A 144,179-nucleotide genomic window follows, 5' to 3' on the forward strand; every position below is an offset into this window, starting at 1 on the left:
CCAGGGTTTCTGGAAAGCAGTTACTGCACACCAGCTTGTTGAAGGAATGTCTTTTGCTTAAGAACTTGACTGAGTCTTCTATTGAAAAAGTTTTACACACTTATGTTTGTGTATTTAGTGGTAAACTGATCTTTTGAACGGTTACATTACAGTCATTTCTTTTCTAAGTCCTGAGGTTAACCAACCTACAAGAAAATTGCAAGCGTTGAATTAGAATCACAGAAACAATCCCATTACAAAGTGAATAATTTTGGATCGGCTAAAAGAACACTTAGAGTCCTAAATTCAAATATTTTCTTTATCACTAGATCTGCTTGTTACTTTAGAGCTGAAATTAGATAAAAGAAACCATTTTACAATCTCTTTCTTATGGACCCTCGCCATATTTGGACAACTAGTAGAAGTGACATAAGGCAGTCTATGGTCTAGCAGTTAAGAGTGAGAATTCTGGAGTCACACCAACATGGATTTGAGTCGTGTCTCTGCCACTCAGTGATTGTGTGCCCTTGAGAGAGTTACTTAATCTATCCAAGACTCAATTTTCTTAGCTATAATGACAATAACTAAACTATATTATAATAGCGTTGTTAAGATTAAATAAAAACATATATTTAGCATGGTGCCTGGCATATAGGAAGTGTTCAGTAAATGTTATTATTTATCATATTATCATAATTTATTACAGTGTAATGTTATTATTTCCATATCATCCATTGTTCATGAGCTCAGCTACCTTTCATTATCCATCTATCCACCTCCTCACATCTTGCGAGAGATTCACACCAACAGAAGCTCCATGTGGATGAAGGTCAGTGAGGTGGCTTTGATAGGAAGCAATGTGAGACCCCGTCTCTACTAAAAATACAAAAAATTCGCCGGGTGTGGTGGCGCGCACCTGTAATCCCAGCTACCTGAGGCAGGAGAATTGCTTGAATCTGGGAAGCAGAGGTTGCAGCGAGCAGACATTGCGCCATTGCACTCCATCCTGGGCAACAAGAGCAAAACTCCATCTAAAAAAAAAAAAAGAGTAAGTCAAGAGATGACCTCAATGGAATCTTCTGAGAAAATGAAAATGTACATCATATTTTCAACCCTTTTATGAACCCACAGAACTTCAGTGATATACACATGTCCTCAAATGACTTTTGAACAATTTAAATTAGAGAATCAGTCATTCAAGAAATACGTATTAAGTGCCTACTATGTACTTGTTACAAATAAGAATAATACAGTCTCTCCCTCATGGAATTGATATTCTAGTAGGAGAAACAAACTTGGGACAACTATTTCCTTATAATTGTGATTAAATGTTTCAAAAAATGAGAAAGATTAAGCTAAAAAGGTTAAGCTAAGAAGAATGTCTCCTTTCTGATCCCAGAATGTAGAGGTCAGAGAAGGCTTCTGTGAGGAAGTAGTGCATAGACGGAGATCTTAGGGAGGAGCCATCAATAACTTGGCTGTGGAGAAGGCAGTCCTGGTGGGGCAAACATGTGATCAGTCCCTGAAGCTGGAAGGAGTGTGACACATTTGAAAACTGGAAGAAGACCTGTGCAATGGAGCATGACGGGTGAAGGCAGGAGTGATAGGAAATGAAGCCAGTGAGGTAGACAGGGACCACATCATGCAAGGCCTGTAGGTTGTCTGTCATTTGGACAATTAATGGAGAGTAAATACTGGCTTAATGCAGCTTCAAACTAAGGCAACCAGATATGAAGAATGCTTGCCAGTGGGATAATGGTGTTGGATATAAATTAGAAATTTGTTCATATAAAATAATAGAAAATGGAATATCCTAATTTCAAATATTTTAAGGGAGGTTCGGGTATTTTAAGAAAGAGAAAGGAAATATTTTTTATAAATGAATTTCAGGTAGAAAGGAGACAAAAATAGCAAGGATTGGTATTGAGACACAATCCTTCAAGAATTTCTCAGAGTTCTTCACTTTTGCAAGTGAAGCTCTGATGCTCCATTTTTTTGATCATTGTTTCAAGGATGTTTGTATTTAAATAGCCAAAGAAGATAGAAGTAGAGTCTCCCTCCAGAGCAAGGGGTTACCATGCTTATTGCCTACTAGAAAAGATTAAAGCTCCCTAATCTCAGGGTTCCTCTCCTTTAATGCAACATACTGCATTCACAGGTGTCAGCTGGGTAGGAACTGGCATTCAGGGTATGCATATTGAGAGAGAGAGAGAAAGCAATTAAGAGGGAAGTCAACATCACATTGTAATTAAAATATAGACTTTGGAATCAGACTATGTGGTTTGAATATTAGCTATGCCACTTATTAAAAGTTTACTATCTCCTTTCAGGGAATAGAATAAAAGGACACACTTCCCAACTTGTTTTATGAGAACAGAATAATCTTGACACAAAACCTGTCAAGGAGGCCTGGAGCAGTGTCTCCTGCCTGTAATCCTGGCACTTTGGGAGGCTGAGGCAGATGAATCACTTGAACTCAGGAGTTCAAGACCAGCCTCAGCAACATGTGGAAACCCCAGCTTTACAAAAAATTTTCAAAAATAGTCAGGCATGCTGGTGCCTGCCTGTAGTCTCAGATACTGGGGTGGCTGAGGTGGGAGGATCACCTGGTGGGTCGAGGCTACAGGGCGCTGTGATCGTGCCACTGCACTTCCAGCCTGGGTGACAGAGTGAGACTCTATCTTTAAAAAAAAAACAAAACCACCTGCCAAGGATATTACAAGAAAGAAAAACTACAGATTAATAGATTAATATATTCTGTAAACAAACACGCAAAAATCCTGATGAAAATACTACTAAATTGAATTTAGATATATAAAAAGTAATTCATAATTATCAAGTTGGATTTATTCTAGGAGTACAAAGTCGGGGGTTTTTTTGTTTGTTTAGATGGGGTCTCACTCTGTTGCCCAGGCTGGAATTCGATGGCACAATCTCAGTTCACTGCAACCCAAACCTCCCAGGTTCAAGTAATTCTCCTTCCTCAGCCTCCCAAGTAGCTGGGATTACAGGCACCTGCCATCATGCCCAGCTAATTTTTGCATTTTTGTAGAGACAGGGTTTGACCATGTTGGCCAGGCTGGTCTGTAACTCCTGACCTCAGGTGATATGCCCCACCTCGTCCTCCCGAAGTGCTGGGATTACAGGCGTGAGCCACCATGCTTAGCCTGGGTTAACATTTTGTAAAAAACAATTATTATAATTCAACCTATTAACAAAATAAAGGGAAAGAATAATATACTCACCTAAATAGGTACACAAAGAACATTGATAAAATGCAATTTCTATTCATGATAAAAGCTTTCAGCAAACTAGGAATAAGAAGAGAACTTGAGAACCTCCTTAAGGCCATACAGGGTACCTTCAAAAATTGACAACAAACATCATGGTTTATGGTACAATATTGTAAGCTTTCTCTTTGAGACTGGAAATGAAACAAGGATGTCTGCTATCACCACTAATCAAGATAGTGGTAGAGTTTCTAGCCAGTGCAACAAGGGCAAGAAAAACAATTCAAAGATATGATATTATATTATAAAGGAATATGCAAATGATATAAGCTATATGGGAAAATTCCAAAAGACTCTATGATAAACAATTACTAACTTTTTGGCTAAATATACATATTTAACAGGTTATAGGAGGGGCTATTAATATTCATAAAGTTGGTACTGACACATGTATATTAAACAAATATGTATGTAACACATGACCCATTTTTATTTTGGGATGGAGAGTTAACATATAAATGTATTATAATTAGACACTATATTTACACACAGACACTTGAGTGTGTAATTTCTGTAAACCAGCCAGCACTTGCCCATGGTTAGTGGCCTTTTTATGAGGAGAAATGTACTGAAATCAGTCTCTTGTCTAATTAAAACTGTAGTTACAGCTGGTGGAAGAGAGAGTAGGGGTCAATTAGTCACCTTATCTTGACTCTAGCACCCATTTGGCCACTCATGAAAAAGAAAAGCCTTGTGGCAGCTAGAACATAAATTAACTTTTTAAGTGTAGGAGTGTGCGACTTAACTGTTGCCTGGCATGGTCTCAGATCCTGTTTATAATTTGATATCTTATTGTTACCAAGAGTCTGTTTTGTCAGTTTTATGATATGTTTTTTATTATACTTTAAGTTCTGAGATACATGTGCAGAACGTGCAGGTTTGTTACATAAGTATACACGTGCCATGGTGGTTTGCTGCAGCCATCAACCTGTCATCTACATTAGGTATTTTTCCTAATGCTACCCTTCCCCTATCCCCCAACTCCCTAACAGGCCCCAGTGTGTGATGTTCCCCTCCTTGTGTTCATGTGTTCTCACTGTTCAACTCCCCCTTATGAGTGAGAACATGTAGTGTCTGGTTTTCTGTTCCTGTGTTAGTTTGCTGAGAATGATGGTCTCCAGCTTCATCCATGTCCCTGCAAAGGATATGAACTCACACTTTTTAATGGCTGCATAGTGTTCCATGGTGTATATGTGCCACATTTTCTTTTTTTTTTTTTTTTTTTTGAGACGGAGTCTCACTCTGTCACCCAGGCTGGAGTGCAGTGGCCAGATCTCAGCTCACTGCAAGCTCCGCCTCCCGGGTTTACGCCATTCTCCTGCCTCGGCCTCCCGAGTAGCTGGGACTACAGGCGCCCGCCACCTCGCCCGGCTAGTTTTTTTTTGTATTTTTTAGTAGAGACGGGGTTTCACCGTGTTAGCCAGGATGGTCTTGATCTCCTGACCTCGTGATCCGCCTGTCTCAGCCTCCCAAAGTGCTGGGATTACAGGCTTGAGCCACCGCGCCCAGCCATGTGCCACATTTTCTTAATCTAGTCTGTCATTCATGGGCATTTGGGTTGATTCCAAGTCTTTGCTATTGTGAATAGTGCAGCAATAAACATGCATGCGCATGTGTCTTTATAGAATGACTTATAATCCTTTGGGTACATACCAATAATGGGATTGCTGGATCAAATGGTATTTCTGCTTCTAGATCCTTGAGGAATTGCCACACTGTCTTCCACAATGGTTGAACTAATTTATACTCCCACCAACAGTGTAAAAGCATTCCTATTTCTCCACATCCTCTCCGGCATCTGTTGTTTCCTGACATTTTAATGATTGCGGTTTTGATTTGCATTTCTCTAATGACCAGTGATGATGAGCTTTTTGTCATATGTTTGTTGGCTGCATAAATGTCTTTTTTTCTTTCTTTCTTTCTTTCTTTCTTTTTTTTTCTTTTAGACGTCTCACTCTGTCTCCCAGGCTGGAGTGCAGTGGCATGATTTCAGCTCACTACAACTTCTGCCTCCCAGGTTCAAGTGATTCTCCTGCCTCATCCTCCTGAGTAGCTGGGACTACAGGTGTGCATCACCACACCTGGCTAGTTTTTTGTATTTTTAGTAGAGACAGGGTTTCACTGTGTTAGCCAGGATAGTCTCAATCTCCTGACCTTGTGATCCACCTGCCTCGGCCTCCCAAAGTGCTGGGGTCCACACCCAGCCATGAATGTCTTCTTTTGAGAAGTGTCTGTTCATATCCTTTGCCCACTTTTTGATGTGGTTGTTTCTTTCCTGTAAATTTGTTTAAGTTCCTTGTAGATTCTGGATATTAACCCTTTGTCAGATGGATTGCAAAAAATTTCTCCCATTCTGTAGGTTGCCTGTTCACTTTGATGACAGTTTCTTTTGCTGTGCAGAAGCTCTTCAGGTTAATTAGACCTCATTTGTCAATTTTGGCTTTTGTCGACGTTGCCTTTGGTGTTTTAGTCATGAAGTCTGCCCATGCCTAGGTCCTGAATGGTATAGCCTAGGTTTTCTTCTAGGGCTTTTATGGTTTTAGGCCTTAGGGTTAAGTCTTTAATCCATCTTGAGTTAATTTTTGTATAAGTGTAAGAAAGTGGTCCTTTCAGTTTTCTACATATGGCTAGTCAGTTTTCCCAACACCATTTATGAAATAGGGAATCCTTTGCCCATTGCTTATTTTTGTCAGGTTTGTCAAAGATCAGATGGTTGTAGATGTGTGGCATTATTCCTAAGGCCTCTGTTCTGTTCCATTGGTCTATATCTCTATTTTGGTACCAGTACCATGCTGTTTTGGTTCCTGTAGCTTTGTAGTATAGTTTGAAGTCAGGTAATGTGATACCTCCAGCTTTGTTCTTTTTGCTTAGGATTAAATAGGAGAGAACACAAACAAACGGAAAACTATCCCATGCTCATGGATAGGAAGAGTCAATATCATGAAAATGGCCATACTGATCAAAGTAATTTATAAATTTAATGCTCTCCCCATCAAGCTACCATTACCTCTCTTCACAGAAGCAGAAAAAATTATTTTAAATTTCACATGGAACCAAACACTTATTTACTAATTTTAATAATTTATCAAAGATTTTTTTGTTATTTTTTGTTGCTGGATACAAGGTCAGTTAACAAATACATTTTATTTCCACATAGAAGAAACATAATCAGAACATTTTTAATGTTTTAAAGGTCTCATACATAATATCAAAAATATCAAACACCTAAGACAAAATCTAAGTAAAAATGTTTAAACTACACAGATACTTTAGAACACCATGAGAAAAATTGAAGATCTAAATAAGTAGAATGATATGCAAAGTTCATGCTTCAAAAGACTCAATAATGTAAAGAAGTTAACTCACCCAAATTGATCTACAGATTTTAATGTAATTGATATTCCAATAAAAAGCCATTTATAGTTTTTGATGAATTTAGCCTAAAACTCAAATGAAAGGATTTTAGTTTTAGAAATATGGAGAAGCCGGCCGGGCGCGGTGGCTCAAGCCTGTAATCCCAGCACTTTGGGAGGCCGAGACGGGCGGATCACGAGGTCAGGAGATCGAGACCATCCTGGCTAACACTATGAAACCCCGTCTCTACTAAAAAATACAAAAAACTAGCCGGGCGAGGTGGCGGGCGCCTGTAGTCCCAGCTACTCCGGAGGCTGAGGCGGGAGAATGGTGTAAACCCGGGAGGCGGAGCTTGCAGTGAGCTGAGATCCGGCCACTGCACTCCAGCCCCGGAGACAGAGCGAGACTCTGTCTCAAAAAAAAAAAAAAAAAGAAAGAAAGAAATATGGAGAAGCCATTATTTTTCCTATTTCATCAATTAAGTACAAGTAAAAACCCTAGACACTATGTACAAAGCAAACAAGATGACCGAAAGGTGGAGAGGAGAAGGCAGAGTGACTGGAGACCTCAGGACCCAATTAACTACAAACTGGTAAGATTCTGGGGTTTTCTTTTTCCTCATATATCCCAACTGAGAGCTAGAGAAGCCAGCAAGTCACGAAAGGTAATGAGCAGAGACAAAAATGAAACAAACGAGCAATAAATAAATAAATAAATAAATAAAGACTGACCTCTAGCCTAAGGACAAGAAAAGAGACAGCCAAGCAAGACAGAAAACTGTTAGACAATAACTACTCTCCTACAGTCAACTATCACAGAAGAAACCTATGGCCTCAACCATTTCTCCTCCAGCAAAAGTCAGATGAAGAGCCTAGACTTTCAAAATATCCAGGTTGTAGCAAGACTCTCCAACCTCCCATCTGCAATGGTGCCAAAGGAAAGTCAAGTGGGAAACGAGAACTTTCATCTCTGCTGGGTAGTAACAAGAACCTCCTCCCACCGACAGTTCAGTGGAGACCACATGCAAGTCCAAGCTTTTCACCCCCACTTGGCAGTAATGAGGCAACCCCACCCCAACCCAAGAAGACATAGCATTCCTAAATACATATTACCACACCACAGAGGCGCAAAATGTGTGAAGCAAACTGATAGAACTGAAAGGAGGACTAGACAAATCCACTATGAAGAGTATTCAACACCCCTCTCTCAGCAATAGATAGAAGAGAGAAAATAATCAAGGTTATAGAACTCAATGCCATCAGCCAACAAAATCTAATTGACATTTATAGAATGCTCAACCCAACAACAATAGAATACATATTCATTTCAAGTTCTCACAGAATATATATTAGATAAATAATACGCTGCTTCACAAAACAAACCTCAACAAATTTAAAAGAATTTAAATCATACAGAGTATGTTCTTCCACCACAATGGACTCAAACTAAAGGTCAGTTAACAGAACATGACAGGAAAATTTTCACATATTTGAAAACTAAACAATGAACTTGTACATAATCTGTGGGTCAAAAAAATCTCCACAGAAATTTTTTTAATCCATTGAGTTGAAAGAAAATGAAAATACACAAATTTCTGGGATGCAGTTAAAGCAGTGATGATAGAGAAACTTACATTGCTAAATGCATACATTAGAAGATTGAGTCAATAATCTAAATTCCCACCTCAAGAACTTAGAAAAAGAAGGGCAAAATAAACTCCAAGTAAGCAGGAGGAAGGAAATAAAAATAAGAGCAGTTATCAATGAAATTGAAAAGCAAATTTCTTAAAGAGGAAAAACTACAACTCACTTAATATAAAACTATTTCAACAGCCTAATAACAATTTTAAAAGTTGAATTCTTGATTTAAAAATTCACAAATAAATGATCTCCAGGCCCAGATAGTTTCACTGGAGAATTCTACCAAATAGTTAAATAATTAACACCAGGGTCAGCCGTAATGGCTCACATCTATAATCTCGACATTTTGGGAGGCCAAGGGTGAAAGGGTTTCTTGAGCCCAAGAGTTCAAGACCAGCCCGGGCAACACAGAGACCAGCCCGGGCAACAGTGGTTGCCCAAGACCAGCCCGGGCAACCCTTGTGTCTACAAAAAAAGTTAAAAATAATCTGGGCATGGTGGCTTGTGCCTGTAGCCCCAGCTACTTGTGGGGCTGAGATGAGAGGACCACTTGAGTCTGGTTGGTGAGGCTGCAGTAAGCCATGTTCACACCACTGCACTCCAGCCCAAGCAACAGAACAAGACCCCATCTCAAAAATTAATTAATTAATTAACACTAATTCCACAAAATCTATTCCAAAAAATAAAAGAGGGGTGAACACTTTTGTATCAGTTGAGGTTCTCCAAAAAACAGAACCAACAGGGACTGTGTGCGGAGCTGGTTGACATGATTGGGAAGCTGGCAAGTCTGAAATCTAGAAGGCATTAAGGCTAGGGGAGAGTTGATGTTGCATTCTTGAGTCCTAGGCATTCTGGAGGCAGAATCCCTTCTTCTTCTAGGGACCTCAGTCTTTCCTCTTAAGGCCTTCGACTGATTGGGGGAGGCCCAGTCATGTTATGGAGGATAATATACTTTACTCAAAGTCTGCTGATTTAAATGTTAATCACATCTTTAAAAATACCTTCACAGTAACATCTAAACTGATACTGGGTTCCACAGCCTAGCCAAGTGGACATATAAAATTAACCATTACAATTTCTCAATTCATTGTATGAAACTAGCATTACCTTGATATCTAAACCAGATGAAGCCAGTATAAACACATGTCTGGAGACAAATATGCTTCATGTACAGGCAAAAATCCTTAACAAATGTTAGCAAATAGAATTCAGCAATATAGAAAATATCATATGAGTTTATTCCAAAGACACAAAGTTGATTCAATATTTGAAAAGCAGTCAATGAAATCTACCATATAATAGGCCAAAGAAAAAATTATCATGATCATATCAAATAATGAAGTAAAAGCATTTGACAACTTTCAACTTCCATTTATAATTGAAACCTTTCGAAAAAAATAGAAATAGAGAACTTCTTCAAGCCGATAAAAAACATCTATCAAACAACTATAATCAACAATATACTTAGTGGTGAATGACAGCATTTCTCCCAGAATTGGAAATAAGGCAGAGGTGTCTTCTTTCACCTCTCTTATTCAACATTGTGCTAGGATTTTTGCCAATGAAATGAAGCAAGAAAAAAGAGAAAAGCCCTACGGATTAAAAAGGAAGAAAAAAGTCATCCATGTTTGCACATGATGTGATTGTCTACATAGGAAAATCACAAGAAATCAACAAAAAGCACGTAGAACTAATAAGTTCAGCAAATTTATAAGATACATGATCAACATAAAAAATTATATCTCTGCTTACTAGCAATAAACATAAAAACATTAAAAATACACTACCATTTACAAAAAATTTTGAATGCTGAGGCATAAATCTAACAAAATATGCACACAACTTGTATGCTGAAAAGTACAAAACACTGATGGGAGAAATCAAAAAAGATCTAAATAAACGGAGAGACATACTGTGTTCACGGATTGGAGGACTCAACATAGTAAGGATGTCAATTCTCCCCAAATTGTTATACAGGTTTAATATAATTCCTATAAAAATTTAACCAGGATATTTTATAGCAATATACAAAATTATTCTAAAATACATACGTAAAAACAAAGGATCTAAAACAGCTAAGACAATTTTAATAAAGAAGAAAAAACTGGAAAGAACCACTTTCCCTGTCTCAAGACGTATGACATAGTTACAGTAATCAAGACTATGTGGCACTGACAGGATATACACAGATCAAAGGAACAGAACAGAGAACCTACAAATAACCCCACATGAGTGCTGTCAACTGATTTTTGACAAAGATGCAAAAGCAACTCAATGGGGAAAGAATAATGTTTTCAACAAATCATCCTGGTGCAATCAGACATCCAGATGGGAAAAAAAAAAGAATCTTGACCTAAACTTCACATATTATAGAAAAGTTAACTCATAACAAATCACAGATTTAAATGTAAAGTATAATACTGTAAATTTTTTTGAAGAAAACATAGGATGCTTGCAACATGGTGACTGCCGTTAATGACAACCTATTGTATTCTTGAAAAATGCCAACAAACAAGTAGATTTTAAGTGTTCTGAACACAAAAAAATGATAAGTATACGAGGTAATGCATATGTTCATCAGCTCAATTTAATCATTCCACAATGTGTCAAAATTTCAAAGCATGTTGTATACAATAAATATACACAATTTGTATTTGTCAATTAAAACTTAATTTTAAACCCTGGTAATGACTGAGGGTTCTAGGGAGTAGGAAAATTGCCTTCCTAAGAAGTGAAGTAAGCACTCGACCAGTAGGGAGAGGGTCACAATTGTTACAGTGAGTACTACTAGGGTTTGGAATCCTGTGCAGTGTCATTGGCTCCATAGAGAACAGATCTGCAGTTTCCAGAACTATTGGTATATATGTTTTTGAATACTTGTATAACGTTATGCATTGCTGTAACATCAATTTTTATTGCTCAAGGAGCTGTTGCACTTGCCCAGTATTGATCCACATACAAGAAGTTGCCTGCAATGAACATACTCCTCCTTGGGCAGCTAATACGTAGTCTAAGGCTAGGTGATTGTCTAATACCATTTGAGCTAGAAAGTCTTGTCTCTGAGTTAAGAGGCATGGGGCTTGGAATGCTTTGTGCATGTACGAGGATGGGGCCAGGGCCATTTGCTGGCTGGTGGTAATGGTGCCCAGGGCTATGTGTGAGGTGCCTGGTATGGTGGTGGTCCCCATGAACTAGCAGATCAGGAAGAGAGCTTTGTTCAGTGGAAGGTTGGATTTGAGGGTGGTTTGTGGAAACTTAAAAGTAGGCCTGAAACACCTGGTGTGCACTTACAGGGGGTGAAGTAATACAGGGGAGGAAGCAGGGTATATAGTATAGATGCTACCCTTCTTTGGACCATAAGAGACCATTGTCATCGTATTAGAAGGCTAAAAACAGACAGTTCCCTAGCCACAGATAATTTATGTGCTGATGTGAAGTGAGCATGACCTAAATTACTCACTTGTAAGGGCAGAAAAGGAAGATGTAAACATCACTTCCCTGTCTTGTCTAAATACACGATGCATGTAGATCTTGGATGCATAAAATTGGACTGTGCTGCGGCATCATGGAATAGGATGAGAGGCTTAGTATGGAACATGTATCCCCGTCTAACAAAGGACCAGGTGGCTTGCAGGCTATGCAATACCTTTGTGGTACAGGCTTGTGTGGCAGGGGTCTCTAGGAGAGGGCTTTTATGGCAGGTCTAGCAGTTCAGGGATTGCAGCATCTGGGCTGAAATTTCCATGAGATGATATGCACCCAATAGGTGGTAAAAACCTGGTGTATGTGTGGAAAAGGGGGGACTGTCTGTATGATGTTCTGGGAGGTTTCAGACATCCCCTTATACTTTTAGGGTGCCAGGCAGATGTCACTGTGCTGAGGGAGACCTAAGGTTAGTGTTAGAATGGCATTGCTGGACCCAACAAATAGCAGTTCCCCCATATGTTTAGTAGGGCGCAAAGGATTGGGATATCCTGAATGTGGCCCTTTAGGCAGAGAACAGGGCCTGAGGGGAAGGAGCAAGAGTTAGTTAGCAATCAGTGTTTTTTGACCCAGTATGCCTCTAGATGGCTCAGGGTGGTGTTATACTCATGTGGTTTTTAACCCACTCTTTAGCAGAAGACCTGTATGTGAGGCTCAGCTGGATTTGAGGTCAGACATACTACATATTCCAGGAGAAAGAAAAAATCCAAGATATCAAACTCCTAGAATCATCCACTGATAGAGTCCAGGGCAGTGGTTGCTATGGCACGCAGACTGGCTGGGGCAGCGGGAGCAGGAGGCAGGCTGAAGAAGCCAGCCGTGACCCACAGGGTGAGGATGATGCGATTTGTCCAGCACTATCAGTGAAGTACACCACTCCCTTTCTGTCTCAGACAGTTGGAACCAAGGGTCTTCCCACCTAGCAAGTGGTGACAGCAGTGGAGTTGCCACTGGCGTTGTCCCATCATTCATGAACAAGAGGTTGAATACAGGGAGGCCACTTCCTCCTGCAGCTTAGAAGGATCTCCGTCATCAATTTAGCTCTGACCTGAAAATACCATTTTCATTTCAGCAGACTCCTCTGATGGCAGGGAAGGGTTTTTTTTTCAGTGGCCATGCCATGCCATGCCATGGGTAAAGGGGGCTTCCTTAACCCAGGGCATGATGGGCACTTGGGTTCTGAGCCCCAGTGGCTTAGAACTTGCAATGGTCCCAGACTCTAATAATGCCCAATAGGCCACCAGAAGTTGATGATCCAAAGGCATACAGCAGGAGGCCATGAGAGACAGGCATCTGGATGAGAACCCCATGGGCAGCCAGTGAGCATCATGCTTCATCCATAAGCTCCAGGAGCCGTATTCCTCAGTGGACAGGGCATACCCTCAGAAGTCAGTACTGGATGGCACTTGAGGAAGGGTTGTTGTATGGCCAGTTGCACTAGCTCTGAGGCATGTTGCTGTGGGAACCTCATGTGAAGGTGATGGATTTACAGGTGATCTCATAAATTGGCCAGAAGAACAGCAAGAAATGTGATAAATGCTAGTACCAGGGCCCAAAGAAACCCAATAGGTATGGGGTCATGTTGAGTATTGAGGAAGTTTTTAAGAGATGCTACTGTTTGACTACATGAGGAATCTGACTACTCTCAGAGGACCAGACAATGCCCAGTAACTTAATTTGAGTGGCAGGGCTCTGAAACTTATTGGGACACAATGGCTCAACTTCTACTTCAAAAACCAGCAACTAATGTGATCAAGTCTTGCAGGAGTGAATCTTGGAGCCAGATCCAGGATATCCACACTATCATCACAGAGATGAAACACAGTCACCTTCTTTGGAGGACTTGGCAGATTTATACAGTGACAGCTGCAAGCATGAAATCTGGCTTTGAGCAATCCCAGTTATTTATTTGGATATTGGAAAGACCAAGGTCAGTACTTTATAAGGAACTTCTCTACTAAGACACTCAAATGTAGGCGCCATGATGGCAGGGAGGGGTTTTACTTCCACTTTTAGTTTTTTTTTTTTTCACTTTTATTTTAGGTTCAGGGGCACATGTGCAGGAATGTTATGTAGGAAAACTTGTGTTACAGGGATTTGTTGTACAGATTATTTCATCACCCAGGTACTAAGCCCAGTACCCAATAGTTATTTTTTCTGATCCTCTCCCTCTGCCCATTCTCTGCCCTCAAGTAAGTTGGCCCCAGTATCTGTTGTTCCCCTCTTTGTGTCCATGTGTTCTCATGATTTAGCTCCCACTTTAAGTGAGAACATGCACTTTGGTTTTCTGTTTCTGCATTAAATTGCTAAGGATAATGGCCTCCAGCTTCATCCAAGTTCCTGCAAAACACATGATCTTTTTCTTTTTCATGGCTGCATAGTATTCTGTGGTGTATATGTACCACATTTTCTTCATCCAATCTGTCATTGATGGGCATTTAAGTTGATTCTGTCTTTGCTATTGTGAATAGTGCTGCAATGAACATTCATGTACATGTGTCTTTATGGTAAAATGATGTATATTCCTTTGGCTATATACCAATAATGGGATTGCTGGGTTGAATGGTACTTCTATTTTTAGTTCTTGGAGGAATTGCCACACTGCTTTCCACAATGGTTGAACTAATTCATACTCCTACCAACAGTGTATAAGTATTCCCTTTTCTTCACAACCTTGCTAGAATCTGTTATTTTTAGACTTTTTAATAGTAGCCATTCTAACTGGGGTGAGATGGAATCTCATTGTGGTTTCAATTTGCATTTCTCTAATGATCAGTGATGTTGAGCTTTTTTCATATGCTTGTTGGCCACATGTGTATCTTCTTTTGAGAACTGTCTGTTCAGTTTTTAATGGGACCATTTGTTTTTTCTTGTAAATTTGCTGAAGTTCCTGTAGATGCTGGATATTAGACTTTTGTCAGATTCATAGTTTGTGAATACGCTCTTCTATTCTGTAGGTTATCTATTTACTCTGTTTATAGTTTCTTCTGCTGTGCAGAAGCTCTTACGTGTAATTAAATATCATTTGTCAAGTTTTGCTTTTGTTGCAGTTGCTTTCAGTATCTTCATCATGAAATCTTTAAACATTCCTATTACAGAATGGTATTGCTTAGGTTGTCTTCCAGGGTTTTTATAATTTGGGGTTTTACATTTAAGTCTTTAATTTATCTTGAATTGATTTTTGTATGTGGTGTAAGGAAAGCTCCAGTTTCAATCTGCATATGGCTAGCTAGTTATCCAACACCACTTATTGAATAGGGAGTTTGTTCTTCATTGTGTGTGTTTGTCAGCTTTGTCGAAGATCACATGAGTGTAGGTCTGTGGCCTTATTTCTGGACTCTCTATTCTGTTCCATTGGTCTATACATCTGCTTTTGTATCAGTACCATGACATTTATACTGTGGCCCTATCATATAGTTTGAAGTCAGATCACATGATGCCTCCAGTTTTGTTCTTTTTGCTTATGATTGCCTTGGCTCTTTTTTTGGTTCTGTATGAATTTTTAAATGAATTTTTAATATTTTTCTAGTTCTTTGAAGAATGTCATTGGTATTTTGATAAAAATAGCATTGAATTGGTAAATTGCTTTGGACAATACGACCACTTTAATGATGTTGATTATTCCTATCCATGAGCATGGAATATTTTCCTATTTGTTGGTGTCATCTCTGATTTCTTAGAGCAGTGTTTTGTAATTCTCATTGTAAAGATCTTTCACCTCTCTGGTTACCTGTGTTCCTAGGTATTTTATTTTATTTTATTTTGTTTTATTTTTTAGACAGAGTCTCACTCTGTCACCCAGGCTGGAGGGCAGTGTCATGATCTCAGCTCACTGCAACCTCTACCTCCTGGGTTTAAGCAATTCTCCTGCCTCAGCCTCCCAAGTAGCTGGGATTACAGGCATATGCTACCACATCTGGCTAATTTTCATATTTTTAGTAGAGACAGAGTTTCACTATGTTGGCCAGCTGGTCTCGAACTCCCAACCTCAGGTTATCTGCCAGCCTTGGCCACCCAAAGTGCTGGGATTATAGGCATGAGCTACCATGCCCAGTCTGGTATTTTATTCTTTTTATGGCAATTGTGAATGGGATTGTGTTCCTGATTTGACTCTTGATTTGGCTGTTGTTGGTGTGTAGAAATGCTAGTGATTTTTGTGTGTTAATTTTGTATCCTGAAACCTTGAGGAAGTTATCAGCTGCAGGATCTTTTGGGCTGAGACTATGGGATTTTCTACACATAGAATCATGTCATCTGCAAACAGTGATAATTGTACTTCCTCTCTTTCTATTTTGATGCCCTTTCTTTCTTTCTCTTGCCTGATTGCTCTGGCCAGGACTTCTAATACTATGTTTAATAGGAGTGGTGAGAGAGGGTATCCTTGTCTTTTGCCAGTTTCCAAGGGGAATGCTTCCAGCTTTTGCTCATGCAGCATGATGTTGGTTGTGGGTTTGTCATAGATGGCTCTCATTGTGTGGAGGTATGTTCCTTCCATACCTAGTTTATTGAGAGTCTTTAATATAAAGGGCTATTGAATCTTATTGGAAGCCTTTTCTGAATCTATTAAGATAATCCTGTGGTTTTTGTCTTTAGTTCTGTTTATGTGATGAATCACATTTTTTGATTTGTGCATGTTGAGCCAACCTTGCATACCAGGGATAAAACCCACTTAATTATGGTGGATTCGCTTTTTGATGTGCTGCTTGATTCAGTTTGCAAGTATTTTGTTGAGGATGGTTGCATCGATGTTATCAAGAATATTAATCTGTAGTCTTCTCTGTTGTGTCTCTGCCAGGTTTTGGTATCAGGATTATGCTGACCTCATAGAATGAGTTAAGGAAAAGTTCCTCCTCCTCAATTTTTTTGGAATAGTTTCAGTGGGGATACTACCAGCTCGTCTTTGTATATCTGGTAGAATTCGGCTGTGAATCCATCTGGTCCTGGGCTTTTTTTTGGTTGGTAGGCTATTTATTACTGATTCAATTTCAGAACTCATTATTGATCTGTTCAGGGAACCAATTTCTCCCTGGTTCAGTCTTGGGAGGGTGTGTGTGTCCAGGAATTTATCCATCTCTTCTAGGTTTTCTAGTTTGTGTACATGGAGGTGTTTGTAGTAGACTCTGATGGTTGTTTGTATTTCTGTGGGATCAATGGCAACATACACTTTTGTCATTCCTAATTGTGTTTATTTGTATGTTCTCTCTTTTATTCTTTACTTGTCTAGCTAGTGGCCTATCTTATTAATTTTTTCAAAAACCCAACATTTGGATTTGTTGATCTTTTGTATGGTTGTTCATGTCATGAATGGTTGTTCATGTCTCCTTTAGTTCAGCTCTGATTTTCCTTATTTCCTGTCTTCTGCTAGCTTTGGGGTTGGTTTGCTCTTGCCTCTCTAGTTCTTTTAGTTGTGATGTTAGGTTGCTAATTTGACATATTTCTAACTTTTTGATGTAAGTGTTTAGTGCTATGAATTTCCCTCTTAACATTGCCTTAGCTGTGTCCCAGAGATTCTGGTATGTTGTATCTTTATTCTTATTAGTTTCAAAGAACTTCTTGATTTCTGCCTTAATTTCATTATTTATCTAAAAGTCATTCAGGAAAAGATAGTTTAATTCCCATGTAATTGCACAATTTTGAGTGTTTTTTTCAGTCTTGAGTTCTATTTTTATTGCACTGTGGTCTGAGAGAGTGTTTGGTATGACTTCAATTCTTTTGTATTTGCAGAGGATTGTTTTTTGTCCAATTGTATGGTTCATTTTACAGTATGTGCATGTGGCAATGAGAAGAATGCATATTCTGTTGTTATGGGGAGGAGAGTTCTGTAGGGCTCTATTAGATCCACTTAGCCCAATGTTGAGTTCATGTCCTAAATATCTTTGTTAATTTTCTGCCTCAGTGATCTGTCTAATACCATCAGTGGGGTGTTAAAGTCTCCCGCGGTTATTGTGTGGGATCCTAAGTCTTTTTGTAGGACTCTAAGAACTTTCTTTAGGAAACTGGGTGCTCTTGTGTTGGGTGCATATATATTTAGAATAGTTAGGTCTTCTTGTAGAATTGAACCCTTTACCACTGTGTAATGCCCTTCTTTGTCTTTTTAAATCTTGGTTGGCTTAAAGTCTGTTTTATCTGAAATTAGGGTTGCAATGCCTGCTTTTTTCTCTGATTTCCATTTGCTTGGTAGATTCTCCTCCAACTCTTTATTTTGAGCCTATGGGTGTCACTGCATGTGAGATGGGTCTCTTGAAGACAGCATACCATTGGGTCTTGCCTTTTTATCCAGCTTGCCACTGTGTGCCTTTTAAATGGGGCACTTAGCCCATTTATATTCAAGGTTAGTATTAATATGTGTGGATTTGATCTTGTCATTGTGGTGTTAGCTCATTATTATGCCAGCATGTTTTTGTGGTTGCTTTATAGTGTCGGTGGTCTGTGTACTTAGGTGTGTTTTTGTATTGGCTGGTAATGGTCTTTCCTTTTCATATTTAGTGCTCCTTTCAAGAACTCTTGTAATGTGAGTCTGGTGGTAACAAACTCAGTATTTGCTTCTCTGAAAAGTATCTTCTTTCTCCTTCAATGAGGAAGCTTAGTTTGGCTGGAGATGAGATTCTTGGCTGAAGATTTTTTTTTTTTAAAGAATGTTAAATATAGGTCCCAAATTTCTTCTGGCTTATACGATTTCTGCTGAGAGGTCTGCTATTAGCCTGATGGGGTTTCTCTTGTGGCTGATCTGCCTTTTTTGCTATCTGCTTTTAACATTCTTTCATTTGACCTTAAAAAATCTGATGACTATGTGTCTCTGGGAAAATCATTTGTAAAATCTTGCAAGAGTTATCTGTATTTCCTGAATTTGACCATTGGCCTCTCTAGAAATGTTGAGGTTGTCATGAACAATAGCCTGAAATACGTTTTTCAAGTTGTTTGCTTTCTCCCTATCCCCTTCAGGGATGCCAATGATTCATAGATTTGGCCTCTTTACCTCATCACATATTTCTTGGAGGTTTTGTTTGTTCATCTTCATTCTTTTTTCTTCATTTTTGTCTGACTGTCTTATATCAGAGTACCAGTTTTCAAGTTCTGAGATTTTTTCTTGTTTGGGCTATTCAGCTCTTAATACTTGTGACTGCATTGTGAAATTCTTGTAGTGTGCTTTTCAGCTCTATCAGATTCGTTAGCTTCTTTTTTATACTGGCTCTTTTGTCTATCCAGCTCCTGTATTGTTTTATTGTGGTTCTTAGTTTCCTTGAATTGGGATTTGCTCTTCTCCTGAATCTTGATAATCATTCCTATCCATTTTCTGAATTCTATTTCTGTCATTTCAGCCAACTCAGCCTAGTTAAGAACCTTTGTTGAAGAACTAGTGTGATCATTTTGAGGACATAGACACTTTACTCTGGCCATTTGAGTTGCCAGAGTTCTTACATTGGTTCTTTCTCATCTCTGCATATGGGTGTTCCTTTAACTGCTGAGCTGCTTCTGATTGAAGTGATGAGGTGGGGGCAGGGTAATTGTGTTGGAGTCTCAGGTCAGGCAGCCTTGCCCAGTGAGAAGGGAGGACCAGAACCTGTGTGGAGAACAGTCTGGCTACCTTTCCATGAGGTGAGTGCTCTGTGTTCATGATCCAGACCAGCCTCTGGTCCCTGTAGACTCTCCAGAGCCTGGAGACAGCAAGGGCATGGGCTGCAAATGGTAACCCACTCCCTCCTGCTGGGAGCTCTGTCCCAGGGAGTTGCAGTGCTGCTACTAGTTAGATATCCCTAGCTTGGGTAGGGGGTGGGTAGCTGGAGACCCTGGCCAGGAGAACCCACCCAGTGAGGAGATGAGGGTTTGGGAATCTACATAACAAAAGTCTGGCCACTTTTCCACAGGGCTGCTGCAATGTGCTGGGAGCCCACTCCAGTCCCTAGTCATCTTGGATTTTCCAGTACCTGAAGGGATTGACAATCAAGGCTGCAAAACAGCAAAAACTGCAGCTTGCCCCACCCTCTGTGAGTTTCAACCCAGGGAAGTATGAACTTGCTGCTGGCCAAAACATACGTGCAGGGGTGGTTTCAGACCTCAATCTGGAGATTCCACCCAATGAAGAGAAAGGGGATCCAGGACTTGAGTGAAAAAGCAGTCTGGCTGTTTTTCCATAGAGCTTCTGTGCTGTGCTGGGGGACTGCTCCAGTCCTTAGTCACTTTGGACTCCCTAGAGCTTGAAGGCAACAATGGCTAAGGCTGTGAAACAGAAAAGATGGCAGCCCATCCCTCCTACTGGGAACTCCATCCCAGGGAGGCTTGGAACCATCGCCAGCCAGAAAACACCAGCAAGGTGGCTAGTGACCCCAATGAGGAGATTCCACTCAGTGAGGAGAAGGGGAGTCAGGGACCTGCATTTAAAAAACAGTTCAGCCACTTTTTTTGTAAGGCAACTGCACCAAAGGCAACAACAGCTAAAGCTGCAAAACAGCAAAGATGGTGGCCTCCCTCTCCCTCTGGAAGCTCCATCTCAGGGAGGTGTAATGCTCCTACTGGTGGCTGGCTGGAGTTCAAAGCCAGTGGGTTTTTTATCTAGTGAGGTATCATGGAAGTGGGGACTGCAAACTGTAGCTACTCAGCCTACTAGATTCCTAGGGGTATGTACAGGGATCTAACCTCCCACTTTGCAAGAGCTGCAGCTGCTTTTGCCAGGAAGCCTGATATCTAAAGTTCCCAGGGCTCTAGGTATACCTGGGCAGTTGCCCTGCTGAAACTCCATGTAGCTGTGCATGTCAGACTGCAAGCCCTGGTGTAGTGGGTTTACGAGGGGTCTCCTAACCCAAGGACTGCAAAGATCCATGGGAGAAGCATGGGTCCCCAAGGTTGTTCATTCATTCACCCACTGCTTCCCTGGGTTTGGGAGGCTCCGCCGTCTCCATGTCATTTCCAAGTGGACAGTCATCCTGCCTTGCTTTTCTCTGTTCTCCACGCGTTGAATTGTTTTCTTGATGAATCCCAATGCTTGTACCTGAATTCTTCAAGTTGCTTCAAGTTGAAGATGCTGTATTTACTCACCCCTTCTTTTCTCTCCATGAGAGTGGTGCACACTAGCTGCTTCTAGTCAGCTATCTCGGCCAGTCCCCTTTTCACCAGTCTCTTCTACTTTTTAAATTTTGTTCACTGTATTCTCTGTGCCTGGTACATAGCTGGTACTCAATAATTATTCATCAAATAAATGAACTCAAAGCTTCCAACTCATATGAATCACTGGCATTTAGTTATCTCAGATTAACTATCTCCCTAAAGGCTAGCATTACTAGACGTTTCCAATTTGCAGGTTCAGTTAACACCTGATGAACCATTGTTCCTTGACCTCCTGCTTTTGCATTTAGACAGGGCCATTCCAGTGTCACTGATGAAGGAACAAATTCTTCCAGGGACTCTGAAATCAAAAGACCTTGGTTGCACCCTCACTCTACCTAGAGGTGCAAGGGCAGACAGCACTGCTTTCTGTGAGCATAACCTTCTGAGCTGCAACTAAGCCTGCCTTTTCCCTCTTCCATGTCCACTTTTTGTCTTCATCTGGGAGATAGGGAATAAAACTGTCACTATTGATCCTACCCCTTCTCCTTCTTTCTATCAAGTCTCTGCAGATTTTCTCCCTTATTCACTGATTGTCTTTCTTAGTTTGGTCTGGCTTTGGTCTGGCTGTGCCCAGAAAGGCACTGCTTGCTCCCCTCTGTACTAGGAAGAGTACTTAGATCACCTGGGAGTCTAAGGTTGCTTGCAGTCTTCTGTGCCAGCTCAAAGCACAAGACCACCCTGCTGCGTTCTACTGTCATACCATACAATTATACATGCCTGACTCTAGAATACCGACATTTAGCCAGGAATTTAACTTCCCCTACTCTAATATAATAGATATGTCCTCACCTTAACACTCTACAGTTCACATTGATGTAACTTGTAAAATATTAGCTGGCATTCTTCAGCATTTTCTATCTTTCAAAATTACCTATTTCTCAGTCAAGATAATAAAATGGTTTGAAAAAGAAAAAAATATCTGTGTGTTGCATGAAAACACACATGCAGCAGACTCACTCTATCTGACAGACCTTGACTGGGCCCACTAACCAGCTGATATTGATGCAGAGCTAATTGGCATCATAATCTCCTAATGGGCTGCTGCTAATGGGCTGCTCCTAATGGGCAGCTCATGTCTGCAGCAGAAGCCACTGGATACTAGAATCCCAAGGCAGTTCCCACATATGCAGCACACCACCTTCAGTCAGCCTGGGTCTTACCTCACCCACCAGCCCAGATAGCACCTGCCAATCAAAACACTCAGATAATTTGCCCTCTACTATGGGATAAAGACTGTTCATAGCTGTTTTTTTTGTTTGTTTGTTTGTTTGTTTTTTATTATACTTTAAGTTCTAGGGTACATGTGCATAACGTGCAGGTTTGTTACATATGTATATATGTGCCATGTTGGTGTGCTGCACCCATCAACTCATCAGCACCCATCAATTCATCATTTATATCAGGTATAACTCCCCAATGCAATCCCTCCCCCCTCCCCCCTCCCCATGATAGGCCCCATTGTGTGATGTTCCCCTTCCCGAGTCCAAGTGAGCTCATTGTTCAGTTCCCACCTATGAGTGAGAACATGCGGTGTTTGGTTTTCTGTTCTTGTGATAGTTTGCTGAGAATGATGGTTTCCAGCTGCATCCATGTCCCCACAAAGGACGCAAACTCATCCTTTTTTATGGCTGCATAGTATTCCATGGTGTATATGTGCCACATTTTCTTAATCCAGTCTGTCACTGATGGACATTTGGGTTGATACCAAGTCTTTGCTATTGTGAATAGTGCCACAATAAACATACGTGTGCATGTGTCTTTGTAGTAGCATAATTTATAATCCTTTGGGTATATACCCAGTAGTGGGATGGCTGGGTCATATGGTACATCTAGTTCTAGATCTTTGAGGAATTGCCATACTGTTTTCCATCATGGTTGAACTAGTTTACAGTCCCACCAACAGTGTAAAAGTGTTCCTATTTCTCCACATCCTCTCCAACACCTGTTGTTTCCTGATTTTTTAATGATTGCCATTCTAACTGGTGTGAGATGGTATCTCATTGTGGTTTTGATTTGCATTTCTCTGATGGTCAGTGATGATGAGCATTTTTTCATGTGTCTGTTGGCTGTATGAATGTCTTCTTTTGAGAAATGTCTGTTCATATCCTTTCCCCACTTTTTGATGGGGTTGTTTGTTTTTTTCTTGTATGTTTGTTTGAGTTCTTTGTAGATTCTGGAAATTAGCCCTTTGTCAGATGAGTAGATTGCAAAAATTTTCTCCCATTCTGTAGGTTGCCTGTTCACTCTGATGATAGTTTCTTTTGCTGTGCAGAAGCTCTTTAGTTTAATGAGATCCCATTTGTCAATTTTGGCTTTTGCTGCTGTTGCTTTTGGTGTTTTAGACATGAAGTCCTTGCCCATGCCTATGTCCTGAATGGTACTACCTAGATTTTCTTCTAGGGTTTTTATGGTATTAGGTCTAACATTTAAGTCTCTAATCCATCTTGAATTAATCTTCGTATAAGGAGTAAGGAAAGGATCCAGTTTCAGCTTTCTACTTATGGCTAGCCAATTTTCCCAGCACCATTTATTAAATAGGGAATCCTTTCCCCATTTCTTGTTTTTGTCAGGTTTGTCAAAGATCAGATGGTTGTAGATGTGTGGCATTATTTCTGAGGACTCCGTTCTGTTCCATTGGTCTATATCTCTGTTTTGGTACCAGTACCATGCTGTTTTGGTTACTGTAGCCTTGTAGTATAGTTTGAAGTCAGGTAGCGTGACGCCTCCGGCTTTGTCCTTTTGACTTAGGATTGTCTTGGCAATGCGGGCTCTTTTTTGGTTCCATATGAACTTTAAAGCAGTTTTTTCCAATTCGGTGAAGAAACTCATTGGTAGCTTGATGGGGATGGCATTGAATCTATAAATAACCTTGGGCAGTATGGCCATTTTCACGATATTGATTCTTCCTATCCATGAGCATGGTATGTTCTTCCATTTGTTTGTGTCCTCTTTGATTTCACTGAGCAGTGGTTTGTAGTTCTCCTTGAAGAGGTCCTTTACATCCCTTGTAAGTTGGATTCCTAGGTATTTTATTCTCTCTGAAGCAATTGTGAATGGAAGTTCATTCCTGATTTGGCTCTCTGCTTGTCTGTTACTGGTGTATAAGAATGCTTGTGATTTTTGCACATTAATTTTGTATCCTGAGACTTTGCTGAAGTTGCTTATCAGCTTAAGAAGATTTTGGGCTGAGACGATGGGGTTTTCTAAATATACAATCATGTCATCTGCAAACAGGGACAATTTGACTTCTTCTTTACCTAACTGAATACCCTTGATTTCTTTCTCTTGCCTGATTGCCCTAGCCAGAACTTCCAACACTATGTTGAATAGGAGTGGTGAGAGAGGGCATCCCTGTCTTGTGCCAGTTTTCAAAGGGAATTTTTCCAGTTTTTGCCCATTCAGTATGATATTAGCTGTGGGTTTGTCATAAATAGCTCTTATTATTTTGAGGTACGTTCCATCAATACCGAATTTGTTGAGCGTTTTTAGCATGAAGGGCTGTTGAATTTTGTCAAAAGCCTTTTCTGCATCTATTGAGATAATCATGTGGTTCTTGTCTTTGGTTCTGTTTATATGCTGGATTACGTTTATTGATTTGCAAATGTTGAACCAGCCTTGCATCCCAGGGATGAAGCCCACTTGATCATGGTGGATAAGCTTTTTGATGTGCTGCTGAATCCGGTTTGCCAGTATTTTATTGAGGATTTTTGCATCGATGTTCATCAGGGAGATTGGTCTAAAATTCTCTTTTTTTGTTGTGTCTCTGCCAGGCTTTGGTATCAGGATGATGTTGGCCTCATAAAATGAGTTAGGGAGGATTCCCTCTTTTTCTATTGATTGGAATAGTTTCAGAAGGAATGGTACCAGCTCCTCCTTGTACCTCTGGTAGAATTCAGCTGTGAATCCATCTGGTCCTGGGCTTTTTTTGGTGGGTAGGCTATTAATTGTTGCCTCAATTTCAGAGCCTGCTATTGGTCTATTCAGGGATTCAACTTCTTCCTGGTTTAGTCTTGGGAGAGTGTACGTGTCCAGGAAATTATCCATTTCTTCTAGATTTTCTAGTTGATTTGCGTAGAGGTGTTTATAGTATTCTCTGATGGTAGTTTGTATTTCTGTGGGGTCGGTGGTGATATCCCCTTTATCATTTTTTATTGCGTCTATTTGATTCCTCTCTCTTTTCTTCTTTATTAGCCTTGCTAGCGGTCTGTCAATTTTGTTGATCTTTTCAAAAAACCAACTCCTGGATTCATTGATTTTTTGGAGGGTTTTTTGTGTCTCTATCTCCTTCAGTTCTGCTCTGATCTTAGTTATTTCTTGCCTTCTGCTAGCTTTTGAATGTGTTTGCTCTTGCCTCTCTAGTTCATTTAATTGTGATGTTAGAGTGTCAATTTTAGATCTTTCCTGCTTTCTCTTGTGGGCACTTAGTGCTATAAATTTCCCTCTACACACTGCTTTAAATGTGTCCCAGAGATTCTGGTATGTTGTATCTTTGTTCTCATTGGATTCAAAGAACATCTTTATTTCTGCTTTCATTTCGTTATGTACCCAGTAGTCATTCAGGAGCAGGTTGTTCAGTTTCCATGTAGTTGAGCGGTTTTGATTGAGTTTCTTAGTCCTGAGTTCTAGTTTGATTGCACTGTGGTCTGAGAGACAGTTTGTTATAATTTCTGTTCTTTTACATTTGCTGAGGAGTGCTTTACTTCCAATTATGTGGTCAATTTTGGAATAAGTGTGATGTGGTGCTGAGAAGAATGTATATTCTGTTGACTTGGGGTGGAGAGTTCTATAGATGTCTATTAGGTCCGCTTGGTGCAGAGATGAGTTCAATTCCTGGATATCCTTGTTAACTTTCTGTCTCGTTGATCTGTCTAATGTTGACAGTGGAGTGTTGAAGTCTCCCATTATTATTGTATGGGAGTCTAAGTCTCTTTGTAAGTCTCTAAGGACTTGCTTTATGAATCTGGGTGCTCCTGTATTGGGTGCATAGATATTTAGGATAGTTAGCTCTTCCTGTTGAATTGATCCCTTTACCTTTATGTAATGGCCTTCTTTGTCTCTTTTGATCTTTGATGGTTTAAAGTCTGTTTTATCAGAGACTAGGATTGCAACCCCTGCTTTTTTTTGTTCTCCATTTGCTTGGTAGATCTTCCTCCATCCCTTTATTTTGAGCCTATGTATGTCTCTGCATGTGAGATGGGTCTCCTGAAGACAGCAGACTGGTGGGTCTTGACTCTTTATCCAGTTTGCCAGTCTGTGTCTTTTAATTGGAGCATTTAGTCCATTGACATTTAAGGTTAATATTGTTATGTGTGAACTTGATCCTGCCATTATGATATTAACTGGTTATTTTGCTCATTAGTTGATGAAGTTTCTTCCTAGCCTCGATGGTCTTTACATTTTGGCATGTTTTTGCAATGGCTGGTACCGGTTGTTCCTTTCCATGTTTAGGGCTTCCTTCAGGGTCTCTTGTAAGGCAGGCCTGGTGGTGGCAAAATCTCTAAGCATTTGCTTATCTGTAAAGAATTTTATTTCTCCTTCACTGATGAAACTTAGTTTGGCTGGATATGAAATTCTGGGTTTAAAATTCTTTTCTTTAAGAACGTTGAATATTGGCCCCCACTCTCTTCTGGCTTGTAGAGTTTCTGCCGAGAGATCTGCTGTCAGTCTGATGGGCTTCCCTTTGTGGGTAACCCGACCTTTCTCTCTGGCTGCCCTTAAGATTTTTTCCTTCATTTCAACTTTGGTGAATCTGGCAATTATGTGTCTTGGAGTTGCTCTTCTGGAGGAGTATCTTTGTGGCATTCTCTGTATTTCCTGAATTTGAATGTTGGCCTGCCCTGCTAGGTTGGGGAAGTTCTCCTGGATGATATCCTGTAGAGTGTTTTCCAATTTGGTTCCATTTTCCCCCTCACTTTCAGGCACCCCAATCAGACGTAGATTTGGTCTTTTTACAGAATCCCATACTTCTTGCAGGCTTTGTTCGTTTCTTTTTCTTCTTTTTTCTTTTGGTTTCTCTTCTCGCTTCATTTCATTCATTTGATCCTCCATCACTGATACTCTTTCTTCCAGTTGATCGAGTCGGTTACTGAAGCTTGTGCATTTGTCACGTATTTCTCGTGTCATGGTTTTCATCTCTGTCATTTCGTTTATGACCTTCTCTGCATTAATTAGTCTAGCTGTCAATTCTTCCACTCTTTTTTCAAGATTTTTAGTTTCTTTGCGCTGGGTACGTAATTCCTCCTTTAGCTCTGAGAGGTTTGATGGACTGAAGCCTTCTTCTCTCATCTCATCAAAATCATTCTCTGACCAGCTTTGATCCGTTGCTGGCGATGGGCTGTGCTCCTTTGCAGGAGGAGATGCGCTCTTATTTTTTGAATTTCCAGCTTTTCTGCCCTGCTTTTTCCCCATCTTTGTGATTTTATCTGTCTCTGGTCTTTGATGATGGTGACGTACTGATGGGGTTTTGGTATAGGTGACCTTCCTGTTTGATAGTTTTCCTTCTGACAGTCAGGACCCTCAGCTATAGGTCTGTTGGAGATTGCTTGAGGTCCACTCCAGACCCTGTTTGCCTGGGTATCAGCAGCAGAGGTTGCAGAAGACAGAATATTGCTGAACAGCGAGTGCACCTGTCTGATTCTTGCTTTGGAAGCTTCCTCTCAGGGGTGTACTCCACCCTGTGAGGTGTGGGGTGTCAGACTGCCCCTAGTGGGGGATGTCTCCCAGTTAGGCTACTCAGGGGTTAGGGACCCACTTGAGCAGGCAGACTGCCCCTTCTCAGATCTCAACCTCCATGTTGGGAGATCCACTGCTCTCTTCAAAGCTGTCAGACAGAGTCGTTCGCGTTTGCACAGGCTTCTGCTCCTTTAGCTGAGCCCTGTCCCCAGAGGCGGAGTCTACAGAGACAGGCAGGTTTCCTTGAGCTGCTGTGAGCTCCACCCAGTTCGAGCTTCCCAGCGGCTTTATTTACCTACTTAAGCCTCAGCGATGGCGGGCGCCCCTCCCCCAGCCTCGCTGCTGCCTTGCGGTTAGATTGCCGCAGACTGCTGTGTTAGCAAGGAGGGAGGCTCCGTGGGCGTGGGACCCTCCCGGCCAGGTGTGGGATATATTCTCCCCGGTGTGCCGGTGTTATAGCGCAGTATTGGGGTGGGAGTTACCCGATTTTCCAGGTGTTGTGTGTCTCAGTTCCCCTGGCTAGGAAAAGGGACTCCCTTCCCCCTTGCGCTTCCCAGGTGAGGCGATGCCTCGCCCTGCTTCAGCTCTCGCTGGTCAGGCTGCAGCAGCTGACCTGCACGGATTGTCCGGCACTCCCGAGTGAGACGACCCCAGTACCTCAGTTGAAAATGCAGAAATCACTGGTCTTCTGTGTCACTCACGCTGGGAGATGGAGACTGGAGCTGTTCCTATTCGGCCATCTTCCATAGCTGTTTTAAAGGACTTACCGCACTTCTCTTCCCTTGAACTTCATCACTCGCAGCCTAGACTTTGTACTGGAAGAGGTTTTCGACTTTGCAGTAAAGCTTTTCCATGCTATGCTCAATCTCTGGTGCCTTTGTGTTTTTTTTCACTTTACAATATCTCCTTTAGCTCCAGTACTGAAAGGTCATCTTCTTTCCTAAACAAAATAATGTTTAGAACAAAGAAGTTAATCACTTAGTACTATGTTTGATGCTATAGTTGAATTACTTTAATACAATTTCAATTAAATGTACTTGGAAAACATGGATTCTCTTAGTCCAAATTTCCAAATGCTTCCTGATCAAGTCACATATGCACACTTGTTTCAAGCAGAAGTTTGAAAAAAATGCTTACTCTTTTACCAGTGAACAGTTCTTGTCACATTTAAGTAAATTCTGAAACCACTAAAACTAATTTTATTCCAATGGTTCTGAGCTTATTTTTCCAAATCATATAGGCTAAGATTAGAGTTCATGGAGATAAATTTAGCAAATATCTTAAAACACAGTTACTAATGTATAGAAACTTTACATTGGAACCAGTCTTCTCCTCTTTGGCCTTTTTTTCAATGAAGGTAAGAAGAACCTATATTAACTTGGCATGAATTTATTTCTCTTTGTTTTACAGCTCCTCTTGTTTCTTAGCCAATTGTAGAGGTAGGGTTGGGAATGAGAAGTAATATATTTAAGAGCTCTGTCCTCTATCCTCCACATGCTTTAAACCTTGATAATTTGTGCCTATATTCTTGTGACTTCCGGTTTTTAATAGGGGATAGAGGAAGTCTTCCGGGCCCACCTCATTCTTTTGAATTTTCAATAGATTTTCAGTATCCTCAGTCATTCCTGTCACCTTGGCTATGTCATTAGGAGAAACCAGAAAACCAACTGGAGCCACCTTGCCCTTGACTGTGCCCTCTTTAGTATCCCCTTGAGCTCAACCAATCAGAGATATGGAAACAGAAGACAAATTCCACTAATTTGATTCTGCCAGAGTATCCTTTCAAATACTCTACAGAATCATGCCTCAGTTATTGGATGACCATCCAGCCATCTTCAGTTCACCAGTCCTACATTTGGTGTCTCAACACCCTTTCCAAAATCTAACTGTGGCTGCAGTGGTAACTTCATGCCAATCCCGTTTCTGTTGCCAATATCAGGGTTGCTGGTTTTACTTCTGACACCTGTAGCGTTTCAGATGGTTTGCAGATAGCAAGGAAGACCCCACACGCTCTAAATATCCACATGCTTACTGGTTACATTAAGTTCCTGTTTCAATGAGCAAAGCCAACCAAAGCTTCTCAGAAGCATAAGATCACACAGGGCATACACAGAGACAACACATTTCAATGCAACTTCTCTTAGCCTCAAGGTTCCCTATCAGAAGCATAAAACTACTACAGCATTGTCCAGGTAGTGTAGGGTATCACCTAATGTGAAAAGCTCAATGATTGAGAGGCCTCTTGGTACTTGCATAAGCATTCCAAAAGAGCTAACACTAAAAGCACTGTGTTTCCCTTTTGAGGGAATATTTATATAATTATATATATGCACACACACACACACACACACACACCCATGCACATACATAAGAGCTCCATATATACACATATATGTGTGTGTGTATATATATACGTTTTTCCTGATCTTGAGTTAAACTTAGCATCAAAAAAGCTATATACTCATTTGAAAACTAAATTAATATTTGTAAGTATCACCTAATAATATCTTTGCTCCCACCTTTCCACTTTTCAAAAAGCCCATTTTCTGTACTATTTCTCACAATTCCCTAGCTCTCCATGACTAAATGTCCTTTAGTCTTCCACATCCTTCCCATATTTCTCCCATCATACCATGTAACCTGCTACATTATAATTTCCTTTATTTATAACCTCTACTAGACTGGCAGTTGTCTATGGACAAGGACTATATCTCCTTGTTGTTATACTTCCTAGTGCCTAACCACAGTCCTGGCACAAAATAAGGGTATATTAGTCTGCTCAGGCTGCTATAACAAAATGCCATAGATTGGGAGTCTGTTGCTTAAACAACAGAAATTTATTTCTAACAGTTATGGAGGATTGGAAAGCTAAGATCAAAGTTTCAGCTAATTCAGTTTCTGGCCCTAAATGAGGGCCTCATTTAACTTTTATCACCTCCTCATAGGCCCTATCTCTACATAATGTCACATTGGGGGTCAGAGATTCAGCATATAAATGTTGGATGGACATAAACATTCAGCCGACAACAAAAGATTTAATTTGTTGTATGAAAGAATGGATAAATATAAATAATAGTAAATGTATCTTGAATATGATTCAAAATTTCAGAATTCTTCGAAGATACTCATTTGTTAAACATCTTTATCCAAAAGGCCCCAGGAAGGCTCACTCTTTTATTAATGAAAAAGAAAGGTATCTGATCAATTCAGTAATAGGCATAGTTCAATTTTATATATAACAAAATAGCATCTTAAGTACCTGTAAGGTCTCATAATTACATAGTATAACTTAGTAATTGTGTTAGGCAACCCTCAAAATGTCTTCCAATGATCCCCTCCCCACTTATTGGTATTCACTTCCTTATATAATCCCCTCTCCTTGAGTATGGACGGAACCTACATACTTGCTTGTAGTGAACTAAATGTATCAAAGTTGTTTTATATTACTGATGTAACAAATTGCTGATATATTTACTGATACTGATATATATAACAGATTACTTATATCCTGTTGCTGATATAACAAATTACCATGGTGTCTTAAAGCAATACAAATTTGTTATCTTACAATTCTGGAGGTCAGAAGTCCAAAATAGTTCTCACTAAGCTAAAGTCAAGGTGTTGGTGAAGCTGCATTCTTTTCCTGGGCTCTGGGGAACAGTCTGTGTCCTTGCCTCTTCCAGCTTCTGGAGGCTGCCTCCATTACTCGATTCATGGCCTCCTTCCATCTTCAAAGCCAGCAGTTTTGCCAGTCAAGTCTTCTTATATCTAATCAATCTGATGCTGCCTCTTCTGCTTCCCTCTTTTACATTTAAAGGACTTTGTGATTACATTGGGCTGACCCAGATAATCCAGCATCATCTCTTTATTTTAAAATCAGCTGATAAGCAACCTTAATTCTATTTGCAAACTTTAATCCCCCTTGCGATGTAACATAACACATATACAGGTCCTTGGGATCAGGATGTGGACATCTTGAGTGGGAGAGGGGAGGGGGGGAGAATTATTCTGCCTACTGGAAATGGAATGTCACTTGCGTGATTATATGACAAAAGAATATGACTTCCATCTTGTTTGTATTCTCTCTTGCTGAACTCTCTCTTGTCCTCTTCCTTGCTTACTCTGATGAAGCATGCTTCTATATTGTAAGATACTCTATGGAGAGACCCATAGAGCAAGGAACCAAGCAAGTCTCTGGCCAACAGCTCATAAGGAGTTGAAGCCTTAGTCCAGCAATACACAAGGGACTGAATTCCATTGATAACCACACAAGTGAGCTAGGAAGCAGATCCTTCGCAATTGAGCCTCGAGATTTGTGCTGCCTTATGAGAAACCAAACCCAGAGGACCATAGCTAAGCCACACTCAGACTCCCAGCTTGCAGAAATTCTGAGCTAATAAGTGTTATTGTTTTAAGCCACTAGGTTTTGTAATTTGATCAAAAAATTAACCAAAGATCCAGGAAGTTCAGCTAACCTCAAGCAAGATAAATACAAAGAAAACAGTGCTAATCAAACTACTTAAAAACAAAGATAAAAAGAAAACTAACATATCACATATTAGGTGACAGCAATGATAATGTCTAACTTAACAAAATCAATGGAGGCCAGCAGCAATGGAAAAATATCTTTAAAATGCTCAAATAAAGCAATGCTCAATTTAGAATTCTACGTCCAATGAAAATTCTTCAAAAATTATAATAAAATAAAGACTTTATCTTTTGTTTCAGATAAACAAAAGCCAGGAAAGTGTTTTAGCAGTAGACCTGCATTACAGGAAGCTCTAGAAAAGCAACCGAACAAACAAACGTATAAAATTTTTTTAATCTTCAGGTTCAAGAAAAATGATACCAGATGGAAACTTAGATATATATGAATACATAAGATATACTGCATATGTGGGAAAACATAAAGACCTACTTTTTTTCTTTATAAAATTTCCTTAAAGGATAACATACTGTATAAAACAAAATAATAACATAATGACATGGGGACTTAAAACATATGAATAGCAAAATATATAGCAGCAACAGCACAAAAGATGGAGGAGGCACAAGTGGATTTACAATGTTAAAGGTTCTCACATTTTATATGAAGTGATTCACTACTAATTCTAAGTAAACTGTGGTAAGTGAAGTATGCATACTGTGATTCCTAGAGCAGCTGCCAATCAATCAATCAATAAATTAGCTAAAAATAGTATAGCCATTATGGAAACAGCATGGAGGTTCCTCAAAAAATTAAAAATAAAACTACCATATGATCCGGAAATCTTGCTTCTGGGTGTACATCCAAAGTGAATGAAATCAATATGTTGAAGAGATAACTACATTCCCATATTCATCATAGCATTATTCACAATAGCCAAGATATGGAATCAATTTTCCCTGACAGATGAATGAATAAAGAAAATGATTTATATATATAGACACACACACAATGGAATACTATTCACCCTTAGAAAAGAAGGAAATCCTGTCATTTGCCACAACACAGATAAACCTGGAGGACATTATGATGAGTGAAAGAAGACAGCCACAGAAAGACAAATATTGCATGATCTTACTTATACATAGAATCTTAAAAACTTCAACTCATAGAAGCAGAAAGTAGAATGGTAGTTCCCAGGGTCTAAGACAGGGAGGGGCTCAGAATAGGGAGATATTGGTTAAAGGATATGCAGTTTCAATTAGATAGGATGAATTCGTTCTGGAGATATATTGTATAGCACAGTGGCTATATTTAGTAATGATGTATTGGATTCTTGAAAATTGCTAAGAGATTAGTTCTTAAATGTTCTCACCACAAAAAAGTGAGGTGATATGAGGTGATAAATATGTTAATTAACTTGATAAAATCATTTCACGATGTATACATATATCAAAACATCACATTATGCACCATAAATATATATAATTTTTATTTGTAAATTATACCTTAATACAGCTAAGAAAAATTTTTAATAAAATAATAAAAATAAATTTAAAATAAAGAAATTAGCTTAAATGCCAATATAACAATATAAAAATAAAACTGAATGCTAAGAAACACGTGATGACCCAAGAAAAGAGAGGAAAAAAGAAACAGAGGAACCAGAAAAAGATGGGACAAATAGAGAAAACACACAGCAAGATAACAGACATGAACTATATCAACACGTACATTCAGTGTAAATGGATTAAATTCTCCAATTAGGAGGAAAAGACTCAGAGTGGCTAAACAACAATACCTACCTATATACCATACACAAGGAACATACTTTGGTATAAAGTATACAAATAGGCAGAGAGTTCTAAAACACAGAAAGTGACAATGCAAACAACAAGCTGATGTGGTTAAATTAATGCCAAAGTGGACTTTGAAACAATAAGTACATTCACAGACAAATCGGGGTATTTCATAATTTTAAAAGGGTGAATTCTTCAAAGGACATTACAAACCTAAATGTATAGCAAATATTTACAAAACTAAAATATGTAGAGCAAATATTTACAAAACTAAAAGGAAAAAAGATAAATGCACAACCATGATTAAATATTTTATCATTACTCTCTCAGTAATTGTTAGAATAACTAAACAAATAATAAGTTTACAGAAGATCTGAACACTACTATCAATTAGTTTGACCTAATACCCAGCAATGTTCAGAATTCACATTCTTTCCAAATGCACATGGAATATTCATTAAATAGAATATATGCTGAGCCCTAAAATAAGTCTTAATAAATTTCAAAAAGTTGAAATACTACAGGATATGTTCTTGAAATAAACAAAATTAAATTTTAAAATTGTAACAATAGGAATCTAAAAAATCTTCCCACAAAATGGAAATCAAACAATATACTTCGAAATAACCCAGGATCCAAAGAAAAATGACAAGAAGAATTAGAAAATATTTTCAATTGAATGATAATGAAAACACAACATATCAAAATTTGTAGGATACAACTAAAGCAATGCTTAGAGGGAATTTATTATTCTAAATGTTTTTATTAAGACAAAACCATCATTAAAAAATATGATAAAAGCTAATTAAATTGAAAGATATAATAGTTCATGATTGGGAGAGTGAATATTATTAAAATATAATTCCTCCCTAAACTGTTCTATAGATCCAACACAGTCCAAATAAAATCTGAGCAGGCTTTTTTTTTTTTAATTAGACAGCTGATTTTAAAAATTATATGGAAATGAAAATTACCAAGAGTAGCCGAAATAATTTTGAAAAATAAGAACAGTTTTAAAAAACTGAAACTACCATTTCAATGCTTGCTATAAATTTATAGTAATCAAGACAATGTGGCATTGGTGTAAATACAGGTAAATTGATAACAAAACAATACAGGGTCTACCAGTAGATTCACACATATATGGCCAATTGATTTTTACAGACATCAATGTGATTCAATGGAAAAAAGATCAGGTGTTCTTTTCCAACACATGGTGTTAGAACCATGCATGTGAGAAATATTTCTTTTAAATTCATCTGAATTCTTATCTCTCATGATCATATAAATTAATCCAAAATGAATCATAGACCTAAACATGCAAATAAAACTCTAAAACTTATTTAAAAAAAAAAAAAGAATATCTTTTTGACCTGGGGTAAGCAAAGATTTCTTAGATGGGGTACAAAAAGTGGTAACCATAAAAGAAAAAAACAGTTAATTAGACTTCATCAAAAATTGAAAATACCAAGTGTTTACAAGATGTAGAATAATTGGAATTTTCATACATTTTAGTGGGAATGTCAAATGGGTACAACCATTTTATAAAACAGTTTGGCAATTTGTTATGACATTAAACATACATTTACCATATGTCCCAGCAAATCATTTATAATAAGTGTTCACTTAATATCAATGATAGATTCCTGGAAACTGTGACTTTAAACAAAACAATGTACAGCAGGTCAACATCTTTTACTTGTAACATTAATGAGAAAATAATTTAGCTTTGTCATAGGTTGAACTTATCAACCATGTTAAGTGAGAACTAATTGTACTAAGTATTTATCCAAGACAAATAAAAATATATATCCACAGAATTACTTAGATAAAAATACTCATAGTATATTGACTCATAAAAGCCAAATTTGGAAACCCAAATGTCCATCAACAGGTGAATAAAGGAACATATTTCAGTGTCTTTATACAAAGGAATACTACTCAGCAATAAAAAGTGAATCTGGTAATACACTCAACGTGAATGCATTTCACAGACCCAATATGGAGAGGAAGAAATTGACACAAAAGAGGGCATCTTGTAGAATTCTGTGTGATGGTAGAAATCAGAAGAGTGTTTACCTAAGGTGGTACTAAGGGGACAATGACTGCAAAGACAGCAGTGGACTCCTGCTATGTTGGAAATGTCCTAAGTGTTGATTAAGGGTGTAGCTACAAATGTGTATTCATTTGTTCAGTCTCATCAAGCTGTAACTTAAAATTTATGTTTTATTATATGTAAATTCCATCTCAATAAAGTTGCTTTTTAAACGAATGAGACTATTGGCTTACTTAATTAGTGCTATTAGTGAAACTGTTAATAATATAACAAAATCATAGACTGAGAAGGAAACATATTCAGGCATTCCTTTAACAACACCTAAGTGTACCCCACAAAGCAGACCAGTGATATTATCAGATTCGTGAGATTATCAGATTGTTCTTGTTTTTTTGCTTTGTTTTGTTTTGTTGTTTGTGTTTGTTTTTTCAAGATGGTGGGTTAGAGACTTTTAGCATGCTTTAGCCACTTGGAAATAGCAAGACAGTGCATAAAGATTAACTCTCTGAGCTTTAATTCAATAAGGAAAACAGGAATCCACCAGAATCATGAAGGAAGTCCCAGATCCTGGTGAGGAAAATGGAGGCAAGCAGCTCCTGTGATGGCATCCAGCTGATAAAAGTGAGGTAGTCCCTAGTATGCAAGAGAGGCAGAGAGCCTTTCTCTGTGATTCACCTTTCCACTGGGGATCCGAGCAACCCAGGCTAAAAGAGAGCCCTTTGTTTCTCTCAAGCCCTGGAACTAACTTGGGGAGAGGCTTGGAGACACTAAGAGGGAAAGACACCAGAAAAACCTGCAGGAATTTTCCAACACCCGGGGCCAAAAGCAAGACATCATTTTTATTCCAGGTGCATACAAAGTCAGCCATTCTTTGGCAACCCAGCAGCATACCTGGGCATGCATTTTTTTGTCTCAGGCCAGAGGTTAGAGTGGTTGCTCTGGAGTGAGGTAGGGGCCTCCACAGCCAGAATTGTGGAAAACACGTCAGTAGTAGGCACTGGAATTGTGCTCTCCCCATCGCAGGCCTGGGGCCAAGGGAGAGCTACTACAGCTGCAGTTTCTCCTCGGTGGGGAGACTTGCAGCCAGGCCCAGCTTGGTGACCTGGAACTGGTCTACATGTGCCATTGCTGGATGCCCGCCCCAGCCTGCTCCCCTAATATTGTGGTGCAGCAGACCCTCTCTACTTCATCCCCAATCAGAATTCCAGACATTCAAAACACCTGCTCACTTAGATTGGTAGCCTGAGCTGCCCCACTCTTCCTATGCAGAGATTCTGGAGCAGCAGGGCCTTCTCTGCTTCACAGCCAGGCAGATCTTCAGACATTCAGAGCTCCTACTTGACTGGAACAGCAGCCTGAGCCACCTCACCCTTCCTGTGCAGAGATTCTGGCAAAGCGAGACTCTCTTTACTCCATGCACAGGAAGATAGCCAAGCATTCAAAGAATCTAACTCACCTGAATCAGCAGCCTGAGTCAGCCCACCCTTCCTATGCAGGAATTTTGGTGAGTGGGACCCCTTCCACCTCTTACCCAAGCAGATCTCCAGGCAGTCAGAGCACCCATTCCTCTGGATTACCAATCACAGCTGCCTTACCATTCCTGTGCAGAGATTGTGGTGCAGTGGGGCCCTCTATACTTCATGCCCAGGCTGAACTACAGGCACCTAAAGCACCCACTCTGCTGGATTAGGAGTTTAGGCTGCCACCCCTACCCATGCAGAGAACTTGGGGCCAAGGAGGTTTCCCAACTCCATGCAGTATGAGAGTATGTAAAACAATTAAACACATCTGGGAACTTGGTGACCACCCACTGGATTGTCCCTCAGCACTGGTGCTTGTGCCTACCATCAGGGGAACTATAGGTGGGCTTGCCTGGTCTGGCCATACCCATCTTGCCTCCCACCTCCACTGAGCTTAGCAGGGAGCTCAGACTATCATGCACTCTACAGATCAGCGCACTGTCTGAGGCAACAGAGAGCTTCTCCCAGTAAACAAGGGTCAAATACACACCTAGCTACGTTGGCCACAGATGAATCTTACCCATACATGCCAGCTACTGGCTTGTAGGTTGAACCACAGAACCAATTTTGTTTTTAAACCTGCCAAAAGAAGTACATAGGGCTATAGAAGCAAAGCCTGAAGACCCTATCCAACATTCTCTACAGTCACACCCCTTAGAGAGTGAGGAAAGAAAAGGGGAAAGAAAAAAACAGTAATATTACAAGGAAAGAAAGAAAGAAAAAATCCTACCCACACAAAAATAATTATGAAAAACTACAAATGTCAGCATCTCCAGTTGAGAAGAAACCAGTGCAAAAATGCTGGCACCATGAAAAATCTGAATGTAGTGACACCACCAAGGGATCACATTAGCTCTCCAGCAATAGCCCTAACCAAAATGTAAATTCAGAAACTAGGAATAACCCCTTTCCACTTCTGAGTTCCAGAAGTCACCCAAGGAACACCCTTAATTCCCAGTTTACTTCTCCTCACATGACAAAAATTAGCCCCCATCTCAATCATATATCAAATCCAGATAAAGAATTTAAAGCATAGACTGCAAGGAAGCTCAATGAGATCCAAGAAAAGATTGAAAATCAACAAAAAGATACTTCTAAAGTAATTTCGGAAATGAAGGAAGATATAAACATCTTAAAAAAGAAATCAATCGGACCTGGAATTTAAAAGCTCACTTAAAGAATTTCAAATACAATTGAAAGCTTTATGAATAGACTGGAGTAAGCAGAAGAAAAAATTTCAGAGCTTGAAGACCACTCTTTTAAATAAACCCAGTCAGACAAAAAAAAAAAAGAAAAAAGAATTTTAAAAAATAAACAAAGTCTTTGTGAAGTATGAGATTATGTAAAGCAACTAAACCAATGAATTGTTGGCATTCCTGAGAGAGCAGAAGAAAAAGGCAACAACCTGGAAGACATACTTGAAGGAATAAGTTTTTTAAAAAGTCCTTAATCTTGCAAGGAAGTAGATATCCATACATAAGAAATCCAGAGAACAGGGAGGGGGGACAGACAGCATTAGAAGAAATACCTAATGTAAATGAAGAGTTAATGGATGCAGTACACCAACATGGCACATGTGTACATGTGTAACAAACCTGCACGTTGTGCACATGTACCCTAGAACTTAAAGTGTAATAAAAAGTAAATAAATAAATAAAATTTTAAAATCCAGAGAACATCTGTGAGATATTATAGAAAATGAATATCACCAAGGCATATATTCACTGGACTGTCCAAAGTCAATACAAAAAAAAAAAATGGTAGCTAGAGGAAAAGGTAAGATCGCAAATAACAGGAACTGCATCAGGCTGACAGTGGACTTCTCAGCAGAAACTTTACAAGCCAGGAGAGATTAGGGTCTTATTTTCAACATTCTTAAAGAAAAGAAATTCCAACCAATAATTTCACATCCCACATTAAGTTTCCTAAGAGATAGAGAAATAAAATATTTTCCAAACAAACAAATGCTAAGAGAATTCATTACCACTAGACCAGCCTTACAAGAGGTATTTAAGGGAGTTCTAAACAAGGAAACAAAAGAATGATACCTGCTATCACAAAAACAAGACACTCAAGTGGATAGCCCACAGACCCCATAAGGTAAGCATGCAACAGAAACTACAAAACAACCATCTAACAACTTCATGATAGGATCAAAATCTTACATATCAATATTAACCTTGAATATAAACAGTCAAAATCCATCAAAAAAATGCATTTTTTGATTTTGATTTAAAAAAAAAAAGACCCTTCTATCTACTGTCTCCAAGAGACTCATCTCACATGTAATGACACTCATAGGCTAAAAGTAAAAGATTGGAGAAAAAGCTATCACACAAATGGAAAACAAAAAACAGTACGAGTCACTATTCTTATATCAAATAAATGATACTTAAACATAATTTAAACCAGTAAAAAGAAAATGGCAAAGGAGGGCATTACATAATGATAAAGAGTTCAATTCAATATGAAGACTTAATTTTCCTAAATATACACTCACCCAACATTGGAGCACCCAGATTCATAAAACAACTATGTCTAGACCTATGAAAAGACTTAGACAAGTGCACAATAATAGTGGAGGTCCTTAATATCCCATTGACAGCATTAGACAGATCATTAGTGGGGGTCTTCAATACCCCATTGACAGCATTAGACAAATCATTGAGGTAGAAAACTAACAAAGAAACTCTGGAGTTAAACTTGACACTTAACAATTGGACCTAATAGATATCTACAGAACACTCCACCCATCAACCACAGAATACACATTCTTCTCACTTGCCACCAGAACATACTCTAAGGTCAAACACATGTTTGGCCATAAAGCAATTCTCAATAAATTCAAAAAAATGAAATCATGCCAACCATACTCTCAGACCACAGTGGAATAAAAATAGAAATCAATACCACAAAGATTTCCCAAAACCACACAATTACATAGAAATTAAACAATTTGCTCCTGAATGACTTTTGGGTAAATAACCAAATTGACTAAGCGTAGTGGCTCATGCCTGTAATCCCAGTACTTTGGAAGGCCAAGGCAGATAGATTGCTTGAACCCAGGAGTTTGAGACCAGTCTGGGCAATATGGCAAAATCCTGTATCTACAAAAAAATACAAAAATTAGCCAGGCATGATGGTGCATGCCTGTATTCCCAGCACCATGGGGGCTGAGAGGTAGAAGACTTGCTTCAGCCTGAGAAATCAAGACTGCAGTGAGCCATGATTGTGTCACTGCACTCCAGCCTGGGTGACAAAGTGAGACCCTGTCTCAACAAAAACAAAAATGAAACTAATGGAGAAATCAAAAATTCTTTGAAATAAACGAAAACAGAGACAAAATACCAAAATCTCTAGGATGCAGCAGGAGCAGTGTTAAGAAGAAAGTTTATAGCACTAAACACCTAACTCAAAAAGTTAAACAGATCTTGAATTAACAATTTAACATCACAATCAGGAACTAGGAAAACAAGAACAAACTAACCCCAAAGCTAGGAAAAGCAAAGAAATAACTCAGAGCAGAACTGAGGGAAATCGAGATCCCAAAATCCACACATAAGATCAATAAAACCAAAAGTTGATTCTTTAAAAGGATAAACTGGATTGATAGACCACCAGTTAGATTAACAAAGAAAAAAGCAGAAGCTCCAAATACACACAATCAGAAACAACAAAGGTGACATGATAAGCAATCCCACGGAAATACAGAAAACCCTCAGAGACTGTTAAGAATTTCTTTATACCCACAAACTAGAAAATCTAGAGGAAATGAATAAATTCCTGGAATCACATAATCTCTCAAGGTGGAATCAGGAAGAAATTGAAACCATGAACAGACCACTATCAAGTTCCAAAATTAAATCAATAATAAAAAAATTTATCAACCAAAACCAGTCCCAGATTGCACAATTTCAACCACATGTACAAAGAAGAGCTGATACCAATTCTACAGAAATTGTTCAAAAAAATCAAGGAGGAGGTAAACTTTCCTAACTCATCCTATGAAGCCAGCACCACCCTGTACCAAAACCTGGCAAAGACACAACAAACAAAACTGCAGGCCAATGTCCCTCATGAGCATAGATGCCAAAAATCCTCAATAAGATACAAGCAAACAGAATCCAGTGGCATATGAAAAAGTTAATTCACTACAGTCAAGTAGGCTTCATTCCTAGGATGCAAGGTTGGTTCAACATACACAAATCAATAAATGTGATTCACCACATAAAGAGAATTAAAAACAAAAACCATATGATCATCTTAATAGATCACCATAAAAAGCCTTTGATAAAATTCAACATCTCTTCATGATAAAACCCTCAACAAAATAGGTATTGAAGGAACATACCTCAAAATAATAAGAGCCATCTATGACAAACCCTCAGCCAACATCATGCTGAATGAGCAAAAGCTGGAAGAATTTCCCCTTGAGAACTGGAACAAAACAAGGATGCCACTCTCATCATTCCTATTCAACATTGTACTAGAAGTCCTTGCCAGAGGAATCAGGCAAGAGAAAGAAATAAAAGGCATGCAAATAGGAAAAGAAGTCAAACTATCTCTAGTCATGCACAATATGGTTCAACACCTAGGAAACCCTAAAGACTCTGTCAAAAGGCTCCTGGAACTCACAAACGACTCAAATAAAGTTTTAGGATACAAAAGCAATGTACAGGAATAAGTAGTATTTCTACACACCAATAACATTCAAGCCAAGAGGCAAATTAAGAATGCAATCCCATTTACAATAGCCACATAAAAAATAAAAATACCTAGAAACACATCTAACTAAGGAGGTGATGACCTCTGCAAGGAGAACTACAAAATACTGATGAAAGAAATCAGAGATGACACAAATGGAAAAACATTCCATGCTCAAGGACTGAAAGAGTCAATATCATTAAAATGGCCATATCACCCAAAGCAATCCACAAATTGAACGTTATTTCTATCAAACTACTAGTATCATTTTTCACAGAACTAGAAAAAAAAACTATTCTAAAGTTTATATGAAACAAACAAACAAACAAAAAGCCCAAATAGGCAAAGCAATACTAAGCAAAAAGAACAAAGCCAGAGGTGTAACATTACCTAACTTCAAACTATGCTATAAGGCTACAGTAAGCAAAACAGCAATGGTACTGGTACAAAAGCAGACACATAGACCAGTGGAGCCAAATGGACAACTCAGAAATAAAGCCGTACACCTGCAGCCAACCAATCTTCAACAAAGTCAACGAAAATAAGCGATGGGGAAAGGACTCCTATTCAATAAATGGTTCTGGGATAGTTGGCTAGCCATATGTGGAAGAATGGGACTGGAACCGTACCTTTTATCATATATAAAAGTTAACTCAAGATGGATTACAGATTTAAATAAAAGACCTCAAACTATAATAATCCTAGAAGAAAACCTAGAAAACACATCAGCCTTGGGAAGAATTTAGGACTAAGTCCTCGAAAGCAATTGCAGGCTGGGTATGGTGGCTCATGCCTATAATCCCATCACTTTGGGAGGCCAAAGCAAGAGGGTCGCTTGAGTCCAAGAGTTTGACACTAGCCTGCGCGACATAGTGAGACCACATCTCTACAAAAAATTTTAAAAATTAGCTGGTGTGGTGGTGTACAACTGTAGTCCCAGCTCCTTGGGAGGCTGAGGTGGGAGGATTGCTTAAGCCCAGGACATCAACACTGCAGTGAGCTATGATTACACCACTGCATTCCAGCCTGAGTGACAATGCAAGACCTTGTCTCAAAAAAAAAACTTAAAATAAAAATTGACAAGTAGGACCCAATTAAGTGAAAGAGCTTCTGCACAGAAAAGTAAAATATCAACAGAGTAAACAGACAACCTACAGAATGGGAAAAAATATTTCCAACTATGCATCTGACAAAGATTTGATATTCAGCATCTATAAGAAACTTAAACAATTCAATAAGCAAAAACAAATAACCCCATTAAAAAGTGGGTAAAAGTCATGAACAGACACTTCTCCAAAGAAGACAAACACACAGCCCACCAGCCCACAAACATATGGAAAAATGCTCAATATCACTAATCTTCAGAAAAATGCAAATCAAAACCACAAGGATGTATCATCTCACACCAGTCAGAATTGCTATTATTGAAAAGTCAAAAAACAACAACAACCAACAACAACTGATGCTGGCGAGGCTGCAGAGAAAAGAGAACACTTATACACTATTGGTGGAAATATGAATTAGTTTAGCCCCAATAAAAGCAGTTTGGAGATTTCTCAAAGAACTTAAAACAGAACTATCATTCGACCCAGCAATCCCATTACTGCGAATGTATCCAAAAGAAAATAAATCATTCTATCAAAAAGACACATGCACTTGTATGTTCATCGCAGCACTGTTCACAATAGCAAAGACATGGAATTAACCTATAGACCAGATAAAGAACATGTACAACAGTGGACTGGATAAAGAAAATGTACATATATACCATGAAATACTACACAGCTAAAAAATAAATATATAAATAAATAACAAAATTATGTCCTTTGCAGCAACATGGATACAGCTGGATGCCATTATCCTAACTGAATTAATGCAGGAACAGAAAATGCATGTTCTCACTAACAGGTAGGAGCTAAGCATTGGGTACCCATGGACGCAACCTTGGAAACAATAGACATTGGAGACTACTGGGCAGGAGGGAGGGAGGGGGACATATTATATTCAGTATGTGGGTGACAGGATCATTCATACTCCAAACCTCAATGTCACACATTACACCCATGTAACAAACCCGCACATGAATCTACAATAAAAGTTGAAATTATAAAAAAAAAAAAAAAAAAAAAAAAAGGAAAGATTGTTCTGGCAGCTATGTGGAGAATGGACAGGAAGGGGCCCAGAAAAGATGCAGACACGCCAAGTATTAGAGGAAGGCTGAAGTAGACATGCAGAGAGGTCCACTAGAAAGTTGGTAATATCTGGAACCAGAGTAAAGAGAATTGCACAAATATAAAAGAGAATTAGGGAATAAAATTGATCTTACCTGACAATGAATTGAAGTATGAAAGTAAAGAAGCAGTTGAGGATGACACCAGGTCTTTAACCAGGGCAAGATACGTGGCGACGCCATTTTTCAAGGGAGGAAACAATCGAAGAGGACCTGGTTTGGGGAAAAGAGAATATCATTACTTTGGTTTTGGATGTGTTGAGTTTGAATGTGCCATTGAGATATCTAAGTGGAGATACTGAGTAAAGAGTGATTGAAAATCCTTAGGAAGCACTGGTGTATAGTTGGTATTTCGACTGGCATTTGCATGTCAATCATTAGAAAAGGAAGTAGAATAAAAATAAATAAAAGGGACTGAGTCTTGAGGAATTCCAACATTTAATGGCTAATAGTAGAAGTATTGACCTGCAAAAGAAAATTAAAAGGTGTAGCCCAAGAAGTAGGGGAGAAAGCAGGAAAGCAGGGTATCTAAAAGGAAAAAGAAGCAGTAGTCTCTGGTTGCAAAAAGCCAGATGAGATGAAGACTGAGATGTGTTCATTGCATTTAGTAACATGGAAGACATTGATTACTTTTGTAAGAGCTATCTTTTTCAACTGAGTCACGGAGACACAAGCAAGATTGGAGTAGACTGAAGACTGCACCTTAAAACAACAGAGAATGTGTTCATCACAAGTTAAAACAGTATTGTTTTGACTTGAAAACTGTTTCAAAACTGACAAACATCAGATGCAGTGGCTCATACCTGTAATCCCATTACTCTGGGAGGCCAAGGTGGGAGGATTGCTTGAAGCCAACAGATTGAGCCCAGCCTGGGCAACATAGCAAGACTCTGTGTGGATGATAATTAAAAAAAAAAAATAGCTGAATGTGGTGGCGCATACCTATAGTCCCAGCTCCTCAGGAGGCCCACTTGAGCCCAGGAGGTCAAGGCTATAGTGAGCTATGATCACACCACTACACTCCAGCCTGGACTGCACAGCAAGACCCTATCTCTTGGGGGGGAAAAAAAAAGACTGACAGAACAGGAAGTTGCCTCAAATGAAAATACAATTTATGATATTAACTTGTAAGTTAAAATGTATTATAAAACTCAGATCAGGCAGTTATATGAAGCTTGAGCATCAATATAAATAATGTTTTAAAACTATTATCATGAGATGAAATATGAAACAAATATCACTCTGTCATATTAACTCTGTTGCCTAAAGTATATTTTGCTGTTGTTTTTTTTACTAATTCAAAGAATAATTGTTTGTATGGTGCATTGCTTCCGAGGATTTTCACAGAACTTTTTCCATATGAATTTGACAACATATAACAGGGGGATAACCTGAAAAATCCTTGTATTGGACACCTCTCGGGCAGCACTTCAAACCCACCTGGCTGCATCTCTTCCTCCAGCCTCTGCCGGGGGAACAGTTTTACCCAGCTTTGATCAGCTTCACTCAGATGTGATCTGACAGAACCTAGCCTCAGGCATCCAGCATGGAACTCTTCCTTCCTAAGTGGGACTTGCCTGATGCCACAGCATGACATGACCAAGAGAACCCACTTGGCATTCATGCATGTGCACCCAGAACTACTGGACTACTGGGCTCACTCTTGGCCAGTGGGAACAAGGGCTGATGGAGGAATGCTCACTCCGTTTTTCCCTAGGAAGGCATTTCTGAGACTCCCTTCCTAAGGTTCCTAGAAAATCCAAACCATCATCTAGGCAGTGACGTCTCCCTAGCACCTTCTCTTCTGCCTTTCCCTTTTTCCCTGTTCTTCACATCTGCTCCGTGGAGTCACATTTCAAAACATTCACACACAAGCCTTTTATCTCCGGCTCTGCTTTCAAGGGATCCTAGGCTAATATTCTAGTTCAGAAACTACAAATGAAGGCCCTTTGGCATGGCAGAAGGGGAAACCAACATTTTCTAAAAACTGAATTTGTGCTCCATATTTACTATTTCACGTAACACTCATAAGAACTGCAGACTGGCTCAACTGGGAAACTGGAGTCCAAGTTATTCAAAGTTACACATTTTCACTGACTTTAGTTTAAACATTCTTATTCCCCGTACTGCTTTCAGTGATATCTTCCTTTGACTATGGTCATAGATATATTTTTGGAAGTGAATAGTGAAGATAAATAGCAATAGCAACTATTATGCATTGAGGGCATATTTGTGCCAGACACTTGGCTAGGCACTTAATATTTAATCTTCACTGTAACTCTACAAGCCACCACTATCTCCATTGTATTCCAATAAAAATGGAGGCTAACTGTTCCAACATTCTCTACTGATGAAATGACAGTTAATACTTGTGCTTACCCTGTACCTCTAATATCTATGATCACATTTAATCCTCACACCTACCCATGAAATGGGTTCCTGTTGATCATCACATTACAGAGCCAGCAGCTCTAAAGCTTGTAGATGCCTTTTCTCCTACCAGACTGCCTCTCATTACAGGAAGAAGACAGGGAGAAAAACATGACAAGAAAAAATGATCTACCATAACCACTTCCTATGTCAACACGCTTTGAACAGAGCAATAGTCACACCCATAGTGGCTGCTAAAAATATGACTATGGCTTATTTCAGGAAGGATCTCTTCACTTCAGCACTATGACATTTTGGCCTGGATAGTTATTTGTAGAGGGAAGTGTCCTGTGCATCGATGGAAGTATAGCAGCATTCCTGGCCTCTAACCTGTTGGTGTCAATAACACCTCCCCTCCATTGTGACAACCAAAACTGCCTTCAGACTTTGGGAAAATTGCTTCCAGTTGAGAACCACTGGTTATGACATTTTTAAACAAACATTTTTAATTCTGAAGTTTGAATTATATCAGGGCAATGGTCCTCTGTTGTTTGGGAATTCAGTTGTGAAGATATGAATGAGAATTCAATTCAGTAATCCCCTCTGCTCCTCCCCTACTCTTATTCCCTTCCTTCCCTTGTTTCTTTTGCAAGTCCCAAGGATGCCTTCCACCCAATAAAAACAGACTTATGCACAGGAAGGGACTTGTTCCTGGGCCATGGCACCTCCTTCATTCTCATTAGATGTCTCTCCTTCAAGTCAAAATTTTGTCTAGCCCTGATTACCATACTATCTCCAGACTAAAAACAAAACCTATTTAATTGGCTCTACTACTAAATAGCAAGCACACCAGATTACGAACATTGTTCCTATATTTACAAATCCAAAACATGATTGAAAATGTCAGTCTCGGCTTTGCAGCGGCCACCGCCACTGCCAGGACCCCCGAACAATCAGCCATGGTCAACCCCACTGTGTTCTTCCACATTGCCGTGAATGGCGAGCCCTTGGGCCGTGCCTCCTTGGAGCTGTTTGCAGACAAGTTTTCAAAGTCAGCCGAAAACTTCTGTGCTCTGAGCACTGGAGAGAAAGAATGTGGTTATAAGGGCTCCTGCTTTCACAGAATTATTCCAGGATGTATGTATCAGGGTGGTGACTTCACATGCCATAATGGCACTGATGGCAAGTACATCTATGGGGAGAAATTTGATGATGAGAACTCCATCCTGAAGCATAAAGGTCCTGGCATTTTGCCATGGCAAATGCTGGACCCAACGCAAACCATTCCCAGTTTTTCATCTACACTGCCAACACTGAGTGGTTGGATGGCAAGCATGTGGTCTTTGGAAAGTGAAAGAAAGCATGAGCGTTGTGGAGGCCGTGGAGTGCTTTGGGTCCAGGAATGGCAAGACCAACAAGAAGATCTCCACTGCTGACTGTTAACAGCTCTAATAAGTTTGACTTGGGTTTTATCTTAACCACCAGACCATTCCTTCTGTAACTCAGGAGGGCACCCCTCCACCCCATTTGCTCACAGTAGCCTATAATCTTTGTGCTCTCACTGCAGTTCCCTTTGAGTTCCCTTTGGGAGAGAACTCCCTCCTCTAGCCAAGGGAAGGGGTTCCATGTTTTCTTTATTCCCTTCCATGCCTAGGTGGATTGTAGAGTTAAGTTTATGATTATGAAATAAAAACTAAATAACAACAACAAAAAAAAGAAAGTGTCACTCTCTCAGTGTAGAAACAATATTCCCATAATCAAACATCCAAAGCAAATAGTATGATTTTTTGTATTATCCAGGATTTCAAGACTCTGTTTCAGGGCAGAAAAGCCAAGTAGAAACAGTGGTCAACTTTCAGCATACCTACTTTCAGCAGCCTACTTTCTGCTTCTTATGCAAACATAACTATTATTTGTATTATTTTGTCCAAAATGTTAATATGAACTTATGTAAACATTCTAAATATGTGGATCATAAATACATACTACTGAATCAAAACTATAAGAAAGCAATATGATTGGTCCTAGAAGACTTTTATATATTTTCATAAACTATTAGTTCTTTTTAACATGTGTTATGCAAACAGGATAATGTAGATATGATATATAAGATGGCAAACACTATGAGTGCATACTCTTAGAAATTTGGTCAAATACGTCTGGGTGCAGTGGCTCAAGCATGTAATCCCAGCACTTTGGGAGGCCAAGGGGGGTGGATCAAGAGGTCATGGGTTCAAGACCAGCCTGACCAACATGGTGAAACCCCATCTCTACTAAAAATACAAAACTTAGCTGGGCATGGTGGCAGGAGCCTGTAATCCCAGCTACTCAGGAGGCTGAGGCAGGAGAATTGCTTGAACCTGGGAGGCAGAGGTTGCTGTGAGCTGAGACCACGCCACTGCATTCCAACCTAGGCGACAGAGCAAGTCTCCATCTCAAAAAAGAAAAAAAAAAAAAGAAAGAAATTTGGTCAAATACAAAGTTCTTCTGAAAACTAGTCTCCCATAAATAACTTTCATAAAGTTCCATGATATCCCTACAACATCTTTTAAATAAATCTAGTGAGATGTTGCTAAAATGGCAAACTCAAAGATGACAGCAGAATTAGCCCAATAATGAAATCTATCCATTTTAGAAGCATTTTATATTGATACTTAGAGGTATAGTTTTCCACTTCTAGAGCCAATTTTTCCTAAGCCATTTATTCTAAAACATGTGTTTGGAAGATTGAGGGTCACACAGCAGACATCTGGACCCTCCCTAATAGAATAGGTTTTATTAGATTCTCAACCCAGTGAAAGCGAAGAAACAAAAATGGGCTTTTCAAAGATGGCCGAATAGGAACAGCTCCAGTCTGCAGCTCCCAGCGAGATCAACACAGAAAGCAGAAATGCATTTACGACTGAGGTACCCAGCTCATCTCATTGGGACTGGTTGGACAGTGGGTGCAGCCCACAGAGAGCGAGCAGAAGCAGAGTGGGGCATCATCTCACCCAGGAAGCCCAAGGGGTCAGGAAACTCCCTCCCCTAGCCAAAGGAAGCCATGAGGGACTGTGCCTTGAGGAATGGTGCATTCCAGTCCAGATACTACACTTTTCCCATATGCTTCACAACCTGCAGACCAGGAGATTCCCTCGGGTGCCTACACCACCAAGACCCTGGGTTGCAAGCACAAAATTGTGTGGCCGTTTGGGCAGACACCAAGCTCGTTGCAAGAGTTTCTTTTCATACCCCAGTAGCACCTGGAACACCAGCGACACAGAACTGTTCACTCCCCAGGATAGGGGGCTGAAGCCAGGGAGCCAAGTGGTCTAGCTCAGTGGATCCCACCCCCATGGAGCCCAGCAAGCTAAGATCCACTGGCTTGAAATTCTCGCTGCCAGCACAGCAGTCTGAAGTCAACCTGGGACACTAGAGCTTTGGGCGGGTGAGGAGGGGGAGGCGTCCACCATTACTGAGGCTTGAGTAGATGGTTTTCCCCTCACAGTATAAACAAAGCCACTGGGAAGTTCAAACTGGGCAGAGCCCACCTCAGCTTGGCAAAGCCACTGTAGCCAGACTGCCTCTCCATATTCTTCCTCTCTGGGCAGGGCACCTCTGAAAGAAAGGCAGCAGTCCCAGTCAGGGGCTTACAGATAAAATTCTCATCTCCCAGGGACAGAGCACCCAGGGGAAGGGGCAGCTGTGGTTGCAGCTTCAGCAGACTTAAACATTCCTGCCAGCCAGCTCTGAAGAGAGCAGTGGATCTCCCAGCACAGCACTCAAGCTCTGCTAAGGGACAGACTGCCTCCTCAAGTGGGTCTCTGACCCCCGTGCCTCCAGACTGGGAGATACCTCCTAGCAGGCATCAACAGACACCTCATACAGGAGAGCTCTGACTGGCATCTGGCAGGTGCCCCTCTGGAACGAACCTTCCTGAGGAGGAAATAGGCAGCCATCTTTGCTGTTCTGCAGCCTCCACTGGTGACACTCAGGCAAACAGGGTCTGGAGTGGACCTCCAGCAAACTCCAGCAGACCTGCAGCAGAGGTGCTGAACCGTTAGAAGGAAAACCAACAAACAGAAAGAAAGAGTATCAACATCAACAAAAAGGATGCCCATATAAAAACCCCATCCAAAGGTCACCAACGTCAAAGACCAAAGGTAGATAAATCCATGAAGATGGGGAGAAACCAGCACAAAAAGCCTGAGAATTCCAAAAACCAGAACACCTCTTCTCTTCCAAAGGATCACAACTCCTTGCTAGCAAGGAAACAAAACTGAACAGAGAATGAGTTTGACGAATTGACAAAAGTAGGCTTCAGAAGGTGAGTAATAACAAACTCCTCCGAGCGAAAGGAGCATATTCTAACCCAATGCAAGGAAGCTAAGAACCTTGAAAAAAGGTTAAATGAATTGCTAACTAGAAAAACCAGTTTAGAGAAGAATATAAATGACCTGATGGAGCTGAAAAACACAGCATGAGAACTTTGTGAAGCATAAACAAGTATCAATAACTAAATCGATCAAGCAGAAGAAAGGTGAAGATCAACTTAATTAAATAAAGTGGGAAGACAAGATTAGAGAAAAAAAGAATGAAAAAGAATGAGCAAAGCCTCCAAGAAAAATGGGACTATGTGAAAAGATCAAATCTATGTTGGATTGGTGTACCAGAAAGTGATGGGGAGGATGGGACCAAGTTGGAAAACACTCTTCAGGATATTACCCGGGAGAACTTCCCCAACCTAGCAAGACAGGCCAACATTCAAACTCAGGAAATACAGAGAACACCACAAAGATACTTCTCGAGAAGAGCAACCCCAAGACACATAATCGTCAGATTCACCAAGGTTGAAATGAAGGAAAAAATGTAAAGGGCAGCCAGAGAGAAAGGTCGGATAACCACAAAGGGAAGCCCATCAGATAACAGCGGAACTCTTGGCAGAAAACCTACATGCCAGAGGAAGGGCCAATATTCAACACTTTTAAAGAGAAGAATTTTCAACCCAGAATTTCATATCCAGCCAAATTAAGCTTCATAAGCAAACAATGAATAAAATCCTTTACAGACAAGTAAATGCTGAGAGATTTTGTCACCACCAGGCCTGCCTTACAAGAGCTCCTGAAGGAAGCCCTAAACATGGAAAGGAACAACCAGTACCAGCAACTGCAAAAACATGCCAAATTGTAAAGACCATTGACACTATGAAGAAACTGCATCAACTAACGGGCAAAATAACCAGCTAACATCATAATGACAAGATCAAATTCACACATAACAATATTAACCTTAAATGTAAATGGCTAAATGCCCCAATTAAAAGACACAGACTGGCAAATTGGATAGTCAAGACCCATCAGTGTGCTGTATTCAGAAGACCCATCTCACATGCAAAGACATGCACAGGCACAAAATAAAGGCATGGAGGAATATTTACCAAGCAAATGGAAAGGAAAAAAAGCAGGGTTTGCAATCCTAGTCTCTGAAGAAACAGACTTTAAACAAACAAAGATCAAAAGAGACAATGAAGACCATTGTAAAAGGATCAATGCAATAAGAAGAGCTAAATATTCTAAATATGTACCCAATATAGGAGCACCCACATTCATAAAGCAAGTTCTTGGAGACCTACAAAGAGACTTAGACTCCCACACAATAATAGTGGGAGACTTTAACACCCCACTGTCAACATTAGATCAACAAGACAGAAAATTAACAAGGATATCCAGGACTTGAACTCGGCTCTGAACCAAGCAGATCTAATATACATCTACAGAACTCTCCACTCCAAATCAACAGAATATACATTCTTCTCAGCACCACATTGCACTTATTCTAAAATTGACCACATAATTGGAAGTAAAACACTCCTCAGCAAATGCAAAAGAATGGAAATCATAACAAACAGTCTCTAAGACCATAGTGCAATCAAATTAGAACTTGGGATTAAGAAACTCACTCAAAACCTCACAACTATGTGGAAACTGAACAACCTGCTCCTGAATGACTACTGGGTACATAACGAAATGAAGGCAGAAATAAAGATGTTCATTGAAACCAATGAGACCAAAGACACAACATACCAGAATCTCTGGGACACATTTAAAGCAGTGCGTAGAGGGAAATTTATAGCACTAAATGCCCACAAGAGAAAGCAGGAAAGATGTAAAATCAACATCCTAACATCACAATTAAAAGAACTAGAGAAGCAAGAGCAAACAAATTCAAAAGCTAGCAGAAGACAAGAAATTACTAAGATCAGAGCAGAACTAAAGGTGATAGAGACATGAAAAACCCTTCAAAAAATCAATGAATCCAAGAGTTGTTTTTTTTTGAAGATCAACAAAATAGACCACTAGCCAAACTAATAGAGAAGAAAAGAAAGAAGAATCAAATAGATGCAATAAAAAAATGATAAAGGGGATATCACCATTGATCCCACAAAAATACAAATTACCATCAGAAAATACTATATACCTCTACAAAAATAAACTAGAAAATCTAGAAGAAATGGATAAATTCCTGGCACATATGTCCTCCCAAGACTAAACCAGAAGGAAGTCAAATCCCTGAATAGACCAATAACAAATTCTGAAATTGAGGCAGCAATTAATAGCCTACCAACCAAAAAAAATTCCAGGACCAGAGGGATTCACAGCCAAATTCTACCAGAGGTACAAAGAGGAGCTGGTACCATTCCTTCTGAAACTATTACAAACAATAGAAAAAGAGGGAATTCTCCCTAACTCATTTTATGAGACCAGCATCATCCTGATACCAAAACCTGACAGAGACACAACAAAACAAGAAAAGTTCAGGCCAATATCCCTGATGAACATAAATGCGAATATCCTCAATAAAATACTGGCAAACCAAATCCAGCAGCATATCAAAAAGTTTATCCACCACAATCACGTCGGCTTCATCCCTGGGATGCAAGGCTGGTTCAACATATGCAAATCAATAAACATAATTCATCACATAAACAGAACCAATGACAAAAACCACATGATTTTCTCAATAGATGCAGATGTTGATCTTTCAACAAAATTCAACAGCCTTTCATGCCAAAATCTCTCAATAAACTAGGTATCAATCAAACGTATCTCAAAATAATAAGAGCTATTTATGAAAAACCCACAGCCAATATCATACTGAACAGGCAAAAACTAGAAGCATTCCCTTTGAAAACCAGCACAAGACAAGGATGCCCTCTCTCACCACTCCTATTCAACATAGTACTGGAAGTTCTGGCCAGGGCAATCAGGCAAAAGAAAGAAATAAAGGGTATTCAATTAGGAAAAGAGGAAGTCAAATTCTCCCTGTTTGCAAGTGACATGATTGTTTATTTAGAAAACCCCATTGTCTCAGCCCAAAATCTCCTTAAGCTGATAAGCAACTTCAGCAAAGTCTCAGGATATAAAATCAATGTGCAAAAAACACAAGCATTCCTATACACCAATAACAGACAAACAGAGAGCCAAATCACGAGTGAACTCCCATTCGCAATTGCTACAAAGAGAATGACACACCTAGAAATACAAGGGATGTGAAGGACCTCTTCAAGGAAAACTAGAAATCACTGCTCAGGGTAATAACAGAGGATGCAAACAAATGTAAAAACATTCCATGCTCATGGATTGAAAGAATCAATACCATGAAAATGGCCATACTGCCCAAAGTAATTTATAGATTCAATGCTATCCCCATCAAGCTACCACTGGCTTTCTTCACAGAATTATTAAAATCTACTTTAAATTTCATATGGAACCAAAAAAGAGCCTGTATAGCCAAGACAATCCTAAACAAAAAGAACAAAACTAGAGGCATCATGTGACCTGACTTCAAACTATACTACAAGGCTACAGTAACCAAAACAGCATGGTACTGGTACCAAAACAGATATATAGACCAATGGAACAGAAGAGACGCCTCAGAAATAACACCACAAATCTACAACCATCTGATCTTTGACAAATATGACAAAAACAAGCAATGGAGAAAGTATTCCCTATTTCGTAAATCGTGAAATAGGCTAGCCATATGCAGAAAACTGAAAGGACCACTTTCTTACACCTTACACAAAAATTAACTCAAGATAGATTAAAGACTTAAACCTAAGACCTAAAACCATAAAAACTCTAGAAGAAAACCTAGGCAATACCATTCAGGACAAAGGCATGGGCAAAGACTTCATGACTAAAACACTAAAAGCAATGGCAAAAAAGCCAAAATTGACAAATGGGATCTAATTAAACTAAAGAGGTTCTGCACAGCAAAAGAAACTATCATCAGAGTGAACAGGCAACTTACAGAATGGGAGAAAATTTTTGCAATCTATCCATCTGACAAAGGGTTAATATCCAGAATCTACAAAGAACTTAAACAAATTTACAAGAAAAAAAAAAAATCAAAAAGTGGGCAAAGAATATGAACAGACACTTCCCTAAAAAAGACATTTATTCAGCCAGCAAACATGAATAAAAGCTCTTCATCACTGGTCATTACAAGAATGCAAATAAAAACCACAATGAGATACCATCTCATGCCAGTTAGAATGGCGATCATTAAAAAGTCAGGTAACAACAGATGTTGGAGAGGATGTGGACAAACAGGAACACTTTTACATTGTTGGTGGGAGCGTAAAATTAGTTCAACCATTGTGGAAGACATTGTGGTGATTCCTCAAGGATCTAGAACCAGAAATACCATTTGAACCAGCAATCCCATTACTGGGTATATACCCAAAGTATTATAAATCATTCTACTATAAAGACACATACACACATATGTTTATGGTAGCACTGTTCACAATAGCAGACTTGGAAACAACCCAATTGCCCATCAGTGATAGACTGGATAAAGAAAATGTGGCACATATATACCATGGAATACTATGCAGCCATAAAAAAGGATGAGTTCATGTCCTTTGCAGGGGCATGAATGAAGCTGGAATCCTTCATTCTCAGCAAACTAACACAAGAATAGAAAACCAAACACCACATGTTCTCACTCATAAGTGGGAGGTGAACAATGAGAACACATGGACACAGGGTGGGAAATATCACACAATGGGGCCTGTTGGGGGGTGGAGGCCTGGGGGAGGGATAGCATTAGAAGAAATACCTAATGTAGATGACTGGTTGATGGGTGCAGTAAACCACCATGGCACGTGTATACCTATGTAACAAACCTGCACGTACTGTACATGTATCCCATAACTTAAAGTATAATTTTAAAAAGTGTGCTTTTCAATTTACTAAATTCTTACATATGCATGATCAATTCTAAGCATTCAAAGGAAGAGGAAATTGCATAAGATAAAGAACAATGACAATAAAAGTTAAAAAGTAATTGGTACTAAAGTTGGTTAAACTTTGGGTCTTCGTTGTTTTGTCTTAATCTCATTCTAAAACTTAGTGCTAAAATAAAAATGATTTCCATTAGCCAAATAATGGAGATTCCATTTAGGAAAGCAACAATGTGTATAGACTAATGTACACCAAATAAAAATAAATACCTATATAAATTTTTCTTCTAAATAAAAATTTAAAGGAAATTTTGTCTTAAATGAAAATGTGTTGCTCACAGAGTTATTGTGAGAAATAAATAAGATTATACAAGTAAAAGTATTTCGTAAACCTGAGTATGCTATATAAAATGTGGCATTTCTATTTGCTCAATTTTCCACAAATTTCTCCAAGTATTAGCTTACTGAAATATTCCCAATGACAATTGGGAGCAGTGACTCATGCCCATAATCCCAGCACTTTGGGAGCCTGAGGCAGGAGGATCACTTGAGCCCAAAAGCTCAAGATCAACCTGGGAAACATAGTGAGATCCTGTCACTACAAAGAATTTAAAAATTAGCCAGATGCGGTGGTGCGTGTCTGTAGTCCCAGTTACTTGGGAGGCTAAAGTAGAAGGATTGTTTAAGCCCAGGAGGTCAAGGCTGCAGTGAGCTATGATCATGCCACTGCACTCCAGCCTAGGTGGGCAATAGAATGGGACTCCATCCCCAACTTCCCCGGCAAAAAATTCTCGATGCCTTGTGCCATCTCCCTCCTGGCCCCTTCCTGCCTTGTCCCATGTCTCCCACTATTCATGAGAATATCTCACATCCAAGATAAGTACTTTACCACAGAGCTATAGTATATTAAGAAGTCAAAAATAAAAAAAAAAAAATGCAGCTGCAAATCAATGAACAAATCATAAACAAACACTAATCCTCAATTGTATGTCTTCAGACTTGTCAAAATCGTGCCCAATTGAGAACAGCCAGTTTATGGTATTTTAACCAAATACTTCTGATTCTGCGGTTGAACAAAGCATGTCAGGGTTTTCAGAAGGATATCCACTTTTTTTAGTATTCTATTGTAGATGTATAAACAGAGTTTGAATCCAGTACCCAATTATAAAACCCCTTTAACTCATCTGCAGTAACATGTTTTTCCACTTTCTAAGTTGGAAACTGCGCTTTGAGGTCCCCTAGCACAGGCGCTGAGCCCTCCAGCTTCCCCCAGATCCCCTTGCAACCACAAAGTTTTGAAAGCAGCAGGGGGACTTCCCCACCCTGACCCCCAGAGCCTGTCCTTGCCCTGTTCCCAGTACCCCCTAGCTATTTTAGCTACGATGGCTAAACTTTCCACTTTCTGAGGAACTGCAAACTGCTATGGTCAGCGTGGCCCACTCTACACCTGAGACATGAATTCAACACATCTAGAAACTTTCATCATGCTGTCAATGCCAAGGAGAAAGGAAGTTTTTCTTATGATTTGCATTTGTACCTAAAAGGGTTTTTTTTCTCTATTGGATTTGCCAAAGGCATCTTTGCTCATGGCCTCACACTCCGTATTGCCCGTTTCCATTTTGTGACTCAATATTACAGTGTTTCTACAAATATTGTTAATATTCGCCTCCTGTTTTGAAGGGTTTGAAATATCAGGGAACAAGAAACAAATGTCAGTACTTTGGCTGAGCCCGGTTATTTTCAGGTCGGCTTTGGATTTAAAGATTAGGGGCCAGTCTTATATACAAGCAAAAGTGCCTTCACTGTGAAGAAGACCCCAGGGGACAAAATTAGACCAGTTAGTTGATAAAATAAATAATGATAATAATAATAACTAAAATTTCAGCACTTACTCTGCATTAAGCATATGCTAGCTGTTTTACATGTGCAATCCATCTGACCTTCACAGCTCAGTGAAGCGGAGTATAAAATACCAGCCCAAGGTAAGAAAGCTGGTGAGTAATGAGCCAAGGATAGAAAGAAGGCTGCCTGGATTGCAAATCCATTCTGCCAGCAGTAGGGACTGACCATGAGGTGAGAGGAGGACAGAACTGGGAGAGAAAGGAGTGGAGGTTCCAAATGGTTCTTTGTCTTCTTAAGAAATACTGATTCTTGCACTTCGGAAGGCCGAGGCTGGCAGATCACTTGAGGTCAGGAGTTTGAGACCAGCCTGGCCAACATAGCAAAACCCCATCTCTACTAAAAATATGAAAATAGCCAGGTATGGTTGTGGGCACCTGTAATCCCAGCTACTCGGAAGGCTGAGGCAGGAAAATTGCTTGATCCCCAGAGGCGGAGTTTGCAGTGAGCAAAGATCACACCACTGTACTCCAGCCTAGGTGACAAACAAACAAAAAAAACCTTACACTTCTAATGGACTGTCTTAGTTAAAAAAATACTGTGAGCTTTGTTTATTTGTGTGTGAATTCATAAATCACAAGTGAGTTTAAGATAATTGCAGTTCCCCATTCATGGACTGGTACCTCGTAATACACACATCAAAGAGTCTGATGTCCAGTCTACGTTGAGAAAAACTGCTGTGGAAAGTTCACATGGATTCTGAAGACACCATCCATTTCGGATTTTGACATATGGTTTGACATAGTAATTCCTACTCCATGATAAACCAAATCCTATTCATTCCTCCCTGAAGTCATACACACTTACTAGCCCATAGGTGGCCAGAAGGTACAAGACCTCTCTATGGGAGGCAGAGGTTTCAGTGAGCCAAGATTGTGCCACTGCACTCCAGACTATGTGACAGAGTGAGTAAGACTCTGTCTCAGAAAAAAAAAAGAAGAGAAAGAGAGAGAAATATTGATTCTTGGAGCCCCAGTCTATCAACCCCAGAAGAAGGGGTTGGGACACAGATGTAAGAAAGAAAGAGTGAAGGAAACTTGTACCTCCTCCAATTAAGCATACCTCCTCCTATGTGTCTCTTCATCTGTGTCCTCTGCAGTGTGCTTTGTATTCAACCAGAAAATATCAGTGTTTCCCTGAGTTCTGTGAGCTGCTACAGCAAATTAATCAAACCCAAAGAGCGGGGCACGGGATCCCCAACTTGAAGTCAGTCAATCAAAACTTCTGGAGGTCCGGACTTGGGAATGGTAGTGGAGCAATCTTGGGGAATAAGCCTTCAATCTGTGGGATCTGGAACTGTCTCTGGGTAGATAGCATTGGAGCTGACTTAGAGGACTCCCAGCTGGTATTCACTACTGGGTTTGGAAAAAAACCCACACATCTGATCCTACAAGTCTTCTGTGTTGATGATTGTTGTGGTGTGAGAGTAGAGGAAAAACACTGTAGAGAGAGCTCTCTGTGCATGGAGAGGTAAAGGAAGTTCTTATCAGCAACAAGGGAGAGGCTGACAGAAACTGCTTAGAAACAGAGTTTCCTGGTTCCAGAGTTTCAAAGCCAGAGTTGCTGTCAGTCCATTGGAGGAGATGCCATTGCTGAGCAAGTGTTCTCTTGAAAGCCTCTTACCTGAATTCCTGATGTCCTAAAGAATATCTAGTGATAAACCTTGTAAAGCAGGAGCAGGGTGAAGGACATGAAAGACTTTCTTGTGGGGTTTTTTAAAGTCCTTAGAAACAGTTCTTATCTGAGACTTGGAAGCATGAGCCTCCTCTCCTTCAGGCCTTCCTGGCCCTATGGGGTCTGAGTTTGATGAAAGTCATCTCATCCTTGCATCTGTGACTTTCCTGTTGGGTGTCTGCAGTGAAGGGATTGGGTTACAAAGTTTAATCTGAGCATTTCAGGGGTTTGGTTCAGGGCAGGGCTTGTTTCCACATCATTAGCCAAAGGGTTAATTTTTCAGTATTTTCTAAAAACAACCTAAGGTGCTTTATCAGTATCTGGAGATGTTCAAGACCTCAGCTTGGGTTTGAGCCTGCAAATGAAAACATGCACCCGTCTTCTGCCCTGGAAATATCAATGTTTTTCACTAATAGTCTTCCCAATACCCTCAAAAGCAAGGGGAGTTATAGAAGACGGGATGGGGGAAAATAGGAAAAATATCATTTCTTCCCCAAATGGGAGCAAAGTAGAATATATGAGTAGAGTGATAAATGAGGCATATGTACCTTGAATGAAAGCCATGATCTAGAAATCAGATTTAGGCAATTACCTTAGTAAATACAATTTCTGAGGAAAAAAAATACAGAAAAGTGTCAGCCAGCTCCAGAGGTTTTTGCTTTCCCCCCAAATTACAGAATCGTTAAACCTCATTACAGAAGTCTCCAGCATACTGTTTTCTTCTGCATTATGTTGAGTTGTTAATTACATTGAAAATCCCCATAATACAAATAATTTATAAAGAAAAGAGGTCTAGTTGGCTGTACAGGAAGCATGATATTGGCATCTGCTCAGCCTCTGGGGAGGCTTCGGGAAACTTTCAATCATGGTGGAAGACAAAGGGAGAGCAAGCACCTCACATGGCCAGAGCAGGAGAAAGGAGGAGAGGGGGCACGTGCTACGTACTATTAAACAACCAGATCTCATGAGTACTCACTCACTATTGTGAAACAGCACCAAGGTGGAAAATCCACCCTCATGATCCAATCACATCCCACCAGGCCCCACCTTCAACACTGGGGATTACAATTCAACATGAGATTTGAGCAGGAACACAGATCTAAACCATGTCACTATGTCTGCTCATTTTTCTCCAAAACTCATTCATGTTCATATGTTTAATCTGTGCCCTATTAATGTCTGGTGTTGATCTGGTGCTACATACGTGTGTCTCTCAGTCTGCAAATGTTCTCAATGTAAGATGGCAAAAGGAAAAGACTTCATCCCCCAGGTCACTTACCGTGAACGTTTTTTGAATGATTACTTTACATTTTTGTGCCACATAATATCCTAAAGCCTTGTGTGTGTTAGTTTATTTGTTCCTTATGTCTCTGAATGAGGCACTGTACTAGCTACAGTTCAAACCTTAGAAAGGCAGGGCGTGGTGGCTCACCCCTATAATTCCAGCACTTTGGGAAGCTGAGGCGGGCAGATCATGAGGTCAAGAGATCAAGACCCTCCTGGCCAACATGGTGAAACCCTGTCTCTACTAAAAATAGAAAAATTAGCTGGGTGTGGTGGTGGGCGACTGTATTCCCAGCTACTTGGGAGGCTGAGGCAGGAGAATGCTTGAACCTGGGAGGCGGAGGTTGTGGTGAGCCAAGATCGTATCACTGCACTCCAGCCTGGCAACAGAGCGAGATTCGAGATTCCATCTCAAAAAAAAAAGAAAAAAAAAAAAACCTTAGTAAGTAGAAGAGACATCCAAATATCTCTCAAACCCATCCATAGTTTATGGTCTTTCTGCCACCTTTACAGTGCCTAACACTGTGCCAAGTGGGAAGACAAAAAGTATTATTTTGACTTAAGTAAGCCAACATTTATTGAGAGTCTAAATTAAAAGAATTGTGATAGACACTGTGGAGTAGTGGGTCTCAAGGAGTGGTGACTTTTCTTTCAGGGGACATTTGACAATGTCTGAAAACATTTTTTGTTTTCACAGTTGGGAAGAAGGTGCTATTGGCATCTAGTGGGTAGGGTCAGTGTCTCTACTAAGCATTCCACAATGTGTAGGACCCCTCCCCACAGCAACAAAGAATCACCCAGCCCCAAATGTCAATAGTGCTGAAGTTGAGAAGTCATGCTATGGGGCATGACTTCAGAGGTTAACATTACAGCTTGAATGCTAAGTTCTAGGAGGACAGGTGCTGTATCTGTCTTATTCATAGTGGAATGCCCAGGCCAAGTCCAATACCTTGCACCTAATAAGGATTCAGTAAACAGCACTTATATTATTGCATATAGTGAAATAAATAAGGTAAATATACACATGACTCAAAGAGAACATGAAAAAGGAAAGTCCCATGAAAAGAATACAAATAAAGTGCTTTGGGGCTTCGAGGCACAAGAAATCACATCCAATTGAGCAGAAAAAGAAAGACCATGCAAAAGACGGATCTGAGGTGGAATAGGAAGGGCAATTATGGTTTCAGCAAGAGGAGAGGGTGAGAAAATCACATGAAAGTAGAGGAACAACCTGAGAGAAACACTGATGATTGAGGAGCTGTCCAGTTAGGATGGTGCAGGGAATAAGTAGGAAAGGCAGGAGAAACAGTTTGGAAAGGTAGATTGAATCTCATGGTTGTAACATACCATGAACGCCTAGGTGAATAATTCACATAAGACATGGAAAGAATAAGAGGCCGGGAGATCTCAATTGCCCTACTGTAAAAGACTTCCAACTAGAGATGTAATGAGAAAGCACTAGGAGTTGGGTTTACACAATATTTGGAAGATAAAATCTACATTTCTTGGCAAGTAACTATGTAGAATCAGTATAGCAAGTGAATAAGCCAAAAATGATTACCTACATTTCATTCTACATAGAAAGAGGAAACTCAGCTTGAAAGGTTTAGGAATGGGAGAATTAATAATTAATTTTAGACATAGAGTGTAAATGAAAGATGTTTAACAGTTTTTGAACATTTCAGAATGCAAGATTCTGAAGCACAGAATAAAAATGAAAGCTAAAGAAAGAAAGAACTTTGTAAAAATCTAGATGTTAATGACGGTGCTTATGCAACATAAACCAGGGAAAGGGTCAAGTGAGAGGCCCACTTTCTGAATTTTGGGGAACTCCTTTATTTAGTTGACAAGGGAAGCAAACAAAGAAAATGGAAGATGATTGGGCAGAGAATCAAAATAGTGCTTTGTTAGAGAGAACAAAATGTGAGAGTCCGAAGAAAAGAGGAGGTGGTTGGGCCTATGGTATGCTATGGGAAGTTGGAAAAGATGAGGTCTGAAGACAAATCATTGACCTTGATTATTAAGGGGTAGTTGACAGCTCTGAGTGATCAGTTTATGCAATGTGGTCAGGAAACAAGACAAATTACGGGGTGCAAAGGAGTTGATGAGAAAGTGATAAGTCTTGTTATGATGCTGTATTAGGGTCCTTCAGATAAAGAGAAACAATAGGAGACAGATACATATATATATTAGAAGGAGATTTATTATGGGAATTAACTCATGCAATTATGGAGTAGAAGTCCCACAATATGCCATCTGAAAGCCAGAGAACCCAGGAAGTCTGGTAGTATAATTCTGTCCAAGTCTAAAGACCTAAGATCTAGGACAGTTAATGGTATAACTCCCACTTCTGGGTGGCAGGAGCAGGGGACTCTTCTGGAGTTCAAAGACCCAAGAATCAGAAGTTCCAGTGTCCAAGAGCAGGATAAAATGAATGTACCAGCTTAAGAAGAGAGAGAAAATTCACTCTTCTTCTATGTTTTGTTCTATTCAGGCCCTCGATGGATTGGATGATGCCTGTCCACATTGGTGGGGGTGGATCTTCTTTACTCATTCTAATTATTTAAATGCTAATCTTTTATGAAAACACCCTCACAGACACTCCTGGAAATAATGTTCTACCAGCTATCTATCTGGGCATCTCTCAACCCAGTCAAGTTGACATAAAATTAACCAACAGGATGGAAATATTAAGATAATATTGTAATGTGCATATATTTTATCTTCCCTCTCTTTGGATTTGCTACTCCATTGCATCTCCATGATAACTTTTGAAAGTGAACAATAATGAAAAAGACAACTCACTGGGGAAAATATGGATTACCTAAACAACAAATGTCTGAATTGTAAACAGGTTACCTTCCAAATATTAATTTAAGTATTATGGTACTCAAAAATGCTTTCCTGTAGAGAAAAAAAAAAGTGACAAGTTGTAATTAGATTTCTACACCTAGTTAGTCCTCCAAATTATTTAAATCATGACATACTAAAAATAAAATTTTATTTCAACTATTATGTTAATTCTGTAACATTATTTAGAATTTTTTTTTAAGCAAAGATAAGTGACATTTTATGTTTTCTCTGTGGCAAGTCTTCCTTTGTGGATTTATGCTTGGGCAACTATAATATGAGGATACCAATAGCTTTTGCATTAGAGAAACTAGTCCTTTACATTGGCATAAAGAAAAATATTTTACTGTATTTGTCTAAAAGATTAACTTTATAGCCTAGTCTCTTCCCAGCATATTAAATGGGTCCACAACAGATCCTTATTATGAACCCCAGAGATCTCCCCTCCTCCAACATTGCTCCTTTTTGTTTTATGTAGTCAGTCATAAAGTATGGTCAAAAGCTGGGGAATGCTTCTAGCACACACACATGCACATGCACACATGGGTGTATGGGTGTAGCTGACCAGAAAAAAAGTTGGATTTCTACAAACTTTAATGCTACTGGCTATGGCCCAGTGCTTAAGACAATGGTTCCTGGCTAAATACAAGGCTTGTGCCACAGCCACTCATGATGCCAAGGGTAGGATTCCTGCATTCTCAGTCTTGAAGACCTTATGAGGGAATTTATGTATTGTCACAACATAGAATCACAGCTCCTCATCTAAGCAGGGAAAGGGTTGATGTTACCCCAAACACAAAACCAAGCTGTAAGAACAGAACTGGAGCCAAAGTTCTGCCACTTTATAATGCCTTTGTATCCAGGGAAGAGGATGATGCTTATGTAATCATGCAGCTTAAAAGGACCATAGCCTAAGGGTCAGGGACTCTCTCCTGGAGTCTAACATCTGTACTTGCTAGATCTCTGTGCAGATGCCCTGTAAAGCAATGAGCAACAGAGGACCTGTTATTGCTCCTGTCTCTATGAGTTTTCCCCATAAACACTATTCCAGAAGGCCTGGTGCATGTGCTGCTTGGCCATTTGCCCTTGATGCACAAGTACCAACAATAAATCAGGCACTGGAGACACAGAAGTAAACAAAACACAAAGTCCCTGCCCTCAAGCTCACATTCTCCTGCGAAGAGAGAGAGCCAATAAACAAATAAGTAGACAATGTACCAAGTGGTGATAAGGTATCAAAGGCATAGTAAAGCAGTGGAAGGAAAGAGAGTGGTCCCAGGGGTACATAGGGGTGTTAGTGTCAATCGCTCTTTTAAGGTCATATCTGACCAGTAATCTGAAGGAAGCAAGGGGCTGAGCCACGTGTATGTGTAGGGGAAAGCATTCTTGGCAAAGAGAAATGAGTTTAAAGACCTTGAGGCAGGAGAATATTTGCTGTGTTTGTGGACGAGCAAAGAGGCTCTTCCTAATCCAGGAGACGAGGAGCAGAGAAAGAGTGGTAGGAAATGAAGTCTTTCAGACCATGGTAAAGGCTTTGGATTTGACTTTGATTCACGTAGAAAGCCATTGGAAGGAGCTGACTCAACTTTCAGAAAGATCCCTTTGGCTTTCTGTGGAGAAAAGACAGGGCAAGGAGAGTAAGGATGAAATGCAGAAGCAGGAAGTTAGTTGGAGTTGACTGCAATAATCTTGGCAAGAGATTTGGTGGCTTGGAGTAGGATGAGTGGTCACAGACATCCTGAGAAATTGGATTTGTGAAATATTTCCAAGAAACAGCTGACAGGATTTGCTAATTGATTTTATATGGAATATAAAAGAGAGAAGTTAAGAATGACATCATCTTTTTTGGCTCAAACAACTGGAAGCCATTTATTGACAGGGGGAAACTACAGGATGATCAAGTTTCTGGGGGGCAGATTGAATTCAGGTTGGGACATGTTAAGTTAGAACTGTCTCTTAGACCAAGAGGAGATGCTACATAGAGAATTATGTACATGGGTCTGCCAGAGAAGTCGCCTGGGCTGAGGTATAAACTTTAGGAGTCACCAGCATAAACGTGGCATTTAAGGGCACAGGTGAGATCACCTAGGACAACCATGCACAGAATGTGGTCTGAGACTTCCGTGAATCCTCAAGATCCTTTTAACACTTGCCTTTTTAATGCTTCTTCTTTCATAATTGTACAGTGGAGTTTTCTGGGTACAGCATAAGATGTGTTATGGCAATAACTAGAATGCCTAGGCAGATGTGACGGTCCAACTGTCTTCTATTAACCCAGATGTTAAAGAGACCTGCAAAAATATGTAACTATACCACTCTTCTTACTACATTTTTTGTTTTGAAAGATATAATTATTCTTTATAAAAATGTTTTATGTTAATATGTAATGGCTTTGTTGTTATTTCTAAACAAATTAATAAATTTTTTTAACTTTCTTAGTCTTAATTTATAATACAGTTATTATCAATAGATATAACTCATATAAGCAAGTGTTCTTTGGGTTCCTTAATAATCCTTAAGGCTGGGCATGGTGGCTCATGCCTATAATCCCAGCACCCTGAGAGGCCAAGGTGGTAGGATTGCTTGAGGCCAGGAACTTGAGACCAGCCTGGACTACAAAGAAAAACCCCATCTCTAAAAAAAATCTAAAAACTAGCCAGGCATGATGGCACATCTGTAGTCCCAGCTAATGGGGAGGCTGAGGTGAGAAGATTGCTTATGCCCAGGAGTTAGAGGTTTGCAGTAAATGATTGCACCACTGCCCTCCAGCTTGGATAACAGAATGAGATCCTGTCTCAGAAAATAATAATAATAATAAAATAATGCTTAAAAGCATAAAGAGGTCTAAGACCAAAGAGTTTGAGAATTACTGACCTAGGGCATAAGTATAGATGGGAAAGAAAGGAAGACGAAGAAATGAGGTAAAATAGTTGAGGAAAAACCAACAGAGAAAGTGAGGGGGAGCCATCACGGAGTTAAAATGTTAGCCAGAGAGTATCCCAGAGGTCAGGTGAAAAAAGTCTTTCAAGAAGGGAGCAATCTGTTGCATCACATGCTGCAGAAAGACTAAATAAAATGAGAACTGACAATTCATTCTGACAATACAGAAGTCAACAGTGATCCCAATAAGAGCAATTTGTCAGAGCAGCAAAGACAAAAGCCTGACTTAGAGGCTTTTGGAGTTAGAGTGGTCTATCCAGGTATATGCTGTATGAGCAGAGGCAAGGGATAGTATATTCTTAGAAGGAATTCAAGAGATAGTGAGAGAGAACAGGAAATGGAGAGGGAAGCATAACCAGTATTTAATTAATTTAGTTTGAAAATAAAACAGAAATACAGGATGGTATTCAGAGTAAATGTACCATCAAGAGAGGGTGTTGTTTTCCAGATGAGGACTATAATAGTATATTTATATGATGGTGGGAATTATCCAGAAATGGGAGGAGGTAGATTAACAATGTGAGAGGGAAGAGGCACACTATAGAAGCCTTCTCTATAGAGAAGGCAAGAGAGGATGGGGTCTAATGCATAAAAAAGCATGGACAATTCTTTTATTATTATTATAAGCCAGAAGGAAGAGGATGTGCATACAAATGCAACTGGGTGGATATGGGAGCAGGAGTGTGTGGAAGTCCTCTTCAGATTGCTACTACTTTCTCAGTACGTGAAAGATGGAAGATTATCAGCTGAGAGTAATGAAGGCGGATGTGATGTTGGACATCTGGATGGAGAGAGAAGGTATGAAGTCATCACATAGGAGAGCAAGAGAGTGCATTCACCACTGAAACAGTAGGATCACAGGGTAGATGTGAGGGCCAACTTGAGCTTTTTGGTTATGAATTTAAAGTGAGACCAATCAAGCAGAATTGTGTGTTTCCCTGTAGCCACATTTAACTAGCAACATTCAAAGACAACCACACATCTCAAAATTCTCAACCTCAATTGAGTGCTGAGATTATTTTTGGCCTATTTTGGCACATATTTTATAAATATTTACCTTTCTTTCTCTTTCTTTATCTTTTAAAGCAATCAACATTTAGCCCTAGAAAAAAAAATGATAACCACATTTAGGTATAATCATTCAAGCAGTAAAACTATGTCTCTCTTCTTGAACAACTGACTTAATAAGGAATGGAACCTAACCTATTAACAACTGGTTAACAAATCCTGAATAATATAAAATGTTAATATCCATATTTAACTAGGACATCCCCTAACACTACCTACACCAAATCAAATTGTCATAAACACAAACACTGCATTATCAATACATTATCATGAACAATTACGGCCTAGTTAAGTTACTTGTTCTGTGTTTTAAGTGTTGCACACAGCAATAATGATATTTATAACCACAAAAGTCATACCTATATTCTTTCAGTTTCTAGTCGTCCTGTTATTACCATGATTGACAGTTTTGTCAGAAGCACATTTGTTAACTGCAGTCTCAGTGCTGTAAGGCCCACGTCTAAGAGAATGAAAACGTGTCTGTAATCCTTGCTCAACTCCCCATTGCCAGCTATGATTAAGTATTTGAACTTCGTGATAATTGTCTGGAATCTGGGCCTAAATAAAGCTCTTCATATGAGAGTGCTGAAGGTAATCAAGGCCTTTGTCAACTTGAAACACAAACACAATCTGAATCTGTCTCATAATAGATGATAATATGATCTCTTTACACTGGCTCTGTCACAAATATGAAATATGCCCTGCTAAGCACTAGATGATATTGTGACACTGTTCCTGGAAAGAATTTTCCCTTTTCAAAACCATCGAGAGCAGCTACTGTGCCTTGCCTACAATCTACTGTCCACTGAGGCCTTTTCACTGGGGGTCCTTGAGACTCAATCCCTGGTGCTCTGTACTTCTACTCCTCTGCATACTCCATTTTATAATCATCACTAAGAATGACAAACACTCAAAGGACAAATACTCTATGATTCCACATATATGGGGTACCTAGAGATGTCCAATTCATAGAGACAGGCAGCAGAATAGAGGCTGGCAGGGGTTGGGGATGAGAAATGTGGAGCTGTCTACTGGGCACAGGATTTCAGTTTGGGAGGATGAAAAAGCTCTGGAGATGAATGGTTGTGATGGTTGCTCAACAATGTGAAACTCCTTAATGCCACAAAACTGTACACTTAAGATGGTAAATTTTATATTATATATGTTTTACTACAATTTTAAAAAAAGAATACCAGTCATTCAACATTTCAATTTATTTTCTCTACTCAATTTAGTGAAAACCACCAGTTACCTGGAATACAATGAGCATCTGGCACTTGTCTAGCTGTCCAGCATCTCCAAAACAAACTCCTTATATTTGAGAAATTCCACCATATGAGACTTGCCTTCTCAAGTTGAGAAAGTAGAAGATATGCTATGGTTTGAATGTTTTTCTCATTTAAAATTTATACTAAAACTTAATTTCCAATGTAACAGTATTAAGGGGTATGGCCTTTAAAAGGTGATTCATGGATTAACGGATTAATAGATTATCAAGAGAGTGGATCTGCTAAAAAAAAAAGGAGAGGGTCCAATATGGTCAAATAGGAACAGCTGCAGTCTGCAGCTCCCAGCATGAGAGACAGGTGATTTCTGCATTTCCAACTGAGGTACCAGGTTCATCTCACTGGGGCTTGTCCAACTGGGTACAGCCCAAGGATCAGGGCAGGGCATTGCCTCACCTGGGAAGTGCAAGGGGTCAGGGAATGCCCTTTCCTAGCATGGGGAAGCTGTGACAGACGGTACGTGGAAAATCAGGACACTCCCACCCTAATATTGCACTTTTCCAAAGACCTTGGCAAACAGCACACCAGGATATTATATCCTGCTCCTGGCTCGGAGGGTCCCATGCCCACACAGCCTCGCTCACTGCTAGCACAGCACTCTGAGATTGAACTGCAAGGTGGAAGCAAGGCTGTGGGAGGGGTGTCCGCCATTGCTGAGTCTTGAGTAGGTAAACAAAGTGGCCAAGAAGCTTGATCTGGGTGGAGCCCACCACAGCACAAGGAGGCCTGCCTGTCTCTGTACACTCCACCTCCGGGGGGCAGGACATAGTTGAACGAAAGGTAGCAGAAACTTCTGCAGACTTAAACATCCTTGTCTGACAGCTTTGAAGAGAGTAGTGCTTCTCCCAGCATGGAGTTTGAGATCTGAGAATGGACAGACTGCCTCCTCAAGTGGGTCCCTGACCCCTGGGTAGCCTAACTGGGAGACATTCCCCAGTAGGGGCCGACTGACACTTCATACAGCCGGGTGCCCCTCTGAGACAAAGCTTCCAGAGGAAGGATCAGACAGCAACATTTGCCATTCTGCAACATTTGCTGTTCTGCAGCCTTCGCTGGTGATACCCAGGCAAACAGGGTCTGGAGTGGACCTCCAGCAAACTCCAACAGACCTGCAGCTGAGGGGCCTGACTATTAGAAGGAAAACTAACAAACAGAAAGGACATCCACACCAAAACCCCATCTGTAAATCACTATCATCAAAGACAAAAGGTAGATAAAACCACAAAGATGGGGAGAAACCAGAGCAAAAAAGCTGAAAATTCTAAAAATCAGAGTACCTCTTCTCCTCCAAAGGAATGTAGCTCCTCACCAGCAATGGAACAAAGCAGGATGGAGAATGAATTTGACAAGTTGAGAGAAGAAGGCGTCAGATGATTGGTAATAACAAACTTCTCCGAGCTAAAGGAGGATGTACAAACCCATCGTAAAGAAGCTAAAAACCTTGAAAAAAGATTAGACAAATGGCTAACTAGAATAAACAGTGTAGAGAAGTCCTTAAATGACCTGATGGAGCTGAAAACCATGGCACGAGAATTATGTGACACATGCACAAGCTTCAGTAGCCAATTTGATCAAGTAGAAGAAAGGGTATCAGTGATCAAAGATCAAATAAATGAAATGAAGTAAGAAGAGAAGTTTAGAGGAAAAAAGAGTAAAATGAAATGAACAAAGCCTCCAAGAAATATGGGGCTATGTGAAAAGACCAAATCTACATTTGATTGGTATACCTGAAAGTGACAGGGAGAACAGAACCAAGTTGGAAAACACTCTTTAGGATATTATCCAGGAGAATTTCCCTAACCTAATGAGGCAGGCCAATATTCAAATTCAGGAAATACAGAGAATGCCACAAAGATACTCCTCGAGAAAAGCAACTCCAAGACACATAACTGTCAGATTCACCAAAGTGAAATGAAGGAAAAAATGTTAAGGGCAGCCAGAGAGAAAGGTCAGGTTACCCACAAAGGGAAGCCCATTAGACTAACAGTGGATCTCTCGGCAGAAACACTACAAGCCAGAAGAGAGTGGGGGCCAATATTCAACATTCTTAAAGAAAAGAATTTTCAACCAAGAATTTCATATCCAGCCAAACTAAGCTTCATAAATGAAGGAGAAATAAAATCCTTTACAGACAGACAAATGCTGAGAGGTTTTGTCACCACCAGGCCTGACTTACAAGAGCTCCTGAAGGAAGCACTAAACATGAAAGGAACAACCAGTACCAGCAACTGCAAAAACATGTCAAATTTTAAAGACCATCAATGCTAGGAAGAAACTGCATCAACTAACGAGCAAAATAACCAGCTAACATCATAATGACAGGATCAAATTCACACATAACAATATTATTCTTAAAAGTAAATGTGCTAAATGCTCCAATTAAAAGACACAGACTGGCAAATTGGATAAAGAATCAAGACCCATCAGTGTGCTGTATTCAGGAGACCCATCTCATGTGCAGAGACACGCATAGGCTAAAAATAAAGGGATGGAGGAAGATCTATCAAGCAAATGGAAAACAAAAAAAAGCAGAAGTTGCCATCTTACTCTCTGATAAAACAGTCTTTAAACCATCAAAGATCAAAAGAGACAAAGAAGGCCATTACATAATGGTAAAGGGATCAATTCAACAAGAAGAGCTAACTATCCTAAATATATATGCACCCACTACAGGAGCACCCAGATTCATAAAGCAAGTCCTTAGAGACCTACAGAGAGACTTAGACTCCCACACAATAATAATAGGAGACTCTAACACCCCACTGTCAACATTAGACAGATCAACACGACAAAAAGTTAACAAGGATATCCAGGAATTGAACTCAACTCTGCACCAAGCAGACCTAATAGACATCTACAGAACTCTCCACCCCACATCAACGGAATATACATTCTTCTCAGCACCACATCACACTTATTCCAAAATTGACCACATAATTAGAAGTAAAGGACTCCTCAGCAAATGTAAAAGAACAGAAAGTATAACAAAGTATCTCTCAGACCACAGTGCAATCAAACAAGAACTCAGGACTAAGAAACTCACTCAAACCCACTCAACTACATGGAAACTGAACTACCTGCTCCTGAATGACTACTGAGTACATAACGAAATGAAGGCATAAATAAAGATGTTCTTTGAAACCAGTGAGAACAAAGATACAACATATCAGAATCTCTGGGACACATTTAAAGCAGTGTGTAGAGGGAAATTTATAGCACTAAATGCCCACAGGAGAAAGCAGGAAAGATCTAAAACTGACACCTTAATATCACAATTAAAAGAACTAGAGAAGCAAGAGCAAACACATTCAAAAGCTAACAGAAGGCAAGGAATAACTAAGATCAGAGCAGAACTGAAGGAGATAGAGACACAAAAACACCCTTCAAAAAAATCAATGAATCCAGGAGCTGGTTTTTTGAAAAGATCAACAAAATTGATAGACCACTAGCAAGACTAATAAGAAAAGAAAGAAGAATCAAATAGATGCAATAAAAAATGATAAAGGGGATAACACCACCAACCACACAGAAATACAAACTACCATCAGAGAATACTATAAAAACCTCTATGCAAACAAACTAGAAAATCTAGAAGAAATGGATAAATTCCTGGACACATACACCCTCCCAAGACTAAACCAGGAAGAAGTTGAATCCCTGAATAGACCAATAACAGGTTCTGAAATTGAGGCAATAATTAATAGCCTACCAACCAAAAAAAGTCCAGGACCAGAGGAATTCACAGCCGAATTCTACCAGAGGTACAAAGAGGAGCTGGTACCACTCCTTCTGAAACTATTCCAATCAATAGAAAAAGAGGGAATCCTCCCTAACTCATTTTAAGAGGCCAACATCATCCTGATACCAAAGCCTGGCAGAGACACATACACACACAAACACAAACCAGAATTTTAGACCAATATCCCTGATGAACATCAATGCAAAAATCCTCAATAAAATACTGGCAAACCAAATCCAGCAGCACATCAAAAAGCTTATCCACCATGATCAAGTGGGCTTCATCCCTGGGATGCAAGTCTGGTCCAACATACGCAAATCAATACATGTAATCCATCACATAAACGGAACCAAAGACACAAACCACAGGATTATCTCAATAGATGCAGAAAACGCCTTTGACAAAATTCAACAGCCTTTCATGCTAAAAACTCTCAATAAACTAGGTATCGATGGGATGTATCTCAAAATAATAAGAGCTATTTATGGCAAATCCACAGCCAATATCATACTGAATGGGCAAAAACTGGAAGCATTCTCTTTGAAAACTGGCACAAGACAGGGATGCCCTCTCTCACCACTCCTATTCAACATAGTATTGGAAGTTCTGGCCAGGGCAATCAGATAAGAGAAGGAAATAAAGAGTATTCAATTAGGAAAAGAAGAAGTCAAATTCTCCCTGTTTGCAGATGACATGATTGTATATTTAGAAAACCCCATGGTCTCAGCTCAAAATCTCCTTAAGCTGATAAGCAACTTCAGCAAAGTCTCAGGATACAAAATCAATGTGCAAAAATCACAAGCATTCCTGTACACCAATAACAGACAAACAGAGAGCCAAATCATGACTGAACTCCCATTCACATTTGCCACAAATAAAATACAATACCTAGGAATCCAACTTACAAGGGAAGTGAAGGACCTCTTCAAGGAGAACTACAAATCACTGCTCAATGAAATAAAAGAGGACACAAACAAGTGGAAGAACCTTCCATGCTCACAGATAGGAAGAATCAATATTGTGAAAATGGCCATACTGCCCAAGGTAATTTATAGATTCAATGCCATCCCCATCAAGCTACCAGTGACGTTCTTCACAAAATTGGAAAAAACTACTTTAAAGTTCATATGGAACAAAAAAAGAGCCCACATTGCCAAAACAATCCCCAGCCAAAAGAACAAAGCTGGAGGCATCACGCTACCTGACTTCAAACTATACTACAAGGTTACAGTAACCAAAACAGCATGGTACTGGTACCAAAACAGAGATATAGACCAATGGAACAGAATAGAGCCCTCAGAAATAAAAGCACACATCTACAGCCATCTGATCTTTGACAAACCTGACAAAAACAAGAAATGGGGAAAGGATTCCCTATTTAGTAAATGGTGCTGGGAAAACTGGCTAGCCATATGTTGAAAGCTGAAACTGGATCCCTTCCTTACATCTTATACAAATTAATTCAAGATGGATTAAAGACTTGAACCTAAGACCTAAAACCATAAAAACCCTAGAAGAAAACCTAGGTAATACCATTCAGGACATAGGCATGGGCAAGGACTTCATGACTAAAACACCAAAAGCAATGGCAACAAAAGCCAAAATTGACAAATGGGATCTAATTAAACTAAAGAGCTTCTGCACAGCAAAAGAAACTACCATCAGAGTGAACAGGCAACCTACAGAATGGGAGAAAATTTTTACAATCTAACCATCTGACAAAGGGCTAATATCCAGAATCTACAAAGAACTTAAAACAAATTTACAAGAAAAAATCAAACAACCCCATCAAAAAGGGGGCAAAGGATATGAACAGACACTTCTCAAAAGAAGATATTTATGCAGCCAACAGACACATGAAAAAAATGCTCATCATCACTCGTCATCAGAGAAATGCAAATCAAAACCACAATGAGATATCATCTCACACCAGTTAGAATGGCAATCATTAAAAAGTCAGGAAACAACAGGTGCTGGAGAGGATGTGGAGAAATAGGAATGTTTTTACACTGTTGGTGGGAATGTAAACTAGTTCAACCATTGTGGAAGACAGTGTGATTCCTCAAGGATCTAGAACTAGAAATACCATTTGACCCAGAGATCCCATTACTGGGCATATACCCAAAGGATTATAAATCATGCTGCCATAAAGACACATGCACACGTATGTTTATTGTGGCACTATTCACAATAGCAAAGACTTGAAACCAATCCAAATGTCCATCAATGATAGACTGGATTAAGAAAATGTGGCACATATACACCATGGAATACTACACAGCCATATAAAAGGATGAGTTCATGTCCTTTGTAGGGACATGGATGAAGCTGGAAGCCATCATTCTGAGCAAACTATCACAAGGACAGAAAACCAAACACCTCTTGTTCTCACTCATAGGTGGGAATTGAACAATGAGAACATTGGACACAGGGTGGGGAACATCACACACCAGGGCCTGTCATGGGGTGCAGGGAGGGAGGAGGGATAGCATTAGGAGATACACCTAATGTAAATAACGAGTTAACAGGTGCAGCACAACAACATGGCGCATGTATACATATGTAACAAACCTGCAGGTTGTACACATGTATCCTAGAACTTAAAGTATAATAATAAAAAAAAAAAGCCAGTTTGGTTCCCAGAGCACCTCCTTCACCCCGTGATGCATTTCACCATGTTACAATGTAGCATGAGGACTTCACCAGAAGTCAACCACATGCAGCTGTCCAATCTTCAACTTCCCAGTCTCCAGAACCATAAGCCAAAGTGAACTCCTTTTTAAAAAATATATAAATTACCCAGTTTCAAGTATACTGTTATAGCAATGTAAAATGCATTAAGACAAGATGCATATTCCTTGCAGCTCAGGCACCACACATGACTAAGGTTACATATCAAACACACCAATGGGAACCTTCAATTTGGAATTGAGCAACCTATAGAAGCCAGGCTGTGATGAAATCCATTTTCCAACTAAGGTGGCAACTTTTTCCTGACTGGAAAATATGTCAGTCCATTAGTAGGATATAAATTAATTTAGAAAATCACAACCAGTAAATTTTAAAAAAGAAATAGAACAGGGAAAAAAAGTTTAAATCTCGAGTAAGGATAAGAGTATTTATGTATTAAAATATATATGAATATGTGAAAGCCATGATGCACAGTGTATTTCTTACTGAGAGTAACAGTGAAATTCCTTTAACAGGCTCCTTTTCTGCATTAATTAACTAGAGTGGATTCTACTGTTTGCAACTAAGAATCTGTGATACTATATCTGATACCATGTCTAGTATGAGCAGACCAAAGAAGAAGTCTCCTTCTCATCTCTTTCATCTTCCTCTGAATGCTGCTGATTCATTGTCTAGTACTATGTTTAATATCACAGAGAATGCTAACTCATTTCTAATATACATGTCACAGTCTATTTGAAGGGCAGTCAGGAAGAAATTTTGCATAAAACTACAATTGTATGCCTTTTATGTATATTCATGTCAGTAATGTTAGTTATACTTGCCTTAAATTTTTCTCAAATCATCAAGTTATATGAAACTGAAATTGGAGGCCATGATCACCATCTGCTTATGCATTTTTTTTTTTCCTAATGGGAATCTTTATCCCTCCCAAGAGTACTTTTGATTCCCCTGTGAGTGGAGTTAGAATGGTCTATCCAGGCATATGCTGTGGTTAGGCTGTTCATTTTACATAAATCCTAGTCAGATTAATTTTGAATAAGGAATGCATTTCTAGTTTTTGTCTATAGCAAGCAAGTTAACATAGTATGTGGCTCCCATTACTTGAATATATTGCCATGCAGTGTCTGTCAAAACTTGTGCAAGTTTTGGATAGCCTAAAGAGCATGTAACCCTCTACATACATTAAAATTCACCCCTGCATTAAACCAGATAAGCAGAATTGTGTCCCTAGAATGTGTAGATTTTTTCCCATATTTAATTACTTTGTATATGAGTGGGATGCCTTCCACATTAGGAATACATTGGTCTTGGTTTCATTTTATTGCCCCATGTTTGTTTTTAGCTTTTTTCTCATGCCGCTCTTTTGTGTTATTCTGCTGTATTTCATACACTCTTGCCAACTACCTTAAAGACTTCTTTGGAATAAGACAACGTATAAACAAACAAACAAACAAGCTCCCTTTCTTTCCCTTTCCACAGCCCCCACACACATAAGGCCCAATTCAATGTATGCCTCAATTACTGTAAAAATCTTCTGGCTGGTTTCCCTGCCTCTATTTTCTCCTCTCACAAATGTTTGATTCTTCTTCTTCAATATTGTTTTCATCACTTCACCCAGCTGCTCAAAATCCACAGTTGCTTGGTAATGTCACTGTAGTAGATATATCTTCAGGCTTACATTCAGAATCCTCCATCAATTGCCCACACACTTCCAATTTTATCTCTCATTCTCGCTAACAAGGTGCTTCTGTTCTGATAATTCAAAATGATTGCCATGTTCTCTACCTACCTCCTACAATTGTGCAAAGCCCAACTCCAGAGACTACTGTTTGTGTTACCTTTGGAAAACCATTTAACCTTACTGAGCTTCATTTCTTCAATTGGAAAATGGGAATAAAACTTTACATGGTTTTTATGAGACAACATAGCACATGAAAGTGCCTAGATTAACTAACGAACTAAATGAATAAAAATGTCTATCTTCTAAAGTGCCTGGCACATAGTCGGCACCCAATAAAAAGTAATTCAGAATATACTATCCTTTGCCTCTTCTCACACTATTTGCAGTCCTGAAAAGCTCTGCTCCCTCCTCCGCCATGAGTCCCTAAAGAGCAGGCAATAATTACACAGGCCTTGAGATCAAAGGGAGATATGAATCCAGACACACTCCACCTTCCACTGTGTGACTTCAGACAGGTGATGTCAGCATCCACCTGTGTGGTCCATTTCTGAGGACCCAGGAGCATACAGAAGGATGTCCAAGACATGACCTATTCATCTTTGGAACACAGTCAGTGCTGTATCTTCTGCTGCTGTTTTCTTTATATTAAAAATTAATTTGCCAGCTGGGTATAGTGGCTGTCTCCTATAATCCCATCACTTTGGGAGGCTGAGGTGGGTGGATCACCTGAGGTCAGGAGTTCAAAACCAGCCTGACAAACATGGCAAAATCCTGTCTCTACTAAAATACAAAATTAGCCAGGAATGGTGGCGCATGCCTGTCATCCCAGCTACTCAGGAGCCTGAGACAGGAGAATTACATGAACCCAGGAGACGGAGGTGGCAGTGAGCCAAGATCATGCCACTGCACTCCAGCCTGGGCAACAAGAGTGAAACTCCATCTCAAAAAAAAGAAAAAAGAAAATTAATTCATGTGTCTTGTTTTATTTGGTTTGAGACAAGGTGGCTGAGTTTTTCCTTTATCTGTGGCAACTAGGAAAGGTAGCTGCTAAGGCAAAATAACCAATATATTAGATATTAGAAGTAAGATTTCATTTTCTAGCTACCAGTAAGCTGGGAACAAGCCTGGCAGTAACCATATCACCTCTCAAAAAACCCCAGACTAAGATATAAGAATAGACATAAAATGGGACTCTGATGAAACAGGACCTTCAAATAATACAACACCTTATTCCCAAACCATTCTGTTCAATTTCCTTAAACACAGGTAAGCATCTCATATTACTTTTGTATATTCAAAATATAGATCTTGACCCTGAGCTGGTGCTTTGTGTTTATTTTTTGACTTAATATAGGTTTTGTCACCTCTAAAAATATGTGACACAAATCACAAGTTACTCTTGTTCTGTGATAGTGCACCATTGCAAAGAGTTTTTCCAATTCATTAGACCTAAAGCCAGTCTATGAGGCCAATAAATTTTGCACTGCCATAGCCTTCACACACACACACACACACATATATATATATATATACTAATTCTAATACTGCACCTTTCTATAGCTCCTAATATCATGAAATATTGAAATTCTGCCTATAGTTTGTATTGGAAAAATCCCACAGTAAAACCTGTGTCTTAGTCCATATTGTGTTGTTGTAACAGAATACCATAGATTGGGTAATTAAAAATGAATTCAAATTTATTAGTTCACAGTTCTAATAAAGGCTTGGAAGTCCAAGATCAAGGTGCTAGCATCTGGTAAGGACCTTTTGCTGCATTATACATGGCAGAAAGCAGAAGGGCAAATAGAGGGTGAAAAAGAAAAATAAAGAAAGAAAGAAGGGATCAAACTCATCCTTTTATAAAAAACCTATTCCTTACTATGCAGCCATAAAAAAGGATGAGTTTGTGTCCTTTGTAGGGACATGGATGCAGCTGGAAACCATCATTCTTAGCAAACTATCACAAGAACAGAAAACCAAACACCGCATATTCTCACTCATAGGTGGGAACTGAACAATGAAATCACTTGGACTCGGGAAGGGGAACATCACACACCGGGGCCTATCATGGGGAGCGGGGAGGGGGGAGGGATTGCATTGGGAGTCATACCTGATATAAATGACGAATTGATGGGTGCTGACGAGTTGATGGGTGCAGCACACCAACATGGCACAAGTATACATAGGTAACAAACCTGCACGTTATGCACATGTACCCTAGAACTTAAAGTATAATAATAAAAAAAAGAAAATAAATTATCATCTATCTATAAAAAAAAAAAAAAAAAAAACCTATTCCTGCAATAACAGCATGAATCCATTTACTCCACCCACATGACCTAATCACTTCTCATTAGGTCTCACCTTGCAACAGTGTTACAATTGGGATTAAGCTTCCACACATGCTTTTGGAGGGACACATTCAAGCCAGAGTGACCTCACCACCTACTCTACCCTATCTTATTCCAAAATCCTAGCTGACTTGCAATCCAATAGGAAATAAGCAGAGTAACAGAATTCAATTTCCTTTAGGCTCATTCCTTAACTCCTCTTAAGTCCACTCTGATTTATTTTACATTGTGAGTTATGGGTTGAGTCAAGTCCCCTCAAAATGATACGTTGAACTCTTAATCTCCCCAGTACCTCCAGAATATGACCTTACTTGGAAATCGAGTCATCACCGATGCAATTCATTAAGATGAAGTCATACTGCAGGAGGATGAGCCTTAATCCAATATGACTGATGCCCTTTTAAGAAGAGGAAAGAGACACGGAGAAGAGCAGTCATGTAAAGACACAGAGACACAGAGAGAAAGCCATGTGAAGACAGAGGCAGAAATTGGAGTTATGCTGCCACAAGCCAAGGAACATCTAAGGCTCCCAAAACTGGAAGAGGCAAGAAAAGATGGTCCCTTGGAGGCTTTGGAGGGAGCATGGCCCCAGATATCTCTTGATGTTAGACTCAGCCTCCAGAACTGTGAGGCAAAAAGTTTCGGTTGTTTTAGGCCTGCCCGTTTGGGGCAATTTGCTATGGCAGCTCTGGCAAACTAATGCACTGCGAGTCTGTGCTTACTTCCCAGACTCATTCAGAAAATGAACTCATTTTCCACAAATATGACATGAGGTAAAACGTGTGTTAATCTTCCCGGCACATTTTCTATTTTCTTGAGAGTTCTTTCCTGAAACTCAAAAGTGCTCATGAGTACCAATGAACGAAGGTTACCTTTGCTTTAATGTCTCTACATTTTCTTTCCCAGCAAACAAGAAGTGATGGCTCAGCACAGTGACATTTTAGAGCAGGACTCTCCAATTCAACAGTTAAAAGCCCACACCATGTACACATAAGCCACAAGGCATACATTTCATTCTTTCTACACATCACACACTTTGAGCAACTCAGCTTGACACTCTCAATAATGTCAGGAAAACTATAATGTCAGGAAAGCTAACCTCTCTTGGTCTGGCCTCGTTCAATTTGAGAAGGAAAGGCAGCATTGGTCAACTTCACCATCTGCAAAACAAAAGTTGAATATTTCATAAGCAATCCAGGACCTGTTTGTCCTCAGATGGGGTGTAAGTCCCAGGAATGGTAACACTATCTAGCTGATTCCTCCAATTTTGCATTGTTTATGCTTTTAATTATATCACAATCAAATGACAAATTCCATGTGTGGGGCACAGATTTGACTTTTAAAAACCAGATGTCTGATGCTTTGGGTCCTCTTTTAAATTAACATAAGCAAACAATGTTATCTCCATGTTAACAAAGGAAACGATCTCCTGCTCCATATGTGTTTCTTTTAGAGACTTTGGGTAAATGAAGGCCACACTTGGTCCACTAGGCACATTTGCCCAGGACAGAACTGATGCCAATTTAGCCAGTTTCTTTATGGGAAATGACATTCGGCAGCCGGGCCTAGATCTCCCATAAGCTCCACATATTGTTGAGGCAGCTCGGAGGACGTGCTTGGATCAGTCAGATGGTGCCCACAGCTGCTAACAGCCCCTGTGAACTGCTCTGACCTCCAGTGTCTACCATTTTCCTTTGGCTTTCCTTGAAAACTTCCCTCCTGTGCCCCACTGCCTGCAGTGACGAGACACTCATAGAGAACCCACAAGCCTTTGTCAGGATAAAGATAATAATAATAAGAGAAGCAGACTAATGGAAAGAGAAATGAGATATATTTTGCAGTTGCAGTTTGGGTTTTTTTTTTTTTTTTTTTGGTAGGAAGGATTTTTTTTTTTTTTAAAGCATGAGCGTTCTGCTTTTCTGAAAGCGCGGGCTCCAGTGCTATGATTAGCACCAGGAACTGGAGAGTTTCCATCAGAGTGAACCGCTGATTTCAAGGCAGCTTTGCCTCTTGTTTTTCAAACCTGGTAAGCACGCACATAAGAAGGTTGGGTCAGAGCTAGGAAAAGCAATTCAGTAGTTGGTGCATAGCCTTCAGAGAAAGCAAGCAAGCACCCAGTTTACATTTATTTTCATTGTAAGAAGTGTGGCCAGCAACAAAGGTGGAGAGTGAGATGGGGGTGGGGTTAACTTATACATAGTTATTTTATGCTGTGCCATCTTGCAGCAGATTTTCTGAGGACTTTGTGTGGGTTTGTTAGGGAAGTAAAAATTGGGTCAGAATAGTTTCACACTCTACTACAACGTTCTTTGCGTTATTTTTTTATAGCCTTCAATTTAGGCAAATCATATTCATGTATCATTGCTAATTTTCAAAACAATGACACAAGAAGACTTCGGCTAAAAAGATATTATATATTTTAACCTGTTCTCACTTTCCCTGATTTATCAGGTTGGCACTGTAACCAGGCACTCTGGTAAATTGCTCTGTACAACAGCATTTCAATTTTGCCAGGAAAATGATTACAGTGTTTTATGTTGAGAAAGTTTATTAAACCTGAACATTTTTTTTTCAAAAAGGAAAAAGAATTATTTTAAATGGACACAGGATTTTCCATATTTACTTAGATACATTTTTATCAAATCTATACTTGAAAGGAAATTCAGAGTGTCATCAAATACATTAATGACAGAATCAGAATTCAAAATTATTTCAGTATGGTAAATGTATGGAAAAAGTTTAACATGATTATATAGCATGATTATAACATTTGTCATAAATGTAAAATATGGCACCTGGACTTCAAATAACAATTATACAAGGAATGATGAGATAGCTATAGCTAAACAGCAGCATTTAGAGGAACAACAAAATAAATTTAGTTGAATATAAATTTCAGTGACTTGAGTACAAATTGAAGCAGCTTGCCTGAAAAACTGATACATTGTAGCTGGCCTTCTAATGCCAAAGAATGGCAGACATGATTTTGGCTCTCCTAATCACGGGCCAGGCCTCCCCTGGGCTCCAGAACCATCTTGGTTTCTAGGCAGTGTCATGAAGAGGAGCCCGCACAATTTGAAGACTCACATCCTAGTCCATTTAATGTAGCTATAACAGAATACATGAGGCTGAGTAATGTATTAGGAAAAGAGGTTATTACTTTAGCTCATGGTTCTGCAGGCTGGGAAGTGTAAGAAGCATGGCACGAGCATCTGCTCAGCTTCTAGAGAGATTTTCATGTGGGTGATAAAATGATTGGAAATGTCAGAGGGTAAGTGGACAAGTGTGAAAAGACAAAACCCCAGTGGCATCCTAGCTTTACAACAACCCACACTCACAGGAATATTCTCCTAAGAATTAATCCAGTCTCATGAGAATGAAAATTCACTTACTATGCCAAGAATGGCACTGAGCCACTCGTAATGGATCTGCCCTGTGACTTGAACACTTCCCACCTCTCAACACTACCACATTAGGAATCAAACTTTCACCTAAGTTTTGGTGGGGACAAACAAACTATATCCAAACCATAGTGAGTCATAAACCCCTTCATAGTCTGATCAAAGTTATGGGCCTTCTCTCCAAAAAAATACATACACATATAATCTTGCATACCATTTCCAGGTGCTCACAGATTCCTTAAAGGATCTATGAAGAACTATGCCCAGATTCTAGGTACCCATGGATTCCAAATTAAGAACTTCTGATCTAGAATATATCCAGGCCAACAAGCATCAGAGGTGTTCTGGAAGTGAGGTTCATCCTGAACCTCATACTGAGCTGTCTGCTTTCCTTATTCCTGCCTAAACTCAAGATTGAGTTGGGTGGCCCCAGGGAGGCAGTCACTGACTAACTGGAACACCATCACAAAACCATGGGATGGGGTCATTGCAATGATTTCAGGAAAATATCAGTCAAATATCTGAAATTATTTACATGAACAGATATTCTACTGATTTTTTTCAATGCTTTAGTTTCCTATATATGACAGTCATAATAAAAATAGATAAGATTTATTAAGCATTTATCATATGCCAGACACTATGCTAAGCACCTTATATGATTTTCTCAGTACATCTTCACAACAATGGTATGAAGTCAATATTATTGCTTTCCCCAGTTCAGAGATGAGGAAACTAAGGCAGAGAGAAGCTGAATAACCTCTCCAACATCACGCCCCATATGAAGCAGCGACACCCACATCTGTCTGCTCCTAACCTAACCACAGTGCTATGTTTCCTTCCTGGTATGACAAGCAAGCCAAGCTGTCTTCCTTCAGGAGATATTGTGGAACATCCACTAAATGGGCATTGGTTACCAGGTTACAGTCACCACCAGAGATAAAGCAGAGCACTCTTAAACTTACAGGTTTACATGCTCTGTTGAGTGTCTCACTTTTTATATTTTCAGTCTTAATTTTCATTTTGCATTGTCATTAAGGTTTGTAAAAGAAGGGCCCCCACATTCCGTCTCTTGTGTCTATGTACCACACTACCTGCCCTCTTCTATCCATCTTTAATTATGAACCTTTGATGTCTGGATTTATGTTGTAAAGACATTACTCTTCAGGGTTATGAATGTTTTTCTTGTTCGGTATCATGGCCCTGACCTGATGCAAACACCTTTCATAAACAGGCATCAATACATTTGAGAGTGCTTTCCAGCTCTTGCTCCAGATATTGGATTAGTGGAACTTACCCTGTTGAATACTAGCATTCAAAGGAACTCTATGCTATATGATTGCTTTGTTGTGTAGGGAGTCAGTGATAGAAGCCGTGATGCAAACAAGAGACATGCCATGTCTGACATCTCCCTACAAACTCTCTCCAACTATTTTCTCATGAGCGGGCGAGTTCACATCTGACGGCCTTTTCCTCCTTCTCCTACCACCTTCCTTTTCCTCTTATGTTCTTAGGCCTTTAGATTTCAAGAGTTACCCTCTTTTTCTCTCTGAAATTTTGGACTAAGGAATGCTGGATACCATGAGATAGTTTCATTTTGTGCTCATTGAACCAAAAAAGCAGATAAATCATTATTAGAATACTTATAAGTTAATAGGATACAAAATATTCAGGTCTTATAGAACCATCTCCTCTGATATGAGCCTTATGCTACGGAGCTCTAATTTTGTTTTAAAGAATTTGAGAACCTCCAATTTCCCCAGCAGCAGTAATGAAGGGAGGAAGTCCTCTCTCCCGCCCCCTATCCCATAAAGAGCACATTTCTAGTGCACTTACCCACAGTTCAGGTTCTCACATTAATGGGCCTCACAAATAATCTCACTGAACATCAAGCTGGGAAATGAACACTGGCACAGTCCTGGTAAATTCTCTTAAACTGGTCCCCAGCGGGAGCAAAAAACACCTCCAAGTACATATGCTATACATCAAAACGGTGCTTCTAAAGGTTGTCCATGGTATGTGTAAAAAAATCTAATAAACATATCTGATAAATCATAATGATAGCCTCCATATTTCTTTGTTTAATTCTCAGTTTTCTTGTAAGCCCTTCTTGAAGTTTGGTTGTAATGGATCATTACGTCCATAATGTGCTCAATGTTGGAGTGAATTTTGAACAGTTTTTAGGCTGCATACTGTTTTCTTCCAGATAATTTACTGGATTAAAATTAGCAGTGTGAAAAGCTGTAGAGAAATCTAAATGCCTGCCAAATCAAAGAAATAATCACATTTTTATGAATATTTAATATCATAGTCATGGCAAATAAGGCAAGTAATTAGTACTTACCATAAATTTGCAAAGTATTATTTTATGTAAATGTTACATTCTACTAGTTTGATATGAATTATTCATTGTATAACCAGACACTGACACAAACCAGTAAACATTTAAATCTATGTGCTATTAGTTTACTTACCTTCAATGATTTTGTGCAGAATATATACATTTTTTTTTCCATGAATCAGTGTTTTCCCCTTGCCTCAAACAGGGACAAAAGACAATGAGAAGAATGTTATTTAAAACCATCTAGTACATATCCAATAGTAAAGACACTTAAGATGCACATGTCAAATCTGTGTGTACAGATGCGAACCCCCCAGCTCTGCCTCTGTCTCTTTTCACCTTTCATGTATATCAGTAACAAAGAGCAGTTATGAGTGATGCTATACAAATAAGTGTGTTGGAGAAAAATAATTGAATATTATAGACTCCATAGTGAAGAATTAAATTTATCCAAAAGAGAAGTCTGCCCTTTGCTCTCAACCACTGAGAGATGATCTCCAGGCCCCTGGAACATCATGCCTAATAAGGATGTCTTTGTTTGCTGGGGGTCTTTGGTCCACCTGACAGTCTAACAATGAAATTTATGCTGGGCTACATGGGATCTGCCATTCTCTATAGGATCCAGAGACTAAAGTTATCAGCCTGACTTCCAGAAGGGCTGGAGACTAAAAAACAGCAACACAGGCAATGTACGATTGAGCCTCCAGTAAAAACTCTGAACACCTAGGCTGGGGTGAGCTTCCCTGGTTGGTGATATGCTATGTATTGTTACACATCATTGCCAGGAGTCAATAATGCTGTTCATGCCTCCACAGGGAAAAGGCAACTGGAAATGCAACTTGTAGACCCTACTGGACTCTGCTCCATGTGTCTCTTCCCTTGGCTGATTTTACTCTGTATTCTTCCCTGAGGAAACCATAGCCATGAGTATAATAGCTTTCAATGGGTTCCATGAGTCTCTCTCATGAATTATCAAAACTGAGAGCTTGGGAAACTTGTGATTGACATCAGAAGGGAGTACAACACTGTGTGAACTCTGGCCCCTCTAACCTCACGGTTGTTAAAATTTTGCATAAACAGATAACTAAAGTTATCCATTGATATAATTGAGCTTTATTATAATTGAGACTATATAATTGAGAACTGAAACAGAGTAGATTCTCTTTGAGAGAGGGTAGGCCTTTAAGCCCACTGCCAGTCTGCTGTGATAGGCTTTTTCTTCCCATCATTTTTTCCATGAAGTCCCACTGCCTCTGCCTGACTTTGTGAAGTCAGTTGAGTTCTGTGCTGATTCCAGAGGTACAATGCCAGGGAGAACCAAACCAAAGTAATCCTCACATATAGTGGCTCTTCTAAAAGTCACATTTCCAGCACCTTTTCCAATCTCTATATGGCTCACTTACTGTCCTCCTTGAAGTCTTTGCTCATTGCCTTCCCAGAAAGGCATCCTAATGTTGTTATTTGAAATTAAACCACATCCTCCTACCTCAGCATCCCTATCCTCCCTTCCTGCTTTATTTTTCTTTATAGCACTTATCTCCAGCATACTGTGTATGTTACTAATACATTTTGTTTATTTTCTGTCTCCACCCATGAGAATATAAGCCCTATTAAGGCTGGGATTTTGTTTCATTTTGTTCACCATACTCCGTTGTTTAGAACAGTGGCATAGACATGGTAGGTGCTCAGCAAATATTTGTTGAACAAATGAATGAATAGTCATCCTTCACAGGAAGGGACCAGGGCAGAGCACTTCCTTAGGGGACTGGGGGAAGCTTGCCCTGCATCTGGCACACTTTTTCACTTGGATTGCATGTAACATAACAGTAAATGGCATCGTTTTCTAGAGATTCTTTTTATTCCCACTAGTCTTAAGATCCATAAAATATTGAGAGAATAAAATTTAAAGTGGCTGAAGGCAGAAAAGGGCACAAATGCCACCATTGCCTAGAAATGCCTAGACTCCATTGGAGTCTAATTTAAGGCCATTCCCATTTCAGGAAATGCCTGAGAATCCAGGATAGTGCTAGAGCAAGGGTATGCAGAATGATAAAAGAGCTATGTGGGGGAGAAGGGACGTCAGTACCACTCAGAGAGTATCTTCAATCCTGGGGGTAGGTGGGAAAAGGCAGAGTAGTTTGCTTAGTTCTGTCTAAAAGCTAAAGCTGTAAGAATTATTCTTAACCCCTCTAGTTAAGAATCAATCACTGCAAAAGACAGAACCTGATTAAAACATGTGTCTTCCCTCATCCAGGAGTGGACACAGAGCTAAGGCAAAGCTAATCCATTCATAGGACTGTGAAGAAAATGATGTGCATTGAGCTTTGATCCACTCAAGTTGTGCATGTGGTCCATTTCAGACTTGGCTTTTCCCTTTACATAGGGAGCCAACAAAATATGGTTGCAAAGTGGCCCATCCCAGGTCTAAAAATATCAACCTAAGTAAAGAAACTTTTTCTCCATGCCTTAGAAAATAGCAATTAGTCCAGTCAAGGAGCAGAAATCACAAAGACCCCTGAGACTTTTCATTGGAAGAAATGCACTAAATGGAAGTTTCTTAAAGGTTGCTGAAGGTAGAAAAGGAAATTTATAGACCATTTAGCACAGTTCTTATAAAACCTATCCCTTTGCCCTGACACCCTCATGCCCTCAGAAACAGACAATGTTCAGTGGGCAAGATTATTTAAAATAAATAAATTTTGTGAAATCACTAGAATTCAGTAAAGTCAAGGAAATGAGACAGCATGTAAGATTCTAGAATCTCCTGTTTTGCAGAAAGTTTTTTTTTTTTGGAATTCCAATCACTCCTAACTATCCTTTCAATCTTACTAGGAAATCAGCTATGAAGTTAGAGTTCCTGGAGTAAAATCTAAACTCCATCACCTAAAATCCAAATGACCCTGGGAACTTGCTAAAACTTTATCATATGAGAATAATATCACCACCTGCCTCACACACAGCTGCCGTGAGGGTCCGATGGCAAATCTCCATAAAGCACTCACCAGAACTTCTGGAACCGCATGGGTGCTCCGTAAGCATTAGCTGTTTAAATATTGCTTTTATTGTTAATCTTCTTCCATTTCAAATTATATTCTACTTTGCTGCTGAAGAAGACCATGCTATTAGAGAATAGGGTCCAAAAAATGTTTAATAATTTTTCTGTATATATCTTCTTTTTTTTTTTGAGACAGGGTTTCACTTAGGCTGGAGTGCAGTGGTGCAATCTCAGCTCACTGCAGCCTCTGCCTCCTGGGCTCAAGCAATCCTCCAGCTTCAGCCTCCTCGTAGCTGGGACTCTAGGCACACGCCACCACACTTGGCCCACATCTGGCTAATTTTTACATTTTGTATAGAGATGGGGGGTCTCATCATATTGCCTAGGCTGGTCTCGAACTCCTGAGCTCAAGTGATACGCCCACCTCAGCCTCCCAAAGTGCTGAGATTATAGGTGTGTGCCACTGCGCCCAGTCTACATCTTAAAGTTATGTTAAAGGTTTGATTATAATATTGCCTAGTTAAGCAATAAAATAACTCTAGTTTGGGAAAATATCTTGTTTTCTCTGAGAACTCTCTATTCAAATGCACATGTAATTAAAGAAGAAGCAGAAGAGAAACTTTAAATTTCAAGTTTATCAACTGAGAATGCAGATATTCACACATCCATATGAATATAAAAGCTGGATGGATTTTTTTACATGCAAACCTAGATTTAATGTAACTAGATGTTAAATAAACCATTTTGACCTTAATTTCAACAGAGTTCCCTAGACAATAAATATCACATTTCAAAGTGAGAGGCAAGGAAGGCCACCAGTCAGAATATGTATGGGACTTGCTTAAGAATTGATATTTAACACTTTGGTAACTACCCACCCTCAGCTTACAAAGAACTAGGGGGACTAAAAAAAGAGTTGGATGTTATAAGAGGACTTTTTGGAGAATTGTTGTCTGCTGTAACTCAAAGGAAGGGACAGACGCTAGGTTATTCCCATCGGCCCCTGAACCTTGGGACCACAACCACCAGATTGAGGGACTGATGGGAATATCCTAGTATCTGCCCCTCCCTTTGAGGAAAGGACTTTGATGGGATCCCTCTGAGAGCTTGACATGTATCGCTCAGAACTGAGGGCAACGTGGACTGGTGCCCGACTCTGGGACTTTTAAAGGGAGGAAGATGACTGGCTAGCTACTCTTACAGTGAAATAAAGATGACTGTGCCAGGGTCTGCCCACGCTCCCAGGGTTTGTTTAAGCAAAAGATGCCTAAGTGTCCCCAGGCATGTGGTCCCTGAGAAAACAAGCATATAGGTAACTTATGGCCACCTGGATAGTAAGGTGACCTCAACAGAGCATGAACTATTGGATACCCAGGGCTAAGGCAGGAGATGCATGGGACCAGCCACTAGAAACATATTTGCAGGTAAGAAAAACCCAGCAAGTCTTCTGTACGGGGTGAGGGAGAGAGAAAGAGGTAGAATGTAATCTGTGAAAGTGTTTGTCTTAGACAGCTCAGGCCACTAATAACAAAATGCCATAAACTGGGTAGCTTATAAACAATAGAAACTTATTTCTCATAAATCTGGAGGGTGGAAGTCCAAGATCAAGACACCAGCAGATTTGGCATCTTGCGGGTGCCACTTCCTCATTCGCAGATGGTGCCCTCTCTCTGCGTTCTTGCATGGTGGAAGGAGAAAGGGAGCATTTGGGGCTCTTTTTTATAAGGGCACTAATCTCATTCATGATGGCTCCACCCTCGTGACCTAATCACCTCCCAAAGGCCCCACCTCCACATACCATCACCTTGGAGGTTGAGATTTCAATATATGAGTTTGGGGGGCGGGGGATACAGACACTCAGAACAAAGCAAACCTTAAAAAGTCATTTTACAAACCTTCCAAGTCCAGGGAACACCCATGCCAACAGGTAGTGCCTGCCTCCCTTCTCCCCTCCTTTGACAGTCATCCCCAGCTATGGTAAAGCACTGTATGGAGCACATGGAAAAAAAAACAACCAACACACACCATACCCACCTATAAGCCTGCAAGGAGGCTGTTTGCAGCAGGCCCGAGCTGAAGGGAAAAGTTTATCACTAAATGAAAATAGGTGGTTTATGTATTACTCTGGATTGGACATAGTAATTACTAACTCAAAACTGATTTGTTATTAAAAATAACCAGAGGACATTTTGTTATCGGGAGCTAACCAGAAAATCAAGAGGCAACCCCCGGAGACAAGAGAAAAACAAACAGTGGGTGAAATGAATGAGGGGATTTTTAAGCACGCTCCATGAGCCCTGCTGGCTCAACATGATGACGTTATCAAACATTATCCTTGCCAAGCTTACTTACCAGATTCTTCTATAGGCTTCCATATATGGGTGAGGAATAACCTGCCTGCAGGTCCACTTGGAGTGGTACCATATGAGGGGAGCTGGGAACACGAGGACTATTGAGAGCCCCACAATTCTGAATAGACCAGCCTCACCCCTTGAGACATCTAGGTCACCCTGTGGGGAAGGGAGACAAGGTGCAGTGAAGTGATGCTTCAACACCCACATCTACCAAGCCTCCCTTTCTGCCAAAATCCAAATGTGTAGCCAAGAGCCAAACAGGAAAAGGAGTGACAGAAATGACTATTGCCTGTTACAAATTCAGTGGCCACCAATATCTAAAAATGCCCCCAAAGCAATTTCATTGAATCATTTTCCTTCCCATTACCAATGTTTTTTTACAATAAACTACAGGGTTCCCTTTTCCGGTGATGCCCTTGCAGTGGCCAGGGCAGGGGAATTAGTCCTTCCGGGTAACATGCTGGTTTTCCTCACCCCAGCCCAGCCCAGCCCAGCCCAGGCTTGTTTCTAGCAATGGGAGGGAGGGTGTTGTCAAATTTAGAACTGAATCAAAAAAAGTGTAATTTCTAAACCTAGAATAAAACTTGAAACATTTGGAATTTGTATTTCATTTGGCTCTGGAAAAGATGAGTTTGAAGCCACTGCAGATTTTGTGATCTATTTCCCTGGGGTGTCTTAGAGGCTGGGTAGATAAACTTCAGTGTAATCCCGGCAGAGTATGGAAACTGTGATATTGTGAAATACCTGAAATGCGTGGACTATAAAGGCTGCTTTTCTAAGCACTGATTCAGTTTGTGGTAACTATCTAATGCTCTCCCATATAAGCTGAGGAATTGTTAGGTGAGTTGGTTTGTAGCCCTGGGAACAATCCCCTCCTTACCCAGCTATTTGTCCTTACCATACTAGGACGGACATACAGTTCCATTTTTGCCTCAGTAGAATTCACAGCAGGAATGGTTCTGATTCTTCTATACCTAAAAATGACAGATCAGATACAGACACACATACACTCACACACACCCAAAAAGTCCAAGCATGGAAGAATGTGTGTGACAAGCATAATGGGCAGAAAAGAGCTGGAAAGTAGAGCCATGTGCTCCGTAGGACTCTTCTTGGCTTGAAGGGTTTGGTCTGTGCTTGCAAGCCACATGCTGTAAATGAGGAAGTCCACTGTGGAGTTGACAGGTAAGATACAGTAAGTGCCTATCAGAAGTCAACTCACAAAACCAAGCCTTTGACAACACACTGTGATGCTCAGTGGGAAACATGGAATCTGCCAGCTGGCCCAGCAACAAGGAGAGTTACATCCAGGACTCTCAGCTTCCTCTCTCCTACAGAAAGGGGCAGCCCCTTTTGATTTCTGGTTGGCATGTAGAAAGGAGGAATAAGGGAGATAATCATTGCTTATGATCAAAAGATTGTAAAGACAAAATAAACAGTGAAAGTCACTGTTAATCGTGCTCCGCTGGACTCTCATCAGTACAAAGTGAATGTACAAGGTAGAATCCAGGCCCAAAGACGATTAGAGCAGCGAACAGGAGCCTACCCACACAGACAAGAAGATGGGGCTCATGTAAATGTTTGCCTTTCATTTATTTTGAGCAAACATTTCCTTCCACGTAACAGACTCATCCTGATCAGCAACTTCCACCTGGTGTTCTTCAAGCCAGATGGAAGCGTAAATTATTTAAATACATGATCTTCCATTAGCTATTGAGCTTAAGTGCCTTAAAAAAAATTTTAAAGTGCTTTCCAGGATTCTAGAAAGCATTTGCACTAAGATAGATAAACGTGTTCTCAAGACACAACTCCAATGACAGCAATTTTTATATTTTAAAATATAGTCAGCATCTATAAGTAATTATGACTTCTGCAAAGGATTGTTTACACTGGAAAAGTAAAATCAGAGCTAATGAGCTAACTAAGGTTTTTTTTTTTTTTTTTTTTTACCCTCCACATGACACTGTTCCATAAAAACAAACTTCAGGTTCATCTCAACACATTGAGGAGCAATAGTGACCTGTCTTGAATAGTTTCTCTCATTCATGGTTCAGGCATATTTTTTTCAAACTATGTTTTTAAGTAAAAATAAATATGAAGGCAGGTTTTAAGCTTAATCATTTTCCTGAGGGTAAATCAGTTTAGCACTTCTACTGCTGTGTTGGTGTGTGCATACAGTGTGTAATGGATAGACTTATGAGTAAAGACATCCTAGTTGACTTCCAACACTGTAATTACTCACTTGATTATAAGAGTAGAAAGGGAATATGTTATAGTTAAATATTGAAAATTCATAAAATTTCAGAAATTGGAAAGCCTGTAGAGATCACCTAGATCAGCACTCATCAACCTGGGCTTGTTAAAATACAGATTCTCATTCTGTGGCACTGGCGTGGGTTCTGAGATTGTCCATCTCTAACGCACTGTCAGATGATGTTGATGACATTAGTCTGTGGAACACTCCTTAAATAACAAGCCCTAATTGTTAGATGTGCCCTTATCAGCCCTTCTGGAAATGCCACACATCTTGGGAGGATAAAGACATCAGATTTAAAAGATAAGAGAAAAATCACTTCTTTGCCCTTAGCATACCATTAGTTAAGTTTTATATCTAGCGGTCGACCAGATATCAAAATAAAGGTTACAATACTGAGTGCTGCAGTTATTTTTAAATTTATTTTAGTATAAGAAATTGTTCATTTAAACATATTTTACTCAGGAATCTAGTCTGTAAGGGATAGAAAAGTGGTATTATTCCAGTTAAGAGTGTGTGTGTGTGCGTGTGTGTGTGTGGCCTTTTCCACCTTAACCCTGACTCTCCCAGCTGTCACTCATGGTCCAGAGGGCAGAAGTCCTCGCCTTTGATGAAATGAGTCTGAAAATAACTGTGACCCCAGGTATCTTTTTCTTGTTTGGATATAAGAGTCTTGATCCCAAGCTACTCTAAAAAGTGATCCCAACCTAGCATGTTTACTTGCCTCCTTGACTTAAGAGTACATGGTAGTATGTCTACATTCAAGATCTTATGTCAGGATCCACTTTCCTTTTTTTCTTTTTTCTTTTTTTTTTTTTTTTTTTTGTATCACCTTAATTTTTCTTCATTGCATGTGAATATTTGATATCGCTTCCTTGACAGTGAATATTTGATACCGCTCCTCCTTTCTTCATTCCCTCAATATTTTTCTTCATTTCTTCATGACTATAACTCCTTTTACATGGTTTTTACTTCCTACTTGACTTCTCCAGTTGCTTTTTGCTCCTCCCACTAGTGGAGGATGGCTTGAGAGATCACTTCACAGTGAGCAGGGGCTATGGAGTTCCATTACCTCAGCTGATATGTCTGTTTTTCTCTTTTAAACAAAATTTACTTACCAAGCCTAGCTCTTTTAGGTTTTTTTGTTTGTTTGTTTGTTTGTTTGTTTTGCAGTCTTGCTCTGTCACCCAGTGGCACTGGCATGATCTCAGCTCACTGCCACCTCTGCCTCCCAGGGTCAAGCAATTCTCCTGCCTCCGCCTCCCAAGTAGCTGGGACTACAGGCATGCACCACCATGCCCCGCTAATTTTTGTATTTATAGTAGAGAAGGGGTTTCACCATGTTGGTCATGTTGGTCTCGAATTCCAGACCTCAAGTGATCCCCCCGCCTCAGCCTCCCAAAGCGCTGGAATTACAGGTGTGAGCCACTGTGCCCAGCCCCAGGCCTAGTTCTTCAGAAGCCCCTGCCTTCTTACCAAGTTAATTGCTGCTATAAATAAAGTTAATTTTAAAAATATACTTTCTTTACATATTTGAGGTTTGAAAGGCTTATAAATAACACACTTCTTTTCCCCAACCAAGTTCAGAATTGAGAGACACACAGAGTCAAGGAGATGGAAATAAAATATCACCTTTGTTCCTAATAAAGTTGTGGGAGAATTTGCTTCAGATGAGAGAGCTGAATGGTGCTGCTAAGGATGCTCTACAGAATCAAAATGACACACCGTGTCAGAGGAAGTGCTGGAGGGCTGCAACTGCAGGACTCCCTACAGCGGTCCCTGTCTCCTCCACTCCCAGACACTGGACAGAATCGGTGGTGCAAAGTTGACTACATACCCAAGAGCAAATAAGTATACACATTCTCTGCAGGTTGGAGAAATTGAAACTGCAATTGAGCCGCCTCTATTCTTTTTCTCATACTCACCTCTCAGATTTCTCTTGCTCTACTCACTCCTCCTCCCTCCAGAAACACCAAGTAGGAGATAGAGGGAGAGGCAAGGAACATTAGGATATCACTTCACCAGGCAACACAGTGAGTGCTTACTAGCATTTCCTCTGAACATGGACTTATATTTGAACCATTTCATATAACTTGCCAATTCTCTCCTTACATACAGATAGCATCACTGGCACTGCCATAAAAGAATCTATTCTGTTTGCTATTCCTTATCAAGTCTCCAAACAATTTCCGTAAACTAGAACAAATTTATCATATAAGGAATCACGCCAACATTTGTAAAGGGTCCACGGTATAAGACACTGTTTATGCCCTCAAGATGTTTAAAAATCTAGTTGGAGACACTAGACTTGAACAAGCAAAGTTAAGCAATTAAATATTTTAATAACAACTCAATACAATCCTGTGAATACAGGTCAGTACACAATTAACTTTTATGTGATTTTAAAGTAAAATAAGAGCTCAGAAGAAAAAATCTTGCTAGGCTGGGGTGGTGGGACAATGTTTTGCTGAGGAGGTATGATTTGGGTTTTCAAAAATGGACAAGGATTTAAGAGAGAAGAGGGAATCATAAAAAGACGTAAGAAGCCAAAGGAAAAACCATAGCCTGCGGCAGAGGTGTTTTACAAGGGCAAGCTTAGAAGGCAATTTTCAAAATTCAAATCTGTTTAGCAACAGTCTCAGTGGCCTCAATTATAAAATTGGTATTCCACTCCAAGGTTTTGTGAATATCAAGTAAGATGTATGCAAAGCGACAAGAATATAGTAAGTACCCAATAAACATTAGTTATTGTTTTCAATATCATCATTATACATTATTGTTGTTATTCCTTACCAGTTCAATTGCCAATGATTTCTGGAGCATTTGCTGATAAAATTTATTAATGCAGAATTTATTTGGCTTCTCATGTCGTAGCAGCCTGTTCAGCCTTCTCTAAATAGCACTCTTTTTTAAAAACAAAGAAGGAAAGACAGAAGGAAGGACAGAAGAATGGAAGGAAGGAAGGAAGGAAGGAAGGAAGGAAGGAAGGAAGGAAGGAAGGAAGGAAGGAAGGGCGGGCTCTTTATTATAAACAATTCCAAACATTTACAAAAATAAGAGCATATATACCCATCGCCCAGATTCAACTCATGAGCAATCTTACCATTTCAGCTATATTGTACCCAGAATATTTTGAAGAAAATCTCAACTTCGTGTCATTTTATTATTAAATTTATAGCATTTATTCTTTTTGAAAAATATAACCACAGTATAATTCCCACAGCTAAAAATATGTTTAAATATCCAAACAATGCTCAAATGTCTTCACTTGGTTCATTTTCTTGGTCAGTTTTGTGCTGCTATAACGGAATACCAGAGACTGGATAATTCTTCCCCTCTGCTTTCCTCCTCAGTCAGGCTATAAGCACTACTATCTCTCATATTTTCCTTTTCTTCTTTTGATGTTCAATATTAAACATTTAATATCAAAAATTACCTATGCAATAATACTTTTCAAGTTATAAGAAGTCATCCCACCTCACCATGGGTAATTTAAAGCATAGTGCTGGTGTCGGGCAGGGCCTTTATGCTGCATCATTCAATGATGGAGGTGGAAGAGTAAGAGAGGGCAAGAGCAGAGAGGGCCAAACTTGCTTTTATAACAAATTCACTCTCGCAATAACAAACTCGCTACTGTGATAACAGCATTACTCCATTCATGAAGCAGAGCTCTCAGGAGCTGTTCACCTCTTAAACTAAATGACCTCTCAACACTGTTGCCTTGAGGATTGTTTCCGACATGTGAAATTTGGGGCACAAATTCAAACCGTAGCAGTGATCATTGATAGTATTTTTGCTTTTGAATTATTTTTAAATCATGGATTTAAGGATATTTGAAATGTTTTTGTTCACTGTAGTTGTGGTCCTCATTGATAATCAAATTGTCACATCATTCGTCAGTGGAGATCCCTAGTAAAGTTCACTCGAGTCCTTTGGCTGCACCTTTGATGGTCGTTAATAGGCTCTGTGCTTTGTAGTATGCTGAGATGCTATAGGGTCATGTTGAACATTTTCTGCCCCAGATTTTCCACTTCTCTGAGGAATTCTGGTTCCTTCGGGAAATAAATGGTGCTACCAGGTCAAGACCTTGACATCAAGTTTGCTGATTGCTACTAGGTCAGGCCTTATTTTCAGGATTTCTTGGTGAAAAGCTATAAATATGTTGTTATTTTGTTGTTGTGTTAAGGTAATATACATCATAAACTAAAATTTATGTTTCTGACTCAAACTTAGGACAAGATTTTTATCTTAGCCTCTTTTGTGTTACATCTTTTGACAAACACACAAACATAACTACTCATTTACTTCATCCACACAATACACATTCAAAAGTCTTAAAATAAGAACGCTAATACTATCACCTACAATGTGATTACCAAAACAGTTTTTAAAAAATGTTTTTCAGCTAGGCACAGTGGCTCATGCCTGTAATCCCAGCACTTTGGGAGGCTGAGGTGGGTGGATTGCTTGAGCTCAGGAGTTCAAGACCAGCCTGGGCAACATGGCAAAACCCTGTCTCTACAAAAACAATACAAAAATTAGCTGGGTGCAGTGGTGTGTGCCTGTAGTCCCAGCTACTCAAGAGGCTAAGGCAGGAGGATTGCTCGAGCCCCAGAGGTGGAGGTTGCAGTGAGCCGAAGTCATACTATTGCCCTCCAGCCTGGGCAACAGGAGTGAAACTCTGTCTCAAAAAAAAAATTTTTTTTTTCTTTAGAGTTATGCCACTAGGGAAATAATGTCAAAGGAGTGTATTTGAAAGTCACCTGAAATACTTTCTTTCTGAAGGGTGTGCCATAAACTCAAATTCTGATATTAATTTATTTCACTTTACTTTTACTTTCTATAATTTTATATTTAATTTTGTATAATTATGTGAATATTTACATGATTTCAAAAACAAAATAATATCTATTCAGAGAAACACACGCTTCTGTTCTTGTCGCCTCCAACACATACCATAAACGCACACACATACTTGTTTACCCTATGTTAGAGGTTGAATTATGTTCCCCAAAAAGTTATGTTGAGGTCCTAATCTATGGTACCTGTAACTGTGACCTTCTTTGGAAATAGGATCTTTACAGATATGATCAAGTTAAGATGAGGTCATACTAGATTAGGGTGGACCCTAATCCAGTGACAAGTGTCTTTATAAGAGAAAGATGAGGGAGATTTGGATCCAGAGACACAGGAGCACACAGCGGGAAGACAGTCACATGAATAAGGAAGCAGATATTGGAGTGATGTAGCTACAAGCCAAGGAATGCCAAGGATGGCCAGCAGCCAACAAAAACTAGGAAGAAGCAAGTTAGGACTCTTCCCTAGACCCTCCAGAGATAGCATGCCCTACGAACACTTTAATTTTAGACCTTCATCCTCCAGACTGTGAAAGCATGAATCTATGTTGTTTTAAGTCACTCAGTTTGTGGTATGTTTTTATGGCATCCCTGGGAAACGAATACGTACCCTCCCCACTCCCATTCTCTGGGCCCTTAAATGAACGATACACTGAGACACACACTTTTCTTCACCTTGCTTTTTTCACCTGAAATCTATATCCCAAAGATTACCCCATAATGTCATATGAAGACATTTCTCATGCATTTTTACATCTGCATAGGACTCTAGTTTGTGCATACACCATACTTTATTCAACTAGTTCTCTGTTGATCAAAATGTGAGTCTTTTCTACATTTTGCTATCATCAATAGTACTACTAATAGCCTTCAGAATGATCTTTTAGATTTTTTCTAGCATCATGGTAGGTACAGTAAGTTCCTAGAAGTGGGATTACTCAGTCAGAGAGGGTAAAGGCACATATAATATTGCAAAATATTACCTAATTCCACCCCAAACATTTTTCCCATCTTGCATTCACAGTAACCACATATAAGAGTGCCAATTTCTCAGCAGATTCAACAATAGACTGCCTTATCAGTCTTCTGGATTTTTATCAATTGGATAGGTGAGAAATGTTTTATTTACACAGTCTATATTTGCATTTTTCTTATTATGAGCAAAAGCATTGCTCTTCAAGTAGTTTGCAAAATTGAACAGAGGTATACAAATAGATTCTTCCCCTCTGCTTTCCTCCTCAGTCTATAAGCACTACTGTCTCTTATATTTTCCTTTTCTTCTTTTGATGTTCAGTATTAAGCATATTTAATATCAAAAATTACCTGTGTGATAATATTTTTCAAGTTATAAGACGTCATCCCGCCTCACCAAATCTATAAAACACTTAATTCAATAAATGTTAAGTTAGCACCTATTATGCAGCAGGCACTCTACGAGTTTTTAGAGAGTATAAAAACAGGAAATAGAGAAAGAACTCCTTTCTTAAAACCTTATCACCTAAAAGGAAATATAGAAACCTATAGATAGGTATGTAAAGCTCCATATAACTATACAAAGTTATATGGATGATATTGATAGAGGCATGTATACATAACATACACACACAGCTCGTAACAGAATAACACAGTAGTAGTAGAACCAAGAAAGGGCAGGGAGGAGAAAATTATTCAGAGGATTATCTCAATTTTATTTTAAGACACATTTCTTTGAGTTAATACAGTACTCTATAAGCACAAATATTTCTGGAAGTGGTAAAACACTTGGCTATATAATCACTCACAGCTTAGCAAAAATTAGCTAACCCAAATATTTTCCTTTTTACCATCACCTGAGATCTGTTGCCTTTCTAAATGAGGAATCTCCCTAGAAATAAAAGGATATAGTGTGAAATGAGAACATTTGACGACCAGAAAATAACAGGAGAAAATGAGGTGAACTAGAAAGGCTGCATAATCTTGTGCTTAAAATCTAGGGCTCTGGAGCCATAACAGACTGGGTTTGAATCTTGACTCTACAACTAACTAGCTATAGAACTTTGTGCAAGTTCTTTAAGTAGTCTGGGGCTGTTTTCTCATAAAATACATAATACATAATTTCCCATTATTACATAAATAGTAAGTAATAATAATCATACATATTCCATAGCGTTTCTGTGAGAATTAAATGGGGAGAAAAGAGGGAATATTAAATTCTTGCTGTGCCTTCTGCTTCCGGGTAGGATAGATAATTTGTGGCACTTAATGTCCCCACTGAGAGTAACGGAAAAGGCTTGATAGAAAAAAATGCCTGGAGAGTTGGAAACCATGGAAGCTGAGGGATGTATTACAGCTGCCTTTTTCCTCCATGGGTATATCTGCTGATTATGATGGCGGGGTGATGGACTGAGAATATGAGATTTGACTGAATAAAGGATGGGGTGCGGAGAAACCAGTAGACATTTTCAGTCTTAGCCTCCAGAGAGACAAAATCGGAAACATGAGGGGCCAAACTGCTTTCCTTTGAGAAGGAAAGGATGGAGAACAGAGCCTGACACACAGCCAGTTCTCGCTCAGGACATATGTTGACTTCTGAAACTTCATGAAGTAAAGAGTTAACCAGAAAGCATCTGAGAAGCAGAGGAGAGGTTTGGACAGCCTAGCTATATTAAGAAGCAAAGACTAGAATTCAGACACTACCAGAGTGAAGTACAGGTAAATACACCAAGTTCTCAGTTGAAAGTCCTAGGGGCTTTACAATAGAAGTGGTGCAAATCAGCAAAACCACAACCAAGTCTTCAGCTCAGAATCTGATTAAAGGAAGGTGACTGGACTTCAATCTATCAGCCTAGCAGAGAAAGAGGTATTACCTGAAGTCTCTAAGTCATTTTCAAATGCATCATCTACCATTCAATTTTAAAATGTGCTAAATGCCAAGAGAAAATCATATGACCAAAATGTTCTAAAGAAAATAAATAGACAGTAGAAACAAGCTCATGGTTGATTCAGAAATTGAGGTAGCAGAAAAAAAGCTTTTAAATAACTATGATTAATACATTTGAGAATATATTTTTAATAGAGAAAGATTAAAAAGTCCTTAATTCATCTTGAGTTGATTTTCGTATAAGATTGTGATCCAGTTTCATTCTCCCACATGCGGTTAGCCAGTTTTCCCAGCACCATTTCACCAGACACCAAAGTGGGGTGTCTTTTCCCCACTTTGTATTTTTGTTTGCTTTGTCGAAGATCAGTTGGCTGTAAGTATTCGGGTTTATTTCTGGTTTTTCTATTCCATTCCATTGGTCTATGTGCCTATGTTTATACCAGTAGCACACTATTTTGGTGACTGTGGCCTTATAGTATATTTTAAATCAGGTAGGGCGATGCCTTCAGATTTATTCTTTTTACTTAGTCTTGCTTTGGCAATGTGGACTCTTTTTGGGTTCCATATGAATTTCAGAACTGTTTTTTCTAATTCTGTGAAGAATGATGGTGATATTTTGATGGGGATTGCATTGAATTTGTACAAAAGTTGATATCTATATACATGTATCAATGGAAATTTTTTAAAATATATATAGTAACAGTTATGGATTGAATGATATCTCTCTAAAATTCATGTATCGAAGCCCCAATGCACTGTACCTTAGAGAGAGACTGAATTTGAAAATAAGCCCTTTTAAAAAGTAATGAAGTCAAAATTACGTTATTAAGGTAGACCTTAACCCAACCCAATCAGTGTCCTTAAAGGAAGATATTACAACACACAGAGAGCCATCAACGGCACACATTTACAGAGGATGCCCATGTGAAGGGGCAGCAGGAGGGCAAGAGCTGCAAACCACAGACAAGATCCCAACCCTGTCAGCACCTTCATCTCAGACTTGTAGCCCCTAGAGTTGTGAGAACAGAAAAGTCTGTTGTTTCAGCCACCTGGCTGGTGGTCTTTTGTTATGGTAGCCCTAGAACACTAATACAAAACCTGAAAATGAGAACTCAATAAACAAATCTAGCAGCAAAATGAACACAGCTGAACAGAAATACAAATCAATAGAAAATTTCCAAACTGAAGTGTAAAGAAAAGAGAGATGGAAAATGCAGAAAAGAGCTAGTTGACAAAGTAAAAAATATTATTTGTATATAGTTGGAGTCCCAGAAGAACAGAGAGAGAAGGGAGCAGAAGTGATGTTAATATTTGAAAAGATGGAGGATGAAAATTTCTAAAACCAATAAAAACCATCAAATGATAGCTACAAGAAGCTCCACAAACCCCAAACAGGATAAACATAAAGAAAATCACACCAAGGTGCATAAGGGTAAAACTTTTTTTAAGAAAAAAAGGCAAAAATAAAAAGATATATTATCTTCAAAGGATCCACAACAACACTAACAATCAATTTCTTATTTTTTTATTATACTTTAAGTTCAGGGATACATGTGCAGAATGTGCAGGTTTGTTACATAGGTACACATGTGCTATGGTGGCTTGCTGCACCCATCAACCCATCATCTACATTAGGTATTTCTCCTAATGCTATCACTCCCCTTGCCCCCTACCCCCCATCAGGCCCTGGTGTGTGATGTTCCCCTCCTTGTGTCCACGTGCTCTCATAGTTCAACTCCCACTTATGAGTGAGAACATGCAGTGTTTGGTTTTCTGCTCCTGTGTTAGTTTGCTGAGAATGATGATTTCCAGCTTCATCCATGTCCCCACAAAGGACATGAACTCATCCTTTTTTATGGGTGCATAGTATTCCATGGTGTATATGTACCATATCTTCTTTATCCTGCCTATCATTCATGGGCATTTGGGTTGGTTCCAAGTCTTTGCTATTGTGAATGGTGCTGCAATAAACATACGTTTTGTCTTTATAGCAGAGTGATTTATAAGCCTTTGGGTATATACTCAGCAATGGGATTACTGGGTCAAATGATATTTCTGGTTCTAGATCCTTGAGGAATCGCCTGTCTTCCACAATGGTTGAACTAATTTACACTCTCACAAACAGTGTAAAAGTGTTCCTATTTCTCCACATCCTCTCCAGCATCTGTTGTTTCCTTACTTTTTAATGATTACCATTCTAACTGGCATGAGATGGTATCTCACTGTGGTTTTGATTTGCATTTCTCTAATGACCAGTAATGATGATCTTTTTTTCATGTTTGTTGGCTGCATAAATGTCTTCTTTATAGAGGTGTCTGTTCATATCCTTTGCCCAAATTTGATGGGGTTGTTTGTTTTGTTTCTTTTAAATTTGTTTAAGTTCTTTGTAGATTCTGGATATTAGCCCTTTGTCAGATGGATAGATTGTAAAAATTTTCTCCCATTCTGTAGGTCACCTGTTCACTCTGATGATAGTTTCTTTTGCTATGCAGAAGCTCTTTTGTTTAATTCGATCCCATTTGTCTATTTTGGCTTTTGTTGCCATTGCTTTTGGTGTTTTAGTCATGAAGTCTTTGTCCCTGCCTATGTCCTGAATGATATTGCCTAGGTTTTCTTCTAGGGTTTTTATGGTTTTAGGTCTTACATTTAAGTGTTTAATTCATCTTGAGTTAATTTTTATATAAGGTGTAAGGAAGGGATCCAGTTTCAGCTTTCTGCATATGGCTAGCCAGTTTTCCCAACACCATTTATGAAACAGGGAATCCTTTCCCATTGCTTGTTTTTGTCAGGTTTGTCAAAGATCAGATGGTTGTAGATGGGTGGTGTTATTTCTGAGGCCTCTGTTCTGTTCCATTGGTCTATATATCTGTTTAGGTACTAGTACCATGCTGTTTTGGTTACTGTAGCCTTGTAGTATAGTTTGAAGTCAGGTAGCATGATGCCTCCAGCTTTGTTCTTTTTCTTAGGATTGTCTTGGCTATACAGGTTATTTTTTGGTTCCATATGAAATTTAAAGTAGTGTTTTCTAATTCTGTGAAGAAAGTTGATGGTAGCTTGATGGGGATAGCATTGAATCTATAAATTACTTTGGGCAGTATGGCCGTTTTCATGATATTGATTCTTCTTATCCATGAGCATGGAATGTTTTTCCATTTTCTTGTGTCCTCCCTTATTTCCTTTGTATTTCTCCTTGAAGAGGTCCTTCACATCCCTTGTAAGTTGTATTCCTAGGTATTTTATTCTCTTTGTAGCAATTGTGAATGGGAGTTCACTCATGATTTGGCTCTCTGTTTAAGACTAACAATCAACTTCTTAACAGAAACAATGGCAGCCAGAAGACAGTGGAATGATATATTTAATGTGCTAAAAGAAAATAAGTGCCTACTACAACTCTATATCCAGTGAATATTTTTTAAAAAAAGGTTGTTTCAGACCAAAAAGAAAAAAAAGAAAAGATAACCTGAGTGAATTGATCATTAGACATCCCACACTAAAAGAAATGCTATAGGGAGTACTTACGCAGAAGGAAAATTATCTCAGATGGAACACAAAAATGCAAGAAAGAATGAAGAGCACCAAAAATAGTGACTATGTGGGTGCTACAGATTGAATGATGTTTATGTCCCCCCACCAAAGTAATATGGTGAAGCCCTGACCCCCAGTGTGGCTATATTTATAGACAGAGCCTCTGGGAAGAAATTAAGATTAAATGAGGTCATAAGAGTGGAACCCTGATCTGACATGATTAGTGTCCTCTGAAGAAAGAACTTCCTCTTTCCCCCTCCACACATGCACACGGAGGCAAGACCATATGAGCACACAGTGGGCAGGCAGCCAACTGCTACCCAAGGGGAGAGTCCTCACCAGACACCATCCCTGCTGGCACCTTGATCTTGGCCTTCCCAATTTCCAGAATTGTGAAAAAATTAATTTCTATTGTTTAAGCCACCAGATTGTGGTATTTCATTATGACACAACCCAAGCAGACTACGACAGTGGGTAGACCTCAGTGAATATTGACAGTTCCAACCAATAATAATAATGTCTTGTGGAGGTTAAAAATGTGTTCAGAATTTAAATGCATGACAACAATAATACAAAGTTAGTGGGTGGTAAATCAAGCTCATGTTTTAAGATTCTAACATTATTATGGAAGTGATAAAATTAATCATTTGGATTTTAATAATTTAAGAATGCAAGCTATAATCTCTGTAGTAACCATTTTAAAATAATTAGAGGATGTGTAACTAACAATATAGAAAAAACTACTATAACAAAAGATATTTGATTAATCCAAAGGAAAGCAAGAAATGAGAGAAAAGGACACTTAAAACAGGTGGGTCAAAATCAGAGGTTTATTTTGGCTCATGATTCTGGAGGCTACAGGTGCTGGATCTGATTATCTTCCGATGAGAGCCACACATTTCATCATAACATGAGGGGAAGCCAGACGTATGCAAAAAGGGCAAAACACAAGGGCAGTTTCACTTTACAGCACCTTGCTCTTGTGGCAATTAATCCAGTCTCATGAAAGTGAGAACTCCCACATTCATGAGAATTTACCCAGTCTCGTGAGAACAGCATTAATCCTCTTAACATCCCAATCACCTTTTTATTTAAAACAGGTGGGTCAAATTTAAAAAAAAACTAATATAGGAGGTATCAATCAAATGCATCAGTAATTACATCAAATACAAGTGGACTAAATATGACAATTAAAAGAGTGTCAGAATGTATTTCTTACCTATGTGTTTACAAGGAGATGTATGTTAACTCCAAAATTCTTACAAGATGCCTGGCATATGGTGTCCTCAAAAAGGAGCTGGTATTGAAAGCCATAATTAATACTATTGTGAATGGAATTACCATCCTGAGGAACGAGGATGAAAGTTTTTCAGAAAACATACAAAAAAGGGACATGGCTAGCTCACAATTGTGCCCATTACTGGTCCACCCAGTAGACATTAAATTCACTCCATGAAGGCATAATATGAATTAAAACCAAATGTTATATGCTTTGCTTGTTAAAAATTTCCCTTATTCAAAGATGGTATTACATCAGTAGAATTTTACACTGTGTTCAAACAACTGATATATACATGAGAATTTTGAGGACGTTCTTTATTCCATGGTGACCATTTATAGATTTTAGTTACTTCTTTAAAACAAGATTTGTTTCTTAGTTAACTAGACCTTAAAGAGCTTGGAAGTCAATATGGTGATAGTTACAGTAAAGTACTGCTCCCAATATTTGAGGCTTATTTCATAATCTAGTATCATGCTTCAAAAGCAATCTACACAAATCAGTGAACAGTCTTCTTCCATTGCAAATCTAACTTTAATTAGAAAAAGTTTCCATCGTCAGGAAATTTTGGAATTAAATGTTTAAAATTTCAAGAAAAGAGTAAGTCTTTTTTATTTTTTTACTTTGAAAAAATTCAAACTGCAGGAAACTTACAGAAAAGTTGCATGAATATAACAATAAACTCTTAACCCTGATTTACTAATTTCTGCTATTTTGCCACATTTGCTTTATATTTTTCTCTGTCCACACATAAGTATACACATGCATGTGTGCATGTATATGTCTATGCAGCAGTTATTATTATTTTTGCTGAGGCTTTTGAAAATAAATTGCAGACATCATTACTTTTTGCCACTAAATATTTCCATTTATATTTCTAAGAACAAGGAAAATTTCTTACATAGCTACAACATAATTGTCAAATTTTGGAAATTTAAAATGATACACTACACGTAACTAATCAAGTCAATATTTAAATCTTGAAATCCAGTTTATATATCATGTTGTCAGAGAAAACTTTCTTGCCCCCCCTTCCTTCCTACTCATTTTTATTGACTCTTCTCTAACCCCTAGACTTTTGATATTATTTTATTGTCATGCTTGCCACAGTCCAATACATTTCCTCTTACATCTTCTCTCCTATCTGGCCATGGCATCCTAGAGGGCAGTAACCAGGTTTTGCTTATTTTTGCGTCTCCAGTTTCTTGTATAATGCCCAGCACCTTGAAGATCCCCAGCAATGTTTTCTGAATGAATGAAACGGATACATCATATATACTTTCTTTGCTTCTTTGTCTCTTTGTCCAAAACATATTTATATCACTAATTTATATTTAACTTGTGGTCACCTTAAATATCTTGTTCTTTCGCTACTATATTATTTAGTCTTACTATATTACTACATACTGACCATAACATTTTCAGTTTGTTTGTTCATTTCTAATTAAATTCAATATTTCCAGCTTCTGCCCAATGACCAGTTACTACCATATAACCAGTTACATTATAAAACTAATATTTTTGAAGACACATGAATGATAAGGAGGCATCTCATAAAAATTATAAACAAGTAATTATGCATCAAGCAAAAAAATAGATGTCCAAATTAATATTCGTGGTTTATATCCTTGGCTTTCAATCTGACATAACTCTTCTTCCCTATCCTTTTCATATAAGCAGAAAAAGGATTGGTGAAGGGGTTGGAAGGGGGGAGAAGAGGAGGAGAAAATGTTGCTACAGTTAGTACTAAAACCTAGACTTGTGTTAACACAGATGTCATTTGGAAGCGCACAGTCCCCAGCTAAGTATGACAAAGAAGAAAATAAATGTTAAGTAGTGGCTTCCATCTACTCTGATATGATTTGGCTCTGTGTCTCACCCCAAATCTCACCTTGAATGGTAATAATCCCAGGTGGAGATAATTGAAACAAAGGGTTGGTTTTCCCCATGCAGTTCTCATAAAAGTGGGTTCGTTCTCACAAGATCTGATGGTTTTATAAGGGGCTTCCCCATTCACTGGGCACTCACTCTCCCTCCTGCCACCCTGTGAAGAGGTTCCTTCTGTCATGATTATAAGTTTCCTCAGGCCTCCCCAGCCATGCTAAACTGCGAGTCAATTAAACCTCTTTCCTTTATAAATCACCTAGTTTCGGCCAGTTCCTTATAGCAGCATGAGAATGGACTAATACATATCCCATTGTTCTGTATCTAAAAATTCCAACAATGAACATTCATTTAATTGCTACTATTTTTCAATTATCTGATAAATTTGATCATATATTTTATCTTGCTCTATCTTCACAGCCAACCTGCAGTATTATGACAATTATAGATTTGAAGACATAACTGTATTGTAGCATCTCATTGAGTCTAAATCAACTTTGATTGCCATTATTTATGTTCCACTAAGAAAGAAATAAAAATGCTGAACTTTAAACTACAACAACATGCCAACATGTCATTGATTATAAAATGAGTCTCAATTTCAGACAAGTTAAAACATGTCTTCGAATGGATGAAATAAGTGGTAGAGGTAGGACTTGAACCAACATCTGTCCATCTTGCTGGTCAGCACAAATTCTACTTCCATAGCGTTGAAGTCAGATACTTCATGTTTTTGTCCAGACAGGTTGATGTTGGACATTGCTGATTCCTAAGTCTGGGTGGCTCTGAAAGGAAAATGACATTTCTGACCATTCGCCCAGGTGAGAAAGATGAAGGTTTGCCTCCTTGGAGGCGATGAACATTCCAGGCCTAACAGACACTGGAAAGAAGGCAATGGAAATTCCAGGCCACTGGAAAGAAGGCAATGATTGCCTGACTGGCACATGGGAGAGACACCATTCTCCCTATATTCCTTACAGTGTGACTGAGGGCTACAGGCAATGGATCTTGCACCTGAAGGCCTAGACACAGAAAAGTTCAGGACTCACCCACTAGTGCAATCCATCATGCACAGCATTGAAACTAAAACATGCAGTTTCTCACCCCCAGGCCTGGCTGAGTCCACGTTGGCATGCTGCTTTCTCTGCACAACTGCGATTCTTGCTGAATAATTGAAGCCCAGGCTTTGTCCATACCAGAGATATTACTGTTTGATTTTGTGATCCCAAAGGGACAGCTGCAAACTGCTGATGCCTGTGCTGGTGCTGAAATTGCTACAGAATATAGGAATTTTTTGAGTTTCATGTTGGAAAATCACCAGGCATTGCTCTGGAAAGTGGGGGCTTCTTAGAGGTTTAAAAAAACGGTTCAAGAGTATATAGGTGGGAGGGATGAGAGGTTAATGAGATGCTTTTCTGCAAGGCAAGATTGCATCTGAGCAATAAATTGTAAAAAAAATTAATTATAAATGGAATAACCCAGCCCCGAAGGAATTGAGATAATGCAGAATAAGTTCCCATTAATGGAAAGATGTGAATTTTAATATACACACCATACCAGAGTAATACCGTACACATTGAAGGATTACAAAAAAACATGCTTTATTCCCCCACCTTACCCCAAGAAAAGGGGGAAAAAATCACAAAGGCTGAGTTACAAATGATAACTTCAAACATAAATCCCCCAGATGTGAATTCATAAATGCAATAGGCTGGCTGCAGTATCATCCTATGAATAAGGGCTGTGATCTCTGCCTAGCAGGTCCCCAAGTGGGTCACAGAACATAGTCTTATCCAGCAGCAGAGCTTGCATTCTTTACCATATGCATCTGCAAACATCCTTCCAAAATGTTTAGCAGTCGTTGCTCACAGAAATAGAATTGCTCAAATATCTATGATTTTATCATGCCAAAAAATTTTTGAAACAGGTACAGAAAGATTCAATGACTTGGCTGGGTGCAGTGGCTCACACCTGTGGGATCACACATGTAATCTCAGCACTCTGGGAGGCTGAGGCGGGTGGATCACCTGAGGTCAGGTGTTCGAGACCAGCCTGGCCAATGTGGCGAAACCCCATCTCTACTAAAAATACAAAAATTAGCCAGGTATAGTGACGGGTACCTGTAATCCCAGCTACTCGGGAGGCTGAGGCAGGAGAATCACTTGAACCCGGGAGGCGGAGGTTACAGTGAGCTGAGATTGTGTCATTGCATTCCAGCCTGGGCAACAGAGTGAGACTCTGTCTCCAAAAACCAAAAAACAAAACAAGCAAACAAAAAGATTCAATGACTTGCCTTAACAAAAGCACATAAACTTGAATTCATCAAATTCTCAGTTTTAGGCAAAAGAACATAAACAAAACATATCTCCCTGATTGGTGGCAGAGAACCTGAGGGGAAAATAGAATTCTGGAGTTTGCTTTTCAAACCCAAATTATAAAAAGACACAAAACAGCTGACTTCCAAACAAGATGTGGAAAAGCCACTCTCTCACATTCCTCTTTTTTCCCTCTATAATCTAATGGCCATTAACAAAGTGCACAATTACATATCAATCTTGCCTATCTAACATGAAAAGAAAGCTTTAATTTGTCTTTTAAAAGATAGTAGCTATGATAGTTAATAAATGTGTGAATTAGTAAGAAATTCATTTGATGGAGGAGGCAAATGAAAAAATTAGGGTGCTGAGATTCTGGAATTTTGTTCAAAGTCCTATTTTCTGTGGAAGGGGGAGGCCTGAATTTGAAGCAAGGAGATGTGGGTTCAAATCCCATCTCTCAAGCCTGGCACTTCATTTACCCACTCTGTGCCCCAAGACTCTTCAGTGATATGGCAGAGAAAAATCTTCCCACTGCCCATTCTTGTTGACACAGGAAAATTAAATGGTGAAAGCTCTTAGCACAGAACTTGGTCTCAATAAATATGAGTCGACCTGGTAGCCAAAAAGAAATTTATTTCGCAGATTGCAAAAAGCACTGTTTGAGGGGCAGCCTTATATAGGAATCATTCATTACAAAATATTGTTACCAAGAAAAAGTTCTAATTTTCTGGGAGGCAAAGAATTAACAACTCAGGGGAAAAAAAATCTCTTCTTTTATTTTAATCGATCTGCTTTTGGTGTGGATTGGGTTTGAGGTTTAAGTTTGTTTTTGAATTTGTGTGCATGCACATGGGTGGTGCCTACTAAATGTTAGGGGCTCAATAAGTATTAGGTTGGTGCAAAAGTAGTTGCAGTTTTTGCCGTTGCTTTTATTAACAAAACCACAATTACTTTTGCACCAATCTCCTATTTGTTGAATGGAATTAAAAGGGGGAAGAATTTGGTCAGCTATTTTGCCTATCCTATAATGAATTGTACAGAAACCCCCTGCCCCCCATGAGTAGTTTCACTTTCCGCAGTTTCAGTTATCCATAATCAACTAAGGTTCCAAAATATTAGATGAAAAAGTTCAGAAATAAATGATTCATAAGTTTTAAGTTTCATGTCATTCTGAACAACATGATGAAATCTCACCCCATCCTGATCTGTCCACCCGGGTCGTGAATCCTCCCTCTGTCCAATGTCTCCACGCTGTAGATACTCTCTGCCCCTGAGTCACTTAATAGCTGGCTCGGCTATTACATCTACTGTCAAGGTATCTCAGTGCTTGTGTTCAAGAAACCCTTATTTTACTTAATATGGGCCCAAAACACAAGAATAGTGATGCTAGCAATTCAGATAGGCCAAAGAGAAGCTGCAAGGTGCTTCCTTTAAGTGAAAAGGTGAAAGTTCTCAACTGAAAGGAAAGAAAAAAACAAATCACATGCTGAGGCTGCTGAGATCTATGGTAAGAACAAATCTTCTGTCTGTGAAATTGTAAAAAGGGAAAAAGAAGTTTGTGCTAGTTTTGCTGTCACACTTTAAACTGCAAAAGCTACAGCCACAGTGGGTGATAAGTGTTTAGTTAAGATGAAAAAGGCATTATGTTTGTGGGTGGAAGACATGAACAGAACATGTTCCAATTGAGAGCAATCAGGTTTGGTGCTATCCACAGTTTCAGGCCTCCACTGAGGATCTTGGAACATATTCAGACAAGCGGGGACTTCTGAATTCTGGGGTCTTCTGTATTCCCAGGACTTATCACAATTCTGTGTATATATTCCATTTTCAATGAATATTTGTTACATTACTAAATATTCATTTTCTTTGTTTTTAAAATAATAATTTTTCAAGGTCTTTTCTATTACATTTTATACTACCTTTCTAAATTTCATTTCACTGCCAGTGCCTTCTCCCTTTATAGAAGTTATGGCCTTTCTGTAGCAAATGGAAAAAAAATACCCCTGTCTGACCTTCAGTATTTTAGAAAACTGTGTTGTTTTGCCAATATCACAAGTACTGTCCACAATACAATATTTTGTCCAATTGTCTCCCAATTTTATTATCTCTCAACTCTTTTCACCATAATAACTCATGTTCCTGAGCTTCTGGTACCTTACGTAACCAGCCCTGTAGAAGTTCCAAGAGCATGTGAGTCCTTCCAACCTCTTGACCCAGTTCCACAACTTAAATTTAACCTGTTTCCTCGCCCACCATCCACCTGCACATTCAAAGAAAACAAGAACATAAATAACATAAATGCCGGCCGGGCGCGGTGGCTCAAGCCTGTAATCCCAGCACTTTGGGATGCCGAGACGGGCGGATCACGAGGTCAGGAGATCGAGACCATCCTGGCTAACACAGGGAAACCCCGTCTCTACTAAAAAATACAAAAAACTAGCCGGGCAAGGTGGCGGGCGCCTGTAGTCCCAGCTACTCTGGAGGCTAAGCCAGGAGAATGGTGGGAACCCGGGAGGCGGAGCTTGCAGTGAGCTAAGATTGAGCCACTGCACTCCAGCCTGGGCGACAGAGCCAGACTCCGTCTCAAAAAAAAAAAAACATAAAAAAACATAAATGCCATATAGCAAGAAGAAGGAAGAACTCCCATCTTTAATTATCCCCTAATCACAAAAGACACTGTCAGAATTCTCTGAGCCCAAAGGGAATGCCAAATGGCATCAGACAAGTGAGGGCTTCAGGAGGACATGGGAGCTGGAAAAGATAAGCAGTCATGAGTCATTTAGTAGCTGTGACCCTGGGCAAGTCACTGCCTCTCACTCTCTGAAGTTTCTCATCTTAAAATGGGGATAATACTAGTACCCAACTGATAGGGTTGTTACGAAAATATAAAGAGGTTTGTATTTTAAAATACTTAGAACCAGGCACTTTGTAAGTTAGATATATATATATATATGTGTGTGTGTGTGTACATATATACACACATATATACTTTATATGTACACACACATATATATAAAGGTACCAAATTCATGAGAAAGAGATATTTTTAAAAGTCCCTTGCAGTTGCCCTGTAAGACACTGTATTCACAACTGCCCACAAACAATTACCACAGAATATAATCATCAGACCCAATCACTGCAATATTCTGAATGTTTATGTCCTCCCAAAATTCCTATATTGAAATCCTCACCCTCAAGATGATGGTATTAGGAGGTGGGGCCTTAGGGAGGTGATTAGGTCATGGGAGTGGAGCCCTCATGAATGGAATGAGCACTCTTAAAAAAGAGGCCTGAGAAAGATCCTTCACCCTTTCCATCATGTAAGGTGAGGGTAATAAGAAGGTTGTTTAGAAGGAATGGTCTTTTGCCAGACACCAGGCCTGTGTGCATCTTGATCTTGGACTTCTTAGCCTCTAGAGCTGTGAGAAATCAATATCTGTTGTTTATAAGCCATGCAGTCTATCGTACTTTGTTACAGCATCATGCTATGGTTTGAAAGTATCCCCCAAAATTTCACATATCGGAAACTTGGTCTCCAAAACAGCCGTGTTGAGAGGTGGGACCTTTGGCAAGTGACTGGGTCATAAAGGCTTGTTCGTGGATTGATAAGTTACCGAGGGGATAGATTAGTTATCACAAGACTAGGTCTGTCATAAAAGCCACTATGGACATCTCTTGTGAGCCACCTCACCACGTGTCACCTTGTGCCACTAGGGACTCTGCAGAGTCCCCATTCGCAAGGACACCCTCAGCAGATGCAGCCCCTCAAATTTGTACTTCCCAGCCTCCAGAACTATAAGACATACATTTTTTCTTTATAAATTACCCAGTCTCAGGTATAATTGCTATTCAATTACAGCAACAGAAAATGGACTAAGACAGAGCCCAAACAAACACAATCACTCTGTGGCTACAAGGGGGAAATGGTGAAGACAAAGCTTGTTCAAGGCCGTATTTGAAATGAGATGGAGACAAGGATGCTAAAAATCCCCCACATTCAGCTAACATGCGTAACTTCTGCTTCTTTACCAGTGACAGTTCTACCCCTACTCGAATCCTCCTGCCTCTTGGACAAAAAATTACCAAGACATTCGGTCATCAAATTGACCCTGCTTCTTGACAGCATTCCATCCAAAACCAACCTCAGCTTCTTTAAATACTCCTTAGAATCACCCAGCACAAGCCCAGATCCTACAATCCACCCTTCCCAAGTCCCTCTTAGCAGGTCAATTTAAGGCTTTCCCACTTGCACTCTCCCTGCTGCCACAAGCTGAGGAAACCTGATTTTGTTCTGATTCTAGGTGTGTTCTTGGTGTTCTTTGCCTGGTGGACCATAAAATAATACCTCTAACAACAACAAAAAACAGCTATTACTTCTTGAGTGTTTACTCTGTGCCAGAGACTTTCTAAAGTCTACACATGTATTAACTTCTAATCCCTACAACAATCTATATCCTGGACATAGAGAAGTAACTTCTATAGCAAGTAGAGAAGCAAGAATTCAGACCCAGGTCTGCCTGACACAGAGCTGGTGCTCTTAGGCAATGCATTCTGCTGCCTCTTGAATAGAGGGCAGTTGCCCAGAGCCACTTTAATATCTTCTGTATCCTACATTGAAATTGAGTACAGCTTGCCCCAATTCTGCTTGATTATTTCCCAGCTCATGTTTATGTTCAAAGGGATGGGAAAGATAAAAAGAGAATAAATCATCTCACCACATGGAGTATACTTTTCATTTTGCACTCATATAAACTTGAAATGAGGGCTATTGGTTTTAAATTTGAAGCTGAGAACAACTTCTCAGCTGAGGGAGCAGAACAACACAGAGAGGACTGTGAAATCCAGGAGAGCTGATTTAGTCCTGGCTGCAACCCTTCTAACAATGTGAACTTTAGGCAAGCTCTTTAACCTCTCTGAAGCTTGTTCTTCTATTCTGTAAAATAGATACAATAATGCCTGCCTCAATGTGAGGCAGTGAAGTGCTTGATACTTAAAACCAGTGGGTATATGAAAGCTATTATGGCTACCATCATGAAAAGTAGTGATTCTCAGTACCCCACAAAGATGGTTTGCAGTGGCTGACACCACTTGATAAATCATAAAAGGCCCAGATGTGTCCTTCTAATGTTCACTAAGGGTCACAGAGGCTGTCAGAGCCAGGGATGAGGACAGGGAAGGGAAGGCAAGAAGAAAGGAGCTGTTTAAAAAGAGGAAAGAGTCTTGTTTGAGGTCCTGTGCCTACTCATCCTACAGGCCAACACCACAGAGAAACGAAATAACAATATTCTGGAAACAGGACATTCTAATTTTTGGATACCATTCTTATTCAAACCAGGAGAGACTTTGGTTTATACCCCTACTGGACAACAACAAATTTTCCTCTTCATGATAATCCTGGAGACTTCACAGACAGGCTTCAGAAAGAGAAAGAAAAAAATATATCTACATGCATGAGTGTGTGTACACATCTATACATCAGAAAAGAAAGCTACAATGACTACCAGCAAATGAACAATTCCCTATATTTACTACAAACCTCTCTTTAACAAACTGCAGTCTATTCATTAAATGGGAGGAAAAAAATATGAGGACAGGAAATGGAAAGGGGCAGAAAAGTGAGGAGGAGATGACAGGGTAAAAGAAACCACTTTGCTTCTAATGTAATGCAGTAAGATATAAATACAATCAAAGGTGTTAATCTAATCCCTTTGTGAAGCACTGAGTCAGAGAACAAGACAAAAACAAACCTGTGATCTGGAACTTCTTGAGCCCCCACTCGGGGGGATTAATGAGGAGTACACGGCTGTGAAATTACGTGTTCTCTGAGTCAGGAAAATGGTCCTACTGGTGCATGACCTTGAAATGAGGGGACGCAAACTTCACCTGATCCACAATTATGAAGCCCAGAAAGGAGGGGCTTGGGGAAAAGAGAGGATGTGGAAAAGAGGCTGTCCAAATGTTCGGGATATGAAACCCCACAAATCTCAACCAACCCTTGGCTTTCAGGGGGATCTAAACACAACATAAAATATTCAGAGGACTTTAAAAGGACACTGGCATTTGTGAGAAAGCATTAGGAGGCAATCCTGTCCTCTTTATTTACATGAAGTAGATATTTTGTGGCTGTTGTTATGGACTTAGTGATGTTTGTCTCTGTTCAATTTTCCCTTTGCTATGAAAAATTGTTGCGAGATGATTTCTAGTCTTAGCTGCTTTACATGACAGTATTATCAAGGATTCATCAAGAGGCCATCTGTCGAATTTATGAAAAAAATATGCAAAAACAAAACAGATGAAAAGGAAAGAGCAAGACAGACTGGTCCAGGGGAAGATAGATGTGGCAGCATGTGCCTCCGTGTGAAAATTACAACATTTAAATACTGCGGAATAAATTACTGTGCCGAAAAATTAGTGATGCTCTCCCATTTCAGACGCTACCCTTACCATAAGAACATAATGAAATAGATCACATATCAAATCACCCTTTCCTCAGACCATTATTATATTTTAATGAAAAATTAGGAGAGGAGAGACACATAAACCTCAAATGGGAGGGATGAAAATGAGCCAGATTTGCTCTAGTATTGAGCCATGAGAAGCTTCTCCAAAATGCACAGTCCATATGGAAATAAGAGCTTTCCTCCACTATTTATTAGAAAGTCAATAAAATAAATTACAGATTGTGTGAAAACCTGAAATAATATATATTAAGATGACAACGAGGCTGGCCAAGCTTACACCCAAATTAGATGGGCTGTAAAAACAATGTATTTCAGAAAGGAAATAGGAAGGAGGCAGAGAAACACATCAGGATACAAATGGCCAGTGCTGCGGGTGGCGCCCCCTGAAGGCAAGACGCAGAACCACAAGTACATACTGTTTACTCTTTCCTGAGGAAGAAGGACCCAGGAGCAACTTGTTCAGATCCGCGCCCCGCTGTCACTGACTCCTGACTGACCAGAAATGGGGTAGCTCCCTTTGGGCTCTATTTCCAGCCCACAACCATCAGAGCAGCTTCCTCCACCCCTAGGGGGCGGTCCTCCTCATTTCCTTCCATTTCATCCTTCCATCCTAGAGTTTAATCTGTAGGAAAACTTCTATTCCCTTCCCTTAAGAAGATATTTAATAGTATTGGTAATAATGTATTATTATCAATTTCACACTATCAGTAAGATAATAATTGACACCCACTCCTAGATTTCAAAGAAGAGCAAAGTCCTATCTCATCATGAGCCAATGAGGGTAATAAACCTACAATGGAAAAGTATGAAAAAGAATAGCATGCTGTAGCACTAGCCTAAGTGCATTAACCAATCTAACCTCACACAAGCCCTGTGAGAGAATTGCTATTTTTATCAATGGTCCCCATTGTACAGATAGGAAAATGGAAACACCGACAGGTGTAAGTATCCCATACAAGGTCACATAGCCAATAAGTAATGGTGCGGGGATTGGAACCCAGACGGTTGGGTTCAGAGCACAGGCTGTAATCTACCAAGAGCCGCAACACTTCCCACTAGAAAAGCAGCCCTGTGGTACTTCATTGTGCTTGCAAGGTTACAAATTGTTCAGTCAACAGATATAAGAATAAAAACTGTCTCTATGAAATAAGGTTGGGCTATATCATCTCTCAGACAATTGGAAACCATATGTAAATAGGTATCCTTCACCCATCAGACAGAGAGCAAACCATAATCCTAAGAAGCCCTGGCTCGCTCTCCTAGTTTGCTCTCTTTCTGTTGAGTGAAGGATATATATTTAAAGGTGTTTTCTTCCATCTATTATGGGACTAAAGAAAATGAGGTAATAATAATAAAGAATACTATGTCAACAAATGGTTAAAGGTAAGGCGTGATGCCCAAAGGTCTGGTTTAAGGAAAGTTCTTAGAACTAAATTAGGTCCTCTCAAGATGCTCTTCATTTTGTTTTTTTCTTGAAATGTTTTAGACCTATGATATATTTAGAGTTTGTAGAAATTTTATCAGCACAACCAAAAGATCTCTAAGCTACATTGAACAACTGATCAAAGACTTCATATCTGAACTAAATATTGTGTGTATTTGCTATAGCAAATAATTACAATAGAACAAATAACACTATTTTGGAAATGAAAAATAATTTCCGCATTTGAAATATGCAAATAGCATACATAACCTCCATAAGAATATATTACTTGTGCTGGTCCTTGTAAGAAATTTAAGTAGAAATGTTCTTCTATTTTCAACATAAAGAGAAAGTTAACCAACTTCAATTAAGTACCCTTTTTTTCCTAATTTTCACTTTTGATGGAATTATTATTTATTGTCTGTAAATTAACACTGGAATTCAGGAAGCTTGCTGGTCTCAACTTACCTGGTACTGATGGCAATGAGAGATTAACCGCTTCTCCTTCGGAAATTCACCAGTCAGATAATAGAAACATCTCAGTCATAGCAAGATGGGGTGTCAGTTGTCCCTTCCTCTCTCCTTTTATTCTGCCTTTCACGTAAGCATAGCAGACATTAATGACACCCCGAATGTATAAAAATAAATTTTAAACAATTTTATACATTTTTTAAATTATAAATATAGTGGGATTATACTCATTGGTCATCTAATATGAGCCCAGCCCTTAATCTTAAATTAATTTCTATCCAAAATGACCTCAAAACTTGGGACAAGGTTATAGATTGGTCCTTTCACACGTGCTGCTAACGAGTTATTTGGCTTGATAAATCAAAATATCAACACTAATATAAGTAACAGACTGAGCCAGAGCTTTCCAGTATGTGAATTAACTAAGACAGAGCAACACTATTTCCAGCTATCACAGTGGCTTCCTTCAGACAAATTTAAAAATGGATAGGCACACAAAATACTTTATTTATCTGCCATGTTTATCCAAACATGTTCCTTCTCAATTCTCCTGTTCCTCGTCTGTCCCCAGACCAGGAGCCACTTTGATGGCCAGATACAGACCATGCATACACCTCCTCATAAATAGGACTCTGGCTACCCCAGATCCCAGTACCTGGTATGACTCTCCACCCAGAAATTATTTGGTAACTGAAATTTTTATTGATTTGAATAGGTGCATAAGAACGAGTTTGCTCATTGAATTCCAGCCTGAGATAACTTGCCTGTCTTTGACCCAGAGACCTCTCAGAGACCTTGAAGAGGTATCTAGTACGTAGGAATACATGCTGCTAGAGTTAGATATACATGACACTGCACAGCTATCTCTAAAATACTAGCTCTTCTTGCTCTTCTATTATTTCAACTGTGCTTTACTTCTGCCTCTACTTACTATTTCATTTCAGTCATTAAATCAGAAGTTCAGATTTGATAGGCCTTCATTCAGATGTATATTTGGAGCAGTTAATAATGATGTTTTCCTCTTCAAGAAAGCCCTTGTATTTTTCATCCATCAACCCATCTTCCTGGTCTCTTTCTAAATTAAGCTCCTCCAGGATGCATTCATTGGTCACCTTAATCCACAATGCTTGCTACACCCTATTGTCAGGTATTTTTTTTTTTCCTCACAAAAACAATCCAAAGAGCTATTTAAGTATCCTTTATACACAGGGCCATATCCAGGTAAGTGTTCAATATGTTTGTTGAATTTAAGCAAATTATTGATTCATTGTTTGTTACTGATCTATGTAAATAAAATTCATTTATAACATTTATAATTTAGTTAATTTATAACATTTTTCCTATATGAATAAAAAAGTAAGTCACTCAGCTATCCTTAAACTTACAACAGGGAAAAAATATACAACATAATAGGCATTTCTAACTTAATATGTACTAAACAGAACTCTTAATTTTTATATCCAGGAACTATTCCACTCTCAGCATGCATTATCTGTAAAAATGTCACCATCATCAACTTAGCCAGTTTCTTAAGCCAAATATCTTGTATCATCCGTGCCTCCCTCTCTCATTGCTAACTCATTCTTGGCATTTACGAATGCCCTTGTTATGTGACACCATCTATAAAATGAGAAGAATGATATTTACTAGCTTCTATTATGGTGAAGGCTGTAATGTCTCTTCTGCACAAACAGCTTTTCGCCAGAAAAGTTTACAAAATAAAAAATAGATTATTATTATTGTAACAGTGAGGACTGTACAGAAACTAAAGATAATCTTCCAAAATGCTTAAAGGTACTGTACTTCATTGGGGGTATTTTATGAAACATACTCACCTTAAATTTTGAAGAATCAAAGAGATCTCTAAGAATATCCTGTAGACATAGTTGTAATAAACTCTTACATTTGTATAGTACTAAGCATTTGTCAGTCCTATCCTTATTCATGGCAACATCTCATGTTTATATAGCAATTCACAATGTGCTCATCAAGTGCTTCCCCCTTACCATGGCACCATGACACCGATTTCACTGTTTTACAGATGGAGGTGCTGGTTAACTTGCCCAGGGCCACTTAGTGTGTCAGTGCTAAACTTCACCCCACGACCTCAGTTTCCTAATGCCTGGGAGGGAGCACACTTTACTAGAACCTTCCCTGGGCAATTCTTCCCCCTATGAAATCAGCAGCAGAGTCCAAATATGTGTGTGTATTTGCACGCACACATACATGCATGCACACATGCAATACACATGCATGCCCCTATACACACATGTGTGCCTCCACTCACAGGCACACACTCATGTACACACACACACACACACACACTGAGTTTCTTTATGGTTGCCAAAGAATCAGGCTGTTTCAGCAGTTCTGCACCACCCCCAAATGTAGTGATTTGCCTGCTTTGGTATTTGTTGGTAGACTAGGGTATTTCTTGAGAGGCTTGACAGGAATCATCTGAGAGCCCATTAATGCATATTAAATTAGTCACTCAATGCATGACATTGCCCCACAATGGAGTCACTGACACCAATAACCAAGGCCGCTCCTCCCCAGGCCCCTTGGCTTGGCTTGGCTTGGCTTAGCTTACGCGGGAGAGAGAACTCAGGGGAAGCAGGGAGTGAAGACAGAGCTACGAGGCAAATATCCTGAGTGGCAGTCCAGCCTCAGCTTGCACTTGAGTCCATTTTGTTCATTTTAAAGTGATTGTCCTTTGTAGAACAAATCTCTTCTGATCTGTGCCTGCTCAGCATGTGGAGAGGAGGCTGGGGAGAGTTGGTGTTATCTTAAATAACTGTTACACCAAATAAACACACTATGCACACCCCTCAGCATTATAGAAGTGGAAAATAAATCCTCACCAAAAAGCTTATTTTACAAACCCACAAATCATCAGAAACATAAATGCTTTCCTTTCTATTCTCATGTTTTAATAAAGACTCCCCCCTCTTTTTTTTCAGACTCACTCAATTACAATATCACTATCAGTTCACATTACAGGTCAGAGATATGGTGCTTAATGTATGAGGAGCCAGTTCTCCTCTCCTAATAGCCTGTCATTCCGGGGATTTGAATGTCAGAATACAGCCTGCCGCAGTAATGCTAGTCGGCAGCCCGATGATGAAAACTTTGGACAAATCATGAAGAACACTCCGGATCCACATCATTGGAAGGTTACCGGGGAGAGCCTTTCATTCCGCTTTGACCCCTTGATCTGACAAGTGACACCTACAAAATGAACAGCTCTCCAACTTAAATTGTTTAACTGTAGCCTGATCAGTTTTATTATCTTGCTAATCCAGATATCAGCCGTTTCATCAGAATGGAAGATATGCATATCATGAATTATTTTGACACGGGGACCTTTTAATTTTTGCCAGCAATATTTCACTGCCCCAATCAGGGCCTGCAGTCACTGATGCCGTTCACCTCCTGGGACGTCAGCGGACAGCGCACTCCTGACAGCACCAAATCATCCGGGAGCTGTAACGAGCCATTGCTGCGATTATTATTATCTGTCGTAGTCATGCATTTCATTACAGCACAGGCAGCCAGGGGCTTGGGTTTCAGGGCAGTCTTCTTCAGGAATCTCTGCCATTTTATGAGTTTGCCAAGCTCTGGGGTATAATTTCCCTTTTCTTTCCCCTCAATAGACAAGGCGAGGTGAATTTCTAATAAAAACAAACCCTAGGTAGGGACTGCAGGAAGCGCGAGCTCAGTACAGGACATTAAGCAGCGGTGAGGCAGCCTGAATGGCCCACTTGAAGTTCATGAAAGCAGTGGTTAATCAGCAATATGGTTTGCTACAGAGAAAAATAAAGAAGAGTTTATCCCGGAGTCGGGGGAAAACCCTCCTTTCTCAACTGCAAAGTGCTAAGAATGCTTTCTTAAGAAAAACTTCCTTCTTCCCTTAGATGTGTTTCTTAATTTCCCTCTCCCTTGATAACCATTTTCTTCCTCTGCTTGTCCATTCTAAGAGGCCCCATCTCCACTCCAAGCCTGAACTGCATTGTCTGCTTTCACCAAATTGTGCTTTGGCGTTATGCCATAACTTCACTGAACGGTCTAAGGAAACTCACTGTTGTATTTACTCTAAAGCTGTTATAGATCTTGTCAATCAATACGTTACATAACACATTCTTTGAGAGTACCCATGAGAGAACGTTTCCCCTAGTCTCATGAACAACTGATCCATGTTAACTTTGGGGGCACTGTGAATCATATAATTTATTGTTTCCTTCTTTGCAATGGCTGCTAGAAACCTCAAAACTAAATTTGTTGTTCTTTTAAAAATTAAACACAGTACTGTCTTATGGTCCAGCAATTCCATTTCTGGGTATATACTCAAAAGAATTGAAAGCAGAGACTTAAACAGGTATTTCTCCTCCCATGTTCATAACAGCATTATTCACAACAGTCAAAAGGTAGAAAAATCCAGTGTTCATCAACAGAGGAATGGATAAACAAAATGCAGTATATAATGTAACTGAATATTATTCAGCCTTAAAAAAGAAGGAAATTGGCCCGGCATGGCGGCTCACACCTGTAATCCCAAGGCGGGTGGATCACCTAAGGTCAGGAATTCGAGACTAGCCTGGCCAACATGGTGAAACCTTGTCTCTACTAAAAATACAAAAATGTGCTGGGTGTGGTGGCAGGCGCCCGTAATCCCAGCTACTTGGGAGGCTGAGGCAGGAGAATCACTTGAACCCAGTAGGTGGAGGTTGCAGTGAGCTGAGACCACACCATTGCACTCCAGCCTGGGAGACAGAGCAAAACTCCATCTCAAAAAAAAAAAAAAAAAAAGAAAAGGAAGGAAATTCTAACACAAGCTACAGTATAGATGAGCCTTAAGGACATTATGCTAAGAGAAATAAACTAGAAAAAAAAAAAAAAGACAAACAGCATACTATGCCACTTACATGAGGAACTTAGACTAGTCAAATTTATAGAGACAGAAAGTAGAATAGAGATTGCCAGGAACTGGGAAGAGGAAGAAAAGTGAAGTTGTTATTAATGGGTTCAGAGTTTCAGTTTGGGAAGATGAAAAAGTTCTGGAGAAGGATAGTGGTGATGACTGCACAACATTGTGAATGTACTTAATGCCACTGAGCTATATGCCTGAAAATGATTAAAACTGTAAATTTTATGTTATACATATTTCACCACAATTTTTAAAAACACAAAATTTGCAGCCAACCTCTAACAAATGTAAGGGATCTCCTAGAATGTACATTCTGTACTTATCTCATTAGTGGCTTCATTTATTCTTCCTACACTTGCATTATCTTTGCTTTATTTTCCTCGTGGACTTTTTAAAAATATTATTTTGTTGTGTGTTACTTTTTATACAATGATTTTTTTCACAGAACAGGAAGGATTTCAATGTTAGAATATATTCAGTCTGGCAAGACAAAGCTGTCGAGTTACTGTGTTGCAAGAGAGTAAAAGAAATGTGTATTTCTGAACCCCGTGCGTGACACTGAGCTGAGATGGGAAATCTCTCCAAGGTCAGGCTGCTTCTCATGTCTCCTTGAGTCAAGGGGCCGACTCTGACCCATGCACTACCAGGAGACATTGTATGGTGCATTCCTGGGCCTTTTCTCTCCACCTTGGATCCATCTGTAGCCATCAACTCTTTCCCTGACACAGAGCCAGCCTCGGAGAATGTGAGCTGTGCAACCTCCCAGAGCCCCACACTCAGAGGGGCCCTGTGTTTTAGTGCTCTGCTATCAAATATTAAAATTCTTAATAATTTTTTATACAAGGAGCCCTGTATTTTCATTGTATACAGGGCCTCAAAAATCATGTAGCTGGTCTTGCCTCCTCTAGACAGTGAGCATCAGCATCTTAGAGGGAGAAATCCTATCACATTTTTCGTCAAATCCCCAATCCCAACCCAGTGCCTGATAGGCAATTCCATGGGGGATATCCAGTATAGAGACTGAAACTATATCAAGCCCTTTATTCCACAGTCCTCAACATTCCTTCCTCATAATCGCTTATCAAATCCACTCCAAACAAGGCCTGCAAGGCAGGAAGGGCAAGTCAAGTAGGGGACAGGGAGACTCATTAGTGCAACCACAAAGAAAGAAAGACAGTGTCCTCCATCTTCTCCAGGTTCAAATGCACCTGTGGAAATCACCTGTGATGTGAGGAAGGTGATGTGTGTTATACCCACAGCTTGGGCAGTCATAGCCCAGGTCTCAGCTGCAAGACGGAACTACATACGGATTTACTCCAGGAAAATCACTATCCACACAATTTTACAAACTCCCCAGAGATGTGATTTAATAACTTCTCTAGGTAAAAGCAGCTTAGCCATCCCATCATTCTTCGCCATTTTCCTGGGAGGCAAGACTCTAATAGTTATCCATTTTAACTAGACAGAAACGCAGAGAGAACAGAGCCGTAAGAAAATTGAGAGAAGGAAAAGGAGAAAGAAAAGGAAGGAAGACAGAAATGCAGACAGTTAGGAAGAAAATGGCCATTGTGGATCACGGCTCATGGTTCACGGCTCACTTCAAGTTCAAACAAGGCCCCTAGGACATCAAACTGCCAGTGAAGATTGTCCAGAAGCTGAAGGCTTCCGGATTATTTTATTCACTTCCCAAAACCTAACAAAATGTAAAAAAATTTCAACCAAAGAGTAGCCATTTGGAGTGTTTGGAATGTGTTCATTAACTTCTATTTTCATGAGGATCAGGGCCCAGAGTAAATCAATGGCATTAATTTGAGGCAGAAAAGAGGGAAGAAATAGAAGATTGGGTGTGGAGGGCGACGAGGGGATTGGAGAGGAAATGTCGCCCAGGGCAGCATTTTCTAATTTGCAGACTTGCACTCAGCCATCCCCCACCCACATGCTCACTCTGTTCCTAACAGCATCTTCATCAATTAAGATTCTATGAGACTGGCAAGCTCCAAGATCAACCGTACCATCCACATATTCACTATTCCACTGGCACGGTGAACAATTCCGAATATTAAAAGTAAAGCAACACATTCTGCCATGTCTTTTGTATACAGACAGCTGAAGCTGTGTGAAAGTTTGGCACCAAAAGGCCAAGTACCATATTTTCAGCCACCCACACGCCAAATCCTATAATAACTGCAGACTCTAGATGTGAAATTTTCAGACATTTGCAGCAAAGGAAAACTAATAGTCATGTTTCTTCATGTGCTTCTTTTCTGAACAGGGCAGTTTCTCAATTGTAAAACCTCATCAGTGTAAGCTAAAGAGAACAAAGGGTGCTGCGTAGATCTTTTTACCAGATGTCAAATGGTGCTTATTTATTTAAACAGAAACCCCCACTTTGTACATTTGGTTCATTTAGTGGTATGTGCTCTGTAACAAGTATTTTTCATGAATAAAAAGCTGCCACCAGTGTGCTTAAATTACAATAGGGCTTCAGGAAAGTCTGTTAGCTGAGACTAAATATTGCTCTTTTTGCTTTTGGTTGAGATGTAAATTCCACTCCTATCGTCCCCCTATAATAGGAGAAACATTATAGCTAATGCCATACCAAGACTAATAAGTAATCCTTCTTCTGTGGTCAACTCTAGAAGCAAGGATGTTCAGTCTTGCTGTACTTTTGAAGGCAGATATAGAAGCAACAGAGTATTGATTTTCTCAAAGATAACAACAGAAAACATATTAATTCCCTCCCCTGTGAATATCGAGGCTCCTGTGGCCTGAATGGGCCATAAGAACCTAATGGGTAAGAGCTTATTTTTCCCACTCAGTGAGGATAATAAAATGATTAACCCAAAACTCTTTTGAACTTCAGCAAATAAGGAGAAGGGAGAATGTTCAATATTTCTATACAAGAAGGGACTTGGTGCCCCCCATTCTACCCATCAGAAAAATATATTTTCAGGTCAGATCTCTGTCAAGGAGCTTCCCCACTTGTCAGAAAGGAGGTGTTTGAGTAACCGTCCTATCAACAAGGTGAGAGACAGTTGGACAGAGATGACACCTTGCTGAAGTTAGAAACAGACAAAATGCCTCAGAGATAAACAAATATATGGAGAAATATTCCCAGATTATCAATTAATCAACTCCACATTCTCCAGATCATAGTGCAAAATGCCACGCCCCTTAGAAACACAATGGACAAAGAGTGTGTTTACCAGGAGAACTTTGAACAAGTACAAAGAGAATCTGAGCATTCTCGGGTAGTTTAAAAGCCCTAATATAAGAAGCAACTTCCCAGCACAGGATGATTTGAGACACAAATGAGAGGAGAAACTAGGAAAGGGTCAACAGCATTCACACAATGTAAAAAGGGGAAATGTGTCTAAACCCGAACAAAGACTGTTCACTTAGTTATGCTTGGTGAAGAGTTTTCCTCAGTTCCTTGATGAGGAGAAGTTGGCAGCACTGTATGCCCTTTATGAAATATAGTACATGATTTTATCTAACATCACTTTTCAGTACACAGCTCTCATTCCCTACTGCTCTTCATCCATACTTAATTTTTATTTTTCAAACTCAAGTTTAATTCATTAAACTTTGTATTACAGTTAGAAATCTAGATGAAAAGGGGCCAAAATAATGTTCTAGTGAAGATGTGGATATCTTTATTTATCAGATATCCATAGATGAATTATCATAGATATCCATTGGCAGAGTAGCACCACTTTCAGAATGCTAACTCAGCTTCAATTTCCATCAATACGCTGGCTTATATTGCTTTTAAAAATCCACCACTACAGGGCCTGGCATGGTGGCTCACACCTGTAATACCAGCTCTTTGGGTGGCCAAGGTGGGTGGATCACCAGAGGTAAGGACCAGCCTGGCCACCATGGCGAAATCTCATCTCTATTAAAAATACAAAAACAAAATAGCTGGGTGTGGTGGTGCGCACCTGTAATCCCAGCTACGCAGGAGGCTGAGGTAGGAGAATTGCTTGAACTCAAAGGCAGAGGTTGCAGTGAGCCAAGATTGTACCACTGCACTCCAGCCTGGGTGATAGAGTGAGGATCCATCTCAAAAAAAAAGAAAAAAAAAATCCACCATTACAAAACACCTGGAAATATGGATCTTTTTTAAATTCTTTTTTTTTTTGAGACAGTTTCGTTCTTGTTGCCCAGGTTGGAGTACAATGGCGCGATCTTGGCTTACCACAACCTTCACCTCCGGGTTCAAGCGATTCTCCTGTCTCAGTCTCCTGAGTAGCTGGGATTACAGGCATGCGCCACCATGCCCGGCTAATTTTGTATTTTTAGTAGAGACGGAGTTTTACCATGTTGGTCAAGCGATCTTGAACTCTCAACCTCAGGTGATCTGCCCACCTTGGCCTCTCAAAGTGCTAGAATTACAGGCGTGAGCCATCATGCCCAGCCTTCTTAAAATTCTTTAAGTAAATATCTGAGCTCACAAAAAAAGGTAAACTAAAGCTTTGCGGGAAAAAAATAAAGAAGAAACTGAGTAAAGTAAACCAGAGTAATGAGCCATCTCTGAGCTTTTGACTGTATTGAGAACATTTATTATCCATAAAAATCAAGAGGCTTGTGTCTTAGTGGCCAAATATGGACAGGAGACATGGCCTTGCGTCCAAACATTGGGCAATGTAATGGAATCTCTCTATAAATCAGAGATTTTCAAAAACTACAATTTCAGAGAAAGAAAAGTTAGAAAAAAAATCAAAGCTTCAGCCCTTAATAGTAAAAAGATATCTTGTCAATCACAGCCTGCATCCCAGGTTTAAAAACAAAACAAGGCCAGGTGCAGTGTCTAACGCTTGTGATCCCAGCCCTTTGGGAGGCCAAGGTAGGTAAATCCCTTGAGTCCAGGAATTTGAGACCAGCCTGGGCAACATGGTGAAACCTCATCTCGACAAAAAATACAAAAATTAGTTGGACATGGTGGTGCACACCTGTAGTCCCAGCTACTCAGTGGCTGAGGTGGGAGGATCACATGAGCCTGGGAGGTCAAGGCTGCAGTGAGCCATGATTGTGCTACTGCTCTCCAGTCTCAGTGACAGAGTAAGACCCTGTTTAAAAAAAAAAAAAAAAGAATAAGGAAGGAGAAACCAAAGAAAACAAAAAGCTTCTCTGATATTGGAGAATACGGAACTTTAAGTCTACATTCTGATCCAGAAACAACTAGGCTGAGATATAAACATAAAATTGGTACCTGACTTGTAACATCCCCTAGGGCACCTAAAACAACAAAATGCAAAAGCTTCCTGAAGGGACATGTTTTCAGTCCAATAAATTCAGGCTACACAGGATTCCCATATAAAAATCCCAGTGAAAATGAGTTCAAAATCAAAAATTACAAAACTGCACGGGAGAAACAAGTCAGCATCAGCAAAATCTACGAGACACAAAAAATAATAGAATTAGAACCCTGGGAATACCATTGAATAAAATAAACAGTGAAATTAAACATAGATAAAAGTAAGATCTTATTAGAAAAGATGCAAGACAAAATTTTATCTTGCTACTCTGCCAATGAGGCTCTTTTCTATTCATCTTGTGTCAGGAATATTTTTAAAAGACTAATATAAAATATCTGAAATTAAAATACAGTCTTAAATGATTTAAAACTCAAAAGATGTTTTAAACAGTAACGAAGACATGGTTAAAAACAGAATTGGAAAACTAGAAGAAAAATGGAAACAAAATAGTCAGAATAGAGCTCAGAAAAACAGAAAAGGAAAACATGAAAGAGAGTTTAGCAAACATGGAAAGGAGAATGATGTGGTCCAACATTTGGACTAGGCACATCAAGGGAAGACAATAAAGAGAATGGGGGATAGGTAAGAGATGCTTACTGAGAATTTTCCAGAATTGATAAAAGATGCTGCTTTTCAGATTCAGGAATACCAAAGAATGCCAAAGAGAAAGGAATTTGCACCCAGATATTATCTTCTCTTTTCTTTTCAACATGGAGTCTCACTCTTGTCGCCCAGGCTGGAGTGCAGTGGCACAATCTCAGCTCACTGCAACCTCTACCTCCCAGGTTCAAGCCATTTTCCTGCCTCAGCCTCCTGAGTAACTGGGATTACAGGTACCCGCCACCATGCCTGGCTAGTTTTTGTGCTTTTAGTAGAGATGGGGTTTCACCATGTTGTCCGAGTTGGTCTCAAACTCTTGACCTCAGGTGATCCACCTGCCTCAGCCTCCCAAACTGCTGGGATTAGAGGTGTGAGCCACCACGCCCGGCTGATATTTTCTAAATCTTTAAAGCAACCAGAGACTAGAGGCAGATTTCTATAAGTAATGACAAATTAGACTAACAGGAAATTTCTCAGCAACAATTGATGCCAGAAAACAGTGAAACAATAACTCTTAAAAAGAAAGAGAAAATAATGTTTAACCTGTAACTTTATACCCAACTATCTTTTGAGAACTGAAACAAAGACATCTTAGACAAGCACACTGAAAAAGTTTACCAACCACAGTCCCAAATTAAAGAAATGCCTAACAGATGCATTCAGGAAGAACAGAACTGAACCCAGAAGCACAGACTGAATTGCAAGAACACATGAGCAAAATAATTGATAAATATGTGGACAAATCTAAGAAAACATTATATAAAACAATATCTATAATAATCATAGGTAATTCTGGTAGCAAAACACTAAATGTAGAACTAAAAGTCACCAAGGTCATTTGAAAGAGGAAAGACGTGGAGAACCCCACATGAGAGGATTTTATATGCTAGGCTTGGAAATGGCACACAGCATTTCCAGTATTTCACTGGTCAGCACTAAGTATGAGCCACATCTACCTACAGTACCTGGAAAGAAGAGCACACACAAGAAGACTTGGGAAAAGTTTACTAATGGTTAGCAAAGACTCTGCCACAGGCTGCCCTTTCTTTTTCTAGTAACTTTTTGTAAACAACAGTTTTACTGAGAAATAATCCATAGATAAAAAAGTTTACCATGTTAAAATGTACAATTCAATGGTTTTTAGTATATTCACAGAGTTGTGCAACCGTCACCTCTGGCTAATTTTAGAACATTTGCATCACCTCGAACAGAATCTCCATGCCTATTAAAAGCCACTCCCTTTTTCCCTTTCTCTCCGACCTCTAGCAACCACAGATCTATTTTCTGTCTTCATGGATTTGCCAATTCCAAACGTTTCATATAATTACCTATAAATGTAATGTAATGCAATATGTGCCTTTTCACTCCAGCGTCTTTCACTTGTAATGTAAATTTTTTAATTTTTAATTTTTGTGGGTGCATAGCAGGTTATATACTTATGGGGTACATGAGATGTTTTGACACGTGTGCAATCTGAAATAAATTTATCATGATATTTTCAAAGTTCATTTATGTTGTAGTGTGTATTAGTACTTCATTTCTTTTCATGACCAAATAATATTCCATTGAATGAACATTTCACATTTGTGCATCCATTCATCAGTTAATACACCTTTGACTTGCTTCTACATTTGGCTATCATGAATAATGCTGCTATCAACATTTGTGTGCAAGTTTTTGTTTGAACACCTGTTTTCTGTTCTCTTTGATACATATCTAGAATTGGAACTTCTGGAATATATGGTAAGTCTACGTTTAATAATTTGAGGAACTGCCAAACTGTTTTCCAAAATGGCTGCAACACTTTACATTTCCAATGGTAATGTAAACGTACCAATTTCTCCATGTCCTTGTCATTTGTTGTCTATCTTATTTTAGCCATCATATTGGGTGTGAAGTTGAATCTCATTGTGCATTTGATTATATTTTCTCTAATGACTAGTTATATGACACATTTTTTCATGTACTTATTGGCCATTTATATATCTTCTTTGGAGAAATGTCTATTCAAATTGTTTGCCCATTTTTAAATTGTATTTTTTGTCTTTTTATTGTTGATTTTTAAGAGTTATTTACATATTCTGAATACAAGTCCCTCATCAAATGTATTACTTGCAAATATTTTCTCCCATTTTGTGGGTTATCTTTTCATTTTTATTATGTCCTTTGAAGCACAAAATTTTTATTTTTGAAGTCTAATTTATATTTTTTTGCTGCATATAGTTTTAGTATCATCTGAAAAAAAAAGCCTAATTCAAGTTCACCGAGATGTATTCCTGTTTCTTCTAAGAGTTTTATAGTTTTTGCTCTTACATCGAAGTCTGTTATTTCTTTTGAGTCAATTTTTATATATAGTGTGAGGCAAGGATCTAACAACATCTTTACTGTTCTTCTCAGCATAGAATGCATTCACTGCCTCCACAAGGGGGACCAAAACTAGTCCTATTTGATAACTGGATTCATTTTTAATTTTAAGGCAACTTGTACTTTTCTCAAACAAATGTTGATATATATTCAGTGAACAAGGTTTAGTGACCTATGGAAAAAAATACAAATTCTCTACACTCACAACACACAAAATATAACAGTGGAGTTGGGCCAGGGTAACCACAATAAAAACGTCATTTTGAAAAGGGAAGAATGAGTAGCACCCAGAAGTCATTGGCCCTGGAATCCTGCTAGCAAGTCTATGTGAAAGTTGTCCACCCCGAGGTGAGTGGTGGAGGAGAATGGAAGCTCCTTGAGTAGGAAGTGCCCTTTTCCTGCTCTCAGAGGAACTCCCTTATGAGTTGTGTTCCTTGATCCCTGAACTGTAGCCTCTGAAAGGTGCTTCCATGACCATTGTCCTTCATAGATCTGAAGTGAACACTGGAAAAGATTCCCTCCTTAGAAGTTACTTAGCTTTCACAATGATGAATACAACTTTTATGGAGAAAATTATAAACTTTTACTTCAATATATTTTAAAAGAACTATAACTGGGCTGGGTGCAGTGGCTCAAGTCTATAATCCCCGCACTGTGGGAGGCCACAGCAGGCAGATCACCTGAAGTCAGACATTCAAGACAAGCCTGGCTGACATGGCGAAACCCTTCCTTTACTAAAAATACAAAAATTAGTGGGGGATGGTGATGCATGCCTGTAATCTCAGCTACTCACGAGGTTGAGGCAGGAGAATTGCTTGAACCTGGGAGGTGGAGGTTGCAGTGAGCCAAGATCGTGCCGTTGCACTCAAGCCTGGGTGATAGAGCAAGACTCCATCTCAAAAAAAAGAAAAAAGAAAAGAAGAACTGTAACTGAAACCCCAGGGGTTCAGTCTAGGTCCTGCTGCCTGCCACACAGAATGCCAATCACTGAGTCAACAAGTATTGCCAGGGAAAAAGGCTTTATTCAGGTACTACCTCAAGGAGAACAGGAGATAAAGTCTTGAATCTTTAATTGGGATGTTTATACAGCAGGGAAGGCAGGAAAACAGGAATTAAGGAGGGAGAGGAAGTGACAATGATGAACCAGGGGATCTGACGTCTCATTATGTGGATGTGGGGATCTGATGAGTTTCAGTGCCCTGCCTGAAGGTCAGTTTCCTGAGAGAGGAACTCAGATGAGACAAATGTAAGTTTCAAGTTTTAAAACCAGGGAGGGTCAGCTTCTATGTTTATTTAAACAATAAAAAAAAAAAAAAAAAAAAAAACACAGAAATATTAGTTCTGTGGGACCAGTGGGCCAGTTTCAGAACCAAATAAATGTAGAAATACGGCATATTCTCTGACATATAGATATCAAGTCTTCCTAGATTGCCTAAATTGATATATAGTTTCAAAATGTAGTTCCAATCAAAATCCCAACATGTTGGAATATTATGCAGCCACAAAAAGGAATAAGATCATGTCCTTTGCAGGGACATGGATGAAGCTGGAAGCCATCGTCCCCAACAAACCAGCACAGGAACAGAAAACCAAACACCACATGTTCTCACTTGTAAGTGGGAGCTGAACAATGAGAACACATGGAAACCAGGAGGGGAACAACACACACTAGGGCCTGTCCACAGAGCCAGGGAGGTTCTGAAGTGAGGGGGCATCAGGAAAAATAGCTAACGTATGTGGGGCTTAAAACCTAGGTGACAGCTTGATAGGTACAGCAAACCACCATGGCACACATATACCTATGTAACAAACCTACACATTCTGTGCATGTGTGGGTTTGTTACACTTAAAGTAAAAAATAAATACGTAAAAATTTAAAAATCACCTTGTTACACTTAAAGTAAAAAAAAAAATTTCAACATGTTTTTGTGTGCATGTATGTATATAACTGAAACTTGATAAAGCAATTGTGAAATTTTTATGAACGATTAAAGAGCAAAGAAATTTCTTAAAAATGGACAAGGGAGAAGGATTTGGCTGCCAGATATCAAAACTTATAAAAATATTAAGACTATGTGGTATTAATGAAGAGACAGATAACACATAAACAAAACTAATTAATAAAATAAAATAGAAAGCCTAGAAGACAATCTACACACGTAATGTTTAGAGCTGGCTTTGCATATCAGTGGAGTATAGAATTTTAATAAACAGTTTTGAGATACTGATTATCCATCCTGAAAAAAAAATAAATCTCTATGTTACACCATCTGAAAAAGGATAAGGATGCATTTTAGGCAGATTAATCCAAATGTGAAAAGCAAAATGATAACACTTTAGAAACAACATAAGAGAATATCTTTTTTTTTTTTTTTTTTTTTTTTGAGACGGAGTCTCGTTCTGTTGCCCAGGCTGGAGTGCAGTGGCCAGATCTCAGCTCACTGCAAGCTCCGCCTCCCGGGTTTACGCCATTCTCCTGCCTCAGCCTCCTGAGTAGCTGGGACTACAGGCAGCCACCACCACACCTGGCTAGTTTTCTGTATTTTTTAGTAGAGACGGGGTTTCACCGTGTTAGCCAGGATGGTCTCGATCTCCTGACCTCGTGATCCGCCCGTCTCGGCTTCCCAAAGTGCTGGGATTACAGGCTTGAGGAGAATATCTTTATTACTTGGAGGTAGGGAATAATTTCTTATGATATGTAAAATATAATACATAATAAAAGATCTATAAATTTAACTTCACTACATTTAGAGACTTTGGTATTTAGAACTCCTGAATATCAATAAATAAATGCCTAAAACAATCCAATAGGAAAATAGAAAAAATACTTGAAAAGGCACATTACTATAGTAACTTGATCGCCAATAAATATATAAAAGATGCTCAGACATTTTAGAAGTAGGTCAAATACAAATTGACACTACAGTGAAATACGATTTTATACTCACAAGACTGGTAAAAGTTTCAAAGTCTGACATTATCAAATTAATCAGGATATGGGAGTTTGATTTAGTACCCTTGCTATGAAAAACACTGATATTATCTAATAGAACTAAAGATGAGTATATTCTATGACTTGTAATTTCCCCTTATACTTTTGTACCCTGGCAAAACTCTTGTAAACAAATGCAAGAATGTTTCTTCACAGAAACACCATGGTCATAGGAAAAAAAGTATGTCCATAGCAACACTATATTAATAGAAAAAAAATGAAAACAAAATAAAAGCAGAAGTAACCTGAATGTCTATCAAAAGTAGAATGAATAAATCAGTTGTGGTATATGAAGTCGTTCTTTGGTATTCGTGGGAGATTGGACACCCCCCATCAACAGATACCAGAATCCTTGGATGGTGAAGTCTCTTACATAAATTGTGTAGCATTTGCATGTAACCTATGCACAGCCTCCTGTTTATTTTAATCATCTCTAGATTACTTGTAATACCTAATGCAATGCCTACACATCACTTCGTTTGTGTGGATTCAACCACCAGTTGTGAGATAAAACATCACTAATATATCCGCTTCATTCTTTATATTTAAAGTGTTTTACGATTTTAACCAGAATGTATCTTTGTGTGCATTTCTCAGTACTAATTTTGCCAGAAACGCTGTGAATCTTCTGGCTTCTCAGTTTTAGATCATTTAAAAAATTGGAAGGAGGCAGGGAGTAGTAGCAGACTCGTCCATAATGAGCTACTGCAAATTGTGCTCTTGATATTCCTTCTTTATATCCTTAGCCTCAAACATTTTACAGTTAAAAACTCTTCCAAATGAAGATTAATGGCAGTTATGGAGAGATAAGACCCAGGGAATGCATAACACTAAGTTGGAATATGAAAAAAGAACTGTTGGCATCTCTTTAGCAGTATGTCAATAAAAACATCGGAAGAGAGCTAGTAATGCTGAATTGCATCAAATTATCTTCTGCTCTAAGTCAAAGCCTGATTTATGTGTCCCAGTCCGAGGATGATTCTGTGTTAGGAGTTAGGCAAAATTCACCTGTAGGTCACCCTCTTCTCTTCCACAATTTTCCATGATGAAATAATCTTTTTCCTCATTGGTGTCTCAAGTACTCATGGCATAATAGCCAGATTTCTCTGTGAGCTTTCCAGTTGACAGCATGGCGAGGGTCAGCCTAGTGTGGTGCATGGACTTTGCAGCCATCCCCATGCACATCTGTGTGGCTTTGGGAAACTGGTGCCATCTTTTTTTGCCTTGGTTTTCTAATTTCAAAATAGGAGAGATTGTCATAGGGTTGTTCTGAGGGTTGAACAAATCAATATACAAAGTGCCCAGCACATAGTAGGTGCTCCAGAAAAGTTGTCTTCCCAGTCACTCTCTTTGCACTGGTGACTAAAGTCCTCCATCCCAATATTCTGAATGTCTAATTAGAATGATCGAAGGCTAGAATCTGAGATTATTAAAGAAGGAGGATTAATAGAGCAAGGACACCTAGATTCCTACTCTTACTGCTTATGATTATTGTATGTTTTCAAAAACTCATTTATGAGCATTTAGAGCAGTTTTCTGTTGAATGAGCTTTACACTACAAACAACTTTATATTTAAAATTTTTGTGAGAAACTAGAAATTCAGTCTCAGCATGGCTTGAGATCATAAATAAATGAATGATAAAACAAAGCTACTAAAAATGAATGTGAAATCTCAGAGATTAAGGGACTTCATTTGATTTTTACCTACACATTTTAGAGACCATTTTAAAGATGTTTGAATTCTTTTTTTTTTTTAATTTTGTGTTGTGAAATATAGATAATATTTTGGCAAACTGGGAAACAAATAACTATTTTAAGGTTGGTTTCAAGAGGCTTCATCACAGTCAGCTGCTGTTTATTTGTGTCTCCCGTGTGTGGCTTTCCATTTTTCTTAGCACAATATTAAATAACATGAAAATTTTAATTCTTGCCCTCTAAGGGTTTACATTCTAGAATATCACATTCATTTGGGAGAAAAGTATTCTTTCATTTTGAAAACAGTAGGCAGATGGTTTAATCCACTGGGTTTAGTTCCAAACAAACAAACAAAAACATTTTTGAGGTGTAGAAAAACTAAAAGAAACAGATAAAAACATGTCAAGAGTTTTACATATAGTTTGGCTTCATGGGAACTTTCAATATTAAGGGTAAAAGGGGAATATTATTTACATATTTATCCTAAGTCATCAGCTTAACATTCTTCTCCAGCTTCCCAAAGATTCCATTGAATTCAGCGAGTATTTTTTCAATACCTACAATGTGCCTGGTTGCTACACAGAAATTGTACTGTCATTGGTTTGCCTAGTATTTGTTGAACACCCACCACGTACCTGACAAAATTCTAAGTCCTGAGACAAGAAGCTTGAATAATACCAACTCCCTGCCTATTCATCCAATACCAGTGTTGAGCTGTTTTCTAAATATCAAACATGAATAAAGATGCAAGGAGCCTTGATTTGTGTTTTGTCCAACATTTTCACAATGAAAATTATTGAGGTAATGTCAGAATGTGTGCTATATGCATTATAAGACTATAACATGCCTGCTGAAGCTTTCCATAATTATCTGAAGGCAGTTGCTAGCTAGAGATGGAAATTAATACCATCACTAAATTCCACCCATAACTTCAGTTCCTAATTAAAATTCGAGGTTAAGTAGTATTAAGGACAAGAAATACTAAGTGCAATAAAATAAGGAATGCCCTTTAAATAACTGATTCTAAAGCAACAGAGAAAAGAGAGAAATGCTGCAAGATAACTTCCTAAGAAGTCTCTCATCCCTAAATCTATTGCTGTCTCTTGCCTGCAAAATACCTGCAAGATTTCTCATTGTGTTGAGATATAATCACTCCACATAAATCACCTCCTGCTCCCAGAGCTCAGACACAGGTCACCTTTCTGACCCTGACACTCAGGAAGCTGAGCTCCTTCTCCATGCGCAACTACTCCTTCGGGCACGTTTTCTATTCCCAAACTAATTCCCCTTTCATTTGCTCCCAAAACCCTTGTCTTGGTCCTTCATAGCATTTTTCACAATTGTGATTAAGTACGATTTGTTTAATGTCTTTTTCTTCCATTAAATTGTGAGGCCCATGAAAAGTGTAACCAGTATTGCTATACAGACTCGGTCCACGCTTTTTGTTTTTCACAACTATATGCCCATTATTGAGCATGGTGCCTGGCACATAACAATAAACATAAATCAGTGTAGGCATAAATCAGTGAATGAATAAATAAATGATGAATGGATCAATTTCCCATGTTTAGTCAGAACTACACTAAAGGGCTCATTATGAATTCATTCTTGAGCTGAATCTATCGTTGAATAGGATCCCAGAGTGGGAGCTGATCAAAATCATGAAAGACACAATCCCAAATGCCATAATCCGGAATGCTGAAATCCTGAAAGAACAAAATCCCCAATATCTAAAATCCTGAAAATCACAATTCCAAATGACCATATCCCAAAAATATAATTCTGGAAAAAATATTTTTAAGTTGACATTTATTTACATGTTTTAAGTAGAATTTGTTGGAGAAACATAAAAACATGACAGAAGACATTTTAGGCCACTTTACACAATAAAATAGAAAAATAACATACATATTTTTGCAATCATAAACACTCAGGTATACTAACAATAGTTGCATGCATATAACAGTTCTGAACAGATGCACTGTATACATGAAGAAACAGGTAAAAAAGAAAAATAAATAAATGCGTATCACAATGGTTGATAATTGTGTGCACCCAGCTTTATATATGCCGTCAACTAAAATACCACAATAGACAAGCTAAGTCTCTCAATGACAGTGATCAAACACTGCAATAGGTCACCACTGCACATGCAGTCACTCAAAGAGCCAAGACCTCGAGAAATTTTTTCATAAATGCCAACGTACAAAAAGGACAGCTCTTTATTTACTGAGGAAGTTTCAATGTTTTTACATATATACACAATGCTTACACACAGTCAATGTTGTGATAATGCACTTTCAAGGAGTCGAATTTGCAAAAAATGCATAAAATTAATAAGAACTCTTTAAAAGTCTTTACACAATTTGTACCTCCAGTGTTGGAAATGATATGAAAATAAAATACATAGCAGAGCAAATTGTAAAAAAATGATGCAGACAATTTAAAATAGTAGGGAAAAACTAAAATAAGAAAAAGACCAAAACAAAAAACTAAAAAGAAAATTTGACATATGAAAAAGGGTATTACAGGATAGATTATGGGCAATTGGATGGAGGTAGTCTATAAGAGCTGGTCAACTTTCATGATCATTAACTATATTTTGAAGTCTTGCATCATGATGAATAGCTACGTTTTTTCTTTTATCACATCACTTTCCTCAGAGAGTATGTTCACAATCACTTTCTATTGAGTGCTGCTCTTTTTGAAATCCTTCCATGACTCGACATACACCAACATGAGCATACCTATTAAATTTTTTTTGGCTTCTGTGCCATGCTTCTATGTTGTTTTGTGTACATGGAAATCTATTCTGCATGCACTCATGTACGGATCACAGATTTGGTGGAAACAACACTGGTGATCAAAGATCAACACCATTGCATATTTTCTTACACTATTGTGCAAGTTAGTTATTTTTGAACTGGTTGGTAACTTTGATACCTCCTTTAGGAAAATGTGGTTTTAATTAAAAGCTCCTGGAATTTCATCAGCTAAAAGAAATGTCAATGCAGACAAATGATGCATTTTTAAACTGAAGTTTTAATTATTGCCATATTGCATGGTCAGTCCATTCATTTGAATTTTCTGTCAAATGTGAATAAAGACAATAACAAGTTAGCTGTTCCACCTAACATGATGCAACTAACATTATACAGCCCTACAACCAAAGATGAATGAATTCGTTTGCCAGAATTCAGCTTTCAGGATTTCAACATTTGGGATTTTAATCTTTCAGAATTATTATTTTAGGGATCTTACATTTTAAGGATTTTGATCTCTCGAGAGTTCAACATCCTGGATTATAGTATTCAAGATTGTATCTTTCAGGATTATAATCCAACCCCACCACCACCACCACCACCACCAGGCCTGCCACAGTCACTCACTTGAATGGCTTTGTAGTCAAAGTAGACTTTCCATTAGCAAGTATGAATTGAGAACACTTTTTAAATCCTATTACTTAGCACGTTGCCTGATAAATAATAAGCACTTTGTAAATATTAGATGGATGATGGATGAATACATGAAAGAAACCAAATCTGGTCATTAGATTTGTCTACAGTTATTTGTCCTTTGGAATAAGCATAATCATCATCCTCATCAAATGAGCTAAATCTATTTACACAGATTTGAAAAAGTGCAGAGAGATTAAAGTATAGAGAAAATAAAAGGAAAAAACCCATATGTTCTCTCTGAGCTCTTAAAGTTGTGTTATCTGCAGTACACATTTGTCAGGTATATACTGATGTGTTCGTTAACCTTACATGTGTGTAGGATTTATCACCCCAACTACATTATCAGCTTCTTAAGATCTAAAAACATAACTTATAATTACCTATATCTTCCCCTCAACTTCCACTTTTACATCAGCTGGCTTAGCACCTGGCACATAAGAGGTACTCAGTAAATATGGAATGTAGCATGACTCAGTGCTACTATATTCAGCTAAAAGCTGAGTGGTCAATTTATTCTCATGTGCTATAGATAAATGCTAGTTTCATCTCCCTGAGACTTACCCAGCCTTTATCCTGAGGTTCCAGTCTCTGATTGACATAATGATACTATTCTCTGGGTTGCAAACACTGGCCATAAAGATGATAAGGAAAAGATAAAAAGTTTTCAACTCAGAGCTCAAGTCACTAAAATTCTAAATTACAGTAGCAATTGTGACAGTAATTATAATAACAGTAAGTTAAAAATGATCATTGCTAGTTGTGATTAGAATAGGTATGATTTAACAATTTATTTTGCTCTAATAATTCAGAAAGAGTTTAATATGCAGTTTCTGAAATAAAAGACATCTGAGAGGTTCGTATATTTGTGTTAGGTTGCTGAAATCCAAAAGAATAAAATATCATATTATCAAGTTTAGAAGTGATAAATTGTTCAAATTTAATTGTTTAAAGTTCTTGGCCAGGTGTGGTGGCTCACACCTGTAATCCCAGCACTTTGGAAGGCCAAGGCAGGTGGATCACTTGAGATCAGGAATTTGAGACCAGCCTGGCCAACACAGTGAAACCTTGTCTCTACTAAAAATACAAAAAATTAGCTGGGTATGGTGTTACACACCTGTAATCCCAGCTACCGGGGAGGCTGAGGCAGGAGAGTCACTTGAACCTGGGAGGCGGAAGTTGCAGTGAGCCGAGATTGCATCACTGCACTCGAGCCTGGGCACGGAGCAAGACTCCATCTCAAAAAAAAAAAGTTCTTATACGCCATGCCCAGTGGCCCTATAATCTCAACACTTTGGGAGGCCGAGGCAGGAGGATCACAAGAGTCCAGATGTTCAAGACCAGACTGGGCAACATTGTGAGACCCCATCTCTACAAAAAGTTTAAAAACTAGGCAGGCATTGTGGTATGTGCCTGTAACCCCAGCTACATTGGAGGCTGGAATGGAAGGATTGCTTGAGCCCAGGAGATTCAGGCTGCAGTGAGCTGTGATCACACCACTGAACTCCAGCTTGGGCAAGAGAGTGAGACCCTCATTCAAAAAAAAAAAAATTGTTTAAGGAATAAAGCACTAGATTCCATCAAGTCCAAATAACTGGGAAGGGAGGGAGAGAGGAAAAAAGGGGCTACAAAAGACTGCAAGATTCTCAGATTTTGCCAGTCTTTGACCTCATTGCTCTGCTCACCTCTCAGTACTGAGCAGCCTATCACCTGCAGATTCAGCTCAGTTGGATGTTTGACCCAACCCTGCACACCTATACAAGCTGGATTAACCAGTGTGTTAATCTCCTTGTGCCTAGGCATGAGACGTAGCACTCCATCAGTAAAGGCTATTGAGCACTCAACTGCCTCCTATACACATACCTTTATTTATATGTAAACTATATATGAGTTATGCTGTCGTAATATATTCATCATAGGACATACATAAGGATATACATATATATATTATATATATATATTAAGATTATATATATATTAAGATTATATATATATATAAGATTTTATATATATATATATAAAATCTTCCTTGGCTTTTATTGGCAATCCTAGAATCGGGAAATGCTTCACTCTATACAATGGAATGTTTCCAAAAGAATAATTTTTTTTAAAGAATGAAATAGTGACCCAGATAGCCCAGTCAGTAGAGCATTAGATTTTCAAAGAGTGAGATAAAAACAAATGTAAACAGTAGTTCTGTTATGTCCTTTCTTCACTCCTGTGAATCACCGCATACTCCTTGGGACAAATACTCTTAGCTTGGAGACCTCGTGTGAAAGTTGCCCTTGCAAGCCCCCCTTGTGTGTTTCTCATCAGGGTGACTGTGCTTTTGACTTGGCTTCTTGATCTGCCCTCCGGCTTCCTCTTCCTACCTGCCCACCAAGGGCCGCCCCTCTCTTCTGAACCTACTCATCCAGACTCCTTAAAACTGATTTTTTGTTTGTTTGCAATCCCTTACTCCTGGGAGCATGGACCTTGCTCTTAAACCTCAGTCACAGACCAGTGCTTTGATCTGCAAACATACGGAACACTTGCAGCCACTGACCTGGCTCGAGCATTGGCTCTACCTGGAAATTCATGCTGTCATATCAAACCCTTCAGAGTGCTTGGCTACCGCAATGCTGCTCCTCGGGAAGTAAAACAAGAGATCTTCAGAGAAAGCAACCATCTAGTGTTTCTCATATCAACAACATGTACTCTCCTTTCTCTACTCCTGAGTTACATAATATACACACAGGGATGTGTCAATGTGACAGACTATAGCAGCAAAAATCCGAGTGTTTATTATAATACATGTCTAGTATATCTTTGATGTTGGCTCTATTGACTTTCCTATCAATCGTTAGTACACTAATTAAATCAATATTCATTTATTACCACATTTTAGATTAGATTAGCTTTTTCCTCTTTTTGCCATCTGGTGTGTCTTCTTCCACTGTAGTCTCTTTCAAATATGTAATCTAAGGGTTATAAAACTCTGTGAAAATGTACTAACCAATACCACAGTTAAACAAAAACTTTCAAAGGAGAAGAAAATCACTCTGTTGAGCTTTCCTAAAGTTTCAATCAGCTGTGAGTGTGATATCAACAATCAGACTCCTCCGTCATGGTCAGCAGCCCCAAAGTCACAGTGCAATTTTGATTCTCTGAAACCAAGAGTGACAGACTCAGAGGTCTGGCCTCAGCTTCTCTTCTCATGCTTAGATTCTGTCATTCTTGAAATTCTCCTTTGATAAGAGTCTGTTATTCTCATCAAAGGAGAAATGTAATAAGCAGATTTAAGATAAGCTTGTGTCCAAAGAGCTATTTGTAAGGGTCATGAAGTATGTCTAGATTTGATTATCTCACAGGAAGTGTTGCAATGAAGAAATAAAGAAAACGCAGGAATGAAAAGTGTCCTATAAATATAAACAAAAGGAACAACTGCAAAACAATCCTAAAACAAAATCTAAGTACAAAGCATTCTAAACAGGGTAACTATTACTAAATTGACACAAAGAAACATTGAGAATGAAAGTATAATCATATTTAACAATTGCTTTATATCTCACCTCATAAGCCAGGGAATTGTAAGAAAAATCCACAGCTCGATAAAATGATAGTAATGAAAGATGAAAATAAAATAGGAACATTCACCAACACTGCATTGTTTCAACAAGGAATAGTTCATTATTAGAGAATATTAGTGAAACATAAACACTTCTGGTTTGATTATTATATTTTTCAGGTCTAAAATTTCTAGTTCATTCTCTTTCAAATATGCAAGTTCACTCTTTCCAGTTTCCAGTTCCTTGATGAAACGTTTAAGTCTGAGTTTTCTCTTCATAAGTATAATATACATGTTTATGTCAATTTGCTTTTGGTAATTCCACTGTCCGGGTGGCTCATGGGCCTGCTCCTGTATTCTGTTGTTTATGGAGGTTCTGATTCATGGTTTTTTTTTTTGTCTCCTCATGTGCCTAGTTATCTCTAATTGTGTAATAGATGTCATCGTTGAAAAAACAAAAAGACTTTACAGTAATAATTTGAGGCTAAGGATAATCTTTCTCTTCCTCCGAGGAAGGATTTTTCATTTGCTTCTGCTGGGAAGCCAGGTACTAGCAATCTAGGATCCATTTGATCAACTTCAGACCTTCAGAAGTTTGGGGGCTCCCAGAGGACTTGAAGCCTGCTTAGGATCCATGAAAGTGTTGGTTTGTGTCTGGTTCACTCTCGCTCCTACGATGCAGCCCTTTGGTTCCCCATCTTCAATCTGGGTGTTCCCATGGATCACCCTTGAGATCACTGGTCTCCAGCTTTGATTCCCTCTCCCCTGGGAAGCTATTACGAGCAGCACTGCTCAGCCACCTGTTCCGGATTGGCAAATGCCCCTCCAGGCAGAAGTCATTCCAAAAGCCAGACTCGAGTTTCTGAATTTCTGTCTTCTTTCAGGTCTTGCTAAGGTAATCCTTTACTATCTTGACAGTACTTGGATATTTTTAGAAAGATTTTTAAATATCTCACCCAGCTTTTTCAATTTCGATAAGAATGCTGATCCAAATTACCTAGTCTAACATTTTAAAAGGTCAGAAATCTAGTCATACTTCAATTTTAAACACGTGCTGAAAATGGAATGGGAAAGCAAGCAGTCAATAGATATCATTGTTCTTTTAAACAACTATTGAACAACTAATATATGTCAAATTTTCTACAACAGTAAAGGAGATGTCATGGTTTTACTTAACAATATGTAATTCCAGGCCGGGCACGGTGGCTGAAGCCTGTAATCCCAGCAGTTTGGGAGGCCGAGACGGGTGGATCACGAGGTCAGGAGATCGAGACCATCCTGGCTAACACCATGAAACCCCGTCTCTACTAAAAAATACAAAAAAAAAAAAAACTAGCCGGGCGAGGTGGCGGGTGCCTGTAGTCCCAGCTACTCAGGAGGCTGAGGCAGGAGAATGGCATAAACCCGGGAGGCGGAGCTTGCAGTGAGCTGAGATCCAGCCACTGCACTCCAGCCTGGGCGATAGAGCGAGACTCTGTCTCAAAAAAAAAAAAAAATATGTAATTCCAAAGAAATTATTCACACAAATTTTAAGATGGATTTGATTCAAATCTGTATTAAAAGTATAAATAAATAAACCTCCATGTAATAAAAATATT

The sequence above is a fragment of the Piliocolobus tephrosceles genome, chromosome 7 (assembly GCF_002776525.5).
Source record: "Piliocolobus tephrosceles isolate RC106 chromosome 7, ASM277652v3, whole genome shotgun sequence".
NCBI lineage: Eukaryota > Metazoa > Chordata > Mammalia > Primates > Cercopithecidae > Piliocolobus > Piliocolobus tephrosceles.